Source organism: Canis lupus, chromosome 4, assembly GCF_048164855.1.
Source record: "Canis lupus baileyi chromosome 4, mCanLup2.hap1, whole genome shotgun sequence".
Lineage (NCBI taxonomy): Eukaryota > Metazoa > Chordata > Mammalia > Carnivora > Canidae > Canis > Canis lupus.
The window spans coordinates 21,818,898-21,932,841 of record NC_132841.1 but is presented as its reverse complement, the minus strand read 5'-3'; the positions used below and the strand labels follow the sequence as shown (position 1 = coordinate 21,932,841).

The 113,944-nt window shown below is 45.5% G+C and overlaps 4 protein-coding genes across 13 annotated transcripts; all 4 read left to right on the top strand.

Moving 5' to 3' along the window:
- The first annotated feature begins 2,226 nt into the window (after positions 1-2,226).
- Positions 2,227-28,301, top strand: NPFFR1 (neuropeptide FF receptor 1). Of its 8 annotated transcripts, none has more exons than XM_072823439.1 (8): positions 2,237-2,389; positions 16,630-16,944; positions 19,256-19,355; positions 20,214-20,316; positions 20,530-20,811; positions 22,887-23,007; positions 24,457-25,019; positions 28,166-28,301. In XM_072823439.1, the coding sequence occupies exons 1-7, from the start codon at positions 2,383-2,385 to the stop codon at positions 24,606-24,608; spliced, it is 1,080 nt and encodes a 359-aa protein (XP_072679540.1). In that variant the 5' UTR covers positions 2,237-2,382; the 3' UTR covers positions 24,609-25,019; positions 28,166-28,301. The 8 variants fall into 8 exon arrangements, with proteins under 8 accessions (XP_072679537.1, XP_072679534.1, XP_072679536.1 ...); XM_072823437.1 differs by having other exon boundaries at positions 22,887-23,134; XM_072823438.1 differs by lacking the exon at positions 2,237-2,389 and adding an exon at positions 14,204-14,302 and having other exon boundaries at positions 22,887-23,134.
- Positions 28,302-37,873: 9,572 nt separating this feature from the next.
- On the top strand, positions 37,874-74,117 carry PPA1 (inorganic pyrophosphatase 1). Its single transcript, XM_072823431.1, has 11 exons — positions 37,874-38,054; positions 40,717-40,775; positions 55,481-55,534; positions 56,372-56,491; positions 59,248-59,334; positions 60,604-60,730; positions 65,021-65,148; positions 65,424-65,509; positions 71,954-72,023; positions 73,046-73,088; positions 73,763-74,117. The coding sequence occupies exons 1-11, from the start codon at positions 37,991-37,993 to the stop codon at positions 73,792-73,794; spliced, it is 870 nt and encodes a 289-aa protein (XP_072679532.1). The 5' UTR covers positions 37,874-37,990; the 3' UTR covers positions 73,795-74,117.
- Positions 74,118-82,431: 8,314 nt separating this feature from the next.
- SAR1A (secretion associated Ras related GTPase 1A) lies at positions 82,432-98,764 on the top strand. 3 transcript variants are annotated; one of them, XM_072823430.1, is made up of 7 exons: positions 82,432-82,473; positions 87,085-87,158; positions 87,277-87,396; positions 87,833-87,898; positions 90,914-91,017; positions 93,967-94,098; positions 96,346-98,764. In XM_072823430.1, the coding sequence occupies exons 2-7, from the start codon at positions 87,101-87,103 to the stop codon at positions 96,460-96,462; spliced, it is 597 nt and encodes a 198-aa protein (XP_072679531.1). In that variant the 5' UTR covers positions 82,432-82,473; positions 87,085-87,100; the 3' UTR covers positions 96,463-98,764. The 3 variants fall into 3 exon arrangements, with proteins under 3 accessions (XP_072679531.1, XP_072679529.1, XP_072679530.1); XM_072823428.1 differs by having other exon boundaries at positions 82,446-82,583; XM_072823429.1 differs by lacking the exon at positions 82,432-82,473 and adding an exon at positions 83,212-83,393.
- A 2,953-nt stretch (positions 98,765-101,717) lies between these two features.
- Positions 101,718-111,076, top strand: TYSND1 (trypsin like peroxisomal matrix peptidase 1). The gene is made up of 5 exons (XM_072823427.1): positions 101,718-102,311; positions 102,351-102,937; positions 104,797-104,927; positions 105,974-106,159; positions 108,410-111,076. The coding sequence occupies exons 1-5, from the start codon at positions 101,733-101,735 to the stop codon at positions 108,625-108,627; spliced, it is 1,701 nt and encodes a 566-aa protein (XP_072679528.1). The 5' UTR covers positions 101,718-101,732; the 3' UTR covers positions 108,628-111,076.
- Positions 111,077-113,944: the final 2,868 nt, after the last annotated feature.

Genomic DNA, 113,944 nt, shown 5'->3' with positions numbered 1-113,944 from the left:
AACGCTGAGCCACCCAGGGATCCCCTGGAGACAATTAAAAAAAAAAACTGCATGGAAAGATCTTACCCAGTCTATCTGGACTCTACCCATAGCTTTGGGGAATAAGGAAGGGCACTGTATTATGGGAACTTGACTTTCAATCTTCACAGCAGCCTTGAGATGAGGAACAGGAATCCCATTGTACAGATGGGGAAAATAAAGTCAGAGGGCTTGACACCTGGGTCACACAGGTGATAGGTGCAGGAGGAAGAATTCACACGCAGGTCTTTCCATCCGTGCCACTGCCCTCCCTGCTCCTCAGAGGCTAGACCCACAGAGTATGTCCTGTGTGGTGCTCGGGCATGTCCATGTACTTGGGCACTGTATAAAGGTGGAAGAAAGAAGTCTGTAGAATGGGAGGCAGAAGGAAGAAAAAGAGGCTTTATGATCTAGAACCTTTCAAATTAAAAAAGGAGCGAGGGAACTTGGCCACAAGCCTAAGTCAATGCCCTAGGATGATGTGGCTGCTAAGGAAAGGTGAAAGGCAGGAGAATAGGGAAGAATGAGGGGGAGAAAAGTGAAAAAGTGAGATTGAATTATTCAAAGCCTAGTGCCCACATACTTAACAGCTCATATTTCTTGAGCATCTACTATGTGCCAGGCACTGTTTAAGTGCTTGACTTTATGGTGGGTACTATTATTATCCCTATTTTGTAGATCAGGGGAAACTGAGGCACAAGGAGGTTATATGACTTTCCCAAAGTCACACCTACATCGAATGGCAGTGCTGGGCTATACAGATTTTATGGCGGTGTTCTAACTCTGCCCTGGTCAAGGGGGCTTCATGACCGTCAGAGGTCTGGGTCCTGACCGTCAGAGGTACCCTAAGAACTGTGGTGGACTCCAGACAGTCATGGTATGAATACCCAAGATGTACAGAGCACTTACTATGTGCCAGGCACTATTCCAAGTGCGTTACATAGAGTAACTCCTTTAATCTTTGCAGTGACTCTGGGAGATAGGGATTATTAATAGTCCCGTTTTGGGATCCCTGGGTGGCTCAGCGGTTTAGCACCTGCCTTTGGCCCAGGGTGTGATCCTGGGATCCCAGGATCGAGTCCCATATCAGACTCCTTGCAGGGAGCCTGCTTCTCCCTCTGCCTGTGTCTCTGCTTCTCTCCCTCTCTCTGTGTCTCTCATGAATAAATAAAATCTTAAAAAAAAAAAAAAGTCCCGTTTTACAGATAATCCTGAGGGAGGCCACGGAAGAAAAAGGGCCAAAGAAAATCAGATGTTTGGCCTGCAGAAGGGTGGACTCCCTCCTGCTGTCTCTGGGCCATCCCGGGCAAAGAGAGGGTGATTAGAGGCAGAAGTACCCACTGCTGGGCTTTAGGATCCAGACCCCAGGATGGAGTTAGACCCCTTAGACCCCTCTAAGGCCTTCGAGCTCTGAGACTGCCCCCCACTCAGGGCAGAGGAGCAGCTGGAGGGAACCTAGGCCCGAGCTGGATTGCAAGCTTCTCTTCAGAACTCTGGGTCTAAGCCGCACCCCCAGTAAAGGAGCGGGGCCGTTCACTCCCTCTCCGCTGCCTGGAACCTAGGATCTTCTTTCCAGTGACAAGAGTCTCTGGCGGCGGCTGTTGGGGGGTGACGGCGGCTCGGGTAATGGGAGGGAGGTGCCTCCCGTGCAGCTCCAGGGACCATTTGTGGGGCATCTACTGGGTGCTGGGCAGGAGCTTTGGCACCTCGTTACGAACGCGGAGCCTGAGGCGGGTGCGGCCCTAGAAACTTGCCGGCGGGGGAGGGACCGCTCCCCAAGCCGGGACACAGCGTCCCCACGGCCCTCGCTGAGCTGGCGCGGGTGATGGGGGACCCCTCCCCCCGCCGGCGCCCCTCTCCCGCCCTTCTCAGGAGGGCCGGGGTCCCGGACAGCGGGGCGGGGCGAGGAGGGGCGCCCGGGCTGCGGGGCAGGGAGCGGGGCGTGCCCCCCACCTCGGAGGGCCCCTGCGGACACGGGGGGCGGCGGGCAGGGGGCGCTGCGGCGGGCACAGGCGTGCCGGTTGCCGTGGCGACGGCGCCGCGCGAGCCCCCCCCTCGCTGGCGCCCCGGGAGGCGCGGGGCAGCGGGCGGCGGGCGGGCGGCGGGCGGGAGGCGGGAGGCGGGAGGCGGCGCCGCGGCGGGGCGGGCTCGGAGCCCCGAGGGGAGCGAGACCCCGCGACCGGCTGGGCCCCGCGGCCGCACGCCGCCCCCCGCCCCGCCTCCGCCCGGCCCCGGCCCGGGACTCGATCCCCGGAATGCAGAGGTAGGGGGCGGGCAGGCCAGCCCGGCGCCCGAGCGCCCCCGCCCCACTCCCCTGCCAGGGCGGAGGGGTCCGCTGTGCCCCCCGCCGGCCGAGCGGGCAGCATGGAGGGTGAGTGAGCCCCGGGGCTGGGGCTGCGGGGGCTGGGAGTGGGAGCGGGTCGGGCACGGACTCCCCAGCGGTGAGCCGAGGGGAGAGCAAAGGGGCTGCGGTGTGACAATGTGTGTGTGCGCGTGCCAGGGACAGAGAGACCCTGGGGGAGGCCGAAAGACCTAGAGGGCTCTGTACTGTGTGGGGTGTACGTGTGTGTGCCAGAGACAGAGACGCAGAGCCGGGGAGCCGGGGAGAAGACCTGGTGCCCCCGGGTCCTGTGCGGTCGCAGGCTGCTCCTGCCCGGGCAGGGCATCATCTGAAACCAGGTGAGCTTGGCTGTTGGCCTCAGTGGAATTGTCACCCTCGACTTTGCCTGCTAAGAGTGGGAGCACTGGGGGAGATGAAATTCTAGACAAGATTTCTTCCATGCAGAGCAAATTTTTCTCCCTGGAGGAAAGGTGCATTTATGGACCCGACCTCCAGGACTCTAAGGTATAAGACCCAGGCATAAAGCTGCTTGCTTCAGCCTTACCACGTGGGGGTCCAAACCCCGGTCGGTCTCAGCCAACGAGAGCAAAGGAAACCAAATTTAGGCTAAGAAACTGGAAGACTGAGGGGTGGTCCGCTGGCTTGCTGGGTGTCTTTGGGGGGGGAGGGGTGGCTAAGCTCCCCTGTGCCACTAGTTACCTATCTGTTGAATGCAGAAATTTACATTTAGTTGGCTTCACCGGGTGGCCAGGAGGGTAAAGTAAGACAAAATGTGTTGAACAAATCCACACCAGTAAGAGAGGGTGCTTCGGGAGATGATAAAACCCTGAAATTCCAAGGAGGTAATTGCGAACACTGCTGGCAAGAAAGAAAAGAGAGTGTCACAGAACCCCTTGTGTGGCTGCACTTGTAGGGTTTGAAAACTGCACACATACAAAGATGCGATGAAGATCGCATAACCCAAAACGAATGTGAAGGACTGGCAAGATCGATCTGTAAAAAGAGTGTTAGCAAAACACCAAAGCCCGAGTGAACAGAGCGAGGGGATATGAACAAAGACAGAGCAAAGAGCTTTCAAAGTCTGAGTAAGGATAACACGAAGGAATCTGCTCAGGGCTTGCGGTATGCGGTGTAAGCTTAGCTCACAAGGGAGGGTAGCAGAGCAGGGCCCAGGCAATTTTACTCAAATGATGGAATAAAGAGCGTAAGTTGGAAATTGAAACCCAAGATAGGTGATGGGAAGAAGGCACCAAAGGCCAGACAAATGACATCCCAGGGACGTGGAGGCTTGCTGATGTAATCATTGCCTTAAAGGAAATTACAAAGAATGAAGGAAAACCAGAAAACTAAAGATGGGCAAATGTCCTGATCTCCAAAAAAGGAAGTAAAGATAGATTAAAAAAGAAAAAAGACTCTAAGATCAATATTGGCCTCTATAAATTATCAAACACATAATGAATACTTAAGAGACAATAAAGCAATTGAACACCTCGGAATTTTTTCAAAGGATGCCAACCTGTACACTCGCAAAGAGATATGCATGAGCATTTTCAGCTCAATGCAAAACCGGAAACCATCGAGATGCCCATAATTAAAGTAAATTTAATGATGAAACGCATCTGCAAGCATACTGTGTAGACAGTAAGAACTGCGTTTAGGATTTTATTTACAGGCAGGGATATATGTTCCCTGCCTGCTGTGAGTAATTTTTTACAAGCAGGTTTTAGAACACAGTAGTAGTATGATCCCCTTTATGCAAAATTATATAGGCTTATTATTGGATATGTATGTAAAATGCATGCCAAGAGACCTCTTCCTTTGGATTCCCTGGCTCCTGAAAGCATACCCTAAGACAAGGGCTCGGGTCCAGGGAATCTGATGCCTGAAAGCAGAAGTGAAGAGAGTGAGATGAGAGAGGGAGAAAAACAGGTGCAGGAATGAATGGGGCTTAGCTGTAGGCACCTGAGGGCTCTGTCCCTCTCTGGACCCTCTGTGAAGCGTGCAGAAAGCACCCAGAATTTGCTTCACTCGAGAAGGGGAGCTGCCTCCTGTGCTGGCTGAGGGTTGCCCTCCCTGCACTCCTAGAAGCTTCCCATACTTAGCTTCAAAGAAAGCAGAGCAGAAAGACCCGAGTGCAGGCTTGGTGGGGTGCAGGAAGCACAAGGAATAGTCCACCACGACTGGGATCCTCAGACCAAGGGGATGTGGCAAAAGGTGTCACAAACACACTGGCTGTGGGTGACCCTTGTGTGTGCAAGAGTTCAGTGATGGCCATCCTCTTCTTCAGTAGTGCCTGGAACTGTTTTATCAGGAGCACATCCTTTTTTATAAAAACAAACTTTTTTTTCCCAAAAAGAAAGAGAATAACATGGTGCTCCTGAAGAGCCAGTATCCCCGTGTTCATTCACTAAGACCGAATCAGACCAAAGCCACCAAATTCCCTCTTTCAGACTGGGTTTCTGAGAGGGACAAAGACAGATTATAGGATTTCAACAGGACACAGCAAAGATCTTTCGTGGAAGCCCCGGAAACTCATGGGGAAATGTGGGAAGGGGTTTTGGGAAAGGCAGCCCAGAGGTCCCTTTGGGCTCTGACCTTGTCCTGACATTAAGTAATTTAGAGGGAAAATAAAAGGTGTGCTTATCAAATCTCTGGATAAGAGCCACAGCACCCACATGGCAACAGATTCAAGACTTGAGGCTACCTCAACCTTCAGATCAAAGCTAAGGAAAGGAAAGGTAAATGTAAGTGGGATGCAGAGTCCTGAATTTCGGTCCAAAGGTCCAGTCAATTGCACGTGGTGACAATGACAGAGCTCTGGCTTGGATTCCTGAGGCCAGTTACTGGGCGGATGAAAGGGAACTGACGATGATGAGATGGGCCTCCAACTCCTTTCACCGAAGAGCCCCTGGTGGTTCTGGTGGGACAAAGGTGGCGGAAGGGGAATGACCCTGGGGACAGGGGCTCACTCCTGTCTATGTGGCTCCAAGGGGCAGGTTACACTAAGATGGTTCAACTCAACTGTCAGGAAGAACTCTCTAGCTCTCCAAACTGACCTAGAAGCTGTCTCCTCACCAGATCTCATTGTCCAGCTCGGACGAGGGTCGGGGGGGCCGGGTTTGGCAGGGTCCCGAGGGGGGTGTGGACCAAAAATAGGGCCCGGAGAGCTCGCTGAGGGTCAAAAGCCTTCTCCCGGCACCTGCAGATGGACACTGCAGTCCAGTAACCCCCGTCCAGCCAGTAACCTCCGTCTGACTTCCCACCAGCCTTGGTTGTGGTGCACTGGGCTGCAGAGCACATCTACTCCCCACCCCCACTTCCAGTCCCACCCCAGCCTGGTGACTCCCTCGGAGCCCCTGGCCTCCCCCACAGCTGCTGCCAGGCCCGGGAGCTCTGTGGCCCAGGGAGGCCCAGAGGACGATGTATGCTCGCACCAGCTGGAGATGGGGGTACTGCGGGGAAGCGGCCTGAGAGAGAGCAGAACGCCAGCTGGGCTCCCTCCAGTGCAGGCCACAGAAGTGTCTCGCAGGTCCAGGTGGGTTCTGCTTTTCCAAGCCTCTGGAAATGCTGCCGGAGGCATTGTGCTCTGTGTTCTTTGCAAAGCCCTTCGCCGCCTTGGAGCTGCTCAGGCAGTCTGGGAAGCGCGCAGGGAGACAGGATCACCCCCCACCCCCCTTTAACAGATGATAAAATTGGGAGGTGCTCCTCGCCCTGGCTTGAACTAAATCAGGTCTGCTGGCTTCTGTACAAACAACCCAGATTCTGGCCACACTTAAGGCTGCAGCCTCCATGGAGTCCAGCGGTCCAGCTGTGACCTGAGGACCATGTGCACCTTCCCGTCTTCTGAAGAGTGGGGAATGGGAGGGGTCTCAGCTGCTGCTGGGGAAGCACAGGCCAGGTAGATGCATATCCGGTCCTCTCTGGAGCCATGATCTGGCTCGTTGGCAGTCTGTCCTGCTTCTAGCAGCAAGTTGAGGCAATAATTCCATTAAGTATTTCTGCTCCAATCATTGGGTGGCCATTCCTTTGCAAAGGCGCCAGGTTATTAGAGCCGGGAGAGGCTTGGGTAAGCAGGTGCTCAACCCTGGTTTTTGAAATGAGGACACTGAGGCACAGAGAGTGGAACTGGCCACACAGCTCATTTCTATAAGATCTACCGAAGATACAAATATAAAAGAATTAAATTCAGTCCTGCCTTCTCAAAAACCTTTTGCTACTCTCTCTTTAATAACTGAAATTACACCACTGGAGCTTTTTTTTTTTTTTTTTTTTTAAATCCTGATTTAAGGTTTGACTCCCTTTGAAATGCAAACACCAAAAAGAGACACCACACCTCAAGCTGTTATGAGTCATTTCCTCATCTGTGTGAACAAATCCATCAAAATCTTTCCTAAAAGATCATGCTAGGAATGGAGAGAGACAGTGCATAAGTAGCTTGGGACAGGGATGCTGAGGCTCCAGGCCACGATGCCTGCTTGGGAGTATGGGGTGGGGAAGAATGGATCCCAAAGGAGTTAGGTGTTCATGCCCATTACTTCTCAGTTGAGCCCAGGGGAGCTTGGCTCTGTCTCTGGCCGTCATGTCCCTGCTTCCTCAGGAGAGGTTTCAGATGACCCATGCAGTATTCATGGTGTCAGCTTTGCAGCTAGAGCCTTGGAAAGGCAGGGACCCCTCAAATCAAGAGATCCCCATTTGCTGCAAAGGGACACTAGAGATCTTAATAGATGGTCTGATGATACCAAGAGCAAAGAGAAACTGATTGGAGGTAGCAAAACCAGAGCTAGGGCTTAAACTCAGATTAGGTCCCTTGGCTTACTTGATGGACTCTGAATCCTGGAGCCAAGTGCCTCCTGTGTTTAAGAGTAGGTCTCTGCTTTTTTAAGATTTCATTTATTTATTCATGAGAGACACACAGAGAGAGGCAGAGATATGGACAGAGGGAGAAACAGGCTCCTTGCAGGGAGCCCAATGTGGGACTCAATCCCCAGACCGGGATCATGCCCTGAGCCAAAGGCAGATGCTCAACTGCTGAGCCACCCAGGCATCCCTGCTTTTGAGCTTTGATTGCCTATCTGTGAAATCAATAATTCTCCTTTCCTTGTCAGAGATAGCTTGATGCTGTATAATAGGTATTTTTATTTTTTCAAGATTTCATTTATTTATTTGAGAGGGCAAGGGAGCATGAGCAGGGTGAGGAGCAGAGGGAGAGGGACAAGCAGACCTCCCACTGAGCGGGGAGTCCTTTGTGAGACTCGGTCCCAGGGCCCTGAGATCATGACCTGAGCCAAAGTCAGACCCTCAACCAACAGAGCCACCCAGGCATCCCTGTATAAAAAGTATTTCAACAATAATGTAAACAGTATATCAGAGCTCATGGGATACAGCTAAAGCAGTGATTAGAGGAAAATTCATAGCCTTCAAGACCTATATTAACTGCCACAATTTATTAATTGTCTGCGTGTCCTATGCCTGTGCCAGATAGTGGAGATCATTCTGAGATGAAAGAGGCATAGCTTCTGCCCCAAGGGCATTTCCAGCTTAATGGAAGAAAAAATATCTATATACATAGTTGAAGTAGGAAACGGAATGTGACCAGTGCTACAGGTAGACCCTGAGGAAGCAATCATAGAACCCAGAAAGGATTCTCCTGGACATCTGCTTGGCCTGACCTAGAGCAGGACAGAGGAAAGTCTTTCCCTCTCTTATTTTTCTAAGGTCTGGAATTCCTCTGAATGTGCTGAGAGTATAGGCCTAAGATGCCAGTAAAGAGCAGCTCAGTTAAAAAAAAAAAAAAAAAAAGAGCAGCTCAGTTAACTTCAGTTTCTACTGAGAGGTAAACAGTTTGCATTAGAACCTTCTTTCCTGGGGATCCCTGGGTGGCTCAGTGGTTTAGTGCCTGCCTTCGGCCCATGGTGTGATCCTGGAGTCCCGGGATTGAGTCCCCAGATCGAGTCCCCAGATCGAGTCCCCGGATCGAGTCCCCGGATCGAGTCCCGCATTGGGCTCCCCGCATGGAGCCTGCTTCTCCTTCTGCCTGTGTGTTGGCTTCTCTCTCTTTCTCTCTCTCTGTGTCTCTCATGAATAAATAAATAAAATCTTAAAAAAAAAAAAAAAAGAACATTCTTTCCTGAGTCCAGGTTTTGATGAGTAAAACAGAAAACTGTAGAGCTCCAGGAGGAAGTGAGGAGAAATGAAAAGAGTTCAGAGTAAAACGGGAAGTGCAGAAAGAGGCTAGTTTGGCTCCTGTTGGCTGCCTTGGGAGCTCATCAGCCCTTGGCCTTGGCCTCTGTGGACTCAAAAGATTCTTGGGAGGCCCACACTCCTCCTCACAAACAAAGGGCCAGGCTTGCAGGATCTGTGTTGCAGTGGTGGGTGCCTGGAATGTGGTGGGCTTTAGCTCAGCTGCCAGGAGGAGAGAAGGGAGGTCGCAGTCTCGGGAAGCCTCCCTCCTCAGCAATGACACCCCCATACACCCACATTTCACTCATCTGTGTGGCCTAACACAGGGCTTGCCAGCCTGGTTTCCTTGAGGACAAATCCTAGTGAACTGGAACCTCACTGGAGCCCCCCGGTTCCCTGCAGCTGCCTGGCAGATAGCTAATACGGAGACAGCCCTTAGGTCTAAGAGGCCCTCTATAATTTACTCTGGTATCTTCCTGAGCCTGGTAACAACCCCATGAGGTGGGGAGGTGCGAGAAGCCCAGGCCATTTACCTTTGAAAGCCAAAGAGAACGCAAGGAGGTGAAGTGGACCTCCCCAGTTCACAGAGTAATACCAAGGGGGGGCATGCAGGATGAAGCTCCCCCATCAGCAGTCCTCAAACGACCCCAAACTAAATATACCTCCCTATAAAAACAGTGCAGAAGCAGCTTTAAGACAAGTTCCTAAGCTAAGCTTTGCCTTCAAACCAGACTATTCCCTACCAGCCCCTTCTATATGAAAGTTTTGGAGTGACCACCACTGGGCCAACTCTCAAAGGCATGTTAGCTGACTCCTAAATCAGTATCCTTTCCTGTATGCACCAGCAAAGACTCCACGGAAGATCACATGGCCTGTTAGAGGAAGCACAGAGAGGGCTGATATCTAACCTGGGGAGCAGGAATCTTGCTCTATCCCTACCCTTTTCCAGCTGTCCCTGGTGTTTTGTTTTTTTGTTTTATGGTGTTTCTTTTAAGATTTTATTTATTTGGGATGCCTGGGTGGCTCAGTGGTTGAGTGTCTGCCTTTGGCTCAGGGCCTGATCCCAGATTCCCAGGATTGAGCCCCATATCAGGCTCCTTGGATGAAGCCTGCTTCACCTCCCTCTGCCTGTGTCTCTGCCTCTCTTTCTGTGTCTCTCATGAATAAATAAGTAAAATCTTAAAGATTTTATTTATTTATTTGACAGAGAGAGAGAGAGAGGACAAGCAGGCCGAGGGAAAGGGAGAAGCAGACTCCCCGCTGAGCAAGGAGCCGAATGTGGGGCTCGATTCCAGAACTGTGGGATCATGAACTGAGCCGAAGACAAATACTTGACCCACTGAACCACCCAGGTGCCCCGAGACCCTGGGGTTTTGAACCTGGACTCCACAGATTCAAAAGAGGCCCAAGGATGATCAACTTTGATCCCTTTGTATTAGTCAAGACAATAGGCTACAAGCAACAGAAACATTTTCTGGCTAATTTAACCACCAATGGGAATGTATTGGAAGAGTATGGGCAAGTCATCTAAGGGAAAGAAAAGCTGTGTTATCGAGACCTAGAGTCAAATCCAACACAGAAGAGGTCTGATTGGCTATCCTTTGGCCACAGGGTAGTGTAGACTCCTGATTGACAGTCCCTCTAGTTACACACACAAAGAGGGCTTACTCCCGAAGGCCAGCAGAGGTAATGGGTGTAGGGTGAGCCACAAGCTCAGCTGTCCACCATTCCCTTGAAAGTGTGTGAGTTATCAAGTGCACTTTTTGAGAGAGGATCCAAAGCTTTCAAAGACTGTGAGTTCCATCTGGACGGGGTCATTTCTTGACATACTAAGACAAAGCTCTAGGAAAGCATCTGTGAAATGAATTCAAATGCATCAGAAGCTCAAAGAGTTTGGTGACTCTCACAATGTGAAACACTCACTGCCCACAAGCAGCTTGAAAACAGGAATTATGAAATTCAGCGGTTCTCAAATCTGCTGCACTTGGAAATCACCAGGGAAGCTTTTGAGAAAAATACCAGTCCCTGGACTCCACCCCCAGAGATTTCTATTCATTTGAGGGAGTGCTGTATCCTTAAAAGCCAGGTGATTTTGATTTGAGTCAGAGTTCAGAACCACTGATGTAGTCGGTTTAAAATCACATTTATCGGAGCTTCCTTCTGATTAGAAAGGTCAAAATGCAAGTTAGTGAACAGAAAGATGAAAATCACTTGAAACATCCCTGTGGATAAATACTATTTTTTGTCATTTGTTCACACACACGCACACCCTTTTATACAGAATGCAGATTTATATATATACTGTTTTGTAACTATTACAGCTCACAGTCGGTATTTCCTCCCGCACCATAGATCTTATCCCCTAGGATAGGTCCCTAGAAGTGGAGCGGCTGGATCCTGGAGCAGGTCCCTTGTCAGGGTGCTGGATGGATGTGCCCACCCTCCCCTCCCCCCAGAGCAGAGCCACACCATGGCCATCGCTGAGCACTTTTCTTCTCTGCCAATCTAACAGATGGAAAAGTTTTTGAAAACGGCATTTCTTGGATCACAAACAAATTTAACCTTTTGTCTTATGTGTTTATTTGTGCTTTTAGTGTTGTATTCTTCAGCAGGTCCCCAGTGCCTCTCCAGCAGGTCACATTGACCCTGGAGGCTGTCAGGAAGTGGCTGGTGAATGGTGAACCCCAGGTCTTTTGGGGGGGCGGGGCGCCAAGCTCCCCGTGTTGCCAGGACCGACCAGCAGGTGGCAGTAACGACGACTGCATTCGTGGGAGTTGCTGGAAACTCCAGAAACAAATACCCAGCCTGATTCTGTGCTCTGGGGGGTGGTTCTGGTGGTGTTTTCTTTCTCTCACAGCTTTCAGGCTTTGCGGGGAGGCCCAGACCAAGAGCATCACGAAGGTCTCACCCTCACATCCGTTGTGTAGTTTTTTTTTTTTTTTAATCTATTTCTTTTTATTTTATTTTATTTACCTATTCATGAGAGACACAGAGAGAGAGGCAGAGACACAGGCAAGGGGAGAAGCAGGCTCCTGCAGGGAGCCCCATGCGGGACTCAATCCCTGACCAGGATCATGCCCTGGGCCAAAGATAGACGCTCAACCGCTGAGCCACCCAGGCGTCCCCGTTGTGTAGTTAACACTGCCAGTCTGGCTGGTACTGAGCTACATGCATGGAGCGCTGTGTGCCCAGCACTGTGCCAAGGTCCCTCCACCCCTCCATCCCTCCACCCCTCCACGCCTCCACCCAATGGCCCTCATTGCACCTCCCTATCCCCATCTTACCAGTGAGAACCCTGGATTCCAGAGAGGTGGTGTGAGTTATGCTAGGTCACAGCCAGGAATCAAGTGTTTCCACTTTCAAGATGAGAATGCTGAGTTCCTACAGAGGCCAGGCGGTCTTCCAGTCTTGGGGCTGCTGTAACAAAACACCATGGGGAGGGGGGCGCTTAGAAACAACAGAAACCTATTTGTCACGGTCCTGGAGGCTGGGAAGGCTAAGATCCAGGTGCAGATGATGATGCCTGCTGAGGCATCGCTTCCCGCTTTGCACACAGCCCTCTTTCTGCTGTGTCCTCCACTGTGGAAGGGATGAGGTCTCCTTCAGAAAGGCACTGTTTCCATTCATGACAGCTCGCCATGGGAATCTAATCTCGCGAGGCCCCAGCTCCAATACCATCATATTGGGGATTAGGTTTCAATTTGTGAATGTTGAGGGGACACCTGAAGTGCCAGGAAGGAGGGCTGGGGCCTCCCAGTCTGTGTGTGTCCACTGTTTCCAGGGCCTTTGGGCCAAGTCCTTTAAACCTGTGGTTCTCTTTTTAAAAAAAATATTTTATTTATTTATTCATGAGAGACACAAAGAGAGGGAGAGGCAGAGACACAGGCGGAGGGAGAAACAGGCTCCCCGCAAGGAACCTGATGTGGGACTTGATCCCAGATGCCAGGGTCACACCCTGGGCCAAAGGCAGACCCCCAACTGCTGAGCCACCCAGATGTCCCTAAATCTGTGGTTCTCAAACTCGTGTTGCATCTGAATCACCTGGAGGATGTGTTAAGACAGTTGGGCTTCAGGCTCCCTCGGTCAGAGGTGAAGCCTGAGAATGTGCATTTCTGACAAGTCTGTGATGCTGATGCCGCTGGCCAGGATCACAGTGAGAACCAGGATACCTTCATCTTCTCTCTGGCCCTGGACTTGCTCTCTGAGATCATCAGAATGCCTTGGAGGCAACCGTTATTATATCCTGAGACCTCCAGGAAGCTCCCCAAGTAAGGGAATGACTTAACTGGATTCAGCGGATAAGATTTTCACAGACTTTAATGTATCCACGAGGGCACTGGGCAGATCGCAGGAAGGGCGAGTCCAGGGTGTTAATGAGGCCTCTGGCTACTAGCATGGCCCAGCTGGGGTGGGAGGCCTGCCCACTCCCAACTCATTTCACCCCTACCCAGGGGAGTTGCCAGGAATCCTCCCTGAGAAAGGATCATTCAGCAATGCTGGAAGCTGCAGTGAGGGTGAAGAGAGTTGCCCAGCGTAGCCGAGGGTCTGGAGATGGGCAGGGGCACTCCCCGGGCAAGGACTACAGAATAGGAGCTCACTAAGCACTTCTCCGAGGCTGAGCGAAGGGCAAGGAAAGACAGACTGGAGTCTGGCCTGGCAGGTTGCGGCAATTTCCTCTACCCATGCACACCCACAGATTTCTTATGTCATGGGGACTGATTCAGAGCTGATCTGGGGCTCAGGAAGGGTGAGCTGCCCGGGGAGGCTCCCGACAGACATGGGATGGGGTTCCTTCCAGAAGAGCCCGTGAAAGCCTTCCAACACCAGCAACATCCCCCTGTCTCCCGATGTCAGAATCCACCTTTCCTTCCTTTTTCTTTTCAAGCAAATCTGTACCTATCCAACAACCATTTACTGAACCATTGACCATGGGCAGGGACTGATGAGATGCTGGGGATGCAGGTGCCAACTGCTCTCCAGGACCTGACTTTCAAGGGTGGGGAAGTAAAAAGCCAATCAACCCAAAAACAAATAATACATGGACAGATGGAGGAAACTAAAGAAAATGCTGTGAGAGCTAATAAATAGGAGGGCAACTACTTGAAATAGAGCAACCAGGTCAGGCTTTTCTCTGAGAAGACAGCCTAGTCTAAGCTGAGGGATAAGGGGAGGAGGAGACAGGAGCAATAGGAAGGGGTAAAATCCTTGTAGTTGGACAGAGATGGAGCGTGTAGGAGCCAGGGCAAGGTGGTCAGGGCCGAACAGGCAAACAGGAATGTGGCAGGGGGTGAGGCCAGAGATGGCGACGGGGTCAGAGCACAGAGCGTTTTGGATGCCTCTGAGGACAGAGTTTGGATTGTGTTTGAAAGACAATGAGGGGTCTAGGCAATAATCCTTAGGGGCTGCTGCTCAAAACATTGGTGAACAGCTAATGGCATCAGGTCCTTGGGAAGAGCATGCAACTCTTGATTTCAGGGTCGTGAGTTTGAGCCTAGGTGAAGAGATTACTATAAACAAACAAACAAACTTTTAAAAATTATCTAGTGATCAAGGAATTTGAATGTTGGATGCTGGGGCAGTGATCATATTAGAATTGTCAATTTTGTTAGGTAGAATTCTGATCCTGTGGTTACGTGAGGGTTTTTTTGTTGTTGTTGTTGTTTTGTTTGTTTGTTTGTTTTTGTTTTTTTTAGTTCTATCTTTTAGCAATACAAACTGGAGTGTTTGCGGATAAAAGAAAGCAATGTGCTGTTCCAAAGAGAGGTGGGTATGGGTGAAACCAGATTAGCCTTAAATCGATCATTGTTTTTTGTTTTTTTTTTTTAAGGTTTTATTTATTTATTCATGAGAAACACAGAGAGGAGAGAGAGAGGCAGAGACACAGGCAGAGGGAGAAGCAGGCTCCATGCAGGGAGCCCGACGCGGGGCTCGATCCCGGGTCTCCAGGACCATGCCCCAGGCTGCAGGCGGCACTAAACCGCTGTGCCACCCGGCTGCCCCCAAGTTGATTATTGTTGAAGGTGGAGGATGTATGCACAGGAGGTCTTTATATTCCTCTCTTGGAATAGTTCGTTAAGCGATATACTCTTTAAAAAATTTTTTTTAAGATTTTATTTATTTATTCATGAGAGACACAGAAAGAAAGAGGCAGAGGGAGAAGCAGGCTCCATGCAGGGAGCCCGATGTGGGACTCGATCCTGGAACTCCAGGATCACCCTCTGAGCTGAAGGCGGACACTCAACTCCGGAGCCACCCAGTGTCCCAGCGATATACTCTTGTATATGTTCACTATAATGTTCTCTCTTATGCATGTTTGACGTCTTCCAGAGTAAAATAAAGATATTTGGGTGCAACTGGACACCCAAGAGCACCTAAATAGGGGGTTAGCACCTCCTCCTCTCACTATGCACCTGAAGCTTGCCAGATCTCCACCTCCACCCAGCCCGAGTGCACCTGCTGCCCCTGCTGGGCCCTCCAGTCCTGGTCATGCCAGCTCATTGGCCCTAGAGCATCACTAGCCTCCAGATCCCAAGCCTCCGGTGGGTCTCCAGGCTAGTGGCTGAGCTCTGGATGTGACAGAAAATTCCCCAAAGACTCTTCATCCCCTGGAACAGACCACACTTAGTCCCAGCGGAAGACAGGAGGAGAGTTTATGAGACAACATCATGAGTCACCACAACTAATGGCTTCCCAGAGGAGCTGTGGTTGGACACAGAGCTGCTCCTTCCCAAAGGTGGCTGGGGAAGCACACGCTGAAGCCTGGAACTGATTCAGAGATGCACAGAGCAGGACCACCTCTGCTACATACTCCTGAGCCACCTGGGGAATGTCACAGAACACCTCTGATCTCAGTTCTCCCATTTCAAAAGGGGCTAATACCTAACATGTTTACATCAGGGGGTGATTGGGAGGATGAGATAAAATAATGCATATGCAGGGCACCTGGGTGGCTCAGTTGGTTAAGCATCTGCCTTCAGCTCCGGTCACGATTCCAGGGCCCTGGGACTGAGTTTGTGTCAAGCTCCCTGCTCAGCAGGAGCCTGCTTCTCCCTCTCCTGATCATGCTTTCTCTCTCTCTCTCAAATAAATAAATAAAAATCTCCTTATAAATAAAAAAAAATAATGCATATGCAAGTGCATATACATAACAAGTGCTTTTGTTAAATGCTGTGCAAATGAAGCAGCTGGTACCATGATGGGAGAGAGTGAAGGATGCATGGTAGCCTTGGCTTGGCTTTGGATGGACTTTTGGTAAATTTAATGTGGGCCTTTGCTCCTTACCCTCATTCAGAGTCCTCTTCCATTGTCCCTTTCTGTGTTGCCTTCTTGCCTTTCCCTCCTCTGGAGGAGAGGAAGAGGGACAACAAGATTTTGAGGGTACAAGAGGCAGAGCCCCAGGAAAAAACAAGTGGTGCACCCAGAAAGCATTTACCTGAGAGTTTAATAGAGGGACTTTATAAGGGGGAGGGTAAGAGAACCAGCAAGGGATGAACAAGCACTGGGACTGGTGGCGATCACAGGAAGCTGTGGGTGCAAGGAGAGAAAACAGTATCAGTCTGGCCCCAAAAGAGCTAGAGTCCTGGAAGAGCATCACCTAACAGGAGCTGTGTCCATATGGACAGCCCCACAGGAGAAGAGAGTCAGGCAGGGAGGGAGTGGGAAGAGAAATACCCTGGGGTCTGGCTTCTCCAGTCGTTCAGTTTCCTTCAGTGCTTTCCGTTGGCTGAACCTGGTCAGAAGCCAGAGAGTGAGGGAACCTGGCTGTGGTAGTCCTTGGAGGTCAGCCTCTGGGGCAGACAGTAGGGCTAACTAAGAAGGGTGGAGCCCAGATGGGGCAGGGGGGTGGGCTGTATGTGAATGGAGAATAGCCAACATTGGGAAATGAGTTGTGGACGAGATGAGATGAAGGTATGAGATCAGGGTTTGGGTGCAGTGGGTTGAACGTGCATCTAGTCACAATCAGAGTCAAGCACACGATCGAGGTGCTAGGGCATGGTCAGGATTTGGAGCACTGAAGGGCCTCACCAGTGGCAAGATTGATCATCTCTTCCTTGCCTAAGATCCTGACCTGTATGCTCCTTTGCTTCTAGGGGAGCCCTCCCAGCCTCCTAACAGCAGCTGGCCCCCAAGCCAGAATGGGAGTCATACCAAGGCCACGCCTACAGTAAACCTCACCTTCTCCTCCTACTACCAGCACTCCTCACCAGTGGCAGCCCTGTTCATTGTGGCCTATGTGCTCATCTTCCTCCTCTGCATGGTGGGCAATGCCCTGGTCTGCTTCATTGTGCTCAAGAACCGGCACATGCGCACCGTCACCAACATGTTCATTCTCAACCTGGCTGTCAGTGACCTGCTGGTGGGCATCTTCTGCATGCCCACTACTCTCGTGGACAACCTCATCACTGGTGAGTGTAGGCCATGGAGGCAGTGGGAGTCCCCTCTGCCCCCAAAAGCATTGCTGGCCTGGTCTCTTGGCCAAGATGTCATTGTCTCAAACTCTCCATTCTTGTGGCTGAGGGATTGGGTTAGAAATAATAGATACAATGAACTACAATTCTTCTCTTGGTTCCAGGAATAGTATGACTTACTCTTCTTGCATTAACTTCACTAATGCTCACAACAATCCAATGCATTGTTATTATTGTCCTGATTTTTGGGATTGGGATACTGGTGCTCAGAGTGACAAGACACAGGTCTGTAGTTACACGGCTAAGTGTCAAGTCCCATGTCTTCATACCCATATTTCTTTTGTTTGTTTTTTGTTTAAAGATTTATTTATTTATTCATGAGAGACACAGACTGAGAGAGGCAGAGACACAGGTAGAGGGAGAAGCAGGCTCCTCGCAGAGAGCCCAGTGCGGGACCCGATCCTGGATCCCAGGATCACGACCCGAGCCGAAGGCAGGCACCCAACCGCTGAGCCACCCAGGCGTCCCTACACCCATATTTCTAACCATTACACCATTAAGTCTTACTCTTCTGAGTAGCTCCCCTGGGAAGAGCTAGAACCCATAGGTTTCCCCTGAATACGGACCTAATGATCCACTTATTTGAGTTGTTCTCCAACCAAAGAGATTCTATCCTACGGGTAGTGACCTCCCTTCACGAGTGTCTAAAGTAGGGACTGGCCAGCCATTTAACAGTGACTTGGTAGAAGGGATTCAAGCAGAACTAGACCACCTGACCTCTAAATTCCTGCCTTTTCATCCCGCAAACATCAGAAGGATCACACTCTCGTCTACTCCCTCCCAGGTGATTTTCTTGTTTCAGAATAAGTTTCCACGGACCCCCGAGACTCTAGTTGGACTGGCTTCCAGAACCGTGGAGATGTCTGGAGGTCTGAGCTTGCAGGTTCTGAGCTCAAAGTGCCCAGGAACTTGGCTCCAGAGCCTGGACAGCTCCACTGGAAATGACTTACCTGACTTGGGGCAGGGGAGTCACAGTCTGTGTTTCTATAGGTTTCAGGCCCTGGGAAGTAGAGCCAGGGCAGTCACCTGTCCCTGAGCTGCACTGGCTCTGCCTGGTGGGACCTTCACTCACAGCTGGATCTCAGGTTCCATCAGGGCTGTTGAACATAAAATGCTCATCCTCTCCTTCCCAGCACACCTACACTCACACATATGCATGTGTGCACACACCTATAGGCACGCACATACACATGCACCAGTTAATAATGATATGGTGAAGTCACTAGTTGGTTAAGGTGGTGTCTCCAGCCCTTTTCACCTGCCTAAATTTTAACAATTGTTTGAATAACGCATTCACGTGGTTCAAGATTGAAAAGGTTTCCAGTTTCCCCAGCACCCACACCAAACTCTCACACTAACCCATAGTGATTTGGGGGCAAAGAGACGAAACCAACTCATCTCGCCTCAGTCTTCTCTTCCATGAAACGGATATTACACTAGGGTTGTTGGGAGGATGGAACAAGACAGTGACCGACACTCAGTAATTGTGCAGGCAGAAAGTGAACTGGGGGTGGCTGCCACTGAAGGTGGGCCCAGCCTTGGGAGAGGGCTCCTGTGGCCAGGCACGAGAGACAGGAACAGGTGGGACCCCCAGGCCTAGAAGGGCAGAGACACAGGGCAGTTACCAACACATGGCCTCAAGGAACCAAGGTGTGGATCTGGCTTCCAGTCCAGAGGCCAAGTGGGGCCCAGGTCTCCAGGTAGAGCAGCCCAGGAAGCAAAGCTAAATCTGCGTATGTCTCCCCGACCTGGGAGTCAGGTTTGCTCCGTCCTAGTGGTTCTCAACTTTGGCTGCCACTCAGATCCCCTGGGTAGATCTGAAAAGTACTGATGTCTGGTCCCACCCTCAGAGATGCTGATTGTAATTGGCCTGGCATGGGTCTGGGCACTGGCTCTTTTCAAAGCCCTCAGGTGATTCTAGTGAGTGACCAGGGTGGAGAACTGCTGGCCTAGAACTTGAAGGAGGGCTATGGGGGCAGAAAGCCAGGCAGGCCTGGACAGATACAAAGCTCCTGGAGAGAAATCATTGGTCAATACAAAGACTGTCTCTCTAACCGTGAGAACTATGACCACGGTGGTATACACAGGTCAGTTCATCATTTCTGGAAGTGTGTAAGCAGAGGCAGGATGACCACCTAGCAGGACGCGGAGGATAGATCCGAGTCACAGAGGGGACTGGACTAAATAGCCCATGATCTCTGGCTCTTTGTGGATAAGGCACTCACTCTGTGGTGGACTCTCATTGCAGGGTGGCCCTTTGACAACGCCACATGCAAGATGAGCGGCTTGGTGCAGGGCATGTCTGTGTCGGCTTCCGTGTTCACACTGGTGGCCATTGCTGTGGAAAGGTGAGAGGGTTCCTGGTAGAGTTATCCCTGGCCAACGGGGGCCCAGCACTAGAAAGAGCCACCGTCTCCACTGTTAGGCTGACCAGGAGGCTGGGGCTGAATCATGAGCTATAAAGGGAAGGGCTGTGGGGCTGGCTGCCCTCTACACTTGGGGGACCTACAGAGAACACCACACCTTCTTCTGGGAGGCCTGAAAGCAGCTCCCGTGGAGGTTTACTAGGGATTCCTGGGTCCTGTGAGAGCCTGACAGCAGTCCTTATTTCCTGAGCCGTAGGAATCCTGCCACCCATGAGTCTGAGCAAGGAAAGCCAGTTTCAGGGTGGGGTGCACAGAGCATGGCCTTGCTCCTTCACTGCCCTCCCATTTCTCCTACTCCCTACTTGCTGTTCCCTGGCAGCCCAGGCCTTACTAACTCCTCATCTCTACCCTACCTCAAGCTACCTGTGGTCTCTTTCAGCCTCAGATTCCATCAGATTCTCTGATAAGCATGAGTTGGCTAATAGAATGGAGCCAGGGGACAAGGAAGCTTTGCAAACAACAAAACTGACCCAAATTCATGCAGTAGGTCATTCTCCCTTCCTCCCCCTCAGTGAGCTCTTGCACTAAGGGTTCCCCAGGGCACTCTTCCCGAGAGAGCATGGGAGGCAGGCAAGGACGCTGGCCAAGATGACATAGGGACAGTTTGTCATGTAGACTCCACACCTGAACCCCCAGGGTTTTCTGAAGAATCCTTAAACAGCTAAAAATATTCTTTGATACACCTACCTAATCAGCCTACTCAAAGGACAGAATGTGCAGACTGATCACTTTGCTAGCTGCCAGCTAATCAATTTACCCCCCTCCCCTCCGTCCCCAAAGTGCACAGGATTGTTTCCCACGCTGCCTGCAGTTCCTTCCTCCTTCCTGGTTCTGCCTTTGTTCCTTGGCTCTGCAGCCAATGGAGTTGCGGACTCCCTCGCAGGTGTGAACCAGTTTGCTTGCAAACGAGCCCAAACCGCCCCCACCCCCCAGCTGCTCTTGGAAGCTGCCCTTGATGATGCTGCGGGTGGAGTGCCTGCACTTTGCCAGCCCCCGCCACCCCCGGGGCGGTGGGGGTGGGGGACAGGGACCCCTGGGACCCCTGGGACCCCTGGGACCCGTCCCGAGCCCACTTCTCTTTCCTCCCCGGCCGCAGGTTCCGCTGCATCGTGCACCCTTTCCGCGAGAAGCTGACGCTGCGCAAGGCGCTGGTCACCATCGCGGTCATCTGGGCGCTGGCCCTGCTCATCATGTGCCCCTCGGCCGTCACGCTGACCGTCACGCGCCAGGAGCACCACTTCATGGTGGACGCCCGCAACCGCTCCTACCCGCTCTACTCGTGCTGGGAGGCCTGGCCCGAGAAGGGCATGCGCAGGGTCTACACCACCGTGCTCTTCTCGCACATCTACCTGGCGCCGCTGGCGCTCATCGTGCTCATGTACGCGCGCATCGCCCGCAAGCTGTGCAAGGCGTCGGGGCCCGCGCGGCCGGGCGGGGAGGCGGCGCCCGAGGGGGGCCGGGGGGCCCGGGGGGCCCGGCGCCGCGCCCGGGTGGTGCACATGCTGGTCGTGGTGGCGCTGGTCTTCACGCTGTCCTGGCTGCCGCTCTGGGCGCTGCTGCTGCTCACCGACTACGGCCAGCTCAGCGAGCCGCAGCTGCACCTGGTCACCGTCTACGCCTTCCCGTTGGCGCACTGGCTGGCCTTCTGCAACAGCAGCGCCAACCCCGTCATCTACGGCTACTTCAACGAGAACTTCCGCCGCGGCTTCCAGGCCGCCTTCCGCGCGCAGCTCTGCCCGTGCCCGCCGCAGGGGGCGCGCCCCAGGGAGGCCTACTCGGAGCGGCCCGGGGGGCTCCTGCGCGCCCCGCCCTCCCTGGAGGTGCCGCCCAGCGACTCGGGCCAGAGCAGCGGGGCGCCCCGGCCGGGCCGCCTCCCGCTGCGCGGTGGCCGGGTGGCCCACCACGGCTCGGCCGGGGAGGGCCCTGGCTGCGGCCACCTGCCCGTCACCATCCCCGCGTGGGATATCTGAGCGGTACCGGGACGGGCCTGGACCCCGGGGCCCCGGCGGGACGCGGCAGCCTGGACGGGATAGGCGGTGGCAGCCGCTGGGGGCATCTGCCCTTCTGCGACCTTCCCCGTCCCGGCGCGGAAGGAAGCCACTTTCCACCAAACCCTTCCTTGTGGCCGACTGTGCACACGCGCCGGCTCCCGGAATCCTCGCCACGCTGCGGGAGTAGGTTCTCTTGTCCCTCCTCCTACAGAGGAGAAACTGAGGACCGGAGACGAGGGGACTAGCCTGGGCTCTCAGCTGGACACCTCCCAGGAGCCTGACTCAGTGCCTGCGTGGACCTCTCCAGCTGTCCCCAGAACAGCCCTAAGGTGGAGCACAGTGAAATGGGTAAATCCTAATGGCGCTGCTGGGAAGGAGAAAAAGCAAAGTTGTCCTGTCCGTTGGATGCTTTGTGTCCATGTGCTGGAGTCCCTCACGTATTACTGAAGCGCCTCTGCTTCGCCCTTTCCTGGGAGAACACGGTGTTGTCTCCTGCCGACTCCCTGTGGGGTTGTCTTTTGCTTGTTCCGAGAGGGGTTCTGGGCCGTTCGTTCTCTTCTTCCCAGAGTACTACATGGGACATCGTGTCTGAGCAGCTGCAGGATTGTCAGTTGCAGACACTCTGGGTCTTGCCCTTTGGGCCGGAGCCCCAAGAAAAGAGGAGGGTCCTCCCTCCTCTCCTCATAGGGCCCACTGCCATCACTCAGGCCCCGGGCAAGAATTGACAATGCGACAGGCAGCTGTAAGGCCACAGTGTTTACCCAAGGGCAGGAGGGAAAGCACAGTACCTTTCAGCTTTTGGAAACACATCTGCCCACTGGAGCTGCAAGTACAAAGCCTTCCCAAGGCCTCGCTTCCCTGTTGCCTCAGGGCTCAGAAGTGGGTAGGCTTGTCAAAGTCCAGGTGCCCTCGGGGCCTTCCTTGGTACACTGGTAACTCCAGTCCTCTGAAAAGGGGTGGCAACCAGAGGTCCTTTGTTTTCTCTGGCTGTCTCCCAGTGTACCTGCATCACCTCAAAGAAATGAGGCTTCTCTCCATGAGATGGGAGGAAATGGCATTGCCTCAGTGTGATCCCCGCAAGGCCCCGATAATCTGCAGCTCACTGGACATTTCCCCCTCATCTCTACAGAAAACACAATGTTGCTAGGACTGTAGTGCATAGCAAATAACTATTTCCAGGGGTCAGGCCAGAGAACGCAGCTCCGAGGCTTGATGGCTTCTGTAATGGACAACAACTTAACCCTGTTTTACTCCACTCTAAGTACCGGACATAGGAGCAGAGGAAACTTCCAGAGCAGTTGTACAGTACGATCTCCGAGAGCATGTCCTCAAACACTGTCTCATTGGATCCATGTGAGCAAGGCCGCAAGGGGCCAAGGTCACCAGCCACAGAGTGGCAGGGTTTGGATTAGAATTTGTCTTCTGAGGTTTCTTCCCAAGGCCCCTTTGTTATATTTTCCAGATGCAGTCTGCCTCTCAGGGAAGTGGCTGGAGCATAATGGGGAGGAGAATTGAAGTTCCTACAAAGGTTTTCTGCCTGACAGTGAACCAGAACACTCGTGGAGCTAGGATCCCTTCAAGCTGTCAGTCTGGGAAGCGGGACTGTGTCTACTCTTGTGATGTCCAGACTGAGCTGTTCTGTGCACAAATATCCATAACCCATGCGCTGAGCAGGCCCTCGAGACCCATCGTGACCCCACACTGGTCCTGGTATCTGGGGGTCATGAAGGGGGGCGTCTCAGGAGAGGATATGCTATCCTGCTCCTCATTAGCTGATACACATATGGGCCCCATTTCTGGTGCTCTGTGTTGAGTGTCACATAGGGCACAGAGTTCCTGGCTGCTTATTGCGAAGAACTCTGTCTCCAGGCTCTAAAAATTGGCCAGAGAAAGGGCCATCTCAAACCCAAATGCTTGTCCCTGTGGCTGGGTGGGATCTGTCCAGAGACACCTTGTGGTTTCTCCTCCGGGGTGTGTTTCTCCTTTAGCATGGCCTCTGCAACCACAAAATCACAGCCTTTATAGTGAGGGGAGAGCAGAGTGCTCACCCCAGCCAACCTCTCCACCAAGGCCCCTTTGTTATATTTCCTCCGAAAGATGCCATGCTTTGAAAGATTGGGCCTGCCAAAAAACTGCACTTGGTCATAGTTCATATATTTTGCTGTTGCTTTTCTTTTTTGAAAATCAATCAAAGGTTGTGCCTGCCCATTCACAGATTTGATCTGAATGGTAACAGGCATGACTTTATGCTTTCATGAGGGGGTGAGGCCTTGTGGGTATGTGCAGAATATTTGTTTTTTGTACATGTTGTAAAATATACACAACATAAAACTTACTATTATTAACATTTCTACGCGTACAGTTCAGTGGCCCTAAGTGTTTTCACGCTGATATGTAACTATCACCACTGTAGATTTCCATAACTTTTTTTAACATCCCAAACTGTAACACTATACCCATTGAACACTAACTCCTCTTTTCTCCCTGCTCCTGGTAACCACCATTCTTCTTTCTGTGTCAATGAATTTGACTACTCTAGGTCCCTCACACACGTGGAATCAAATTGTGTTTGTATTCTGGGTCTGGCTTATTTCACTGACCAGAATGTCTTAACAGTTCATCTGTATTGTAGTGTATGTCTGAATTTCCTTTTATTTAAGGCCAAATAACATTATAGTGTATGTGTATGCCACATTTTGTTTATCCATTCATCCATTGGTGGGCATTTGGGTTGCATCCTCAAGTTAATTATTGTGAATCATGTGTGGAATTTTAAGATATTGGAAGTAGTTCCTGAAAATAATGCCTGTGTGAGCTTGGGGACAGAGACCCCAGGTTGGAAACTCAGGATCTCTCCCAGCTCAGCATCGATGGGTGACGAAGCAGAGGTCAAGGAAAGCTGTGATTCGTCTCACTTCTCTGTGCCCACCCCGCTGTTCTGAGCATCTCATGGGCTTTATTTCTTCACTAGAGTGGCTACAAAATTGATTGTTTCCTCCATGGGATAAAGTCTTATGACACTATTTTTATAGCTACAGGTTCAATGTCCTCACTGGAATCCTGTGTCCCGATACCTGGACCCTGTCAGGAGTCTTGTCCAGCTATCCCGAGGCACATAGAGGGAACAATGCTTCTCCTGATGTACCATCCTTCATCTACGGGCCAGTTGGGTCTCCTAAGGTGACTACCCTTCCACAGGCAGAAAGCCTGAAGACGAATTGGATGTATGATGGGTGAAAAGTGCCAGAGACCTGTTGACACAGAGTACCTCCAGCCCCGAAGACTCTTGGAGGGACTCTGTGTCCCATCTTGCCACGTGCAGCATGAGTGGTCATCTAAGCATGGGTCTCCACTGATGAATGGCCTCTTGACTTCACCAAGACCATGCAGCACTCAATAGACCAATGGGAGCCGGAGGCAGGCTCCTGGCCTGGACCCCACAAACCACAATCTGCCCAGTCCTATGCTAAGAACTTTCTCTTGGGGCCTGGAAGATGCATGAGTTGATTTGGGTTGGAATGGAGGGCGGAGAGCTGGCAAAGTAGGACGAGAGCCCCCTATCATTAGTCTACTGTGTATTCATCCAGAAATCCAGGTGAGAGCCAAACCCAGAGCTGGGTGGACAAAGCATTGCTATTAAGCTCTGTACCTTTTTGCATCTGTTTCCTCAGCTCACCCCTGAAAAGTGCCACTGAGGAAAGATAGATGAGGAGGAGGTAACCCAAATAGGCTTCATTACAAGAAAACAATGTTGAATCGACAATAGATTCCTTGTGGAATAACACGATTATTTATGTTTATGGCATTTTATTGTTGGTTTTTTCTCTCTTGACGCAAATACCCCATAATCATTGTGGAAATTTTATAGCATTTAGATAAGCGAAGAGAGGAAAGTAAAAAGCACCTAAATCCCATCACAAGAGATAAGCATAAAGTCATTTGGTAGAGATATATAGCAATGTGTTTTAAAACTTCGTAGCAGTTTTATTAAGGCATAATTCACAAACAAAAAAAGTTTGCCTATCTGAATTGTACACTTTCATAAGTTTTAGCTGTTGTGTACAGTTGTGTAAGCACCACCACACCCAAGATAGTTCCAGCATCCCCCCAAAATTCCCTTGTGCCATACTGCAGTCAACCGTGTCCCTCACTCCTGGCCTCAGATAACCATCCATCTGGTTTCAAAATGTCATATACATGGAACCATACAGTGTGTTGCTTTTGGAATCTGGTTTCTTTCATTTAGCATGATGTTCTTGAGATTGATCTGTGTTGTAGCCTTTGTTCCTTTTTATTGCTGACTAGTAGTCCATTGTGTGGCTATATCACATTTTATTTCTCGTTCTTCAGCTGATAGACATTTGAGTTGTTATTCAAGTATGAATTATGAATAATGCTGCTATAAACAAATTCATATACAAGTCCTTACAGTATATATATGTTTTCAGTTCTCTTAGGTAAATGTGTAGGTGTGGGTTTGCTGGGTTGTATGGTGAGTGTATAGTTTAACCATGTAAGAAACCACCAAAGTATTGTCCAAAGTTGCCGCACCATTTTGCACTTCCATCAGCAGAGTACAAGTGTTCCAGTTTTTCTTGCCAATGCTTAGTAGTACCAGTCTTGAAAAACTATCCCTGATGACTAGTGATGCTAGGCATCTCTTCTTAGGCTTATTGGTTATTCTTTTTTCTTTTTTTAATTTTTTTTTCTTATTGGTCATTCTTAAATCTTTTACTGTAAAATGTTTCCAAATCTGCCTATCTTTTATTTATTTTATTTTTTTTTATTTTTTTTTAATTTTTATTTATTTATGATAGTCACAGAGAGAGAGAGAGAGAGGCAGAGACACAGGCAGAGGGAGAAGCAGGCTCCATGCACTGGGAGCCCGATGTGGGATTCGATCCTGGGTCTCCAGAATCGCGCCCTGGGCCAAAGGCAGGCGCCAAACCGCTGCGCCACCCAGGGATCCCTCTGCCTATCTTTTAGAAATGTGATTATACTGCAGACTTTAGTACAAAAATTTACCCTAAATCTACGAGAAAATTTTCACTAATAGATATTCTTGGGGGGGCTGGGGGCAGGGGAGAGGGAGAGAGAGAAAAACTAAAGTAGGCTCCATGCTCAGTGTGGAGCCCAATGTGAGGTTCAACGTGGGGCTCCATCTCACAATCCTGAGATCATGACCTGAGCCAAAATCAGGTCCGAGTGAGTCGGACACTCAACCAACTGAGCAACCCAGGCACTCCCAGTAATAGGTGATTTTTTTTTTAAGATTTTATTTATTTATTCATGAGAGACACAGAGAGAGAGAGAGAGAGAGAGAGAGAGGCAGAGACACAGGCAGAGGGAGAAGCAGGCTCCATGCAGGGAGCCCGACATGGAACTTGATCCTGGGTCCCCAGGATCACACCCTGGGCTGAAGTCGACGCTAAACTGGGCCACTGGGGCTGCCCTAATAGGTGATTTTTAAACCCATCAAGAATAGGTTATTTGAATAGGTAATTAGGAATGGCCTCTGGGGAGGTGACGTTTGAGTAGAGCTATGAATAAAGCAAGAGAGAAGTCATGTGAATTGCTGAGAAAAGAACAAGCGAGATAGAGATTATCATTTGTAAAGCCCCTGAGATAGGAAGGGATCTGTGAAAAAGGAATTAATGCATATTGAATGGCACTGAATTTCAAGAACTACATTTCTGGTCATCTGAAAACATGAGTACCTGTTAAAAGCCAGGGACAAGAGTAAGTGCTTTTGCCTATTATATATTTCTCCCAACAGACCATAAGCTCCATGAGGACAGGAGCTATGTCTGCTTCACTCACCTTTGTAGACTCAGATCTAGGGCATTGCCTGGTACATAGGAGGCACTCAGTAGATGTCTGCTGAATGGATGATATAATGAAATAAGCAAGTATTTATTACTATCCCCATATTACAGATGGAAAACCCAAGTCTTGGAGAAGTTAAATAACTTCCTGAAGGTCACATAACTAGATGGTGGTGAAGCTAGGACTCATGTCTTGATCCAACTGACCAGAAAGCACAGGTTTTGCAATTCCCCAAGCCGCTGTGGATTCTCCTTCCTATATTTGGGAAAGTGAGGTTCAGAATAAAACAAAGAGGCTTGATGGAGGTCCCCTGTAATCCAAAAATAAAACCAGCCAGCCACAGGCTCCAGACTGCTGTGTTGGCCGGAAGACCACATTTCCATCACATTCAGTGGCTTCCAAAAATTTGAGATGGAAGGAATACCAGCAGTTTAATTAGAAGGTGAAAATTTAGTTTGATCCAGCACCACATCAAGCCTTCACGGGCTGAAAGAAATCACCCTTGTGACTCCTGTGCCTTGCAGTCCATGATGGGGCGAAAGCTGCCCAAGTGATTGTAGTATCTTGCCTTGAGTTGTTTGTGTTCTCTTGCTGAGCTGCAATGCCCAGACCTTTGAATCCCTGTCACCAACAAATTCTGCTGTTGTCATGTGCAAGCAACCAAATTAATGTGGATGGAAAAACCCAAGCTTAGTGATTTGGGTAAATTAGTTTATCTGTCACATAGCCAGTGGTGGTGTTAAATCACTCTCTGTTTGAGGAGTAATCACTCCCCGCCCTGCTCTGTCTTCCTCTCCACGGAGAGGTTAGAACAGCCAAAGTCAAGCTGTTTTAGTAGCAGAGCAACCTACATTTCCATGTTTTGACCACCCCCAAGGAAGGGTATTTTACATAATGTAATTTGTTCATTCACAGTGCTGTCTGGAGGTCCTCTGAAGCCACTTCTCATGATCAAAATCACCCCTTCCTTCTCCTCTAGTCCATGTCTTTGGAAAATGATCCTGTTACCTCTGCTATAAATCATGGAAAATAAACTCATTACGAAAGCGTTGAGTGTTTACTTTCTACATTCATTGCATGTGTAGCTTTCCCTCTTTTGCATCTTTACTGTGAATGAAAAGTTTCCAGGCAAGTAGCCATCCTCCCCAAAAAGGCAGACAGCAGGCTATGTTACCACCGACAGAGAGGCAGGATTCCCATTTTACAGATGGGAAACTGAGTTGCATAGGGGCCCAGGAATTTCCCTGAGGCCCCCACATCTTGTCAGTGGGGGAAATCGAAAGGAAGCTTCAGGCTCTGTGGGTTGCAATCAAGTGTTCTTGACACTTCAGCAAGTCTCTTACTTGGTTAGCTCCCTCCTTTTAGGCCTATGTGACAAGTTTAGATAAAACTTAAATTCTGGCATGTTTCCTTCTCAACAAACCTAGTGTCTGTTGACTCTGGGAACACGGACCTCTCACAGCCCAGTAGGCAGAGAGAGAAAAGACAAAAAGTGTTATGTGGCCGGCATACTACTTTTCACAAGGGAACAACCATGGTTGGCCAAAGAAGAGCTGGGACAGCCTGAGGAGCTGAATTCCTGTAAGAGGCTTGAAGTAAGTCTTAAAGATGGAATTAGAGCCAGCCAGATAGAGAGGAGGGTTTGAGGCAGGGAAGTGAAGCACTCGGATCTTCATCTGTTAAAGCTTCTCCTGGCAGTGGGTAGACAGTGACGTGGAGGGAGATGGAGCTGGAGACCAGTGAGGTAGGAAGAGGGATCTTGGTTAGAGATCCTGGGATTGGCTAAGGCAGTAGGAATGGGGAAGAGACAGCAAGATGTTTGAGAGATCAATTTGGTATTATCCCGTAACTGCTAGGATGGGGGAGGATGGGCTATCATTCCAGGATACTTTTAGTTGCCAGTAACTGGCTTAAATGGAAGGTTCACAAAATAGTTAAGTGCAGGTGATTGGTTGATTCAGAAGCTCAGCAATGTTCCCAAGGACCACACTACACTGTCTCCATTCCTCTGCTCTGCCATCTACGGTGTGAACTTGGTCCTCAGCCTGGCTTCCCTCGTGGTGCAGAATGCAGCCATCAGCAATCAGAGCTACCTGCTTTCTTATTTACATTGAGAGAGAAAGAGAACGAACCTCTCTCTCTTTTTAAAAGATTTTATTTATTTGAGAGAGAGAGGGAGAGGGAGCAGAAGCAGGGGGAGGAGCAGAGAGAGGGAGAAGCCGACTCCCTGCTGAGCAGAGAGCCAGATCCCAGGACCCAGGATCATGACCTGAGCTGAAGGCAGATGCTTAACAGACTAAGCCACCCAGGCGCCCCGAGAAGGACTATCTCTTCCCGTGACCTTTGGCCTAAGAGAACAAAGTAGCTTCTCAGAAGGAAGCAGGAAACTTATTTAGATCAGGTGTCCATTCCTGAACCAATCCCTGTGGCTAGGAGAATGCCATGTTCTGAGTTCCATGCTCTTTGATGGAGTTCCTGAACAGGTAAAGGGCATATGATTACAATGATTGATTTAGACGAATCAAGGCCCCTCCCTGGAACCGGAGTCAATCTCCAATCTAGGTAATCTTTTTTTTTTTTTTTAAGATTTATTTATTTATTCAGAGAGAGAGAGGTGGGGGGGGGGGCAGAGACACAGACAGAGGGAGACGTGGGACTCGATCCCAGGTCTCCAGGATCATGCCCTAGGCTGCAGGCGGCGCTAAACCGCTGCGCCACCGGGGCTGCCCCAATCTAAGTAATCTTGGGGAGGAGGTGACAGATTGATGGGAAGCTGTATCCATTAGAATGTCTTTCAGCTGCAAGAAACATAATACTCTGAATCACACCAGTTTTTACACAACAACAAAGTCAATTTATTATCTTACATCCTGCATTAACTATTAGTAAGGTCAATTTATTATCGTTTCATAAAAAGCCTTAGGCAGGAAGGGCCCAGTTTTAATTAAGTCAGCAGCTCAGTGACATCAAGACCTAAGATTTGTCCACTTGGCATCTTCATTTTGGGTATATTGTACTACCTGCAGCCTATGTCCCCTCCAGATTGTAAGACAGCTGTGCTTGGCAAATTCCATGACAATGTGTAAAGAAAGAAGAGCATCTCTCATAGAAGCAAGAGAACCTCCCCTTAGACTGCATTGGCAGCATTGTGTCACATATTTCTAACCAAACTAGTCATTGGCAAGGGGAACAGAATCACTGTGATAAACTTAATCGGACCCTCCCCTGGGGCTGGGATGGCACCACATTTCCCGAAATACATGGCCACTCAGGGGTGAGTGGATGCATGTCCGACCAACACAGTCCTGTTGGGAAAAAGAAAGGGGAGTGAACAGGTGTTGAGTGGGTTACCAGTGACTGCCACAGAGATTAACCAGGAGAGACCCACAAGGACCTTCTTGATAGGATGAGTGGGCAGTTGAGGCACTGGCAACTGAGTCTATCTCAAGAGAAAAGATTTTTGGATTTGGTGAATACAAGATGCTCATGCACCAGTTATGCTGAGAAGTCTATGTAAGGCTTGATCATCTTCTTCTTAAATCCTCTCCCCTTTCTCTGGCTTCCAAGACACCATGATTCCTTGTTTTAGCCCCCACCTCTCTGTCATGGCTTCTTTTGACCCTTTCTTGGCTTTTCTTCTGCCGTCCATCCCTGGAATATTGAGATTTCTCAGGGTTCTGTTCCGGGCCCTCTACTTTAAAAAACAACAACAACAACTATATATATATATATATATATATATATATATATATATATATATATATATATATATACAAACACACAAATATATAAAAATATAAATATATATTTAAATATAACTATTTATATTTAAATATATATTTAGGGGGATCCCTGGGTGGCTCAGCAGTTTCGCACCTGCCTTTGGCCCAGGGCACGATCCTGGAGTCCTGGGATCAAGTCCCGTGTTGGGCTCCCGGCATAGAGCCTGCTTCTCCCTCTGCCTGTGTCTCTGCCTCTCTCTCTCTATGTCTATCATAAATAAATAAAAATAAATCTTTAAAAAATATAGATATATTTATATTTAAATATTTATATATTTAAATATAAATATATATTTATTTCATTAATATATATAGTTCTGCTAGGTAGTCTCATCTTCTCCTGTGGCTCTATTTGCCCAAATCAATGACTTTAGCCAACCTTCCTTTCTCTTCTCAGTTCCAGGCCTCATATCTAACCACTTACTGAACTTCTCCACCTGGACTTCTGTCTCTCGTCACCCCCTAGAATCTCTACAAGATTTTCTCCATTATGTGTTACTGACAATTCTGGACATTTTTTTTCCTCTGTCTTATATAATGGACTACACCACTGTGACTTCAAGCTGCCTCTTCATCCAGCTCTACTGCTGTCCTAAGTCGCTGTTGTCATATCCATCCATTCTTTACTCTTTTTCCCTGCTCTTCTGTATTTGTTGTGGACAGGGGCAGGGGGCAGTAGCCCCCTATAGACTAGGTTTCCCAAACTCCTGTGTCAGAGGAATACAAGATTATCTTACTGTTTCCAATTATTCACTCTCTTCCCTGAAATAGGAGCACAGAACCCTTTGTTACCAAGTGCATTATAAATGCCTCCCTGCAGATAAATATAATTCTCTGTCCGCTTAACTTTCGGCCTGGCTACATGACTTACTTTGGCCAATGGAAAGTGAACAGAAGCTCTATATCAACTCCAACCAGAAGCTTTAGGAACCACAGTGTGACTCAGAAGTTTCTCTTCTCCCTCTACATGAGACCACGATAAGAGCTATTCCCTCCATCAGGATTCTAGAATAACAGATACATGGAGCAGAGCCAAACCAATCTGTAGTCCTGACATGTAATCTGAGAAACGAATGTAGTGAGATTTCAGCAGGGGACGGCTGTCTGTTAATTCAACATTATCTAGGAAATCTGACTGATAGAATAATCAGTGTAAGTTGCAGAATGCTGTCCTTAAGTATGTGCCATTGCTTCCCAGCGGTGGGCAGCAAGTGGTGTGGCTTTTGGCCATTTAGAAGGCAGATTACTATTAATCAGCTTGTGAGTTTAGACAAAAAGGTTGGGGAACAGATTGTCATGAGCGTGCCTTGGTTGTTTTTAGCTGCATTTGACAGGGCTGCTACAAGAAATAGATGAGCTCAGAAAAGAACTGTTTTGTAAACAGAGATTAAAACTCAGCCTCTGGACAGAGACCAGATCAAGGTCATGAGCAGTGGCTGCCAACCAGTCCCTGGTTGAATAAAGTGACCCAGGGAAAACAGACTAAGAGCGTGGCTCTCCAGCGGAGGCTTGGTAAGTTCATTACCTTAGCAGTTATGCCTAGAGAGATAGGTTTGTTCAAAAAAATCATAAGCGTGGTATTTGGCACACAGAGCTGACTGTCCAAAGTAGGTAAAATGCTACTAAGGTGTAAAGAGAGGTGTATAGCCAAGACATATCAGCTTGGGTTAAAAGATGTGATTGCTAGAGACATTTGGGCTTCCAAATTTCTGTGCGTAGGAAGGAAGCTGAGAAAGCTGCTCAGGTCCCAATCAGCCACAAGTTACGAGGAACTATTCCCAGGGACCTGCACTGGAACTTAATCAAGGAATATTTTTTACATCCAGCAGGATTTGGGAATTCTAAGAACCAGTGATGGTTGTGAGACTGTCATTCTTTCTTTAGATGAACAGAAGTGTTTATTCCGTCGATGTTCAACCATTTTGTATTAGGTAGAGATATGGGGGACATTAGATGACATTTGTTTGTCTTTGAGTTCATTAGTCTCTGGATCAAGAGGAGCTATATATGGACATAATGCAGAGACTATCATGAGATATTAAACTTTGGCCTTCATGCCATGATTGGTTGAAACTTTTGGGTGTCACTCTTGTTAGGAAGAGTGAGTATATTTTTCATACCAAAAGGACAGAAATGAGTATTTATGATCAAGAAGGTAGACTGTGATAAGAGAATATTATTTTTATTATCTATTTGCTTCTCTCCCTATAGGAGAATTATATAGTCCTTGACACGGTTACCATTTGCATTGTCTCATACAGGAGGAGTATATTTCCATAACCCACTGGCATCAAGCAAGGTCACATAACTTTCTTTAGCTAATTGAATGTGAGTGGAAGTGACATACATCATTTCTAAGCAAAAGCTAAAGAGCCATTATGTGGTTTGGCCATTTCTTCCCCCCTCTGCTTGGTCTTGTTAGGGCAGGCTGGGGGATGCTACTTCAGCTTCAGTCTGCGAATGAGAAGGCATGTGGGTCAGAGCCACAGGTGACTCATAGCACCACCACGAAATTGAACAAGAAATAAATGTTCATTAATTTTTTTTTTAAGATTTTATTTATTTATTTATGAGAGACACAGAGAGGCAGAGACACAGGCAGAGGGAGAAGCAGACTCCATGCAGGGAGCCCAAAGTGGGACTCAATCCTGGGACTCCAGGATCAGGCCTTGGGTGTTAGGCGGCACTAAACTGCTGAGCCACCCAGGGATCCCTGGTGCCCCCCATTTAAACCATTCTTAAGTGTACAGTCTGGTGGCAGAAAGTACATTCATATTGCCATGCAGCCATCACTAGCATTCACCTCTAGCACTTTTTTCTCTTCCCAAACTGAAACTCCATAACGTTAAACATTATCTCCTCATTCCCCCTTTACCCCAGCCCCTGACAACTACCATTCTACTTTCTGTTTCTGTGAATTTGACTTCTCGAGGTATTTTATGCAAATGGAATCACACAGCCTTTGTGCTGTTGTGATTGACTTATTTCACCGAGCATAGGGTCTTCAAGGTTCATCCATGTTGTAGCCTGTGTCAGAATTTCCTTCCTTTTTCAAGCAATCAGTCCCTTGTCTTCCACTCCATCCAACCAATGAAACCAGTTGCATTGATTCTACGTTAAACATGGCTCCATCATTGCTCTTCTCTTTTGCTACGTACATTCAGGACCTGATCAGCATCTTTAACCTCAGTCACTATTGCAGCCGCCTCCTTGGTCTCCTTGTATGTAGTCTTGCTAAAACTCCAACCCAGGCTCCATGCTGCTAACAGAGCCACTTTCTTTCTTTTTTAAGATTTTATTTATTCATTCATGAGAGACACAGACAGAGAGAGAGAAGCACAGGCAGAGGGAGAAGCAGGCTCCATGCCAGGAGCCCGATGTGGGACTCCATCCCGGGTCTCCAGGATCACGCCCTGGGCCGAAGGTGGCACCAAACCACTGGGCCACTGGGGCTGCCCATACAGAGCCACTTTCTAAAGCAATTCTGATTATGCTCCTTTCCTGCTAAAAACTCTTAAGTTGCCCATTGCTTTTAGGGAAAAGTTCAGACCCTACATCATGCTTTCCAAGGAACCTCTACCATTTAACCCTGACCTACTTCTTTGGTCTTCTCTCTCTCTCTCTCTCTTTTAAAGATTTTATCCATTTATTCATGAGAAACACAGAGAGAAAGCAGAGACATAAGCAGAGGGAGATGCAGGCTCCCCATAGGGAGCTCTATGTGGGACTTGATCCCGGAACCCCAGGATCATGCCCTTAGTCGAAGGCAGATGCTCAACCGCTGAGCCACCCAGGTGTCCCTCTGGTCTCATCTCTTAATATTCTCTTTCTGGCTTCTGCCTTGTTCTCTTTGCTTTATTAACCCCTTCTCATCCTCCTGGTCATAGATTAAGGATCACTTCCTTGAAGGGGCTCCCTGCTCCCATAATGCAATGCCCTGTACTTTATCATTCTACTCATCCACATTTATTGTAATTATTTGCTGAAGTCTGCTTTCCCTTTGGACTATACCTTCTTTGAGGGCCAAGACCATGTCTGTCTAAATGCCACATCCCTACCACCTAGCAGAGACAATGACCACAATAAGTGTTAAATAAAACTTAGTTGTAGATTTGAAAGTTTTCATGTTACAAGACCTAAGGTGGTAGTTAATACCAAATATATACATGAGACAATCTAGGGAGATGGTATCTCTAGAGACAGAGAACATGAGAAGAAAGACAATGATGATTAAGATAAAGAGATGAAGACAAAGCTAAGGGGGAGAATGTGAAAGGAGTGGCCAGAGAAGTAGGAGAAATGTCAGAGGAGAATGTGGTCATAAGTCAAAGAAGAGAGGCCATCAGAAAATTAGAGGCACCTGCTAGGGTCAAGCACAGCAAAGAAGACACGATACAGATTGAAGAGAAGTGCCACTGGAGGGATCCCTGGGTGGCGCAGCGGTTTGGCGCCTGCCTTTGGCCTAGGGCGCGATCCTGGAGACCCGGGATCGAATCCCACGTCAGGCTCCTGGTGCATGGAGCCTGCTTCTCCCTCTGCCTGTGTCTCTGCCTCTCTCTCTCTCTCTCTCTGTATGTGACTATCATAAATAAATAAAAATTAAAAAAAAAAAAAAGAAGTGCCACTGGAGTTGTTACAGAGCAAGAAAGATTATATAATGTTTGGCAGCATTTGGGTTTATCCTTTGTCAAACTAATATACTTATGAAGGTATTGTTACCTCCTTTTCATTAATTCCTCTATCCATTAGCCCAGCAAAGATTCCTAAACATCTCCTCTAGGCCAGGTACTATGCTAGGCTCAGGGAGATATGAGAAATAGAACAACATCTACTTGAGCCTGTGGGTCTCACCACCATTGCCTGCAAGGGAAAAGTTCCAAACTTGTGGCCCAGCAAAACCAGGGCGTGGCATTTTATTAGAGTTGCTACTGACTGGCCTTCCAAACACACTCAATGAAATAAAAGTTGGTGTGCAAGTCCAGAGGTCAGCAAGACTTTGTTATCTTGCTCTGAGCTGGCAGGAGGCAAAAGGGAAAGTGTATGTAGTACACAATTGCATCATTTCCATTTGTTCATAAGTCAGCCACAGACAAGATTCTGTGTTTTTCCAAAAAGCTAATTCCTGTGCTCAAAAGCAGAAAACTGAGAGCAACTCAGCCCAAAGAACATCCCCTTAAGAAACTCCCTGAAGTTAATCCTACTTTAGTGTTCATTCTGCAGAGATTCCTTTAACTTCCAGTAATATATTGTATTACTAAATTATTGCTTGATTTTTTTTTTTTTTTTTTTTGCCTGCCTTGTGTTCCAACTGCAGTAAAATAGTGTGGTGTACTGTTCAAAAGGTCAGTGAGTCATGGCTTTCTGAAAATTAATGGGAGACTGGATGGAGACAAGGGAGTAACATTCTAACTCATTAGAAAATTATCCAACTAGGTTTTCATTTAATACAGGGGTCATCTCCTTTTATATAGTAGTCATTGCTTTGAAATAAAAAAAAATTAAATCAAAATGTCTTTAAAGCATATTATCTTTGGGGTACCTTGTGGCTCAGTCAGTTAAGCATCCAACTTTTGATTTCAGCTGAGGTCATGATCTCAGGGTCCTGTGTTAGGCTCTGCACTGAGCCTGGAGTCTGCTTGACTCTCTCTCCCTCTGCCTCCCCCCACTCACACACACTCTCTCTCTCAAAAATAAATAAACAAATCTTGAAAAAACAAAAGCATATTATCTTTAATGGCCCAGAAAAACAAGATCTTTTAAAGGAACCCAGCCCATCAAACTAGGCTTTCTTTGAAATACTCATTATTATATAATCAAATTAATGAATAATCAGTTCCTAATTTATAATTTGGATTTTGAAATACATTAAAAAATATACATATATGTAGGATTGGGGAAGTAAATGATGCAGTTAACTGACCATAGCCTCAATCAGATTTTAGCTATTGGGGTCTGGCCTGACTCAATAGAACAGAAGTTGAAAAACAAGCTCCAAGGAACTTATGCCTGAGAGAAACGTACTCAAGGGACTCTGAGCTCATGCCTGGACCTTCCCAACGCTTACAACTGAAAAGTCCCTTGGGACTCCGGGGTGAGTTGAGCAAGGAGGGCGGCAGAGTGAATCCTCCCTCACCGGGGAGGGTAGAAATAACCAGTCACAGTTCCATAGTGCTCACAGGGAGCCAGCTCTTCCTCGGAGTCTTGACATGCATCAAGTCAGTTAATCATCCCAAGGACTCATAATAGCTACTATTATTATCTCCATTTCCAAGATGAGAAACCGAGTCAGAAAGGTTAGCAGCAATTTGCCCGCTGTCCCACACCAGAAGGTGGTGGAGCTGGTTACTCACCAGGTAGCCACGGGCGGGGGGGGGGGGGGGGGTGTCAGTAATTTGCTTCGGATTTGCTTAAAATGCGCGTCTTTAAGATCAAAGGCAGGGCCTGATGAAGCACGTGACCTCGGAGCTCCTGAGACCAGGAATTACTCTGGGCGGAGGGGGGGCGGCGAGAGGGGTGAAGGGGGGGCGAGGGGGGCGAAGGGGGCGCCAGTTCCCAGTGTGCAAGGTGGGGGATGGGTGCCGGCCAACGCCTGGCCGGTGCGAGCTGAGAACTTGCGCCGTGACCGCCCTCCGTCAGGGTCCCTCGGCCCTCGGGGCGGAGGGGGAAGGCAGGCGGGCCAGAGCTCGCCGCCAGCCACGTGGCCCAGCCTGGGAGCCAGCGGGCCGGCGGTCCCGAGGGGCGGGGCCGGGGCGGGGGCGGGGGCGGGGCCGGGGCGCGGGGCCGCGCGGGCGGGGCGGAGTGCGCCTGCGCGCGGGGTGGGCCGGCCGCTTAAAGCCGTTCCCCGCTGGCTCGCGGGCCCAGTGGCCGCGGTGCGCAGGCGCGGAGGCTCGTCCTTGTCAGCCGGCGCCGCGTGCTGGTGGTGGCTCTGCGGCGGCGGCGGCGGCCAGTCCTCGGCACCATGAGCGGCTTCAGCAGCGAGGAGCGCGCCGCGCCCTTCACGCTCGAGTACCGAGTCTTCCTCAGTGAGTGTCGGCGGCCCGCGGCCCGTCCCCGCCCGCCCGCCCATTCATTCCCGGGCCGCGGCTCGCCTCCTGCCCGGGCGCTTGCGGGCCGCGCTCCGCCCCTCGTCCCGGGCGCGGGCCGGGCTCCCCGGGCTCCCCGGGGCTGGGCGGCCGGGCCTTCCCGGGTCGCAGGTGGCGCCCGCAGGCGGCCCGGCGGGCCCGGCGTTCCCCTTCCACACGCGCGGTGGGGCCCGGCCCGGGCCGGGGCTGGTCTTGCAGGTGTCCTGCTCGGCGGGCACCGCCCGGTGGGACAGGAAACCACCGAGTCACCCCGACGGGGTCTGGAGGTGAACGGATCCTCGTAAGAGGATTGCTCGGTTTGGAGGACTGGGGCGCGGTGGATGACTCCCTAAGGACCTTGATTCCCGAGCCGTAGCTCCGCTTGTGGGCACCGAGCAGGATCGCATCCGCCCCCCGGTTCTGCAGACGGGGAAACTGAGGCCCGGATCAGGAGCCACATGAGTGGAGGCCCGAGCCCCCCGGGGTGTGGGGGCGGTAGCGCTCCTTCCCCTCCCGCCGGGGTGTCCCCCGCAGCAGCGATGCTGGGAAGGCGGCTTGCGAAACGGAAAGCTGTTCCCCTCGAGTCAAACAGGTGACGTCAGTCTGGGAAGCACGAGTGAGAAAGTGCCAGGTTCTTTCCCCGCCGCCCCCCCCCCTCCCCGGGCAGGGCATCGGCATCCGAGGGGTACCGACCCCGAGTCTGCACCTGGAGCTGCGCTGAGAGCCCGGCCGGCCGAGTTCCGCTTTCACCCGGTGCACGACCTTTCCGTCCTGCAGGTGGAGGAAGGCTACCTCGGCCTTACCTCTACCTACCGCTCCCCGCCCCCCCACCGCCCACCGCCCACCGCCCACCGCCCAAGCCACTAGGAATAGATTATTGGAGACGACGGAGGCGTTTGATAATGTGTCACCAGAGGCGTTCAATTTCAACTGCAAAGAACAGCTTTACTCGGAAGGAAGGGAACAGGGCAGGTGCAGCGAGGTCGTTGCGTGTGATGTGTGCAGGGCAGGAAAGAGCGAGGTGGAGGGGGCAAATGGGAATACGGAGAGAATCTGCACAAAGCTCCTGCTGTGGGGGGAAGCAAAGTGAACTCAAGGTTGACGCACGGAGCTGACGATTCCTGTAAAATCCAGGGAGGCTAGGACTCCCCATTTTATTTAATTTCAGAGTTAAATCAGGCAGTGTGGGAACTTCTGATGAATAATTCACGGAAAAGTAGTTTCGTTGCCCCGGAGTTTGTGTTGCAGTTAGTGTTGCCCCAGAATTCCTCTGTAAGAGGGAATTAGAGAGGTGCCCCTAGAGTTGGAAGGTGGAGGGAGGATTAGGTAACTGACTTCAAGCAGTATTTGTGCAGCAGTTTTTACTTAGGTTACGGGTTGGTAGCGAGTGTTTGATGGCCATTGTGGAAGACTGCAGCCACTCCTTGGCTTTGGCACTGGCTAAAGGAGCTTTTTATCAGAACTTTCTGGGACTTAAATGCCGGTAATTAGCAGTATGTAATTAACTTTAAGAGTTTTTTAAAGCCATAGATTTCTTCGCACCTTCCTTAACAGAGGATTTTTTTTTGACCTCTGTAATATTATACTTGCCAGTCTCTTTAAAACTGATAGTGGATAGGATTGCAGAGTCGCAGGTGAGTCTGAAGGGATCGTAGTGGAACTGGAGATGGGACTCAGTCTTTGCTCTTCTACCTTGGTTTTTATTTTTATTTTTTTAAAAGATTTTATTTATTCATGAGAGACAGAGACAGAGGCAGAGACACAGACAGAGGGAGAAGCAAAGCAGGCTCTCTAAGGGAGCCCCATGTGGGACAGGGATCACACCCTGGGCCAAAGGCAGATGCTCAACCGCTGAGCCACCCAGGCATCCCGTACCTTGGTTTTTAAATGTGAAGGGATACAGCGTGGACTAACTCTGAGGTTTACCTAAAGAACAGTAAGGAAGTTTTGAAACTACTTTTTGGATATGGGAGTTAGGTCTCTAGAATATAGAAACTACCTGTGAAAGTGTTGTTGCAACTTGATTATCCTTAAGAAATATAATTATCTAAGATGGCTTTGTCTTCCTGGAACATTATACTTAAAACAACAGGGTTTTGTAATTCAGCAAGTTGGTCCCCTCCGTTGTCTCCCACCCCACTCCCAGCCCAACTGTTTCATTAGTTCTGTAAACTGTTAACTGTTGTAAGATCAGTCCAAAACAGTTTGATCCCCTTTTTTATACCAGGCACTGCTAGACTCTGGGTATACAAAATTATGTAAGGCAGCCCCTGCCCTCATTATAGAGGTTGGTGTCTAACTATCTGTTAGACACCTAAGGAAAGCATAGGATGAAAACTTAGCCCAATCTTGGAGGGGTCAGGAAAGTAAAATATACAACCAGTTTTTCTGGTGTGGGAATAAAAAATGTCTACTTCACTATTCTGGTGAATGGTGTTGGTAATGGGGGAAGGCTCTGCACGTGTGGGAGCAGGCAGGGATATGGTAAATCTCTACCTTTTTTTCAACTTTATTGTAAACCTAGAATTACTCTAAAAAAATATTTTTAAAAATGTGTGCTTCATGCATCTGGAAACACAATTAACAAAAAATTGGTGATAACTTTTTCTAATTCATTTTGCAGAAAATGAAAAAGGACAATATATATCTCCATTTCATGATGTTCCAATTTATGCAGATAAGGTAAGCTGTCCTCATCATTTATTTTTATTTTTTATTTTTATTTTTTTTTTATTTTTTTAAGATTTTATTTATTTGTTCATGAGAGACAGAGAGAGAGAGAGAGAGGCAGAGACAGAAGCAGGCTCCATGCCGGGAGCCCGATGTGGGACTTGATCCCGGGTCTCCAGGATCACGCCCTGAGCCAAAGGCAGGCGCTAAACCACTGAGCCACCCAGGGATCCCCTGTCCTCATCATTTAAACATAGTCTCTTTACTCAGATCAGTTAGTTCCACATGGATTTTCTTATATATCTTGATAGTGCTTAAAATGCCTCATTGTGCCATGAGTTAAATATACATTGACTAAATAAATCAGTCTTTTTTTTTTTTTTTAAAGATTTTATTTATTTATTCAAGAGAGACAGAGAGAGAGAGAAGCAGAGACACAGGCAGAAGGAGAAGCAGGCTCCATGCAGGGAGCCCGACATGGGACTCGATCCCAGGTCTCCAGGATCAGGCCCTCGGCCAAAGGCAGGGGCTAAACCACTGAGCCACCCGGGCTGCCCAATAAATCAGTCTTAAATCCAGATTATTTGCCTAAAGAAGCAACCATAAATTGGAGAACGAGTAGAGGAACAGACACAGATGTTTTAAAGGTGTCTTGGCTTAGGGTCACCTGGGTGGCTCAGTTGGTTAGGTGGCTGTCTCTTGGTTTTCACTCAGGGCATGATCTCACAGTCCTGGGATCAAGCCCCCCACCTCAGGCCCTGCACTTGGCAGGGCTAAGCTTCCTTGGTGTTGGTTTGTTTTTTGCTTTTTTTTTTTTTTTTGAGATTTTATTTATTTATTCATGAAAGACAAAGAGAGAGAGAGAGAGAGAGGCAGAGACACAGGCAGAGGGAGAAGCAGGCTCCATGCAGGGAGCCTGACATGGGACTCGATCGAGGTCTCCAGGATCATACCCTGGGCTGCAGGTGGTGCTAAACTGCTGAGCCACCTGGGCTGCCGGCTTCCTTGGTTTAAAGAAAGGAATCACATTGGTCTTCTCTGTATGTGTATTTGGAACTAAAATCTTAGTACTTCATAAGTGGTTTTAAAATTAACCAGATTAAAAAAATAATAATAATAAAAATAAAATTAACCAGATAGTCAGCATAATATTTGGGTTATGGGATATTTATCAAACAGCAAAAATAAACTATAGAGTATTCAGTAACTACCAGAAAATGCAGTACTTTTAATGGATTGGTAGACTTAAGATACAAGTAGTATTAATAAGAAGGTTAAGTCTAGAGACTTTTTTTGAGAGAGAAGGCAAGTGCACAAGAGCAGGGAAGAGAGGGAAGTGGGAGAGACGATCTCCAGCAGACTCCATGCCCAGCGCAGAGCCCAGTGTGGGGCTCCATCACACAACCTTGAGATCATGACCTGAACCGAAATCAAGAGTTGAATGCTTAACCAACTGAACCAGGCACTCTAAGTCTACAGACTTCTAAAAAGAGAGGTCTGTTCCTTTGCACACCAGCGAGCTGAAGAAACCTCACAAATTGATAGGTTTACCACAGATTGGTAAGAATCTTACTTGGCTAGGAAAAAATGTCTACAACTATATACATAGTCTGTGATCCTCTGGAAGTAGAATTGCTAGTGTCTCTTTCTGTTTGTATTTTCATTTTTGCCTTTTTATATTTTCTAGTATTTTTACAGAGTATACATTACTTGTACAGGTGTTTAATAGTTATTATTTTTTTAATTCATAGCTTGTTTTAGATGCCTTCCCAATAGGAGAACTTATACAGTATGTAGGAACCAACACAAGGAAAAATGTCTGCTGCTTTTTTATATCTTTAAAAATTCTTGGGGCACCTGGGTGGCTCAGTGGTCAAGCGTCTGCCTTTGGCTCAGGTCATAATCCTGGAATCCTGGGATTGAGTCCTGCATTGAGCTCCCTATGGAGTGCCTGCTTCTCCCTCTGCCTATGTCTGTGCTTCTCTCTGCGTGTCTCTTGTGAATAAATAAATAAATTAAAAAAAAAAAAATTCTTTTTGAGGCACCCAGCTGGCTTAGTCCGTGCAGCATGGGAATCTTGATCTCGGGTTGGGAGTTTGAGCCCCATGTTGGGTATAGAGATTATTCAAAAATAAAATCTTAAAAAAAAAAATTCTTACTGTTCAACCAAGAAGCATGATTCACAGTGAGTACAAATTTTTTTGACTTGTAAATGCTGCAAATTTTATTAATCTTCCTTAGCTAGATAATCCATACATAATACATGTGAACATCTCATTCCAGTGCATGCCTAGAATAGCATTAAAGATTAAATCTTGTCTTTGTATGTGCTACTTTTATGTATTTGACTATGAGAAAAATAGGTGAATTCACTGAACTACCAGGAAATTTGCTTCAGTTCTAGATTGACACTTGGACATTGGCAGAAAATCCAACTCATGTTGCTACTGAGGAGCCTACGTGAGCTGGGCTCCAACTGGAGACAGTGGAGCAAATAGCCAGAGGCCAATTATGTGCCACCGTTACAGCAGGGACCTCTAATTGGCACATGTTCTCCTGTGGGATTCTCAAAGTTGTATTTATTCAGAAACTAATTTGTTACATATGATTTCCTGGGAGTTGATATGAACTGCAGGATCCTTCCTTCCTCTTGAATTGGCATCATTTGGTTGGCTTGATTATCTGTTTGGTGTATAATTAAATAAATATCAAAGTACTTCACAATACCCTCTCACAGCATTTTGAGTAGTTAAGCAGTATAAAATGATGACCGAAAGTTTATCGACTTGACATATAGATGTGCTAAGGAAAAAAATATTTTCTTGACATAGGGCAGGATTTTTAAAAATTTCTTTTGAAAATTTTATTTATTCACAAGATTCACACAGAGAGAGGCAGAGACACAGGCAAAGGGAAAAGTGGGCTCCTGACAGGGTGTCTGTTGTGGGACGTGATCCCTGAATCCGGGATCACGCCCTGGGCTGAAGGCAGATGCTCAACCGCTGAGCATTTTGTATGTGTCTTAGTCCTTTTGGGCTACTCTGACAAAACACTGTAGACTGGGTAGCTTATAAACAGCAGAAATTTACTGCTCGGGCAGCCCGGGTGGCTCAGCGGTTTAGCACCACCTTCAGCCCGGGGCGTGATCCTGGAGTCCTGGGATCGATTCCCACATCGGGCTCCCTGCGTGGAGCCTGCTTTTCTCCCTCTGCCTGTCTGTCTCTCTGTCTCTGTCTCTGTCTCTCTCTCTCTCTGTCTCTCATGAATAAATAAAATCTTTAAACATTTTTTTTTTAATTAAAAAATAAATTTATTGCTCACAGTTCTGGGGCCTGAAGGTCTGAGATCAGGGTGCCAGCATGGTTGGGTGAGGGCCCATTTCTGGTCGTGGACTTCTAGCTATGTACCTATGTGGAGGAAGGGGCTAGGGATCTCTCTGGAGCCTCTTTTATAAGGTACTAACCCCATTCATGAGGGTTCCAGAGTCATGTCTTAAATACTTTCCGAAAGTCCCACCTACTGTACAATGACCATTGAGGGTGAGGATTTCAACAAATGAATTTGAGAGGGGACACGAACTTTCAGACCATAGCTATAAGTAACCAGACTATATTCTAGCCAACGATCAGATGCTTATAGCAGCTGCAGTGCCTAGTTTTCTTACTGCTTCGTTACCCCCAAAATAAGAAATGGAGACTGTATTTTGGTGCCGTGTAAAACATCTTCACTCAGATTATTCTGCTACTCCTTGAAGTCTGGTATGGGACTGATTGTGGTGATAATCTGGGATTACTCAAATGAAGACACAGCCTTTGTACCACCCTGGGCTGGCTTAAAAAACACAAGCTCTTGTAACAACTCTGGATTTTACCAGTGATCCAGAGCTCAGTGAACCTCAGCTCTTCAGATTCCTGTCTGAGAAGCAGGAAGAGTTCTTTTGTTTTTAAGGAAGTTTAGTATACACAAAACACAAAAAGGGTGTGGTGCCCAGAAATTATTTTGGATTATAGCCTAAATAAAGGATCTGATTAATTCCATTGGCTACAGAAGAGTGTGATTTTTTTTTTTGAAAAATTCCAATGTGATTAAGTTCATGTAACATTGTTATGTGTATGGCTATAGACTTTATCACTAATATGGTCAGTCATTTGAGGGGTGATAATGAAGGAATGTACCTTTCACACAACTCTGTTGGCTCTGCTAAGGGAAAATGCCCAAAGACTTCTATTCTGCTCCATGTCAGGACCTCTTAATGTGGACAGCTTTTTTTTTTTTTTTTTTTTTAAGATTTTATTTATTTATTCATGAGAGACAGAGAGAGAGAGAGAGAGAGAGAGAGGCAGAGACACAGAGGGAGAAGCAGGCTCCATGCAGGGAGCCCGATGTGGGACTCAGTCCCAGGTCTCCAGGATCATGCCCTGGGCCGAAGGCAGGCACTGAACCCCTGAGCCACCGGGCTGCCCTTTAAAAAAATTTTTTAAAAAAAGATTTTATTTATTTATTCATGAGAGACACAGAGAGAGGGAGAGAAGCAGGCTCCACGCAGGGAGCCCGACACAGGACTTCATCCCGGGTCTCCAGGATCACGCCCTGGGCTGAAGGCGGCGCTAAACCGCTGAACCACCTGGGCTGCCTCCTTTTTTATTTTTTTTTTATTTTTTTTATTTTTTTTAATTTTTATTTATTCATGATAGGCACACAGTGAGAGAGAGAGAGAGGCAGAGACACAGGCAGAGGGAGAAGCAGGCTCCATGCACCGGGAGCCCGACGTGGGATTCGATCCCGGATCTCCAGGATCCTGCCCTGGGCCAAAGGCAGGCGCCAAACCGCTGCGCCACCCAGGGATCCCTGCCTCCTTTTTTTTTAAATTGAAGTTCAATTTGCCAACATATAGTATAACACCCAGTGCTCATCCTGTCAAGTGCCCCCCTCAGTGCCCTGTCACCCAGTCACCCAACCCCCCGCCCACCTCCCTTTCTACCACCCCTTTCTACCATTTCCCAGAGTTAGCTATCTTTCATGTTTTTTTCACCCTCACTGATATTTCCCACTCATTTTCTCTCCCTTCCCCTTTAATCCCTTTCACTATTCTTTATATTCCCCAAATATAATAATAATAATTAATTAATTAAATACATAAATAAATAAATAAATTGAAGAAATAAATAAATAAACAATAAATAAGAGACCATATAATGTTTGTCCTTCTCCGATTGACTTACTTCACTCAGCATAATACCCTCTAGGTCCATCCACGTGTGGACAGTTTTTGAGGGTATATATTCCCAGAGAGTTCTGGGAATCCTTGTGACTCAAACACCCTGCTTGGATTATTTCCAAGTCCATGAGTAGAAGAAGGCGAAGGGAAGGACTCGATGGATTTTGTCATTTGCTCTAGGTCTCTTTTGGGTCAAATGTAAAAGTACCTGTAGCTCAGAGTATCTTCTGACATAAAACCTCTGAGATAAGAGAAATTTTAAAATCCAGAACATAGCCTAAAAGTGTGAAACACTGAGTAGATTAAGCTTTATCTAAATCTTAAAGTGCTTAAATATCATGACTTGATATTTACATTTAGAAGTTTGATATTTTTCTGCTCTGTATCTTAAGCTTCAGTGTTACATATTTGTTCTAATAATATAGGCTTCCATTAGTGACTGTTGGGAGGATATATAAATATGGAAGTATGTTTCTTTTCTCCTCTTCTAAAAAAAAAGGTCAAACTTGTAATCAAATACCTTGATGCTTCAGGAATTTAACAGCATCTTTTCTGCACCTGTGTATCGTTCTCAGTTTTTTCTTTTTTGAAGATTTTATTTTTAAGCAATCTCTGAGCCCAACATGGGGCTTGAATAAGATCGAGAGCCACATGCTCCACTGGTTGAGCCAGCCAGGCACCCCTGCAGTCATTTATCCTTTTTTTTTTTTTTTTTTTTTTTTAATTTTCTTTATTCACTCATGAGAGACACAGGCAGAGGGAGGAGAAGCAGGCTCCCCGAGAGGAGCTGGATATGGGACTCGATCCCAGATCCCGGGATCACGCCCTCAGTCAAAAAGGCAGACGCTCAACCGTTGAGCCACTCAGGCGTCCCTCATTTATCATTCTTAACTTCTTAAAGATACCATCTCATGGTACCTGAAACCTTTATAGGAGATATACCCAAGTGGATGCTTTTTTGATTACTCACTTCCTTACAGGGTTTGTTTTGTTTTGAATTTTCTGTTTCTTTTTTATTAGACAGTTTTTAAATGGAAGTTTTTTAAATGTCACTGAATTAATAATTTAAACATGGTTTTCTTCCTTCGCTTTGTATGTTTATGGAATGGGTTTTCTGGATTTTTGTTTTGTTTTGTTTATCTTTTGGTTTCATGTTTCCTAAGCCAAAGTTAGAACTAGGAACAGATGAAAACTGATGACAATTAAACTTAATTGGCTTGTCATAACTGAGAATAAACTCATTTTTCCCCCTCAAATGAGCTTTCGGGTGACTAAATTTTGAAAAGAGACATTCTAACCATAATCTCTGTGGTCTATTCATCAAAAAGATAGAGTTGGGATGGATGATTAAATACGCATATAACACAGCCACAATGCCTGGCTTTTAGGAAATTCTCAGTAAATAATAACCAAACAAATAGGATGATGATATTGAGCACAAGGACTGATTATTTCTTTAGCCTTTCAAAGCTCTATTTTATAGAGTAAAAATCACTGAATCAGGAGTAAGGAATCTGGATTTTATTTTTAGTCCTGGTTTTACCACTAATGATAATTGAGCAGATTACTTCACCCCTGAGCAGTGTTAATCTTAGTGAGCGTTTTAGATTACATTTTAGGCTGATGATGTCCCATGTTTCTGTATATGTAGCTTATTGATGAAGCCTCATAAAGATCATTGCATTCTTAAAAAAAAATACTGTTACTGGGTTGCCTGGGTGGCTTAGTCCATTGAGCATTTGGCTCTTCAGCTCAGGTCATGATCTCAGGATCCTGGGATTGAGTTTTGTGCTCAGGGGGCTGTCTGCCTGTATCCCCTCACTGTCTGTCCCTCTCATGAGCATTCTCTTTCTCAAATAAGTAAATAAATCTTTAGAAAAATATGTTATACTATTTATTGAATGCTTCTTGTACCTTAGGTACTATGCTAAAGTCCTTATGTGGATTATATCATTTAGGGATCATGTCATTCTCTGAGCTGGGTTCTTTAATTAGCCCCGTTGTTCAGGATCAGCGGCTAGAACTCGTAAGTTGCAGTGACAGGCTTGAAACCCCGGCATTCTGGCTTAGAACCTGTGATTTATTTTATTTTATTTATTTGAGAAAGAGAGTGAGGGAGTGGGCAGGGTGGGGCAGAGGGAGAGAGAGAGAGAAAAAAGAAGGCTCCCTGATAAGCAGGGATTTTTTGAAAATCATAGAAAAGTTTGACACCTGAAAATGCAGTCATCTGCTTAATTTTATAAAGAGAAGAAAGTAAACAGATTATAGTTATAATATCTGTTTTTAAAATTTAGTTCTCTTAAAGCTCATCTGATAGGGTTGGAGAGGAGCTTATTTTTAGCTATGGCATGTCAATTAAGTTTTATTACTTTTTTTTTTTTATAAAGATTTTATTTATTCATTCATGAGAGACACAGAGAAAGACAGAGAGAGAAGCAGACACACAGGCAGAGGGAGGAGCAGGCTTCATGCAGGGAGTGGGACTCAATCCTGGGTCTCCACGCCCTGGACCCAAGGCGGCACTAAACCGCTGAGCTACTGGGGCTGCCCAGTTTTATTACTTTCTATAGATACATACCGTAGAGTTTGTTGGAATTGCCGGGAATAGGAAATCTGTGTTTTTGGAAACCTAAATGAGTATTACTGTAAGGTGTTTCTTGGGTTTTAAATTTAAAAAAATTTTTTTTTATTTATTCATGAGAGACAGAGAGAGAGGCAGAGACACAGGCAGAGGAAGAAGCAAGCTCCCCACAGGGAGCTGGATGTGGGACCTAAGCTGAAGGCAGATGCTCAACCACTGAGCCACCCAGGGGCCCTTGGGTTTTAAATTTTAATAGGTTAACCATCTCCTCTGGACTTTTAATACTAAATTTAGTGAGCAAAGTTTTTTGGTTGGCATAAATCATATTTTCCTTTGTGAAGTTACAATTCTAAATGAATAGGGTGTGAGCTTTGTTTATCATATTTTTTTTTCCATCAGCTGCTCAAATAGACATCTTTTGTCAAGGAAATAATCAGGAACCCATTTACTTTTTTGTTTTAAAAATTTTTTAATTTTTTTCAGCTCTATTGAGGTAGGATTAACAAATAGTCATGTATTTAAGGTATATAATATAATGTTTTTATATATGTGTACATTGTGAAATGATCTCCCCCAATTAAGCAAATAGACCTCTTCACCATCTGACATATTTACTTTGTGTGTGTGTGTGTGTGTGTGTGTGTGTGTGACAAGAATACTTAATATCTGCTCTTTTAGCAAATTTCATTAAGCCATGGTGTACATTAGATCTCCTGAACTTAATTGTCTTATAATGGAAAGTTGTACCAGCATTTCCACTTTTTCTCTAGCCTTTGGCAGTCACCTTTCTACTCTGTTTTTATGAGTTTGACTTTTTTGGATTCCACTTACAAGGGAGATCAGATAGTATTTGTCTCTATCTGACTGATATATTTCACTTAGCATATGTCTTCCACGTTTATCCATGTAGTCATAAGAGGCAGGATTTCCTTTTTTAAAACTAAATAAGATTCCCACACATGGGAGTGCTCTTCAAGATTATGATTTAATTTCTTTGGGGTATATACCCAGAAATTGGATTGCTAGATTATATGGTAGTTCGAGTTTTAGAGTTTTGAGAAACCAGCATACTGTTTTCCATAATGGCTGCACCTGATTTACATTCCCACCGACAGTGCACAAGGAGGAATCAATTTACATATAATAGTTTAGAGTATATCCTGTAATCAAAAAACCAACTTTGAAGCCAAAACCTAAAATCAAGAGTTAAGAGCCCTTGTCACTTGGTGAGTACTTAGTAAGGTATAATACCTTAGAAATGATGAAATCTGGTATACCTTTTCAAAAGTTCCTCTATGGGGGTGGAACATTTCCTTATGTGAACTCTTCTGATAGGGATTTTATACTCCAACACTATTCTATAGGTTTTTGAAAAAAAAAAAAAAAAAAAAAAAAGGTAAGCTGCCCTTGTTTTTTATTAGCCTCTTGCTTCATGTCTAATCTCTAGATATATTTGGAAGAAAATCCTAACTACCACTGTTTTTCTGTAAATTTTACTGCAAAACAGAAAAGTAAAAGTAAGGAGGATAGAATCAGAGACTGATTATTTTTTCCTAAGTCTTTGTTCCTTGATTCCTGAAGTTATCCAGAGAAATGCGATAGATTAACTTGAAAATGCTAATTTAAGCCACTGACATAATTTTGCATTATAGCATGTCATGTTCACTAGGCTTCAGATGCAGTGTTGGAAACAGATTGTAAATCATGAGGTGGTCACAGGTTCCCCAGTAAAGACCCATTTAACTTTACTACTAAGATTCAGAGATGGGATATAATTATATTAAGAGCATGGTCCCTGTATACACATACTTAACTACATTAGTAATAATAGTCTACCAAATAGCTATAGCCTGCTCACTAGCCAACAACTCGTTAGACTACTAATTTGACCCACAAGAAAACTAACCAGTTTGGAGACGAAACCTATGATCACCATACCACTATAATATCCCTATTTAATCAGTGAAATGAAAAGACTAAGCAAAATATAGGTTACATTTCTTCTGTCCCTAAAATACAAAAGTATTTAAAAGTATTTAAAATACAAAATAATATGAAATGAAAAGACTAAGCAAAATATAGGTTACATTTCTTCTGTCCCTAAAATACAAAAGTATTTAAAAAGTATTTAAAGTCTTTTTAATTTAATAGAATGATGTAATTAATTTTATCCTTAAATTTCTAATCTTGGAATCTGGACACCTTCGACATTGACGTTCTTATTGATGAAATGATTACAAATCTGAGAAGTAAGACTGATATGCCTAACTTTGGGAAGTCAGAGCTAAAGCTATGGTTTGCCTTTCCTCTGCCTCCCACAGGCTTGTCAGAATCCTCCTACAAGGGATGCTAACCTCTTCCTTCCTTCCTCTGAAACTATAAATAAGGAGCTAGATGCCAGAGCAGGGATGAGAATCAAAGCAGAGTAGAGGTGGAGAACAGAGTTCTGAGAAGCCCTAAAAATGGGGATAATAAGATAATAAGTCTAGGATTGAGCTAAGTCATAGTTGAAACCAGTTGGGATTAGTGAAAGAAGGCATGAATTCATAACTGGGTACGAAATATCCTAAAAACTTGTCTCACTATTTTATTTTATTTTATTTTTTTTAAAGATTTTATTATTTCACAGAGCACAAGCAGGGAGAGCAGGAAAGGGAGAAGCAGGCTCCTACAGAGCAGGAAGCCTGATGTGGGACTTGCTCCCAGGACCCTGGGATCATGACCTGAGCCGAAGGCAGATACTTAACCTACTGAGCCACCCAGGCGCCCCTTGTCCTCAGTATTTTAAATGCATAAACATTGGAAACGTGAGAATGCGTAATTTTTCCTAATTGTTAATTGTAAAATCCACATAAGATTGACAGTCGTAAGCATTGTTAAGTTTAGTGATACTGAGGGATTCCTGGGTGGCGCAGCGGTTTAGCCCCTGCCTTTGGCCCAGGGTGCGATCCTGGAGACCCAGGATGGAATCCCACATCGGGCTCCCGGTGCATGGAGCATGCTTCTCCCTCTGCCTGTGTCTCTCTCTCTCTCTCTCTCTCTGTGACTATCATAAATTAAAAAAAAAAAAAAAAAAAGGTTTAGTGATATTGAGTACATTCACAGTGTTGTGCAAACATAACCACCCTTCATCTCCAGAACTCTCTTGGGCTTGCCAAACTGAAACTCCACCCCCATTAAACACTAACTCCCCATCCCTCCTGCCAATCCTCTGGCAGCTACCCTCTACTCTGTGTGTAGAATTTGGCTCTGTGTGTCTGAATTTGGCTTCTTTAGATACCTCAGGTAAGTGGAAACATACAATATTTTTGTCCTTTGTGACCGGCTTCTTTCACTTATCACATCTTCAGGGTTCAGCCACATTATAGCATGTTAGAATTTTCTTCCTCTTTTGGGCTTAGATATTGTGAATCATGCTGCTATGAACATGGGTGTACAAATGCCTCTTCAAGACCCTGCTTTCAGTTCTTTTGGGTAAATACCCAGAAGTGGAATTGCTGGGTCATAGGGTAATTCTGTTTTTAGTTTTTGGGAGGATTGCCATTTTCCACAGTGGCTATTCCATCTTACATTCCTACGAACAGTGCATAGGAGTTCCAATTAGAATGCATAATTTAACAGTAAAAGCGCTTCTGGCAATGGAGTAATTGGTTGGGATTACTTATATTACCCTGAAAATCCTAAGGATTACTGGTCACCTGAACAACTCTCTGAATTGCTGCCATGGTTATCTAGGAGGAATAAACTATTCTGTACTAGTAGTTCCTGCTAAAGAATGAAGCTCCTCTGTTGTATATCAAAATACTTAAGTAACACCTATATTGTGATAATAATTGGAGAGAATAATGACTAAAAGCTATAAGCTCATTGCTTTATTTTATTTTTTTAATAATTTTTTTAAAGATTTTATTCATTCACAAGAGACACAGAGAGAGAGGAAGAGACATAGGCAGAGGGAGAAGCAGGCTCCATGCAGGGAGCCCAATGTGGGATTTGATCCTGGATTCCGGGATCACGCCCTGAGCGAAAGGTAGATGCTCAGCCTCAGCCACTCAGGCATCCCAAGCTCATTGCTTTAAAAAAAGATATAATAAATGGGCAGCCTGGGTGGCCCAGCGGTTTAGCACTACCTTCAGCCCAGGGTGTGATCCTGGAGACCCAGGATCGAGTACCCTGTCAGGCTCCCGGTGCATGGAGCCTGCTTCTCCCTCTGCCTGTCTCTGCCTCTCTCTTTCTCTGTGTCTGTCGTGAATAAATAAATAAAATCTTAAAAAAAAAAAAAAAAAAGATACAATAATCACTACAGCATCTCCAAACACTTGAAAATGTGTTAAACATTTCATTTTACAGACAAGGTCTCTCACTCAGGTTTGTGGACTCCCCGGCTGTAGCCTGAGGACTCCACACAGAAACAACCCAATTTGGAGATCCAACTTTTAGGGAGTAAAAGGAGCTTTTATTCTGTTCACCACTAGTCTTCAGGGCCTGGGAAAATAACAGAACAGTGGCAATCAGTGATTCATTATTTGTTGAAAGAAAATGAATGAATCAGCTCTGAGACTTTTTAAGGATACTCCTTGCTATTTTTTGGCTTACCTAATTTCTAAAAAGCAACAAACCTTCACGGTTTTGGAGTTCTTGTGTTTGCAGTAGTTATATTACCATTTTCAGAAAGATGTTTTCTTTCCTGTAATGTTGGTCATTCTTTTCTTTCTTTGCTTGCTTGCTTCCCATTATATATAGTTATGTGGGTTTTTGTATCATTATATAATGTGGTTTTTGAGGATCTATATTTATCATGTATTTATCATGTATTTTGAGGCTCTGTATTTATCATCGTATTTATCATGTAATCCAATTAAAATGTTCTACAAATATAGTTACTAAATTTTGAAATCATATATTTTACCTCTATTTGCTACTTTTTCCCTTGAGGTAATTTATTTATTTGGTAATGCTTTCTTTAAAAAAACCAATCTCTGGGAATCCTTGGGTGGCTTACCGCCTGCCTTGGGCCAGGGCCTGATCCTGGAGACTCGGGATTGAGTCCCACGTCAGGCTCCCTGCATGGAGCCTGCTTCTCCCTCTGCTTCTGTCTCTGCCTATCTCTCTGTGTCTCTCATGAATGAATAAATAAAATCTTAAAAAAACAAAAACCAGTCTCCTTGGTTTTTGCTTCTCACTCTTTCACGTGGTAGCAGCGCCATCTTGTGGACCCTTAAGATATTGCTGCTTGTTCGTATGACTCGTATGATTAGTTCGTAAAAATATATATATATGTTTTTTAGATTTTATTTATTAATTCATAAAAGACACAGAGGGAGACAGAGACACAGGCAGAGGGAAAAGCAGTCTCCTCGCAGTGAGTCTGATGTGGGACTCGATCCCAGGACTTCGGGATCACACCCTGAGCTGAAGGCAGACACTCAACCACGGAGCCACCCAAGTGTCCCAAGATCTTCCATTGTAATACCTACCTGAGTAGTGTACAAGATAGATGCAGTTCTTGAAAACGTATAGTAGGTAGAATGAAATTTAATCAAAGATTGGGTCTACCCATGAACAATGTGTTACTTTTTCTAAACCACATAGTATTTACCTTACAGGGATAGAGCACTTATCTCTCTTTTTACCAGTCCCTATTTGTGATGCAAAGTAGCAGAGAAGTAATCCTAAGAAGTGTGTAACTAAGTGATTTTCAGTTGAAATCTCCCTTTAAAAAATACACATTTTATAAAAGAATAATTGCAGATTTGTCTTCATGTATGCCTTTTGCAGAGGCTGTAAATTGGAAAACTGCATTTAAAGTTTGATCCCGGGATGCCTGGGTGGCTCAGTGGTCGAGCATCTGCCTTGGGGTCAGAGCATGATCCCAGGATCCAGGATCGAGTCCTGCATCAGGCTCTCTGCATGGAGCCTGCTTCTCCCTCTGCCTGTGTCTCTGCCTCTCTCTCTGTGTCTCTCATGAATAAATAAATAATATCTTTTTTAAAAAAAGTTTGATCTCTTGGTAAAAATAAATTTGACCATTTAAAGCTCAGTTTAAGGCTGTAAACTAATTACAGTAGCACTGCCATGAATCAAAATATTTTTGGAACTTATGTGCTCTTCAGTGTCAAACTTCTTGTCTTTTCAAGGAGTACTTGATTTTTTAAAAACAGCCAAGTTGGGAGAATGATGTGGGTAATCGAGTTGATTGATTTTGTATGAGGCTAAAACTAAAGTATGACAAAGTAACTAAATGGACTTGGGTTTGTCTTACAAACTGCCTCTGAAATCAGAGTTCCGAAAACATCCTCAGCAATTGCACTGTCATTGGAGGAAGTAAGTAGCCTTTGGAGATGATCACTTTGAAGATGGGCTTCCTCAGAGATAGAAATTCTGTTATGTTTAAAAACTGTTTCTTTATAGGAACATTCTTACCCACCCCTCAACATTTTATTATGAAAAATTTATTATCTTTACTTAAACATACAAAAAAGTTGAAAGAATATACACCATGGACAGGCATACAGCCACCACCTTGATTCTACAGTTTTTTTTTTTTTTTAAGATTTTATTTATTTATTCATAGACACAGAGATAAAGAGGCAGAGACACAGGCAGAGGGAGAAGCAAGCTCCATGCTGTGACCCCAGGATCACACCCCAGGCTGTAGGCGGCGCCAAACCGCTGTGCCACCGGGGCTGCCTGATTCTACAGTTATTTTGCATATTTGCTTTATCTCTTCATTCTTCATCAGTTATCTGATTTTTTTTTGATGAATTTTACTGAAAGCCCATTGACTTCCAAAGTCCAAAACAATGAACAATTTAATTCTGGAAGAACTAGAGCATGCTCATTGAAGTAAGATAATAGATTAGCTCCTGTGACCATCTGAATTCTGTTTTTTGTTTTGTTTTGTTTTGTTTTTTTCAGGACGTTTTCCACATGGTAGTTGAAGTACCACGCTGGTCTAATGCAAAAATGGAGGTATGTTTCCCCTTATATTCATAATTAGACTTAGGGTACTAACTTTGACCTAGCCACACTGATTTGTTTAAGGGTTTAACAGCTGAAGCCCTTCTTGTTAGTGCAGTCTGCTTTCCAATTGGATCCCCTGTTGCCTGCCAATCTCCCCCTGAGACTCCAACCCAACCAGTTACTGTTTACAAATATGCTATGGACTTTCCATTTCCACACCCTTGCTTCTGGCATTCTGAAAGCCTAGAATTACCTTTTTCTCCTCTTTTGTCCTCTTAAGTCCATCATTGATGCCTCCACAGAGTCAGTAGGCTCTCTTTAGTTACCCTAGCCACCTGTGATTTTATTAGAATTTCTGTTGCATTTTGTTAATTTCTTTCTGATGATACCTAATAGGTTTGGCTTTTTGTTGTGGTTGTTACACATTTTATATCAGTTAATTAAGCTTTTTGACAGTAACCCCACTTTGCATATGTTATATACTCAAATATTTGAATAATTTAAAATGTTTTAAAGAAAATTTTAAGTTGGATAATATTTATTTTGCCTGTTTAAAAGAAACCTTAAAACATTTCTCCAATGTTAGGATTTATTACAGATAATTTTAGTTTTTGCTTTCTGGAGTAAGTAAATGTTTTTTGTTTGTTTTCCTTTCTGTATACCTCAAATAAGTTTTCCACTTAAAGGCTGATTACGGAAAAACATATCAAATCATGAAAATGTTAGAGGTAAAGCATGTCATTAAAGTGGAATTAGGGGCTATGTATTCCACAATTCATTTCCTCAAATCCTTATTTGAATAGTATTTTATATCCAAATATTCTGATTTGAAATTTTTTATTTCAGATAGCTACAAAAGACCCTCTAAACCCAATTAAACAAGATGTGAAGAAAGGAAAACTCCGTTATGTTGCAAATTTGTTCCCTTATAAAGGATATATCTGGAACTATGGTGCCATCCCTCAGGTATGTCCCTGTGTGATTGCTCGAAATGTACTTTTTAGCTTACAAAAGGTTAACCCGCTGCTGTTAATGAAAAAGATTTAAACACATGTGGAAAGTGTTCGCTACGGTAGATTTTAGCAACAGAAAAGTAATTATTTCAGTACTTTCTTGAACAAGTTATTTTCAAAATAAACTGAAAGATAAATGTTTATAGTGTTGATTTTTTTAAAAGATTTTATTTATTTATTTATTCATGAGAGACACAGAGAGAGAGAGAGAGGGAGGCAGAGACCGAGGCAGAGGGAGAAGAAGGCTCCATGCAAGGAGCCTGATGTGGAATCCGATCCTGGATCCTGGGATCACACCCTGAGCCAAAGGCAGATGCCCAACCGCAATGCCACTGAGGTGTCCCTGTTTACAGTGTTTAAATTCACATTTGAAAGTTTATTCTTTTCTGAAATATTTATTTTTCTATATGGACTGGTCATAAACCATACACACTGTTTCTTTACATAATGAGTGGCAAACCTGTTAGGAGAGCCTGTATAGCCTGGTGGTTGAAAGCTCTGTATTGGTACCACATCTCAAGTCTGTTATTTGCTAGCTCACTCGACTAACTTGCCTTTCTTCCTTCCCAAGACCTATCTCCCCAAGATATTACTAGCACCTAGCTCACAGGCTGTTGTGAGGAACCTAGCGCATGTATGCTTTTATGTTAAGAGTCCTGATTTCTTCTTCTTAATGCCACTCTTTTGTGGTAGAGTAGTAAATGGGATTCTGTTTTCCTTTATTTTATTTTTTTAAAGATTTTATTTATTCATGAGAGACACAGAGAGAAGCAGAGACACAGGCAGAGGGAGAAGCAGGCTCCATGCAGGGAGCCGGACGTGGGACTTGATCCTGGGTCTCCAGGATCACGCCCTGGGCTGAAGGCAGTGCTAAACCACTGAACCACCCAGGGATCCCCCAGTTGCCCTTTATGCCTCTTCACTTTGATGTTTTTGCCTTTACTCCAGTTGAGTAGGCAAACAAATCCAAGATATAAGTTCTAGATTGGGGAGAAAAGAACTAGAACAATGGCTACATTTTAAAATTCTGGTAGTGCGCAGACTATCCATTCGTTTGTGAGATGCTTTATGAGGACTCAGGAAATAAAGCCAGCAATTGAAAGCTCCAGAAAAATCCTGATTAACTTTTCAGTCTTGGCTCCTGGTCAATGATGACACTTTTACCACCAGAGCATCTCATTTCCTTTATTTTATTTTATTTTATTTTATTTTATTTTATTTTATTTTATTTATTTTATGTATTTTATTTTACTTTATTTTATTTTATTATTTTATTTTATTATTTTATTTTATATTTTGTTTATTTTATTTTATTTTTTAAAGATTTATTTATTTATTTTTATTTATGATAGACACAGAGAGAGAAAGAGGCAGAGACACAGGAGGAGGGAAAAGCAGGCTCCATGCTGGGAGCCCGACACGGGACTCGATTCAGGGCTCTAGGATCATGCCCGGGCCAAAGGCAGGTGTCAAACTGCTGAGCCACCCAGGGATCCCCGCATTTCCATTTTAGTACTACTGTCTATGTACGTCTGTTTTGGAAATTTATTCTAAAGAAAATCTAGTTAGTAGAAGATAGTGAACATGAAGAGTTCATCAAACGCATTTTACTTTCAATGTGTTTTTTAGGTAAATATTTGGGTCTGTATTTGTGTTGCATGTTGTCTGAGCTATTATTAGGTGGTTGTTTTTGCTTGTTTTAAGTAGGTTCATTATTGGGACCCTGGCTGGCTAGTCAGTAGAGCCTGTGACTCTTGATCTCAGGTGGGGAGTCAAGCCCCATGTTGAGTGTAGAGATTACTAAAAATAAAACAAATAAATAAACTTAAGAAAAGATTATTCTTTCTTTTAAGGTTTAAATTTAGTTTAGCATATTTTTGAACATATATAGCATATGCAGCATAATAGAGCCCCAACATTTAATTAAAATTATTGTATATAGTGAAGATTCTTAGATGTGAAATAAAAATTTGGGCAGCCCGGGTGGCTCAGTGGTTTAGTGCCGCCTTCGGCCCAGGGTGTGATCCTGGAGACCTGGGATCGAGTCCCACATCAGGCTCCCTGCATGGAGCCTGCTTCTCCCTCTGCCAGTGTCTCTGCCTCTCTCTCTAGGTGTGTCTCTCATGAATAAATAAAATCTTAAAAAAAAAAAGAAATAATTTCTTAAAAATGAGAAGAAACTAGGGATGCCTGGGTGGCTCAGCGGTTGAGCATCTGCCTTTGGCTCAGAGCATGATCCTGGGGTCTGGGGATCGAGTCCTGCATTGGGTGGGCTCCCTGTGAGGAACCTGCAAACTTAAAAATTAGAAGAAAATAGCTAAAGATTCATATTTAAAAAAATTTTGGGGGGGGATCCCTGGGTGGCTCAGCGGTTTAGCGCCTGCCTTTGGCCCAGGGCGCAATCCTGGAGTCCTGTGATCGAGTTCCGTGTCAGGCTCCCAGCATGGAACCTGCTTCTCCCTCTGACTGTGTCTCTGCCTCTCTCTCTCTCTCTCTCTCTCTCTGTCTATCATAAATTAAATAAATAAATAAATAAATAAATAAATAAATAAATAAATCTTTAAAAAATTTTTTTTGAGTATAGTTGACTGGATTTATATTTTTGCAGACTTATGGGGTGTTACTTTTTAATGTCAAACATGATCCACTTTGTTAGTAACATGTAGAAGAGTGATATACTCTCAGCCTTATTATTGTTATTTTTTTTAGACTTGGGAAGACCCAGGACACAATGACAAACATACTGGCTGTTGTGGTGACAATGACCCCATCGATGTGTGTGAAATTGGAAGTAAGGTAATGGAATCTGAAATATTTTTCTGTAGAGTCAACAAGATAGTAATGTGGTATACAAAGTTCATACTTCAAAAAATATTGTTAATAAAATATATGAGTATCAGCAAAATAATGATGTCCCTTTGATAAATTAAAAGCTTCTGGTTCATTGAAGCATTTGTATGTTACAATTTGTGCATTTAAAACTAGTGTGGAAAAGTGTGTATATATGCACACATGACTGTACATACATGTGGGAGAAATGGTTGTGTCCTCATTGCTTCAGAAGGCAGATGGTGAGTCAGTAGGTGAAGAGTACTAGGAGGCAAATTTCATCTCAATACGGGGCAAACTTTACCTAATGACTGGGAGCAGTCAGCGACCTGACTCATGCCAGATAACCTCATGAGCTGGAGACAATTGGTCAGAATTTCTTTATCAAGTAGGGCTGCTGTAAGATTATGACTATAATTCTATTTCTTTATGGTTTTTCTCAGGCTCAGGGAAATAGTTAACCAAAAAGAAGGCTGTCATTAATTTTTTTAACTCATAAAGTTAAGTCATATATGATATGCCTAATTCAGTTGTTTCTATAAAATAAAAAGCTGAGAAAGCTTGCTTATTTATTTATTTATTTATTTATTTATTTATTTATTTATTTATTTTCTGGTTAACATATAGTGCAATAATGGTTTCAGTAGAATTCAGTGGTTTATCATTTACATACAACAACCAGTGCTCAACACAGGTGCCTCCTTAATCCCCATCACCCATCTATTCCCCTACCCCATCTACCGCCCTCTAGCAACCCTGTTTGTTCTCTGTCTCTAAGAGTCTCTTATGATTTGTTTCCTTCTCTCCTTTTTTTCTTTCCCCCTTCCTATATGCTCATCTTTTTTTTTCTTGAATTCCACAAATGAGTGAGATCATATGGTATTTGTCTTTCTCTGACTGACTTATTTTAAGAAAACACATTTAAATGTGAATTTGAGACATTATGGTGGATTTATTCTTTGGCACAAACAGTGGCAGTTCAAAAAGTAGGAATTATCCTGAACCATATTATTGCTTTTCTTAGGGCCTATAAGTAATAAGGTACCTATTTTCAATTTTGATAGGACTGACAGGGATTTGCTTGTTTAGCTTTTTAAAAATTGCTTAAAGGAACAATCTTAAGGTAAGTTTGCAGAAATTCAGCATCTTCTGTATTTCCTGTTAACTACCAAGTAAAACTTTTCTTCCAAAGGTTCATTCTGTAGTATGGTCCTAACTGTGGGTATTGACTCTTAGGTATGTGCAAGAGGTGAAATAATTAGGGTGAAAGTTCTGGGCATACTGGCTATGATTGATGAAGGAGAAACTGACTGGAAAGTCATTGCCATTAATGTGGATGATCCTGATGCAGCCAATTACAATGGTAAGGAAATCTGAAGATCTAAGTCTGTATCCAAATCTTATGCACCACCAAACTTAACCTATAATGACAGAATTGGCTTCAGTAAGCAATAAAGAATAAGCCCATGCCTTCAGACTGTTAAAGAATGGAGAAGCAAAATATTCAACAAAGCGTTGTTACTTTACATAGTGAACTTCTTAGTAGTTAACTAAACTTTCTCCTTCGTTCCAGGAAAGGAAAAATCTGGTAGTTTGTGTCTACTGTTTTCTTTTTTCCTTCCACACATACTAGCATTCAGATGCTCTATTTATTTACTTAAAATTTTTTTTTATTGAGACATGATCTGCATTCTGTAAAATTTGCTACTTTAAAGTATATAATTCTACGATTTCTCATATATTTACTTGGTTGTACAACTATCACTACTACCTAATTCCAGAACAAGTTCCTCACCCTAAGAGGAAGCCCTATATCCATTAGCAATCCCTCAATATTTCCACTTCCTGCTGTCCCTGGCAACCACTAATCTATTGCCTGTCTTTATGGATTTGCCTGTTCTGAACATTTCACACAAGTGGAATCGTATGATAATGTGCCTGGCTGGCTTCTTTCACGTAGCATCATGTTTTCTTTTTCTTTCTTTCTTCCTTTTTTTAAAAAAGATTTTATTAATTTATTTATGAGAGCCAGAGAGAGAGAGGCAGAGACACAGGCAGAGGGAGAAGCAGGCTCCATGCAGGTAGCCCGACAGAGGACTCGATCCCGGGTCTCCAGGACCACACCTCGGGCCGAAGGGAGCGCTAAACCACTGAGCCACCCGGGCTGCCCAGCATCATGTTTTCAAGGCTCATCTACATTTTAACATATATCAGTACTTCTTTCATCTGCCGCCCCTCCCTCTGCCCCCCCCCCCCTTTTTTTTTTTGGTGGTAAAATTCACTTAACACAAAATTCACCGTTTTAACCATTTTAAAGTGTACAGTTTGGTGGCATATAGTACATTCACAAGGTTGTACAGCCTTCACCACTGTCTAGTTTCAGGACATTTCATCACTTGAAAGGAAAACTTTCCCTCTAAGTTGTTACTCCCTAGTCCCTGCTCTTCCTGGGCTTTGGCAACCACTAATCTGCACGTCTGTCTCCATGGATTTCCCCATCCTGCATGTTTTGTATACTTGGAATTTCATATACTTGTGACCTTTTGTGTCTGGTTTCTTTTACTTAGCATAATGCTTACTAGGTGCATCCATGTTGTAGCACTCCTTCCTTTTTTTGGCTGAATTCTATACATTGCATTGATATATGCCACATTGTGTTTATCCATTCATCTGTTGGTAGACATTTGGTTTGTTTTTGGCTATTAGGAATAATGCTGCTGCTATGAACACGCCTGAACAAGTTTTTATGTGGACAAATGTTTTTAAATCTTCTCAGATACAGATACCTAGGAGTGGAGTTGCTGAATCATATGGAAACTCTCATGTTTAACCTTTTCAGGAATGGCCAAACTCTTTCCCAAAGCAGCTGCACCATTTTACCAGTCCTGCCAGCTTGCTATAAGTGTTCTAATTTCTCTACTTCCTTGCTCATTTGTTACTTTTTTTATTATTATTATAGCCATTCTAGTGGTATGTTTTATTGTTGGATTATAAAAGTTTTTTATGTATTGTAGACACTAGACTTTTAGGAAATACATAATTTACCTGTATTTTTTTCCATTTTGTAGATTGTCCTTGAATTTTCTTAGTGTAAGCACTCAAGTTTTCCATTTTTGTGTAGTCTGATTTATCTTTTTTCTTTTTTTTTTTTTTCGTTTCCTGTGCTTGTAGTGTCATACCTAAGAAACCACTACTTAGTCCAGGGTCACAAAGATTGATACTTATGTTTCTAAGACTTTTATAAATTTAGCTCTCACATTTAGGTCCCTGATCTTTTCTATGTTAATTTGTGTATATGTTATGGATTAGGTCAGCATCGTTCTTTTGGACGTGGATATCTACTTGTCCCAGCACCATTTTTTGAAAAGACCATTTATTCTTTCCCCCATTGAATTGTCTTGGGAATCATTGGGAACCATTATTGGGAATCACTTGGCCAAAAATGTATGGGTTAGTGCTATAATTTGATTGAGTCCTTTTTGAAAAAGAAATGTTTGTAACTCTGTGTCTTATTATCATGACTATTTTTTTTGTTTTAAGATTTTTATTCATTTATTCATGACAGACACAGAGAGAGAGAGGCAGAGGGAGAAGCAGGCCCCATGCAGGGAGCCTGTCATGGGACTTGATCCCGGGTCTCCAGGATCACACCCCGGGCCGAAGGCGGCATTAAACCGCTGAGCCACCAGGGCTGCCCTATCATGACTATTTTTATATTAATCTTGCCTCTCGTTAATAATTAAATCCATTTTAGTTATTGAATTGACCTTCTCTTGCCTGTCTGAAATGGGTCTTACTGGACTAAAATCAAGATATCACAGGATTGTATTCTTTCTGGAGGCTCTAAAGAAAAATATTTTCCCTTGCATTCCAGCTTCTAAAGGCTGCCCACATTCTGTGATTCATGTCCTCTCTCCATCTTAAAAGCCAGCAATTGCAAGTCAAGTTTTTATCTCTTCTTCCCTGATTCTTCTGCCTTCCTCTTCCACATGAAGACCTTTATGATTAAGCTCACCCAGATAACCCAGGATTATCTCCAGTTTTAAGTTCAGCTGATTAACAACCTTAATTCCACCTGCAACCTTCATTCCCCCTTGCCATGTAACATAACAAATTCACAGGTTCTGGGAATTAGAGTATGTACATCTTTAAGTGTGGACAGTTTTCTGCTTGCCACAAATGGTGACACTAATGGTGGATATATGATACTATGCATTTGTCAAAACCTCTAGGATTTTATAGTAGCAGAATAAGGCTGTGCCCCTTCTAAAGATGTCTACCTCCTAATCCCCAGAAACTCTGAATAGATTACTTTACATGGCAGATGGACTTTCAGATGTGATTAAGGTTAGGTCCTTGAGATGGGGAGAGTATCATGGATTATCCAGCTGGGCCCCATCTAATCATGAGTCCTTGAAAGCAGAGAGCTTTTCTCACCTATAGTCAGAAGGCGATTTGATGACAGAAGAAGAGTCAGAGAGAGTCAGAAAAAGGATAAAGATAGTTTCAGATAGTTCTGTATTAAAATTTTGTACAGTGATTCTCATGATCAATATGTCTATTTTCATATGTGCTACTTACATAAGAGCACTTGTGCTAAGTGGCATGCTCCAGCCACAGTTAGTGAAGCCACCCACACCTGTCAGTGTGTCAGTGGCATTTTGCTAGGGCATCATTTCCCTGCAGTAGAAGCTATTAGAACCCTGAAAATTTTCTCTGGGTGGCTGCCCCATGGTGCAAGTAGCATGCAGCTTTCCTACAATGTCAACTCAAGACAGTATCTGTCTGCCATCCATTATAATTTGAAGAGTTTACTGGAGTTTCTAGATGGGGAGAACTCTTGACTAGCCACAACTTTGGGAGAGATAGACACAGAGCCATGGAATAGGACTGCTTATCCACTAAAGCAACTAGGTTGGATACATTGATCCTCTTTGAGAGAGATAGAGAGGTTGTGAGACCAGTAAGTGAGTTCGAGGAGGGGCAGAAGGAGAGAGAATCTCAAGCAGACTCCGTGCTAACTGCAGAACCGCAGAACACGGGACTAGATTCCACAACCCTGAGACCATGATCTGAGCCAAAATCAAGAGTTGGTTGCTTAACTGACTGAGCCACCCAGGCACTCTGAAAAGTTTTTTAAACAGGACATTTTTCTGTTGGCCAGAACCACAGCATTGTGATATAGATGCCTATCCTGTAGAGTGAGAAGTCTAGCCTTATTTAACAGGTCACTGGTCAAGGGATTTCAGTATAATCCCTTTTTTCTTATCTTTGGTAATTGGGGTGTGTGCCTCTGAATATAGCCCTCAGGCTGTCTGTTTTAGTATCTGCTGCCCTTCTCATAGAAATTACCTACCCTTGCCAAACCAGTTCCTTCCTTATGCAGTCCCCAGTCATTTTTCCTCCCTCTGTCATTTTTCCTCCCTCTCTTTTAATAGAAGTTACTATTGTATTGATCCCTTAATAAAGTCACTAGATGATTTCCTTTTTATGTGTATGTGTTCTCTTTATAACACGGTGGTTAGTTCTAATGCTATGCTATCTTTTACTTTGTTGATAATCTATCTCATAGCTCTCTCAAAGTACATACTTGAGATTTTTATTACATGAATAATTATATATGCATCTTGCAACCTGCTTATTCTCTTCTTAGATATTAATGATGTCAAGCGGCTGAAACCTGGCTACCTGGAAGCTACTGTGGACTGGTTTAGAAGGTACAAGGTTCCTGATGGAAAACCAGAGAATCAGTTTGCTTTCAATGCAGAATTTAAAGATAAGGTAATGCGTCATTTTGACGTGTAGCTTTAGGCCTGTTTGTATTGAGAGTAATGTAGCTATTTTATGAACCATTTAAAGATTATATGATCATAAAACAAGTGTTTAAAGACATAAGTGAGACAGCCTTAATATTGATTTATTCATTTAAATGTTCTCTTCTGTTTTTGACATGAGGAAGTGAATTCAGAAAAGACAGAGTTATCAGGCTTTGGGAAACTGCTAACAAGGAAAGAACACTTATCTGTCGTTGTAAGGCATATCTCTTCAAATTACAGGATTTTGCAATGGATATTATTAAAAGCACTCATGACCATTGGAGAGCATTAGTGACGAAGAAAATCGATGGAAAGGGAATCAGTTGGTAAGTAGTAACTCTTCTCTGCATGTTTAACACAACAAGCACATCAGCTTGCTCCAAAGGTTTTAATGACATAAGCACACTGTATCATTACATTCCCTTAGAACAGAGATAACTGGTTTTGTCATTCAGTGCTAAAGTGAGTAGGAAGGTAGATATGTAAGCAACTGAAAAGTACTCGTAAGATACTCTCTGAACAAGTACAAACTAAAACCATAAAGGGAGAGTGAGATCAGAGCTTCATGAGGGTATCGAAAGGCTTCCTCATATCGGGGTGCTCCGAATGTAGTGAGTAAAACAATGTTGAGTGCAAAGTTTTTCTGATATAAATATGTAAGATGCGCTGCAGCTAAAACCAGTATCTACCACGTACACAAAATTTACTACTGCTTATAATAATAGCTAATATTTGGTGAGCAGTTGAATATTTGCCAAGTATGTAGCAGGGAAAATAAACTTAACCAATGTCCTTCCCTGATAAGTGTTTTAGAGTTAGGACTCACATCCAAGCCTGTCTGGCCCCCAAACCATGGTCAGGATCATATACTTCCTCTTGGGTATGTAAAGATTGACAAGAGAATGCCCATTATCACCACTTAACTAATGTTCTTGAAATAGTAGTCAGTGAAGTATATAAGGGAAATGATGTGTTTTGATGCAGGAATATTGGAAAAGGAGGAGCAAACTGTCACAGGTATATGATTTTGTACCCAGAAAACAATAGGAAAAGTAAAGAATTCAGCAAGGTGACCAACTACAAAATGAATATATGTGTATTTTGATAGCTTTCTATACAAATGGTAACAGAAACTATAGTGGAGGAAAAGGCCCCATACAGAATATAGTATTTAAGAAATAAAACATAACCACGGTATAAACAAGACATCGGTAGGACCCAGAAGAAGAAAACTTTAAGACTATTGAAGAATATAAAATCTGTTGAATGAAAAGGAAGCTATGTTTGTAAATAACATTTCCGTTTCATTAGAAGAAATTTGCATGTGAAAATAGCGAGGAAAATTCTGGGGGGTAAAATGAGGTAGTGGTGGTGGGGTGGAGTTATCTTTGTCCTGTTTAGTAATATTGTTTTCCTGAAAGTTTGATGTTGAAGAAGAAAGTCAGATCACTCAGTCCTTTAGAGTTTGGTAGACCCACAGAGGTAGAGGAATTTAGTTTATAACAAAGTATTACAGGTGGAGGGTTTTGGACCTCTGGCTGTTTAAGAAGACAGGCTAGATCTCGATCTTGCTCATATACTCTTTTTTTTTTTCTTGAGATTTTATTTATTCATGAGAGACAGAGAGAGAGAGAGAGAGAGAGAGAGAGGCAGAGACACAGGCAGAGGGAAAAACAGGCTCCATGCAGGGAGCCTGATGTGGGACTCCATCCCGGGTCTCCAGGATCAGGCCCTGGGCCGAAGGCCACGCTAAACCGCTGAGCCACCGGGGCTGCCCTCCTATATCCTTTTATCAGAGATGCATAGTGGCATCTGCCACCATGTGCTGCCTGTTTCTTTTTCTTTTTTTCTTTTTTTTTTCTTTTTTTAATATTGTATTTATTTATTTGAGAGAGAGACAGCACAAATGAGGAGGAGGGTCAGAGGGAGAGGGAGAATCAGGAGCCTGATGAAGGCCTGGCCCAACCCTGAGATTATGACTTGAGCTGAAGGCAGTTGCTTCACTGACTGAGCCACCCAGGTGCCCCTGGCTGTTTCATTTTGTGTCTCAAAGGTGCTGTAACTGGGCAGGTGGCTCCCTGAGTGCCCCTCAGAAGCAGTTCAGCACCTTTTCTTACATTTAGCTTTTCCCCCCTTTTATGTTAACAGGGTGCGGTCTGTTAGTACTTGAGTTTGCAGCCCTTGACTTACATCAATATTCAATTCCAGACACATAAATTTTGATGTGAAAAGATTCTCGAAAAAGTATAATTGAATTTCTTTATTAGCTTATAGCAGAGAAGGCCTTTCAAAACAGAGCACAAACTCAAAATCCATACAAGATACGGATATTTTTATGTATCAAGAGACAGTTTTTCCCAGTTGTATTTTTTTATTTGAACAAAACACAACAAAGGGCTAAATAGCTTGTTCAAGTTGGTAAGAAAGACTAACAGCTCGATAGAGAAAAAAGGTAAGAGAAGGAAGTTTACATAGAAGAAGGTATACAGTCTGACTCATAATTTAAAAAGCAATTCAGGGGCATCTGGGTGGCCCAGCTGATTGTCTGTCTTCAGCTCAGGTCATGATCTTAGGGTCCTGAGGTTAAGCCCTGCATCGGGCTCCCTGCTCAGTGAGGATGTGCTTCTCCCTCTCCCTCTGCCCTTGCTCATGTTCTCTTTCTTGCTCACTCTCTCTCTGTCAAATAAAATAAATAAATAAAATCTTGGAAAATAAAATAAAATGCAATTCAGCAAGATAATGGTATCACCCATTAGACTTGCAAAAATTAAAAAAAAAAAAAAGATGATAGCTAGGGATACCAAGAACATACATATGTAGCTGCTAAGCTATAGATGGGTATATCTTTGTAAAGGGCAATTTGACAGGATCCAGCCCAGAAATTAAAATTTCATGTATGGGATCCCTGGGTGGCTCAGCGGTTTAGCGCCTGCCTTCAGCCCAGGGCGTGATCCTGGAGTCCCAGGAACGAGTCCCACGTCGGGCTCCCTGCATGGAGCCTGCTTCTCCCTCTGCCTGTGTCTCTGCCTCTCTCTCTCACTCTGTGTGTCTATCATGAATAAATAAAAAATAAAATCTTTAAAATATAAAACAAAGTAAAGTAAAAAAATAAAATTGCATGTATTTCTTCATACCACCACTGCTAGGAATATATCCATAGTTCACCAAGATCCATGTATAAGATGGTGTCATTTATAATAACAAAATGTTATGTAATATAATGGTTATGTACATCTATGTAATAGAATAGTAATTAGCACATTCAAAAATCTCTATATATGTTGATATGGAATGATATCCAAAATATGTTAAGGGAGAAAAGCAAAGTTCCTAGTAGTATATTTAATAGGATCCCATTTATGCAAGATAAACACCCACCCACCCACATGCCAGCATCTGTATTTATATCTAAATTTTTTTTTTCTGGGGGAAATAAGAACTATAAATTGCCTTTGAAGACAGTCATCTGGAGAGGAGAGGAAGGAAGGCTTTCATTTTATGATTGTCTGCATTTTCTTTTTCTTTCTTTCTTTCTTTCTTTCTTTTTTTTTTTTTAATTTAAGATTTTATTTATTTATTTATTTATTTATTTATTTTTTTAATTTTTATTTATTTATGATAGTCACAGAGAGAGAGAGAGAAAGGCAGAGACACAGGCAGAGGGAGAAGCAGGCTCCATGCACCGGGAGCCCGACGTGGGATTCGATCCCGGGTCTCCAGGATCGCGCCCTGGGCCAAAGGCAGGCGCTAAACCACTGCGCCACCCAGGGATCCCAAGATTTTATTTATTTATTCATGAGAGACACAGAGGAAGGCAGAGAGAGAAGCAGGCTCCATGAAGGGAGCCCGATGTGGGACTTGATCCTGGGACTCCAGGATCACGCCTTGAGCCACAGGCAGGCACGCTCAACTGCTGAGCCACCCAGGCATCCCTAGATCATTGTTTAAATCTCTGAATTCTAAGAGGTGAAACTTTTCTATCAAAGCACATGGATACAGTTTATCAGAGTATTTTCCAGAAATATTTCTCTGGGAACCAGGTGTTGCTCCCACTAGGACAGTTTATCTCAGATCTTTCACTAGCACTGATAGGAACTGATATATTTTTTGTTTTTGTCTAATTAGGAAGGATATGTTTCTCATTTTATTTTGCATTTCTAGTTATTTCAGTGAGAATTACAGGGCATTCAGTCATTACAGGGCATTTCTAAATTTGAACTTGTTTTGGGTGCTTGAATAAAAGTGGCAACAAGAATAACTATGCCTTGGCAAAATAAATAGAATATATAATATAGGTGGAGAAAGCTTTCAACTAAATCAAACTTGACTTTCATCTGGTCTACCATCTTCAACTTTGAAAAAAAATTATTTTTCATTGGGATGTAATTGACATAACATTTTGTTAGTTTCAGGTATACAGTGTAATGAGTCGATTTGTACTTATTACAAAATGATCATGGTAAGTCCAGTTAACATCCATCACCGTACATAGTTACAACATTTTTTTTTCTTGATATAAGAACTTTCAAGATCCACTGTCCTAGCTACTTTCAAATATGCGATATGGTATTATTAACTATAGTCACTATAGTTACATACCCATGACTTAGTCATAACTGATCTTTGGCAACTTTGACCCCCTTCACCCATTTTGCTCACCCTTCACCTCACCTCAGGTAACCACCAATATGTTCTCTATATCCATGAACTTCGGTGTTTTTTTTTTGTTGTTGTTGTTTTTTGTTTTTTTTAGATTCCACATATAAGTGAGATTATATGGTATTTATTTTTTTGTATGACTTATTTCATTTAGCATAATGCCTTCAAGTTCCATCTATGTTGTCACAAATGGCAAGATCTCATTCTCTCTTATTGTGTGTGTATATACTACATTTTCTTTATCTGTTCATTCATCGGAGGACCTTTAGGTTGTTTCCGTGTCTTGTTGTAAATCCTGCTACGGAACATGAGGTTTTCCATTTAGTGTTTTTGCTTTCTTCAGACAAATACTCGAAGTGGAATTATTGGATCATAGGGTAGTTCTATTTTTAATTTTTTGAGAACTCTTCATACTGTTTTCCATAGTGGCTGCTCCAGTTTGCATTTCCTCCAAGAGTGCAAAAGGGCTTCATTTTTTCTACATCCTACTAACACTTGTTATTTCTTACCTTGTTTGTGACAGCCATTCTAACAGGTGTGAGGTGATACCTCATTGTGGTTTTGATTTGCATTTCCCTGATGATGAGTGATGTTGAGCATGTTTTTTTGTATTTATTGGTCATCTGTATGTCTTCTTTGGAAAATTTCCTATCCAATCCCCTTACCCATTTTTTAATCAGATTTTGTTTGCTATTGAGTTGTTTGGGTTCTTTATATATTTTGGATCTTAACCCCTCATCAGATATATGCTTTGCAAATATTTTCTCCCATTTAGTAGGTTGCATTTTAATTTTGTTGATGGTTCCCTTTGCTGTGCCAAAGCCTTTTTAGTTTGAAGTGCTCCCAACTTACAGATTTTTGCTTTTACCTTTGCTTTTTGGATAAATCCAAAAATTTATCCTCGAGACTGATGTCAAGGAGCTTACTGCCTATGTTTTCTTCTAGGAGTTTTATGGTTTCAGGTCTTACATTCAAGTCTTTAACCTATTTTGACTTAGCATTTGTGTATGATAGAAGATGGCGGTCCAGTTTCATTCTTTTGCATGTGGCTGTCCAGTTTTTCCAACACCATGTGTTGAAGAGGCTGCCGTTTTCTCATTGTATATTCTTGGCTCCTTTTTTGTAAATAAATTGACCTTATACAAATGGATTTTATTTCTGGGCTTTCTATACTGTTCCTTTGATCTATTTATCTGTTTTTATGCTAATACCATACTGCTCTGATCGCTGTGGCATGAAATCAGGAAGTGTGATGCCTCCAGCTTTGCTCTTATTTCTCTTTTTTTTTTTTTTTTAATTTTTATTTATTTATGATAGTCACAGAGAGAGAAAGAGAGAGGCAGAGACATAGGCAGAGGGAGAAGCAGGCTCCATGCACCGGAAGCCCGATGTGGGATTCGATCCCGGGTCTCCAGGATCACGCCCTGGGCCAAAGGCAGGCGCCAAACCGCTGCGCCACCCAGGGATCCCTGCTCTTATTTCTCAAAATTGTTATGACTATTCAGGGTCTTTTGTGGGTCCACATAAATCTTAGGATTGTTTGTCCTGTTTCTGTGAAAAATGCCACTGAATTTTGGTAGGGATTGCATTGCATCTGTAAATTGCTTTGGGTAGTATAAATATTTTCACCATATTAATTCTTCCAGTCCATGAGCATGGACTATCTTTCCATTTATTTGTATTTTCCTCAATTTCTTTTTATTAAGGTCTTATAGTTTTCAGCGTACAGCTCTTTCCATGGTTAAATTGGGATGCCTGGCTGGCTCAGTCAGGAGAGCATGCAACTCTAGATCTTGGGGTTATGAGTTCACGCCCTATGTTGGACATAGAGATTACTTTAAAAAATTTATTCCTAGATATTCTGTTCTTTTTGTAACTGTAAATGTTACTGTTTTCTTAATTTCTCTTTCTGATTGTTTATTACTGTGTGTGAAAAATGCAACAGATTTTTGTATATACTGATTTTGTGTCCTATACCTTGAGTAAACTTGAGATTCAGGAAAACCTGACTTGAATCTCATCTGGTCTACCATCTCAACCTGCTGTTTTTTAACTAGTAAGAGACCAGCTTTGTTACTGTGACTCATGACTACTTCTGTTTTGTTTGATAGCATGAATACTACGGTGTCTGAGAGCCCCTTCAAGTGTGATCCTGATGCTGCCAAAGCTATTGTGGATGCTGTATGTAAAACTTTTCCTTGAACGAGAGCATACCTGGTGGCTAAAAAAATATGATGCTAATGGGGAGAGAAAGTACTTCTCTCAACAAATATTGGAGTTCCTCCTGCATGCATGTTATTGTGTGAGGTCTTGAAACCACAAACCATGAGCGGACCCAAGTAGACCGTGGACTGAAGGGAGAGGCTGGGAAGGGCCCCAGTCAATTCTAAATGGGAAAATAGTACAATTATAACAATCAAAATGATTCCAGAATGTACTAACTAACCCAAATACCTGTGTACCTATCATAAGCCCTTTTTCCCAAAGGAATTAATGGGAACTTACTGGACTTGGTTATAGCAAGGACTAAGAAAGTGGCCAAGTTTCAGGCACCATGCAGGAGTGGCTCATAATCCTAGAAAAGGCTTTCTTGTAAGGTAGTCGACTATTCATGAAAGAAAGAATTTTAGCTTGTATTATTTTTAATTATTTGATTTAGATTAACCAAAAGACTGAACGAGGTAATCTTATTCTCATTTATGATATCCAATAAGGAAAACAAAAGAAAATGAAGTCTGACTTTGTACTGCCTTGTAAATGGGGTATGGTACAAGGAAAAAACATTGAAGCCTGTATATTTAGATTTATCTTTATATATGAATTCTGACAAAGTTGAGATGAATAAGAAAAATTGGAAGACAAAAACCATTAGTTAATATAACTTTTGAAAGAGAATACTCTGTCTACTTTCTATGTATATGTATGTATATATAAAATCATTATATAAGCATCAATCAGTTATTTCAAGCAACATCTCTATTTATTCTCCCTTGTGCAATTGAAAGCTAAGAGGCCTGAATTGGTTTTTGGTAGTCGAATGAACCTTGCCTTGTTCCTATATGTTATAAATTATTTTTAGGACCTAAAAATTGGGAAAGTTATCTTCTGTTCAGATTCTTTCTAATTTTTTTATTGGTATACTTTTCTTTTTAGCTTACTTGTTTTCTGGAATTAGACTAATATATTTTAATATTTTATTTTAGTTACCGCCACCATGCGAATCTGCCTGCACAGTACCAACAGATGGTAAGATCTATATTCTAGTAAAATTACACTAAACAGTATATGTGTGGGAAAATTATATCTATCTACAGATACATATTACACACCACATCCACAGAGAAAGAGAAGGAGGGGGGGAAGAAACATTTTTAGAGTTCCATAAGTATGTGGGAAGAAAGATGGTTATAACACCACCTTTCACGCCACCCCCCATCACAGCAATTCCCAAACTATGATCCACTGTTCCCCTCTGGGTTTCAGGTAGATGCCTTATGAATGTTGGAGCAGGTGGGGCTCTGGATTCCCATCAGGCCACCAGCTGCTTCACCCAGAAAGCAGTTTTCTCTCCCTTGAGGTTTAGAATTCTCTGTAGGGGGCAACTCTGTCGGGACCCCTCTCACTTCGCTCACTCTCAAATTAAAAAAAAAAAAAAAAAAAAAGAATTCTCTGTAAGAGTCTTCTGGTGAGAATCACATATATATTGATTAGTATCAAGAGTGAGAAAGCCCAAAACACTGTTTTTGCTGCAGTGAAACTTAGGTGTAAGTTTGTTTTAAGGTAATCCATGGTAGGATACGTTAAAGCAAGTATGGTATTCTTTGTTATAGTTTGACTGTATTTTGATTTTTTTATTATTATTTAAAAATTTTTGAATCTTAATAGAGATTCTAATTTGGTTTTCTTTTCTCTGAATGCAGTGGATAAGTGGTTCCATCACCAGAAAAACTAAGGAATATTCTGTGGAATACAAGCTTGATATTCCTGCATCCTATTCATGTGGAGTATTAGATGCAAAAGTAGTAGCTTTTCAAAACTTTAAATTCATAGAACTAATCTAACTAAAGCAAAATTCTGCTGTGACCAATATATTCAGGATGTTATATATCTAAAAGCATTCTTCATATCTCAACTAAGATAACTGTTAGTACACTCTTCAATATCAAAGCAGTTGTAATTTGGAAGTCATTTGTGAATAAATGTGCAAGATGAGTGCATATTGGATGTATATGTTTACCATGTGTTAGAAAATAAAATTATTTTGCTGAAACTTCATTTATAATATTTTTACTTTAATCTGAAGCCTGACATTACCAAACAGGCATGCATGCTATTTGGTGTTTGTTTTCTATCCATGATCTTATAATTTAATTTCAAAATTATTAGACTAAAACTGACTTTTAGGAACCTGAGACTAAAATCCCTTATGTTTACAGTAGTCTTGATACTATATTCCTACTGATTCCTAGCATCTCATTATAAAGCAAAAGCTTTTAAACTTCTGTCCTATTAGTGAAAAGCAAAACTTTGCTCACCTTTTGAAATGATATAGTTACCTTTTTTACTTCTTGAATCAGCAAATTGGATTCTTAAGTCATTTGTGTTGTATTCTGAGATATCCACTCCAAATAGCTTTGTGATTAAGGTCGTGGTTTTTGGAGATGTACAGACCTGAATTTTCAATCCTAGCCCATCTGCTTTTAACTCTGTAATCTTAGGTCAGTTAACCCACTACCCAGCTTAGGTTTCCTCATTTGTAAATAAGATGTTACTCATGTAATGTCCTGTATTAAGTAAATTTTTTAATTGAAATTTTTTGAGATGATTGTGGATCCACATGCAATTGTAAGAAAGAGAGTCTCTCTATACCTTCCCATTTCCTCCAAAGATTTTGAAGGATTTTGATTTTGCAAAACGATAGTATAATATGACCACTTAGGACACTAGCTTTGATACGGTTTGCTGATCTTATTCAGATTTTCCAGTTTTACCTATGCTCGTTTGTATGGCATATTGTTCTGTACAACTGAATCTCCCATGTATGTTCTGGCATCCTACAAGACACTGAACAGGTTTGTTTTGTTTTGTTTAACATTTTATTTATTTGAGAGAGAGTGTGTGAGAGAACATGAGTGGGGGTAGAGGCAGAGGGAAAGAGAAGATACAGACTCCCTGCTGAGCAGAGAGCAGGGCTCTATCCCAGGACCCTGAGATCATGACCTGAGCTGATTAACCACTGAGCCACCCAGGTGCCCCAAGACATTGAACAGTTCTGACAGCATACCTTCGTCTTGTCCTTTTACAACCACACCTTCCTCTTACAGGTTCTCCCCACCCTCATCCTTAACCCTTGGCAACCACTAATCTGTCCTCTATTTCTACAATTTTGTCATTTCAAGAATACTGTATAAATGGTACCACACAGTGGGTGGCCATGTGGGACTGGCTTTTTTCACTCAGCATAATTCCCTGGAGATTCTTCTAAATTGTTGCATGTATCAATAGTTCATAGCTTTTTATTCATCCCTTTTTATTGCTAAGTAGTATTCCATAGTAGGCTTACTCTAATTTTTGGCTATTACATGTAAAGCTGCTGTGAACATTCCCAGACACATCGGTGTGTCAGCATCACCTGTCACTGTGATTGCTAGGTGAAATGATGGATGCGTGCTTAGTTTCATAAGAAGCTGCAAGATTGTTTTCCAAAAAGGCTGTACTAGTTCACATGTAAGATAATTACTGCTATTTTGCTTTTTATCCTGTTTGGTGTTTGCTCAGCTTAGGTCTGTAAATTTGTGTCTTTCACCAGATGTGGGAATTTTTTAGCAGTATTTCTTCAAATACTCTTTCAGCCCCAACTGTACTCTTCCTCTCTTTGTGGGACCCTAATGATACAAGGGTTGGATCTTTTGCTGCTGTCCATGAGTCTGTAGGCTCTTGTTTTGTTTTTCCCACTATTTTCTCTCTGTTTCAGACTGGATGAGTTATGTTGTGTTCTGTCCTTGAGTTTGTGAAACCTGTCCTGTCATCTCCAAGCTCATGGTGAACCTAGCCAGCAGGTGTTCTGTTATTATGGAACTGTTATATTACTGTATTTTTAATTCTATGGTTTCTATTCTGATCTTTTTTATAACTTCTATTTCTTTGCTGAGATTTTCTATTTTTTAACTTACTTCAAGGGCGTTTCTAATTGACAGTCTAATTGCAGTTTTAAGATGGCTGCTTTAAAATCCTTTTCAAGATTCATTACCGTGTTGGCGTCCATTGTCATTTTTCACTCAAGTTGTGATTTTCTTCGTTCACGATATGATGGGTTAGTTGTGTCTTAGACATGTTGTCTATTATGTAAATTTTATGTAAATTTTGTATTTTAGCAGTCATCCTCCACCAAGGCCTAGCACATGGGGCTCAGCCTACTTTATGGACTGTGGTTTCAATGGTGGTTTAATTTTCAGTGGCTTCGGACTGTTAACTCTGGTGTGCTTGGTTTTTTCTGGTGCTGTGGGGCTTCTGTTGGTTCCTGCAGGTGCTGCTTCAAGGCACTGGTGGGTATCTCTGGAGGAAGGGCATTGGATCCCTCAACTGATCCTCCCAACCCACCCTACTGGGCAAGTGTCCCTGGGTAGGGGAGGAGTCTTATTTAGCCTACAAGGATAAAGAGGCTTCCTGGACTAGTCTACCTGCTATAGCTGGGTTTCTCCCTTGGGCTCAGCCTGCCCACCCACCTAGGAGGCTCTTGGTGGAAATAGGGAGTCTGGAAAATACCTCCCTGGTGGCTTATTCCTGGCTAGTCTTCCCACCCTTGCCAAGTGGTATCATGCCGACCAGAGAGACTCCCATTCTCTAAAGGAGAGGAGTGAGCCTATTTTACTAGGTCAAGAGTTGAGAAAGACTCTCTAGTTGGGTGGTAGGATGCATGTGCTCTTGCCACTGTGCTGTTTTTTGGTCCTGGTCCCAAACCAGCTCACCTTTTTGCCACCTTTCAGAGTTTTCCTTTGATTGTCTCTTTTGCCATTTCCAGGATTGAAGCTGTGCTTAGCCATGAGGGGCAGGGAAAAATGGGTCTATGTATGCCATCTTGTTTGGACCCGAATCAGAAACATCAGCATTCAGATTTTAGCAATATTTCTCTTACTTCCTTTTAAGTGTATTTTTAAATGTTGTCTCAGTCATGGTCCTATGTGATTTCTTAAGTGATTTATTTGTCAGGATGAGAAATAGATTTTGTAATGAAAGATTGTATAGGGACACCTGGGTGGCTCAGTGGTTGAGCGTCTGCCTTCGGCCCAGGACGTGATCCCGGAGTTCCAGGATTGAGTCCTGCGTTGGGCTCCTGCACAGAGCCTGCCTCTTCTCCTTCTGCCTGTGTCTCTGTTTCTCTGTGTGTCTCTCATGAATAAATAAACAACAAAAATATATATAGAAAGAAAGATTATACAATGTGCAAGACTTCATAAGAATTGGCTCAGTTCAGTCCCGGTGGCTCAGCGGTCCAGGGCGTGATCATGAAGACCCAGGATCGAGTCCCATGTCAGGCTCCCTGCATGGAGCCTGCTTCTCCCTCTGCCTGTGCCTCTGCCTCTCTCTCTCTCTCTCATGAATAAATAAATAAAATCTTAAAAAAAAAAAAAAAAAAAAGAATTGGCCCACTAGTTAGGAATCAGTCAGCAAGGTTTTTGACAGTTTTCAATGCAGCAAATGATTGAATTTTTTCCCACGGACTTAGAAGTCAAATCTGACTATATCACCATGGTTAAATTACTTAACCTATTTGAGCTTTAGTTTTTCCATTTGTAAGATGATCATGAAGCCATCACAGGATGGAAGGAATGTAGGTGAAGGATTTCCACAGTGCCAGGGTGGTAAGAAAGGCTTACTCGATGGAGGCTGGTTGTTCATAATTGTAATCTCAACAACAGTGAGTGTGAGCAATGCATTTTTCCAGATAAGGGAATCTGAAACAGGCCCAGCTGTGTAAAGCGTCTGATTAAGAACTCCCACTGGAAATTCAAATTTCATTTTCACCATCAGAACGTAAGCCTGGAAAAAAAAAAAAAAAAAAAAAAAAAAAAAAACAGAACCTAAGCCTGCATGTGCTACAGCTATAAAGGCACTTATGTCCTATTTGATCAGTATATTTGGTCTGTGAGGGCTTAAACTGTTCTTTTACACAGAATGTTCCTTATATTTAGAAAGAGCTGCCCCTATTGCTTTCTGGGAGTCTGGGCAGAAGGGAATTAGCTTTTACAATGACAATAATGCTATACAAGTTGCTTTGTGGTGGGCAAATACTTAAGAATTAGGAACTTGAGTTCACTACCATATAGTTCATTGTTCCCTCTGCTAGTCTTTGGAATCTTTCCTTTAGTTATTACAAAACCTTTAAATTAACAGAAAATACTCATCAGAAGTAAGATTAAGCAATGAAAGAATCACAAGGTTATGTGGCAATCTGAATTTAAAAAGAAGCCTGAGATCAATTTGGCAGTCTCCATCAAAATTTTAAACTCACACTTACCCTTTGAGTCAGCAATTCTGCTCTGCGAATTCATTCCAGTTGACTAAGAATAGTCAACCAAGTGCATAGTGTATGGTGGCTTTGTTTAGTCCAGCAAAACCTGGAAAAACATCTAATTGTCCAGTTCAGAAGTGGCTAAATATGTTATCAGTACCATGTAGCAGTTAAAGAATAGTCATTGCATGGGCTGATATGGAAAAGATATTCAAAATATACAAGTGATAAGAGAACCTTGTACTCTAGCAGCCAACTATGGCCGGTGGGCCAAATCCCGCCTGCTGCCTGCTGCCAGTCTGGTCTGGTAACTAAAACTGCTTTGGAACACAGCCACACCCATTCATTTGCAAATTGCTGTGCCTGCCTTCAAGCTACAAGGGAGACTTTAGTAGTTGGGACAGAGACCATATGGCCCACAAAGCCGAAAATATTTACTATTCAACATGTTACTGAAGTCATTTGCCAACCCCTGCTCTATCCTATGATCGTCTTGGTATTTTTTTTTTTTTTTTTTACAAAGTAAGCATGGGGGAAAAGAGCTACATTCGCGGATATGCTTGTATGGGCACAATTTCTGGAAATAAGCAAAACCAACCACAGCTAATAATGATTATCTCAGGAGGTAGGAATGTAGAGAACAGCATGGAAGATGTGGGGTCCAGCGAGTTTCCTTCCACTTGATGAGATTCTGCACTCTTTAAATTGTTTTTCTAAAAGCATGTGTGACTTATTTAAAAAAAAATTTTTTTTTTAAGAAAATCAAATGAAATAGAACACCAAGGACAGTGCTTAGCACAGCTCGTGGCAGAGTGCTCCCGGCTCAAGGCAGCCTCTCTCCTGGTGGTCCTTGAACCACGAGCACTGAATCACCTGAGATATTTGTAAAAAATAAAGAAGTAAATACAATATACATATTATAGATGATAGATAGCCTTATATATATGTAAAACAGTAGTATATACATATAATACCTACTGAATTACATTGGGCATGGCTAGGCCCTGAAATCTAATTTTGAACCAGTTCTCCCCTCCCCGGGTAATCCTAACATTCCTCAATGTTTGAAAACCGCTACTCTAATCATAAATCAGAGAAAGAGTTCTCAGCAGGTTGTAATATAATCAGCATGAGATAATCAGCAAACATCTACCACAGCAACAAAAATAGCTCCCATTTGTGGGGCGCCTGGCTGGCTTAATTGATAGAGCATCTGCCTCTCTATCTCAGGGTTGTGAGTTTGAGCCCCATGGTGGGTACAGAAGATTACTCGAAAAAAAAAAATCTTAAAAATAAGTAGCTCCAATTGGTATTTGCTAAGTAAATATCAGGCCCTGTTCTATATACTTTATGTAATTCATCTCATTTAATGCACTTGCAACATGGAACGAGGGAGGCCAAGTGACCTCCCTGAGGTCTCTGAGCGCCTTGGGCCAGGCCCTTTGCAAAGGGCTGGGAATGTGACACCATCCCAAGCCCCATGGCTCTTCCCACAGTGACAAGCTGGTCTCCTTCATCTGGCAAGTCACATCAGGTGGTCTCAAGAGGCTAACCAGCTGGGTCACCTTCAACGTACAACTCCCAATCTTGGGAAATAAGGGGCTTGACCTGGTTGCCTTGGGAGGGCCTCTTCCAGTCTGACATGCAAGGCTCCACCTGAGAGCAGTAGTGTGGATGTTCCAGGGTGACCTGTGGCTCCTTGCTGTTGCGCTCATGCACCTGAGGCCACTGTCCCCTGACCTGTCTCCTTGCCCCTTCCCTGTGGAGGCAGATGACATCGTTGCACTGCATTCCAGCTTCAAGTCTACTTCCCTAGTCGCCCTGTCTCTCCTCCTAGCTTATTAAAGCACATTGCGAGCATGGAAGTGGGATCCCTAGACTCTCTGCCAGTTCTTCACAGGCAGAGGCCGTGTTCATGCCTGTCCTCCAGCACAGCACTGAGCCCACAGTGGGAGTTCACTAAGAACTTGATGCGTCTCCAATGGCTTTGAACAGAAACAACAGCTAAGCCACTCAGGCGTCCCTAAGATTTTCTCTTTACTGGGATTCTGGGTGGCTCGGTGTTGAGCCTCTGCCTTTGGCTCAGGTCATGATCCCGGGGTCCTGGGATCCAGTCCCACATCAGGCTCCCTGCATGGAGCCTGCTTCTTCCTCTGCCCGTGTCTCTGCCTCTCTCTGTCTCTCATGAAGAAATAAAATCTTAAAAAAAAAAAAAAAAAATTCTCTCTTTTCCTCTCTCTCTGCCCCTCCCTCTTCCCTCTCTAAATAAAAATACAATACAAAAGATTGCTTTTCAGGATGATTTTTCTAGTCAACATTGTATGAAATCCTCCAGATGACAAAGGTCAAATGTTTACATTTGTCTCAAGATTTGAACAAACTTGTACATATTGACACAGATGGTATTCTGGTTTTTACCACTGAGCAGAAAGAAATAATTGCTTACATGTACAACATCCTTTCACCCATTTTAGAGTGCGGTATCCTGTAGCCTGGGGCATCTGTCAACTTGCTCAAAGCTGCCTATCTGGCAAGGAGAGTTTGCAGCTCTCCTGATAATTTGCCTGTGTTCTTCCTTCCTCCTGAGCCCCCCAAGCCATCCTTGTGATTTGGGACACCCCCTACCTCCACCTCTTGCAGCCAGCCTTCAGTCAGGGCCAGTAATCTAATGCAATAGCTTGCGCTAGGAGAGCCCTATACCTCCAGGGCACACACATTGGAGGTCCAAGTCCTGTGGACACAGTTCCCCTGGTTTCACCAAAGCTGGTGAGAAGCCTCAGAACATGGCTTTCTGCATCTGGACAGGATTCAAACTCAATGCAGAAGACTCACAGGATGAAAAGAAGGGGTAAAGGGGTGAGCTTGTTCATCCAATGCCCTCTGAATATTACTGGAGTTGCCAGATGGCCACCTGATGATTTTATTTATTTATTTATGAGATAGAGAGCAGGAGCAGGGGGAGGGCAGAGGGAGAAGCAGACTCCCGGCTGAGCCAGGAGCTGGATACCGGCTTGGCTGGATCCCAGGACCCGGGATCACGACCTGAGCTGAAGGCAGATGCTTAACCGACTGAACCACTGAGGGGCTCCTCCCCAAGGTGTTCTAATTACTGAGCATCTATAATATATTGGAGTATCTGACAGTGCTAGCTCCCCATCCTTGTTCATTTTCAGATCCTGTTTGTTCTCTGAATAGCCTTGTTTATTTTTCCATTTGAATTTTAGGCGGGAACAAAACAGGGTGGTTTAACATACACACACAACCTACTGATCCTATTATTACTTTCATGGGAATTATGTTAAATTTATAGTTGTATTTAAGGAGAATTAAGATGTTTATATTGGGCCTTAACTATCCAAAAACATCATTCATCCCATTATTTGACTTAGTTTTCCTATCTGTAAACTTGGAGTAATAATACGAAACTCGTAGGGCTGTGTCTTCAGAATTAAGTGAGGAAATGCTCATGTTAAAAGTTGCAAAAATGAATTCCTGCTCTGCGCCTTGCTCGCCTACCAGCTCAGGCTCGGCTACTGGACTATTCTGAACCTTGGTCCTCCCATTTGCAAAAAATGAGGATAATAACAGTATCTGCTTCATCAGGGCTGTAATCGAAGTAAAATTAAAAAGACAAATCGAGGGAGGATTCACGCCAAGGGCTCGGAGCACCGCCTGGACCCTAAGCGCTCAGAATATTAGCCGTTCCTCCCAAACACAGGCTATCCCAGAGAACCGCGACGGAAAGGACGGGCTTTCTGGGACCCACCCAGGGTGGAGGGTTGTCGGGGAAACGCTTCTTTCCGAGAACCGACCAAGCCGCCGGTCGCCGGCCCCCCGCCCCCCCGCCCCCCCGCCCCGATTCCGTCCGACGGCAGCGGGACTCGAACCCGCGACCCCGAGCGAGCCCCCGCCCCCGCCGGCTCCCGCCCCGCCCCCGGGGCCGCGGCGCTGCCACGTCTCGCGCGTCCGGCTCTGCGTGCGGGAGGGGGCGTGGCCAAATGCGGGCCCGCCCCGGGATCGCCGTGCGGCCCCGGCGTGGCGGAGCGCCGTGACGCCACGAGGGGGCGGGGTCGAGACGCGCCCGGAAGTCCCCGGGGAGGGGCGTGTTGCGTATATCCGGCGAGTAGCTGGCGGTCCCGGGTGCTGCTGGGCTGTGTGCTGTGAGGGAGGGTCGACGCCGCCCGCCGCCCGCCGCCCGCCGCCGCCGGAGGAGCAGCCCCGCCTCGGCCGTGAGCAGGGGGGCTGCTGCAGGGGAGGGAGCCGAGGGCCGGCGGGGCTGCCGCGGACGGCGGGGAGGGTCGGGGCGGAGGCCGGCGCGGGCGGAGTTGGGGGGGGAAGTGACACGCAGGCGGTTCTGCGGGGCCGCGGGGCCGGTTCTGGGCGGGGATGGGCCGCCCCGGCCGGGCCGCCGCGTTCCGATAGCGCCCGGGGTGCGGGCCGGTCGGCCTTCCTCGGGGTCCCGCAGCCGCCGGGCGGGTGACCGTTGTGTGTCCCGTGCGCCCGGGTTTGCGGAGCGGTGGCCCGGCCCGGCCCGGCCCGGAGAGCCCCTAGCCTGGGCGGGCGTCCTGATGACTGTGCGTGGCCTGAGCCCGAGGGGGAATCGCGAGGCCCCGGAGGCTGTGCCTTGGCCGCGGCCCCGCGGGTCGCAGGAGGAGCTCGGGGGGTCGCTCCGGGGCGCGCCCGGCCTCCCCGCCTTCGGCCCTGAGTTCTCGTCCGCGAGGCCCGGGTCGAGCCGGTATTTCCTCCCCCCACCTTCCTCTTTTCTGCCCTCTCCGGTGCGTGGGAAAATTCCTCCGCGCGTTTGTAGAAGTCCGCGCTGGCCGGGGTCGTAGCCGAGGCCAGGAGCGCGCTTGCGAGGGTTGGCGCCCCGCGGCCCTCGGCGGGAGTCTCCCCCTTGCTCTCGTCCCTCCTCCGTCGGCCTAGGCCGGGACTGGGGGCTTGACCTTTACTAGCTACCCTGCAGCTCGGCACAGCTTCTTAGCCGAAAACCTGCTGTCCCTCCCGGGTCGGCCTGGAGCGGTGTTTCAGAGCCGTGACGAGTACGTGTAGGAAGTGGGAGCGTGTGCAGAAAGGAACGTACACACTGTTAGTGGCTGATGGTCGGTGTTGCCTGGTGCCCCTCTTTTTTTTTTTTTTTAAAGATTTTTATTTATTTATTCTTGAGAGACACACAGAGAGAGGCAGAGACACAGGCAGAGGGAGAAGCAGGCTCCTCGCAGGGAGCCCGACGCGGGACTCGATCTCGGGTCTCCAGGTCCACACCCTGGGCCCAAGGCCCGCGCCCAACCGCTGAGCCACCCGGGGATCCCCTCCTCTTCTTTATCTACTTCAGTCCTGAAAATTTGCGAATTTTAATTTGGGGTACATTGGCAGTGCTTCTGTGGTAGTTTAGAGTTCTTAAGTTTTAGAGTATGCTGATTTGCCATAAGATGCCATGAAGTGCCTTAAGGTGATAGAGTGGATCAAGGACAGGGAATAAATAGAGTGCTAATTATCAAAATACCATCCATGGGACACCTGGGTGGCTGCATGGAGCCTGCTTCCCCCTCTGCCTGTGTCTCTGCCTCTCTCTCTGTGTGTGTCTCTCATGAATAAATAAATACATCTTTAAGAAAAAAAAAGTGTAAAACTACTCACGAGGGGTACAAATCCTAAGGTCTCAAGGATGGAGGAGCCTCAAAGCCATTTCTCTGACTTTGAGGGGCAATACAACGCAACGCTTTGGGTCCAATAGTTTTTATGATTTTGTTAGCATCACCTGAAGAGTTTCTTCAAGCACTTTTCCATAGATCGTTTTGGAGGGAAGAAATATAGGACTTTTATTTATTTATTTTACATATTTTATTTATTTATTCATTCATGGGAGACACAGAGAGGCAGAGGGAGAAGCAGGCTCCCTGTGGGGAGCCCGATGTGGGACTCGATCCCAGGACCCCGGGATCACGACCTGGGCAGAAGGTAGATGCTCAACTGCTGAACCACCCAGGCGCCCCGAATTATAGGACTTTAAAGCAGAAGTGTCAAGGGAAGATAAATTGGAAAATCAGACCAGCTCAGTTCCCGTGAAAAATTCCTCAAAGGAGGGTTTTCCCGGGCAGCCCCGGGTGGCTCAGCAGTTTAGCGCCGCCTTCAGTCCAGGCCTTGATCCTGGAGACCCGGGATCAAGTCCCACATCGGGCTCCCTGCATGGAGCCTGCTTCTCCCTCTGCCTGTGTCTCTGCCTCTCCCTCTCTCTGTCTCTCTCATGAATAAATAAATAAAATCTTTTTTTTTTTTTTTTTTAAAGGAGAGTTTTCCCATTGTCACCCTTGGAGAATTCATTGGGTTTGGAAGAATTCTAAAATGATGTGGTAAAACTTTACGGTATCGACCACAAACCAGTGTAGTACAAGTAAATATGTAACAATGGGTTTTAAAGGAGTGCCCGGAGTGGGAGTGATCTTAATCAGACAGAGGTCTCTGTAAAGATGAGCCACGTTTCTCCAAGTTGTAGACTGAGAAAAGTAGGGAAAGATGCCTGGTTTGGGAGAATTGTAGAGAAGAGGCACATTGTTCCTTTACTTACCTACAGTGGGAATTTAAAAGCAGGAGCTTTCTACGTGTATTTAAGTCATTAAACTTTTTAAAGTGCTAAGTTTCAAGACAAATTATCTAACATGCTAAATTGGTTTCTGCCAAAATATATCTTAATGTTACTGAAAAAAGCAAAAAAAAAAAACAAAAAAAAAAAACCCCACGACCCCATAGTATCTTTTTATGAAAGCTTTTGCCTTAGACTCTCACCCAAACTCCCAAGCCTCATTTGGTCTTCTGTGATAAGAGCCGTAGAAAATAAGCATTAAACAGTCCCAAAAGCCAATAGGTCAGGCTTGATTTAAAAAAAAAAAAACAATCAAAACCCAGTAATTGGACAGAAAAAAAAAAAATATATATATATATATTTAGGTTTATTTCAGTGGTCTTTACCCTTAATGTGGGGTGCAAACTCCTGATCCCAAGATCAAGAGTCACAAGTTCCTCTGAGTCAGCCAAGAGCCCCCGAATTAACATATATTGTCCCTACTTTTCAACTTCTTTATCTAGCATTCTTTGAATGAAGAATATAGGTGGGTTTTTGTGGATAACCCTGTTAAAGTCACTACTAAGAGTAACAAAAGTAAATGTTTGTTTACCCCCTTTTTTTTTTTTAAGATTTTATTTATTCATGAGAGACACAGAGACAGGCAGAGACATGGGCAGAGGGAGAAGCAGGTTCCCCACAGAGAGCTATGCGGGACTCCATACCAGGACCACAGGACCACAGCCTGAACCAAAGGCAGACACTGAACCACTGCGCCACCCAGCCCCCCCCAAAAAAACAAAAGTTCATGAAAATTGTATTTGATAGCAGTTGATCGCATTTAGTGTAGCCTTGTGCTCACATGCTCTTGCTGATGGAGAGGAGTGAAAGTGGGGGATCTTTTTTTTCTGTGCCAAATGAGATATTTAGGTAAAAGTTCAGTGACCAGAAAATGCTGACCCTGAGAACTTTGACACCACCACTGGCTTTAGATGTTACCCTTTTCTTTCAGAGATCTTGCTTATCGCCAATATATGTATGTAGATCTTTTAGTAGCTTTGAGGCATCTCTTGTTTTGTCTAGGTTTATGGAAAACAGTAGGAAAAGTGGTCTTAATATTAGTACTAATTAAGGTGTGTACTTGGCTAGGAATCTACTTCTACGCCCTGAGCAAGTATTCTTATTTTAAGAGAATCCCTCTTTGTAAAATGGGTTAGATCTTGATTACTCACTTTATGAAAGGATTCTCTTATTTCTTCATGGTTCTCCAAAATAGCAGTATCATTTCTTTTTATAAGTTAAGACACAAATCTGCAAGAGGGATTAAATACTGTTTAAGAAAGAGCATTGGCAGGGTGCCTGGGTGGCACAGTCAATTAAGTGTCCCACTCTTGGTTCAATTCAGGGTCGTGAGCTCCAGGGTCTGTGCTCAGTGGGGCATATGCTTGAATTCTCTCTCAAATAAATAAATAGATCTTAAAAGAAATAGCAATCATTGGTAAGTGGAGCAGGGCAAATTATTGTCAGCCATTAGGATTTTGGTGACTTTTTTAGAGCTGTTTATAAGGAAAGGTTAATATACTTTTCATTCAGGTTAATGTGCTTTTTCACTCTTATTTTCTGGTGTATCAGTGTGACATTTTTTAAAAAAAAGATTTTATTTATTTATTTGAGAGAGCACAGAGGGAGAGTAAGAAGGAGCAGACTCCCCGCTGAGCAGAGACACACACACACCCCCCAGGACCCCAAGATCATGATTTGAGCTGAAGACAGATGCTTAACCGACTGAACCACCCTGGCACCTCCAGTGTGACATTTTTATCTAGATTATTGATGTGACTGATTTCTTAGAGGTGTTGCTAACTGGTTGACAGAGTATCCAGGGGATGTAGATGATCAGCTGCTTGGAGGAGTACACAGTAAAAGAGGAAAGTATAGCTTTAACTCCTATCCTTAGAGTATCATAGATTGAAAATTGTTAGAAAACCAGGAGTTTGTGCAGATCTGAGGACCCCAGAGACTTCCCTTCAGAGTACAAAATCCTTTATTTTCTTATGCTTGAAAATATGGGACAGTAAACATGCATCAGGGTTACAGAATAAGAGTTAACTTCTCCAGAACTGTATTAACATTCAGAAAGCTAATGTTTGCTGCTTTCATATTTTATACAGGTAGTAACCGTTAATAATGTCTTTCATCTTTGAGTGGATCTACAATGGCTTCAGCAGTGTGCTCCAGTTCCTAGGTAAAACCATTTCCTTGAAATATATCATAGGTTTCAAACTTTGTACATTTCAATAAAAATACAAGCAGCCTTTGGTAAGTAGAAAACAAAATTATGTTAAAATTTTTTTCTTTTTTAGGACTCTACAAGAAATCTGGAAAACTTGTATTTTTGGGTTTGGACAATGCGGGCAAAACCACTCTTCTACACATGCTCAAAGATGACCGATTGGGCCAACATGTTCCGACATTACATCCAAGTAAGTTTGAGAATACCAGGTGACCTTTTGATATTTGAAGGTCGATGTCATGGTTTGGGGATGAATCCTCAGTTGATGCAGTTCTTGTATTAACTGAAGTCCCAAAAGATAGCTCACTTGAAAAAATTCCCTGTAGGACACACTCAGGTCACATGCCCCTAAATCTAACCCTCTAGGACTCTGTCAGTATCTATTCTCACTAGTTCTGTAAGGGGACACATTTCCCATATCTACTTCCAAGAAGTAGCAGGCATATTGGAGAAAAAGAAACTTGACTTTTCAGAATAATTTAAGAATGTTTTCACCCTTGTATCCTTTTCTTTATAAGGTAAAAGCTTCATTAAGTTTTGCATTTATATTGGCTTACAGTATTGGGAGTTGGGTCTTTTTTGCTTGGAGGAATTTATTTCTTTTTTCTATTTTGACAATTTTTCAGCATCAGAAGAGCTGACAATTGCTGGAATGACTTTTACAACTTTTGATCTTGGTGGGCATGAGCAAGGTAAGAGGACAATTCAGTGGAAGAATGGTATTGACTTATGGTTCTTTTATACCCTCTTATTTTTTTTTAAAGTAGTGTGACATTTTTACCTTTTAAATTATTGAGATCTTAAAGTTGTTTTATTTACTTCTTGTTTTTAAGTACTTTCAAACTTGTCCAAAGTTGCATAAATACAGAGAACTCCACTCCTTTATCCCTTTTGCCCCAATTTATTAGTCTCCTTCTCTATGTAACACATACTAATATTTATGTTATCAAACCTAGGAAGTTTTATTTTTTATCTACTCTGTAGTATGTATTTCTCTTTTTGTTGATTGCCTCCATAATCTTCTTTATAGCATTTTTCTTTTGGAACAAGATCTAGTACAGTATCAAATTTAATCTTATCTCTTTTATATCATTTATTCAGTGGAGTATAAGTGGGTAGAATATTTTATTATTTGTACCTAATTCAAATATGTTAAAAGTTGCAAAAATAATACAGTGATATACATGTGACCACTCTGATCTGTTTTGTGTACTCTATCCACGTGGGGCAGTTGGTAGAAGATTACCTTCTATCTTATTGTTCTCATAGTACTTTCTGTCTTATGCAGGTCATCTCCATTTGGTTCTTAGACTCCTGTCGGGTATCTTGTGTGGGTTTTGGAGATATGTATAATGGGGCATCTTTTTCTTTATTTATTAAAAGATTTTATTTATTCATGAGAGACACAGAAAGAGGCAGAGGGAGAAGTAGACTCCATGCAGAGAGCCTCACGTGGGACTTGATCCTGGATCCCGGGATCAGGCCCTGAGCCGGAGGCAGACGGTCAACTGCTAAGCCACACAGCATCCCGGGGCACCTTTTTCTGATGGACACTTTACATTTGGCAAGATTCTAGGCTTAGGAGTAAAACATTTAAGATGTGGGAATATTGTGGAAAGTAGAAAATAGAAACTATTAAAAGGCTTTATTTATTCATGAGAGAGACAAAGGGAAAGGGAGAAGCAGTCTGTCTCCCTGTGGGGAGCCTGATGAGCCTGATGTGGGACTCAATCCCAGGACCCTGGGATCACCGCCTGAGCCAAAAGCAGATGCTCCACCACTGAGCCACCCAGATGCTCCCTATTATAGCTTTTTAAAATAGGTAAAAGAATAGAATATTGATAGCTTTTATTTTTTAGCTAAGTAACTTTATTTTATTTATTTTTTAAATATTTTATTTATTTATTTGTGTGAGAGAGAGAGAGAAGCAGAGACACACACAGGCAGAGGGAGAAGTAGGCTCCATGCAGGGAGCTCGATGTGGGACTCAATCCTGGGACTTCAGGATCATGCCCTGGGCTGAAGGCAGGTGCTAAACTGCTGATCCCCTAGCTAAGTAATTTTAACCAAAAATCTAAGGAGTGATCCAAATGATTTTATAGTCAGTGATTTCATTAACATATAATTACATTTGTTTTAGTCACGTAATATTTATATCCCATAAAATCATATGTAGTGTGGTCATAATCACATAAAATAACTACAGAAAAAAGATTGGCAGAATATATACAAAACCAGCAGTAGGTGTGTTTCAGTGGAGGATTTTAGATGGATGATCTTGCATCCTTTTTTCTATAATGAGCTTGTATTGTTTTCATTTGGGTAAGAATGGGTGTATGGTGGCTTTTCCGCTTCTTTCATAAGGATTTGTAACTGCTTACAAATTTAAATTCAGAGATAATACTATTATGAGAGTTGAACGGAGACCATCTGGAGAATGCAGGAATAGAGGTTTTTAGACCTCTGAAAGGAGACTTACGTGTTATTTGGTGTGATAAATTTAGCTTTCAGGTTTTGATAGATTATAAGGGAGAATGTGTTATATGTAGTTTTGTTTTGTTTGAGGAAAGTTTATTTCATAGAAATACTTTATTATAATAACTTAGTCACCATTTTACAGAAGTTGCTAAAATACTATATATTTGAAGATTGTCTTTTTAAAAAAAACTTTAAAAATCTAGCCTATTAAAGTAGGCCAGGATCAGGGTACCTGGCTGGCTCAGTCAGAAAAACATGGGACTCTTGGTATCAGGATTGTGAGTTCGAGTCCCATGTTGGGTACAGAGATAACTTAAAAAAAAAAACAAAAAACAAAATAAAACCCCATTGGTTCAGGGTCCATGTAACAAAGTGAGTACACACTCAGCATATAAATATGGAAGGTAAAAGTAGAAGTTCCCCCAGCCTCTCCTTCCCCATCCCACTTTTCAGAGGTAACCATTATTAATTGTTTGATGTAGAGATTCTTTGTTTATTCATCCATTGAAAGTGCCAGAAATGAATGGCTTAGAAATTATAATTAAAGCATCACTTCCCAAACCATTATCAGTTCATGTCATAAACAAACAAACAAAAATTTATAAGTCTTCCTGGGTTAAATATGGCAGACTGGGGTAATTGCCCGGGACTTCAACCAGCTGTGAAGCCCAATCCCCTGAAAATGGATGGAGCTAGTTAGTGTGTTGTACACAGACATACTGATTAGTTAGGATTTAACTTAGGATGGATGGTATATGGACAGGTCTTTTGCATCCTGATGAATTTAACTCAGGTTGCAAATGGCTTCAGGGTTGAGGTAAGTCATTCAATTGAGTAAAAGTGACTAGGTGTCCGTAGGGAGTGGTGGAAACTGCCAAATGGTAGAGTCCAGACCTCTTCTAAAGGGGTGGACACCATTCAGTTCCAGCTGATGAGTGATGTGTGGGTAGGTATGTGTAGGGTTGCCAGATGTTACAGTTTTTCCTAAAATCAGGCAGAAAACCTTGATGTTTTAATTTGAAAAAATCAGATTCAATTCATGGATCATCAGTGTATATACCCTTTGTTCTGATTTAATACTTATTAGGGCTTAGAGAATCCACATGGAGTTGAATCCTATTGAAACTGAGCCAAGGTATGCCCATTTTAGGGCAAAAAATAGATCTATTTTTCAAAATACTTTTTTTTTTTTTTTAAACTTTAATGCAACTACAAACTTTGTCTTTTAGCACGCCGGGTTTGGAAAAATTACCTCCCAGCAATTAATGGGATTGTCTTTCTGGTGGACTGTGCAGATCATCCTCGCCTCATGGAATCCAAAGTTGAGCTAAATGTATGATTATATTTTTTCCTTTTTTGGCCTCTATTTCTTTTAAGGAATACAGGTCAGTAGTGCTAGTACTTCAGCATTCCAGTTAACATTTGATGAAACTCCTAGTTACAGGAAGAAAGTGTTTTAAAATCTAAGACCCTGCTTTTCAGTGTCCTGAGCAAACTCAGCTTGAACTGGTGTAAGTTAACTTTGTTTGTATTTATCATAGGGTGACTGTCCAGTTTGTTCAGATACTCCCCAGTGTGCGCCTGTTGCCCTAGCATTATAATCGCCTTCTCCCTTCAGGGATCATGGATGGTCGCGAAGCATTGGCGGAGTGAAACCCTAAGAGAGATTAAGGGTTCTTTATGTGTTTGAATGTGGGTTCTCACTTGTGCCTGCCCACTCTCTCACTGAATGACTTCACAGACCTTCACTGTCTGTTCTCAGCCTTCAGTTTTGGTCATGGGCAGCATTTGATACTGTTGAATTTTCTCCTTTCTCAACATTGCTTCTTGGCTTCTCAGTTTCTCTGTAATGTTGCCTTTGTTAATCCTACCCTTTGTTGACCCATACTGGGTCACCCTGCACCTCTTATTTAATTTGTAACTGTCTCTCTACATTCTTGTTCCTGGCAATTTGAACCTGTTACACATTTATTTGTAAGTATGCTTCTTGAATCTATAGCTCTGGTCTATGTAGAGTGGCTTATAGGGCATTCCTTCCCTTATTTGACCTCTTGGCATTGGCATTCTCTTATTTCTTTGAACTCCCATTTGCATTCTTGGTTTTGGTGTGTTCTCTCTGGCTAATACGTCTCAGATTCTTTCACAATCACCCATTCTGCTTAACCCTTAAATCTTGGCGTCCCCCAGATTCTGTACTTTCTCCCAGACACTGGTCCTCCCACATGCCGATGACTCCCATATGGATTTCTCTTGTATGAACCTCTCTAGCTCTAGCCTCATACAGAATGTTACCTACTAGAAAACTCCACCTACCAATTCTGGTCTCCCAGAATGGAACTCTTCCCCATCGTCTACCTGGATATGTGGTCCAGAGCCTGTGAATGACTGTAGATTTTGCTACCACCCTGCCACATTTTATAATGCTAGAAGGAACGTTTTTAGATCTATCATTGGCTTATTTAATATTCTTCAATAGATATCATCTTTGGGCTAAAGTCTGGAAATCCTTTGCATAGCACATAACATCTTTCCTGATCTCTCCTCTGTTTATTTCTCCAGCTTTTTTTTCTCTTTATTGCTTACCTTGAACTACATTCCAAACATAAAGAACAACTTGTCCTCCTTTCAGTATGCACAAGTGGCTGTCCCTGCCTGACTTTCTCGTCTGACCCCCACCCACTTTCACTAGTAAATTTAAAAACGTCCTTTAAGAGATCCCAGAGTTCAGCCATGACCTCTTCTAGGAAGCTTTCCCTGACCTCTTGGTCTTACTCTCCACCTTATCAGAGTCTATGATCTTTACTGGTTTTCTTGTAGGTCTCTATCAGATCGTGAACTTAGGAGGGACCTAGTTTTGTTTGTGAAACCCTTGCACCTAGCAAAGCATCAGACATATAGTAGGTATCTGGTTACTATTCAGTCAATGAATGACATCTTTATTCTGATTTTGTCTAGCATTTCTGGGAACCTAAAATGGTCAAAAGTATATTTCCCTTTATCCCTTCAGTTCTACTTCTTTCCAAGCTTTTCCTGTCAATGGGCACTGGATTCCCAGGCTTAAAAATCTGTGCTGGCTCAGGTCCCTCTTCTCTGTCTTATCATCTAGACATCAGTCTCTTATCTTCTTTCTCCACAGTCCCTGCTGCACTATTCCTTGGACTCTGCTATCTTAGGTCAAGTCAGTGTCTCTTATCTAAGGACACATAGGTGCTTTGTATGAATTCATTGTGTTTCTTTACACACACATTCCTTTTTTTTTTTTTTTTTTTAAGATCTTACTTATTTGAGAGAGAGGCAGAGGGAGAAGGAGAAGGAGGGAGCCTGATGTGGGCCTGGATCCCAGGACCCCGAGGTTGTGACCCGAGCTGAAGGCAGACACTTCATCAACTGAGCCACCAGGTGCCCCTTTACACACAGATTCTATCCAGTAATTTCTGGATTTGGAGTCTTTAGGATCTATTGCAGCTAGCTTCTTAGACTGGCACCATAATGTTGATCATGCTTCCCATTCTGTTTTATGATGTTTCAACATAAAGACAGGGAGTTGTCCATGTGGCTTTCTGAATTCTTTTCCTACTGTAAAGCCATTGCTTAAATTATCCCTTCTCCTTTCCCTCTATCCAAATCCTGTCCATCTTTGAGAGCTTAGTTTGTATTCTGCAACTTTGCTAACACGTTCCTTAAGCTCACCATTTTCCTTGCCATTTGATTTCCCCAAATGTCTTTCAGTATTTATATTCTGTCCCTATTCATTGTGACACTTAATCATCCGCTTGTCTTACTTAGTTGACAGATGTAAAAACACGGAGTGAGGATTTCTTGAAGCCAGGGATATGTCTTGCCTTTCTTTTTGTATTCCTCTTAGTGCCTGAGATAATGATTTGCGTGCGTTGGGCACTCAGTGAATACTTGGGGACTTCGTGTAGCCATCTTGGAGATTCTGTAGCCAGAGCATTCAGTCTTCTAGGACTGCTCGGTGGATAGCCTGAGGATGCTCTGTGGCTGAGTGATTTATCTGTGAGTTAAGGTTGTAAATAGACACAGCCTTAAGTTGCGGTTTTGAGGCTGGTTATTTTTACCTATCGTCAAGGTAGTTTTTAGGGCTTACCTAATGTTAAGAATGTTTTATAATGTCAAGACTTTTAGTTCATCACTTAGGTAATAAAAATGATCAGATTTCACTTTACATTTGATACTTTATAGACAAGTGAAAGTCTGGGTTGTTTTCGTATCTGGTGGGCATTCGTAGATTCCTTACCTACTTCTGTTTTGTTGTCTTTAGGCTCTAATGACTGATGAGACAATATCCAATGTGCCAATCCTGATCTTGGGTAACAAGATAGACAGAACAGATGCAATCAGTGAAGAAAAACTCCGGGAGATATTTGGGCTTTATGGACAGACCACAGGAAAGGTAAGAGAAAAATCTTCAGGGCACATATTAAGGAAATATGAATTAATTGGTACATATGAATGGAAATATGAATTCATACAAATTTCACAGTTTTGGGGGGGGCATTCATGTTTTGCTATCTAGATTTTTTTTTTTTTTTTTTTTTTAATTTATGATAGTCACACAGGGAGAGAGAGAGAGGCAGAGACACAGGCAGAGGGAGAAGCAGGCTCCATGCACCAGGAGCCCGACGTGGGACTCGATCCCGGGTCTCCAGGATCGCGCCCTGGGCCAAAGGCAGGCGCTAAACCGCTGCGCCACCCAGGGATCCTTGCTATCTAGATTTTACTTGTCTTTCAGAAATTTAACTGGGCCTAGGGTTTACCATAGGTGATTTATAGTCCCTCTGAAGGCAGGAGCCTGTTCTTTCACTGTTTTCCAATGAGGTTTTCTTCAGGTATATGAGGATGAAGAAATTGGTAGGAAAGGCATACTTATCGGGGATCCCTGGGTGGCGCAGCGGTTTGGCGCCTGCCTTTGGCCCAGGGCGCGATCCTGGAGACCCGGGATCGAATCCCATGTTGGGCTCCCTGTGCATGGAGCCTGCTTCTCCCTCTGCCTGTGTCTCTGCCTCTCTCTCTCTCTCTCTGTATGACTATCATAAATAAATAAAAAAATTAAAAAAAATAAAAAATAAATAAAAAAAAAAAGGAAAGGCATACTTATCAATTTAAGAATTTTTTACTCTTTCAAATCTAATTCAGAGAAATCTTTTTTTCTTTTTTTTTCTTTTTAATTTTTAAAAAATTTTTATTTATTTATGATAGTCACAGAGAGAGAGAGAGAGAGAGAGAGAGAGAGGAGAGACACAGGCAGAGAGAGAAGCAGGCTCCATGCACCAGGAGCCCGACGTGGGATTCGATCCCGGGTCTCCAGGATTGCGCCCTGGGCCAAAGGCAGGCGCCAAACCGCTGCGCCACCCAGGGATCCCTTTTTTCTTTTTTTTAAAGATTTTATTCATGAGAGACAGAGAGAGGGGCAGAGACATAGGCAGAGGGAGAAGCAGGCTCCTCGCAGGAAGCCCAATTCGGGACTTGATCCCAGGACCCTGGGATCACGCCCTGAGCCGAAGGCAGACAGTCAACTGCTGAATCACCTAGGCGTCCCTGAATGCTTATGTTAATGAGAATGTCCTTTTTAAAAAGACTATTTCTTTATTTGAGAGAGAGAGCACGAGTGAGGGGAGTGAGGGGAGTGGCAGAGGCAGAGGGAGAAACACTCTCAACCAAGCAGGGAGTCCCAGGAGGGGTTTGATCCCAGGACCCTGAGATCGTTACCTGAGCCTAATGCAGATGCCTAACCGACTAAGCCACCTATGAGCCCCTCTTTTTTTGGTGTCGTGTCGTGTCGTGTCGTGTCGTGTCGTGTCGTGTCGTGTCCTTTCCTTTCCTTTCCTTTCCTTTCCTTTCCTTTCCTTTCCTTTCCTTTCCTTTCCTTTCCTTTCCTTTCCTTTCCTTTCCTTTCCTTTCCTTTCCTTTCCTTTCCTTTCCTTTCCTTTCCTTTCCTTTCCTTTCCTTTCCTTTCCTTTCCTTTCCTTCTTTTTTTTTTTTTTTTAAGATTTTTTATTTACTCAGAGAATGAGAGGCAGAGACACAGGCAGAGGGAGAAGCAGGCCCCATGCAGAGAGCCCGATGCGGGACTCATCCAGGGTCTCCAGGATCACGCCCTAGGCTGCAGGCGGCGCTAAACCGCTGGGCCACCTGGGCCACCGGGGCTGCCCTGTTGTTGTTTTTTCAAAGATCTTTTTGTTTCTTAGAGAACATGCATGATGGTGGAAGGGGCAGAAGGAGAGAACCAAGCAGGCTCCCCACTGAGTGAGGAGCCCCATACGAAGCTTAATCTTATGACCCTGAAATCATGACTTGAGCTGAAACCAAGAGTCGGACGCTTAACTGAGCTACCCAGGCCCCCCAAGAATGTCCTTATTTCCAAAGAGTCTTAGACCTCTGCCCATTAAGGAGCATGCTGATTCTGTGGGTCTTTTTCCTGGTTAGCTGCCATAACTTGCCAGATGCTAGTGTGTTCAAAGAAAAGGCTCTTTACAAAGAGAGTTTGGGGAAGTCATCTTTATGGCCTGGACCACATTTCTATAGTGAATTCCTACTTCCATTTGCTTTTGAGGAATGAAGAAAGTGATTGGTGATCACTCTTTCAAGCTTTTCTGCCACAGAAATGCTAACAGGCCTTTCTTGGTTTTGCCTCCCTTAGGGGAACGTGACCCTGAAAGAGCTGAACGCGCGCCCCATGGAAGTGTTCATGTGCAGTGTGCTCAAGAGGCAAGGCTACGGCGAGGGCTTCCGCTGGCTTTCCCAGTATATTGACTGATGTTTGGACAGTGAAAATAAAAGAGTTTTCCTTCTCTGGACTGATCCTATTCACAGCTTCCTCATGAACTTTTCTAATAGAACAAGGAAAGCTCTTCAACCGTGTCTGGCGTTGAGAAGCCAAGAATCTCTGTCAGTCAGCTCTCTCATTGCCCAGTGGTGATACGTGCTCTTCTCCACACTGTTGGGAGGTGACGCTGCCCCACGTGCCGGCGCAGGTCAGCATCCCGGGTCTTGGAAGCTGGCAGGATTTGCTGAGTAAAGCTGTGTGCCAACATGGGGCACCTGAAAAGAAAAACACGTCTCACCACTGTGGTTGATTTCAAAAGAAAGTGATTCTATTTTTTAAAGAAAGTGTTGTTAATGTAATTGGTGTCCCTCCTAACTTTTTGAGTTAAAAATTTCCTTGGTCCAGAGTTTTCTATTCCTTTTTTTTTTTTTTTTTTTTTTTTTTTGGATCTAGTGAATGGCATTTAGATACTTCATAATATTATGCACAGAAACACATCGGAGGCCAGAACTCCCGTGAAATGAACCTACTCCTGTTGCATTAGCAGGTCAGTGAGAGAAGTTCCCCTGTGTCTGGCTGCCCGGCAGTAGGTGGCCCCACTTTGTGCAGCGAGGAGCCAGGAAGGGCAGGGCCTGGCCTGGCACTTGTAGCAGGTTTCCACCACGGAAGCCAGGATCATTCCTCATTGTGGTATGTAGAGCAGATTGTTCACTGTGGAGGACTTCTTTAGAGAGGGGTTATTTTATTATTTTTACTTCTAAAGTTACAAATTTCAGCTAGTCTTTGCTTTTATACTGTTGGGAAACTTCGTTTCTCTCCATAGCACCTTTTTCATTTTCAGTTTCATAAATGACTCTTGCCTCATGAAAGAGAACATCTCCCATGTTGTCCTACACTGCAGGTGTGTGTCTGTTACTTTTGCACAGATTCTAGGGGAAAATTTTTTGAAGAGGTGAGTCCCACAGGACAGTTAACAGCCGACGGGCTTTTAATTCTATGAGTTGAGAACTTAAAAATCTGGTATTTGTAGCATTTGCTTGGATCCAGGAAAGATTTATTTAGTGGGCTTTATTATATGTGCTGCTGAAGTGAGCACTACTTAGTGGGCTTTAAAATTCTCACTTGCAGGATTTGGTCTCTTTATGGGACTGTTCATGGCTCTTTTTATCGGTTACCTTTTTTTTGGTATGGAATTGCCTTTCACCATTCCAGAAGTAAGCTGGGAAAACTCTAATCTAATCTAATAGCTTTGTGTAGTGCTATTCCTTTTGAGCCAGCACATCACTTGTCAGTAAGAGCTCAGTATAAAAAGCCTCAGCATGCCCAGTAGTGTGATGAGGATCATTTTTATAGCATTCGTTTTTCTTGGTGCCACGAGTAAAATTGGGTTTTCATGATCTTGACCAATATTAGATCCTTTCTTAAGATGAGTGGATATCTTCATTTTTCTTTAATGAGAGATTAAAAGTAGTTTCCTCAAAACAAAATTGTGATGATGATGCTTTATTTGCAAAGGATTGAACTAAATTCAGTGGATTCTTGTGTCTAATGTGAGGGTAAGGAAAGTGTGGATAACATACTCCAGAGGTGAGAGTATTGTTCTTTAATGGATTTCTCGTTGTTAGTCTTCAGTACTGACCTATTAGAAAAGCATATGTTCTCACTGCCAGGTACCAAATGCAGAGGCTCAGTAAAGGATAAATCTGGGAAGAGCATGCCTTTTCTTTATTAGCAGGCATAGCTGGATTAAAACAAAATTGTGGGTTTGGAAAGAGGTGAAAGCCTTAAATGAACAAATCTAGCTAATGGTGAATGAACTAGGTAGTTAACTTGCATACTTTTAATTCCTTTGGCTAAAGGTAACCCATACTTCGTTATCCAGAGACATGAGAAGTATGATTGCAGTGCTAGTTTTCTTGTTTTCGTTTTTTTCCCATTTGTCCCTAATCACTTTGTAGCAAGCTAGAAAACTGTGGATTCTACACAGCTCAGCTCTTTGTGAAAGTGGTTGACCACTGGAGAAAGAGGGGATTGAAAAGTCAGTTGGCATCCGTCTATTTCTTGCTCCACAGAAAACACTGTTCCTATAATAAGATCGCAAAAGAAGCCGCTGTGAGGAGCTTGACTCTTAACAGTAAGGATCAGAGCTTTGTACAGGAATTCCCATAAATTGAGACTTTTCATTCTGTTTTATCAGAGTGCATATATGTCCTATTTCAGGAAAAGTTAAAATGGTCATTTGCAAAAGAAAGTCAGTCTGTATCTAAGCATTTTAATAAAAAGTTAAAACAAACTTGCTATCTTGTTCCATTTATTTTTTTCATGTATTTGCATTGGTTTGTTCTGAGTTTGAACATCCGCTGACGTTTGTTGTGTGTGTGGTGGGGGTGGGGAAGCAAAAGTTATTTCCTACTTATGAGAAGTAAGAGGATAAGAAAGACTTTGCTACTAGGAGGAAAAAAAACCTAGGCCAATTCACACATTTTATTCAAAGTGATAAATTTAGTACCATTTGAGAAGCTTTGAACATGTGATGATCCCAGGATTGGGGGTATGCTTTTTTTTTGGGGGGGGGAGGGATATACTTTTTAACAAAATCTCATACTAACATACTAGCAAGGACTGGGTCCAGTTTAGCTATTTACCATTTTATACAGAATTGGAGAGATTCATCTGAATGCTACATTTGGTAAAGTAGGAGAAGGAATGAAGCGTGTGCTTGTGCATTTACTAGGCTTGTAGGAAGCCTTGTTTTTAGAAAACCCAAATGAGATTCTAAAACTAAGGTAATAGGACAAATAGAATGGGAAGCAAAATGCAACAGGTCCTTTTTGATCGAGTATTAAAAAGTGTTAGAGGCTGAAACTAATGTCCCTGTTACTAAGATGATGCCATGGGTTCTATGTTTATATGCATTGTCTGCGTCGTTTGAGTTAGAGTGGAACGTGAGAAGTACAGACTCAGGGAGCCCAGCACTCAGGGGGTCTCACCTCGGCTGTTGGCTGTGACTTGGAACTCTATACTCTGATGCTGTAAACAGAAAAACCTGACGCAAAACAGTTCATGCTGGAGGCTTGAGCGTCATTAAGGGAGAATCCTGGGACTCTAGAGAGAAAGAAACTCTTAATTGCCAGGAAGTTGGGATAGTTTTTCCTGCGATCGAGGCATTGTCTGTGTCACAGAACCAAAAGAAGACAGATGGGAAGACTGCTAATTTCTGTCCCATCTCAAACTATGATGCGTTGTCATCTAACTCAAACAGCTTTGTGTCACTGGGGGCATTGCAAACATTACCCTGTGTCATGCTGGGGAATACCCTGAGCAGCATTCGTTTTATTCAGAAACTGAGGCAGCAAGGTTATGTGATTTAAGTACTGACTGAATAATTTTTGTTAATGCTGACAGAAAAATGTACCAAAATAATCTGGGCTGCTGCCTGTTTTTGTATGGCCTGTGAGGGAAAAGAAAGAATGCTGTCTTGTGACAAAACTCAAATTTCAGGGCAGCCCAGGTGGCTCAGCAGTTTAGCGCCGCCTTCAGCCCAGGGCCTGATCCTGGAGACCCAGGATAGAGTCCCACGTCGGGCTCCCTGCATGGGGCCTGCTTCTCCCTCTGCCTGTGTCTCTGCCTCTCTCTATCTGTGTCTCTCATGACTAAATAAGTAAATCTTAAAAAAAAATAAAAATAGGGCAGCCCGGGTGGCTCAGTGGTTTAGCCCCTGCCTTTGGCCCAGGGCCTGATCCTGGAAACCCAGGATCGAGTCCCACGTCGGGCTCCCTGCATGGAGCCTGCTTCTCCCTCTCCCAGTCTCTCTCTCTCTCTTTCATGAATAAATAAAATCTTTAAAAAAAATTCAAATTTCAGTGTCCATAAGGAAAGTTTTACAGGAACACAGCCACCCATTTATTTTTTTAAAAAAGCTCAGGATCTTGTGATCTTTTTTCCAAAATATTTTAATTAGTGCACAAGCAGGGAAGCAGCTGGCAGAGGGAGAGAATGAAACAGGCTCCCCGCTGAGCAAGGAGCTCAGGATCAGGACCTGAACCAAGGCAGATGCCTAACTGACTGAGCCACCTGGCCACCCGTTCCTTTAGCTTTTGCCTACTTCAAATAAACACTTGGTATTTGAGAGTTTATGGCCCGCAAAACCTGAAGTACTGACGCTCTGGCCCTTTACTGAAAAAGAGTTTGGCCCTTGATAAATCCCTAGGTGGTGGTTCTAAATCTTAGAGGAAATGGGCACGCTGCAAAAATACAGGGGTATGTAATTAAAATTTTTGACTTCAGTTCCTGTTCATCATAGTTTTATTTCCAGAGTTTATTTATCCATGAGAGACAAACCGCGGGGAGCCCGATAGGGGACTGGAGCCCGGGACCCTGGGGGTTACACCCTGAGCTGAAGGCAGACAGACGCTCAACCACTGAGCCACCCAGGCGCCCCTGTTCATCATAGTTTATTTTTATTTTTTTTAAAGATTTTATTTATTCATAGAAACAGAGAGAGAGAGAGAGAGAGACAGAGGGAGAAGCAGGCTCCATGCAGGGAGCCCGACGTGGGACTCGATCGCAGGTCTCCAGGATCAGGCCCTGGGCCAAAGGCAGGCGTCAAACCACTGCGCCACCAGGGCTGCCCCATCATAGTTTTTAAAGGGCAATTTTATTTTTGCGCAAACCCAGTTTTCACGAGTTGTGTCTTGGGCTTTGGCCTCAGAGGGCCCTAGGTGTGGCCCTGCGAGCCGCGTGCCACCTGGTGGAGGGCTGTAGGGTTTATTTACAAAATCTCAACTGAGGCGGCCAAGCGGCCCAGGATTTCCTTGCTCTTCTCATCCCAGGGGTCAGAGGCCGACGGCTCAGGGTCCCGCCCCGGTCTGGGCAAGTCCAGCCGCACCGTTTCTATTCCTCCCCCGCCGGGCGGCACCGCGCGCCGCTCGCTGTCCCTGAGCTCGTCGCCCTCCGCCCCCGCAGCGCCCGGGTGTGTCGAGCCCACGGGGGCGGGGCGGGGCGGGGGCGGGGCCAGCCCGGGCAGCCAATCAGGGCTCGGCCCCCGGCGCAGCCCTTGGGGCGGGCGAGTTGCGGCTTAGCCAATCGGGCCCGACGAGGAAGACCTGAGTCAGCGTTCGCGCCTGCGGCCGGCAGCTTCGGGGGGCGCTGCCCGGGGCCGGCGCTGCCCGGGGCCGGCGGGGCCCGGCGGGGCGCTCGCTCGCTGCTCGCTCGCTGCTCCCGCGTTCCCCCGGAGGCCCGTGCGCAGCGTCGCGGCGGACATGGCGCGGCAGTGGGGGCCCTCCCTGAGGGCGGCCGAGAAGGCCGGCTGCGTGGTGAGCGCCTCCCGGGCCGGGCAGCCCGCGGCGGGCTCGTGGAGCTGCAGCGGGGTGATCGTGAGCCGCGGCCCGGACCTGGTGCTGTGCCACGGGGGCATCCTCACCCCCTTCCTGCGGGCCGGCAGCGCGGCGCTCACGGCGGCCGGCGCCGCCTTCCTGCGCGGCGACAGTTGCGGCGACGACCTGCGCCTGCACGTGCAGTGGGGCCCGGCGGCCGCGAGCCCCGCGGGCGGCGCGGAGCGGGGCCGGGCCGGGCTGTGCACGCCCCAGTGCGCGGCCCCCGAGCCCGGCCCGCCGGCCCGCCCCCGCGGGCGCCCCCTGCAGCCGCCGAGGCCCGCCGAGCTGCTGCTGCTGCTGAGCTGCCCCGCCTTCCGGGCCCACTTCGCGCGCCTCTTCGGGGGCGAGGCGGCCGAGCAGTGGCGCTTCGCGAGCGCGGCGCCGGACGACCAGGTGTCGGAGGAGGAGGAGGAGGACCAGCTGAGGGCGCTGGGCTGGTTCGCGCTGCTGCGGGTGCGGCGGGGCGCGGCGGCGGCGGCGGCGGCGGCCGAGCAGGAGCCGGAGCCGGAGCAGGAGCCGGCGGAGCGCGGGCCGGCCGTGGCCGTGGCGCCCCTCGGGGCCGTGCCCAAGGGCGCGCCGCTGCTGGCCTGCGGCTCCCCGTTCGGCGCCTTCTGCCCGGACATCTTCCTCAACACGCTCAGCCGCGGGGTGCTCAGCAACGCCGCGGGCCCGCTGCTGCTCACCGACGCGCGCTGCCTGCCGGGCACCGAGGGCGGCGGCGTGTTCGCGGCGCGGCCCGCGGGGGCGCTCGTGGCGCTGGTGGCCGCGCCGCTCTGCTGGAAGGCCCGCGAGTGGGTGGGCCTGACGCTGCTGTGCGCCGCCGCCCCCCTGCTCCGCGCCGCGCGGGCCGCGCTCGGCCGCCCGGGCCCCGGCGCCCCGGGCCTGGCCGCCCTCCTGCCGCCGGAGGTGGGCGCCCCGTGGGGCCTGCCCCTCCGGGCGCCCGGGCCCCCGTGGGCAGCCGCGGCCGTGCTGGTGGAGTGCGGCGCCGTCTGGGGCTCCGGAGTGGCCGTGGCGCCCCGCCTCGTGGTGACCTGCCGGCACGTGGCCCCCCGGGAGGCGGCCAGGGTCCTGGTGCGCGCCACGCCCCCCAAGTAAGGCCCGCGGGGTTGCCCCAACCTGCCCCCGCCCCAGGTCCCGACGGTCGCGGGCTGCTCTGCGGGTGGAGGGCGGATAGAGACCCGAGTGCCCCCGCCCTTCCCTGGCGCCCGGGCCTAGAGTTGGGGGCGAATGGGACTTGGGCAAGACGCCCGGCAGCTCTGGGTTGGGGGACCGTGGGGGAGCCCCGGCATCCCCGACTCGGCATCTTGGAGGCACCCCCCCCCTCCCCGCCCCCGCAGCCTGCATTGGCTTCTGAATTCTGGCTGCTGGGTCTCCCAGCCCCGCACGCCCGCACCACTGGGCCCCTTGAAAGCCGACTCCCCGCCCCGCTTTCTCCCCTAGAAGCGGCAGTGAAGCCCCAGAGGCCCAGGGTGCTGCCTTCCTGGGCTCATGACACGGGCCTCTTACTTGATTGCTCTCTTAGGTCTTAAACGGAACTTCCCATCGGGCTAAAGATGACAAGTGTGGGGCTCCACCTAATTAGAATGGGAGTGGGGCCCAGCACACTGGTGTATTTGAACAATCTTCGGGTGATCCTGGCAGCCAGGTTCTAGGTTGGGGCTTCCTCCTTTGTTCCCCCTCTGCAGGGAAGAGCACTCTTGGCGTCCTTGGCTTCCATTTGTTGGGCAGTAGGGACAGCGGCCGTGGCTTCCTGGCTCGGGTTTCTAGTACCTGTTGGGTTTCTGCTGTAGTCCCAGGTCCTCCACACAGGAGCAGAGCAGTGTAGCACCTTGGTGTTCCTGCCTGAGGTTCTGTACCTGGCTCAGCCTAGCCCCGCAGCCCAGGCCTTTCCACATCCCTCTACTGAATTTCCAGTGTCAACCCAGCCCGGCCTTGACATAGGGTTTCCCTGCTGGTGTCCAACAGGGCAGGAAGACTGATAATGAAGAGTTCCCCGTACATGAGATGCCCAATCCCCCGGCCCTGCCAACACACACGCTGGCTTCTAGGGAGCCCACTAGGTCTGCTGGAAGCCATGCCTGCAGAGTGCAGCGGGAAGCCCCTGTGTGATCCCAGGCCGGTCTGTAGGCTGCCTCCCCCTGGGATGACCTGTGAAGTCTTGGAACAGAGCCTGGCCCCCTGTAAGAGCCATAGAAGTGCTAGTGCTTATGTATGTAGTTAGGGACACAGGATCGAAATGGTGTGTCTGCCTCACCAGCTGGCAGGATTGTTTGCTGAGATGAGGCAATGAAGGAAAACATTGGGAATGTGTGCCCTGGCTTCTGCCGCTTAGTGTGTGACCTTGAGGAAGTTACTCAACCTCTCCGGCCCTCAAATATACCATTTAAAATGGTGATAACACCAGTGCCTAGTTCTCTTTTCTTTTCTTTTTCTTTTTTTTTTTAAAGATTTTATTTATTTTTTCATGAGAGATACAGAGAGGCAGAAACAGGCAGAGGGAGAAGCAGGCTTCCTGAGGGGAACCCAATGCGGGACTCGACCTCAGGACCCCGGGATCACGACCTAAGCCAAAGGCAGATGCTCAACCACTGAGCCACCCAGGTGGCCCTCCAGTGCCTAGTTGTTAGGGCTTCATGAGAACTAAATACCAAAATGAAATGGTGTTCACAGAGCATCAACACCAGCCCTGGCCCATAGTGCTCACCGGGTGTTAGGAGTGTGGGGAGGCACAGGGAGCTTATGTAGAAGTCTGCTATAGTCGGCGAAGCATGTCTGGAAATGTACCACAGGGTGGCTGAGGCCCAGATGCCTGCCTGGTACGTGGCAGGGCTGGTGCCAGACCCGTTAACCCCCAGGTCTGTGACTTCTACTGTCACTCTCATTCCCTGGCATCCTCCCTGCACTAAAGGGTCAGAAAGCTAGCCCATCACTTTGTTTCCCTTGCCCCTAGGAGTGCTATGATCTGGGGACATGTGGTGTTTGCCACCCAGGAGACCTCTCCCTATGACATAGCGGTCGTGAGCCTGGAGGAGGACTTACAGGGGATCCCCCTGCCTGTGCCAACTGAGCACTTCCACGAAGGTAAAGGACAAAGTTGGTCCTCTGGTCTGGGGAAGACCTCAGGGAGTGAAGTCAGCGCTGGGCACTCTGACCCTCTAGATTGGGGGGCCAATGCCCTAGGCGGGTTCCCTGCCCACCCCCTGCTGGGGTAATGAGTCGGGACAGCGTGAAGCTGCAGTGAAGCATCCTGGTGCATCGGCTGGGATTGCTCTTGGAGGCTTCTCTGCTTGTGGCCAGCATGCTCCAGGGTGGGGGGCAGGGGAGGAGGCGCAGATGGAATCCCTAGCAAAGCCCTGCAGCAGTGTAACGTGGAGGGGCTGAGAAGGGGGGTTCCTCAGAACACTGCGGGCTGGCCAGGGTGGTGGTCCCCTGTTGAGGCTCCGATGGCACGGCATGCTGCCTTGGATACCTGAAGTGTCACCGTGCGGGTGCAGTGTGATGGACAGATGACACCTCTAAGTGGCCATCTCTTCTGCCACTTGCTAGCCCTGTGTCCTTGGACAGGCAACTCCATATTCTTTGCCTCAGTTTCCACATCTGTAAAATGGGGATATGCTCCCTGTTCCTGGGCATTGTGAGGAGAGAGTGAGACGTTGCCTATAAAGCACTTAGATGCATGCTCTGTGTGTTCAAAGCACTTGGGAAAGGAAGTTGGCAGGCAGTTGGTCGTCATCATCACCACTTTTTTTCACCAAGAGACTTCTTAATCCAAGGAGAGATGGGTGTTAATGTCACAAACATTTATTGAGCGCAGGGCTGGGTGCCAGGGACCCTGAAGAGTGACTCCCTCATCCAGCAGGGAAATGAGGGCTGGAGAACAGCCTGAGGCTGAGAACAAGGGGTGAGCAGGTGCTGGGAGCTCAGTGGACGTCCCAGCCTCTTCCCGAGAGGGACCTGGTGCAGACTCCCTCCCTGGAGGCAGGAGTATCTGAGCAGCAGCCTGAAGGGCAGAGAAGGTTTGGAACTTTGGAGAGGACAGGGAGCAGACTGGGGAGCGTGTGTGAGTTGTGTCAGACAGAGGCAACTCCCCACCTTCACCTTCTTCACCCTCCTTTCTTTCCGGGCAGGTGAAGCTGTCAGTGTGGTGGGCTTTGGCGTCTTTGGCCAGGCTTGCGGGCCCTCGGTGACCTCAGGCATCCTGTCAGCCGTGGTGCGGGTGGATGACACACCGGTGATGCTACAGACCACATGTGCTGTGCACGGCGGCTCCAGCGGGGGACCCCTCTTCTCCACCTGCACAGGAGACCTCCTGGGTAACCAGCTCCTTGTCACCCAGCCTTCCCCTTGCCAGAGTCTCAGTCCCATTTAATGAGTGCTGGGCACCCTGTCCTGGGAGCCACCCACGGCCTCGGGAGATGGCAGGCCTTATGGCCAAGAGGTAGTTAGCCAAGGTTTTCGGGCACTTGTGCTTGTGAGAGTGGAGAGGGACAGATGCTGAGCAGCAAGGTGGAAAGAGATCTGAGTCGGGTTCTTTCTCTGCCACTAAGCCACTGTACCACCTTAGGTAAGTCACCTGATCTCATTGGGTCTGTGAAACTAGGAGTTGGATTAGTCCAGGAGTCACAGGTCAAGTGAATGAATGAGGGAGTGAAAACAGCAGGGAGTAGAGGGTTAAGGGTGACTGGGGGGAGCACCACTCTGCTCCAGCACCCTGCTGCCTCATCCCATAGGACTCTGAGGCTAACATTGCCTGATTCTGTAGTTGTTCACTAGCAGCAATGGACTCATTTTTCCCCCCTCTAAATATGTGGTTGTTAAACCTTTTGATTTAAACATTATGGTAACTAATTCTGGTTAAAAACAAAACAAAACAGTCTGCACATTAAAAAAAAGCCAACCTTGAGTGCATGTGGTTACCTCCAGCTGTATGCCTGCACCAGGTCATGTGATGCTTCCCCTTCCCTTACTTCTGACCTAGTGAGAAACCTTGCCTTGCTCACGCTAGCTGGAATGGATTTCCTTAGTTCTTCAACTGTAGGACACAAAGTACATGCAGAATCTATACGTCACACCCCTGCATGAAATAGATCTACCATCTAGAGTACAGCGTTCAAGTGCACAGAGTTCTTTTTGCCTTTAGCCCTAACATGTCCTGGCAAAACACTGTTTTCCCTCATTTCTTAGGTCAACTCCTGTCTTCCGCTTCCCCTTTAGCACAGTTAATGATTCACTGGTGATACACTTAGAGCTAGTTGTCACAGTCTGCATTTATTCCCTCCATAGACTGGCGGACTTTTAGAAATACATACACAAAGAAGTGGAGGTAGTGATAATATCAATGTGTGTGTGTAGGCATGAGTTAGTGCATATCTATCTATCTATATCTATATCTAGCTTTGTCCGCTGAGAGCGTTAGAAGCAGTGACACCCCAGTTGCAGTGAGCACACCAAAAGCCCAGATCTTGGCTTCTCTGAATAAATATTAAGACAGAGACCAGTGGCAGCGCTTCCTTACAGAAGAATTCCAATTACTAAATGCAGAAGAAACTAGGGAAGTAGAAAACCGCTGTTAGGAGACCATAGAAGAAATTGCTGCACACAGGACCCACCAATGAATGGAAAGTAGAAATGAGATATTTGCATGATCCTAAATGATTTCGTACTTACAAGAGGGAAAACAGTAAGCCTACGTGAGAGAATCCTACAGATAGCACCTTCGCCAAGTGATCAAGATTAGCTGGCATCACAGGACATGCCACCTCCCGATAGGCCGCATTGAGAAGGGCACGGGGCGCTAGTCTCAATCGCACACTTACCACTAGATAACATCAGGGGACCTCACACTGAGGGACGTTCTACAGAACAACTGACCTGTGCTGTTCCAAGTGTCCAGGCCATGAGAGAGGGAAAGACTGGACTTGGCCCAGACTGGAGAGGACTTGGGGACATGATAGCAAGAGGCTTCTGGGACCCTGGATTGGATGGATCCTGGAACAGAAAAAGTGCTTATAGAATCTGACTGGTGACATCCACACACGTGACTGTATCTCAGTCAATAGTGTTGTTCCAAGGTTGCTTTCCTGGTTTTGATCAGTGTTTCACGGTGACAGGAGGAGGAGCTGAAGGGCATAGAAGGACTCTCCTATTTTGGCAATGCTGCTGTAAATCTGCCTAAAAAAGCACATCCCCATGCACACACTTGCACACACACATGCACTCCCACAAGGCGCAACTCCTCTATTTGTTCAGCCCGCACGTTCCTGTTGATGCCCCCCGGGTCAGGCACCAATCTGTAGGTGTGAGGCCCGTGCGTGTGGAGAGCCCACAGAGCAGACACTAGCTGGAGAGAAAGGTCACAAAGTAAGTGAGACATTGTGTGTTAGGTCCTGACAGTGTTGAGGGGAAAGTCGGTCTGGGAAGGGGCCCTGGGGCATGGGGGGCCCGAGGCCAGGAAGGAGGCTTCAAGCTCCCAGCAGTCCTAGGGCCCCCGGGCTGGAGATGGGGGTCCGACCGTCCTTTGGGCCACAGGCTCACACCCTGCTTCCTCTTTGACTCCTGCACAGGCATCGTGGCCAGCAACACCAGAGACAATAACACAGGGGCCACGTACCCCCACCTGAACTTCAGCGTTCCCGTCACCGTGCTGCAGCCGGCCCTGCAGCGGTACAGGCAGACAGGTGACCTGGGTGGCCTCCGGGAGCTGGATGGGGCCGTGGAGCCAGTGAAGGTGGTGTGGCGGCTGCAGCGGCCCCTGACCAAGGCGCCCCGCAGCAAGCTCTGACGCCTGGCAGCCCTCTGGTCGGAAGAGCCACTGCCTTACGCCCCAGGCGCGCCGAGGGAGCAGCCCCGGGATCCCCGCACAGGGCACACCCCAGCTGGGCCGCTGCCCCATCACCACCTCTCGTTCAGCTCTGAAATCTGGTCCATGCTTTCCTTCGGCCCCATGGGTCTCCAGCCGGGCAGCCTGTTTGGGGGTGCTTTTTTGAGCCCTCACCTCCGTCTGGCCCCTGGCACTAGATTCAGCTGTACTGTTTGGCCTTCTGAGGGGCCCCGTGCAAGTGCACAGCCATCCTGGTCCTGACACGCGGGTGCTGGCTGGAGGGCCGGCCCAGCCCTGGTTTGCACCTGTTCACTGTCTGCTGATGGCCACTGGCCGCCGGAGCAGCGGCTTCACTGGGGCAGGGGCTTCCTCGGAAACCCTTGGCGGAGCGGCGCGCTCTGAAGACCAAAGACAAAGGGAGAGAACGGCTTTCTGTTCTGCTACATCTCTAGGTGGAGTCCCTGAAAGTTGTGGGTCTTCATAAGTTGGGTGTCGCTGACCTCCAGGGGCACTCTGACACAGTGCCTTTACTTTCCAGCCCATAAAATGGGCCTCAGGGATCTTGTGGGGTAGAATGTGTCTGGTTGGTGGTGGGGAATAAAGAGGGTGTTATCCAAGAACTCTACTTCTGTACGTCAGGTTCTGGTTTTTTTTTTTTTTTTTTTGTCTCAGAAGTTGAATTGGGAATGGGAAACCACCAGGCACAGAAACACACCTTTTCTGTCCTGCTTTCTTGGTGGTGTGTCCTCATGGGCTGCTCTCATTCCAGACTTGGCCTGGACTCTGGTCACAGTGCCAGACAGCACTAGGTGGGGCTTGCAGATCCCAGGGGGTGGTGGTCCTGACCTGGCAGCAGGGACTCGCAGAGTGTCGCAGGCTGTCTCCAGGCCTGTACTGGGTTGGGGAGTTCAGAGGTATGGATGAGGCCAAGGCTGCCCCAAGGAGCTGAGACTAACCCTGCAAGTCAAGAACATGCACTGTGTACCCAGGGCCCTACCCATGTCGACCCTCAAGAAATGACTATGATGTCATTGGCAGGCCGAATGCCACTGGGGGGTGCCTGGGGTACTAATTCTAAGCCAAAAGAATCCGGGAGTACTTTGTTTCCAGCATCTGTCTGTTGAGCGCCAACTGGGCAACCAAGAACTGTGATGATTGTTCTCCCCTGTACAGCTCAGGAATGGTCCCAAGGGCCAAGCTAGCCTGAGAGAAACCCCACAGTAGATTAATGGATGTAGAGGGGGCGAAGGCTGAGGTCTGACTTAGTTGGCAGTGGAAGGGGAACATTTCTTCCAGTGGGTACCAAGGAGCTCGGTACTCTGGGGAGACCAGAGTGTCAGCCCTTTAGTGCGACGAGCAGGGCAGCTCTGTCCGCTTCGATGGAAGGCTGTGTCCTGGGGCCTTGGGAGGGGTTCAGGCAAGGCCTCATCAAGGTGTCTCAGGAGCTGAAGCCTGAAAAAGAAGTAGGGATTTACTGAACAGACTGGAAACAGGGAGGGTGTTCCAGGTGGAAAGCAGCAGGAGCTGGGACGAGAACGTGAGAAAGCTTGTGTGTTCTGGCAAGTGCCAGGTGGAGGGCAAGTGGGAAGGGGTAGGATTGAGCCTCGGGAGCCAGCTCCACTGGGGGGGGGTGCACGTGGGGGGAGAAGACAGCTGGAGCAGGACTGGTAGACGTGGAGAAGACCATGTGAGGGCACAGGAGCAGGGGCAACGCCGAGGTGGAGAGAGAGAGAGAGAGAGCGCCAGCACAAGTGTGGGGGGTGGGGGAGAGGCAGAGGGAGAAGCAGACCCCCCATTGAGCAGGGAGCCCAACATAGGGCTTGATCCCAGGAGCCTGAGATCATGACCTGAGCTGAAGGCCATTGCTTAACCAACTGAGCCACCCAGGCGCCCCGATTCCTGCTTCTTTTTAAAAAATTATTTTGGAACCATTTTAAACATGGAGAAAAATGGATGAGTCTGATGTCCTTGACCCTCCTGAAGGTAACAGAGGATGCGCCTTAGCCTCGTTTTGTCCAAGCTTCCTCCTGATTTGATTCAGGATATGCTCTGGTGGTGATGTCACATTAGTGCTGTCATCTTCTTATGTGTCTGTCCACTGGGTGGCCCGTGATGTTTATTGGTCCTATTACAGGTGATAATGTTGATCATCTGAGTAAGGTGGCGCCTGCGAGGTTTCTCTGCTGTAAAGTTTTTTTTCCTCCTTTGTAATTAATAACTATTTTGTGTGGAATCACTGTGAAACAATGTAAATACACGGTTCTGTATCCCACTTTCACCATGATGTTCACCACCTGTTTATGCCTCTTGGCTGAGTAGCTTTAATCATTGCAAAATGGTCATTTCTTTATTTTCATTATTTCTGCTACATGTATTAGTTGGCATTCTATTATAATAGCTTTCCCCTCAATCTGTTTAGTTGTATCTGTGTGGGCTCATGGATTCGTATTTTTTTCAGTGAATTATAATCTATTATTGTCATTTATTTTAAGGCCCAAACTATTGGCTGGTGAGAGCGCCTTCAAACTAGCTTCTGTGTTCCTTCTTTTTGGCATCTCCCCATCGTTCTCTGAGGCCTGCCTTCAAAACAAAATGTTCTGGGCTTGCCTTGTACTTTCCCTGGAACCAGACATTTCTCCAGGATTCTGTTTACTGGAGAATGGTGTTTAGAAGCCAACATCTAGGTATAAGGGGTGCTTATTGTTCCGAGCTGTTGCTGCTCCTGGACTCTCTCTCAGTAGATCCTACATGTATATTTATTTCTGTCTCTGAATATGATGAACCTGGAGTTACCACCAGTAGTGCCGACTTGTATTTAAGGCCACGAGGTTCATTCGGGCTCTCCCCTCTTCCTATTTGTTCTCCCTCCTGTCAGTGAGAAACACGTTACATTATCCCTAGTTTATTTTCCTGTTTGCTCCATCCCCTGCATGTGGCCAACCTTCTGACCCCTTTGGCCTGCCTCTGTCACCATGCTCTGAGGCTATTCTCACACAGGCCACAATTACCACTCCCCCACAAGCCTGCCTATTGTGATTTTTTTTTTTCGAGGGAAGGAAGTCACCCTTGCTTCTTCACTGCTTCACACCAGAAGTGTTGCATATCCCTTCTGTTCACGTACCTTCAGGAGAACTTGGCTCCACCCAGAAGCAAGTGGCAGGGTGGGAAATGTCTCTAGCTAGACAGATGCTTCCCAGCAGGACCCTCACAGCTTAGAATGACTGTGGAAGAGCTGGCTGACCCTGCCAAGCTGGATCTCATTTTAGTGCCACTTTAGGAACAAAGATTCACTTCTGTAACCTAAATAAAAATAGGGCTAGTGTTCAGAACCTCCTGGACAGGTGTCAGAAACCTCCTTGACTCAGGAGGGCTCAAGGGCCACTAGGTATGCTCCAGGTGTATCCACATCCTCTCTGCTTTGTTCCCCCTCTTCTGGCCTTCTCTGCATGCAGGGTCTCTCCTTCCTTGTAAGCATGGTTTGCATTTGGCCATCCAGACCTTTCTGGCCCTCTGTCCATGCCCTTTAACCTCTAGCTCTCCTTATCACATGCCCTGTTTTCAAGTTCCCTCAATAAATGCCCAAGAGAGCAGATGTCTGATTGGGCCCATCGTCTTCTTATGCCCTGCTATGACTGGGGCTGCGTCAGGGTGGGTTCTTTTGGCCTGGAAGAAGCCCCTCACAACCATCTGCATTGCGCATGAGGCTGGGTGCTTCCAGCTGACACTGGGGATGTGGGTGCAGTGAAGGGCCTGGGGCCAGTAGTGTTACAGGAGAGAAGCAGAGCAGGAGTCTGCCAGGGGGCCAAGGAGAGACAAGCAGAGGCATAGGAAGAGAACCAGGGAGACTGAGACCTAGCTTACCAGCATCCCTCTTCCCCCTGGGTATATGCTAGACTTCACGGTGGCCACTTTCAGGGTGGCTGTGCCCATGAGTTCCAGCTCATGAAATTAGAGCAGAAAGGAGGTGCACCACTTCCAGGCCTGGCTGTAACCACCTGTGTGCTCTCCCCACCTCCCCTTGATGAGAATGGAGGCGACCATTTGAGACTTTGAGACTTTGGAAGCCACTTGTTTTTATTTATTTTTTTTTTAAAGATTTTTATTTATTCATGAGAGACAGAGAGGCAGAGACATAGGCAGAGGGAGAAGCAGGCTCCATGCAGAGAATCCAATATGGGACTTAATTCTGGAATCCTGGGATCACGCCCTGAGCCGAGGGCAGATGCTCAACCAAGGAGCCACCCAGGTGTCCCTAGATTTGGGTTTCTATTTGTCTCAGCAGTAGAACCTACCCTTGAGAAATAAAGTCTTTCCCTAGCTGGAAGCACCATAACCAAACCACATTGGGGGGAGAGAAGAAGAAACAGGGAGATTTCCTGTGTCCTCTGAAGCTTATAAATTTAGCTGGAAGTTCAAGTGGAAAAGGAAAGTATTTCTCAGGCTTGCCAGGGTTAAGGGTTTCCTCTTCCTCAAGTGGGGGTACTGGCTCTGTCTCTCCTGGCCCCTGAATGGACCCCAGTACCTTGGAGCTCCTCCCAGCCCTGGGACCCGGCAGGCAGCAAAGCCACCTGTTGTCTTTCAGGAGATGTGAACTCGTCATGGCTGAGAGCCAACAATGCTTCCTTCTCTTAGGTTCTGTGATGTCAAACAATCTGCCCACCATTCCTACTAATCATTAAAGTCCCATACAACTGCCAGCGTTTCGGCATCCAAACCATACCTTCCTACTATCTCTGGAACTTGCAAATTCAAAGACAAAAGTCTTTCGTTACGTAGGGAGCCTTGATTTTCAGTTCCATGCCTCTGGGCCCTGCTGGGTGGGAAGAGAGGAGTGGTGTGGGGTAAATGGCCTAGGGAATTGAGTACGAGGTTTCTTTTTGGAATGATGAAATGTCCTGGAGTTAGATGGTGGTGATGGTGGAACAGTGTGACACCAACAACTTAGACACTTTAAAAGAGTAAATTTTATGGTATGTGAATTCTACCTTATTTTTAAAAAAATAATTCATTTCCACAAACATTACTAAACTCCTAGGGAACTGGGTACTGGGGTCGATGCCAGAGACCAGGGACCCATAGTCCAGCAAAGCAAGGTCTCTGCCCACAAAAGCGGGTCAGATGTACTTGTACCCTCCTTGGTGTCAGAGTTTAGCTTCAGCCCTACTTTTATCTAGGGGTGTCAGGAGAGAAAAGAGGAGATAAAAGCTCCTTGGAAGTTTGCAAAGCCCAGGACAAATGCAAGGCTTGGGGCGTCCAAGCTGTGGCTCTCTGATGGTCC

Bases quoted from the DNA above. Each gene is read 5' to 3' on its own strand.
- PPA1 (XM_072823431.1), top strand. From the start codon at position 37,991: ATGAGCGGCTTCAGCAGCGAGGAGCGCGCCGCGCCCTTCACGCTCGAG. The intron at 38,055-40,716 runs GTGAGTGTCGGC...TTCATTTTGCAG, and splicing joins CGAGTACCGAGTCTTCCTCA to AAAATGAAAAAGGACAATAT. The intron at 59,335-60,603 runs GTAATGGAATCT...ATTGACTCTTAG, and splicing joins TGTGTGAAATTGGAAGTAAG to GTATGTGCAAGAGGTGAAAT.
- TYSND1 (XM_072823427.1), top strand. From the start codon at position 101,733: ATGGCGCGGCAGTGGGGGCCCTCCCTGAGGGCGGCCGAGAAGGCCGGC. The intron at 104,928-105,973 runs GTAAAGGACAAA...CTTTCCGGGCAG, and splicing joins AACTGAGCACTTCCACGAAG to GTGAAGCTGTCAGTGTGGTG. The intron at 106,160-108,409 runs GTAACCAGCTCC...ACTCCTGCACAG, and splicing joins CTGCACAGGAGACCTCCTGG to GCATCGTGGCCAGCAACACC.
- NPFFR1 (XM_072823436.1), top strand. The intron at 16,945-19,255 runs GTGAGTGTAGGC...CTCTCATTGCAG, and splicing joins CGTGGACAACCTCATCACTG to GGTGGCCCTTTGACAACGCC. The intron at 19,356-20,529 runs GTGAGAGGGTTC...CCCCGGCCGCAG, and splicing joins GTGGCCATTGCTGTGGAAAG to GTTCCGCTGCATCGTGCACC.
- SAR1A (XM_072823430.1), top strand. From the start codon at position 87,101: ATGTCTTTCATCTTTGAGTGGATCTACAATGGCTTCAGCAGTGTGCTC. The intron at 87,159-87,276 runs GTAAAACCATTT...TTTCTTTTTTAG, and splicing joins CAGTGTGCTCCAGTTCCTAG to GACTCTACAAGAAATCTGGA. The intron at 91,018-93,966 runs GTATGATTATAT...TGTTGTCTTTAG, and splicing joins AATCCAAAGTTGAGCTAAAT to GCTCTAATGACTGATGAGAC.